Source organism: Epinephelus lanceolatus, chromosome 16, assembly GCF_041903045.1.
Source record: "Epinephelus lanceolatus isolate andai-2023 chromosome 16, ASM4190304v1, whole genome shotgun sequence".
In the NCBI taxonomy this organism is placed as follows: Eukaryota; Metazoa; Chordata; class Actinopteri; order Perciformes; family Serranidae; genus Epinephelus; species Epinephelus lanceolatus.
Window position 1 is genome coordinate 37,365,377 of NC_135749.1, and position 143,586 is coordinate 37,508,962.

The following is a 143,586-nucleotide window of genomic DNA, read 5'->3' on the forward strand; positions in this document are numbered from 1 at the left end:
TGTGTCACTACTGATTATTTAAAATAATAGATGGAATCAATAAGACCTCACTGGCAAAAAATAACCCTCATATCACAGCTGAATGAGGGAGCTTGAAACTGTCAAAAAGACTAGATACATTTTTTTTCCTTTGGGGACATACTGTAATTTATAGTTGAAAAAAGTTAATAAATCGCAATATATTTTATTGCAATACTCAGCATATCGCAATAATATTGTACCGTGACCTAAGTATTGTGATAATATTGTATTGTGGATCCTCTGGTGACTCCCACCCTAATTATTATCAAAGAATATTTGAGAATGCACAAAAAAAATTAAATGTCAGAATAGGAATTTAAGTTGGCCAACAAAGCAAGTGCCATTTGAAATTCATTTATTTAACAGACAGGCTTCAGTTAGCCTATTCAACCATTCATTTAAAGTTAAAATGAGAAAAATCAGCAAACTTCTGTCGTTGCCATTAACTTTAACGTTACAGAGGTTAGATGCAGCACTGAAGGACTGTGTATGAGCCACCATCCTCCTGGTCAGTTTAACATCCGCCTGGTTACCATGTGCACTTAATCTGACAGGTTTAATGACGGTGTCGGTCAGTCTGTCTGCTTTGTGTCACATTTTGCTGCAATAAAAATGATTAAAGTCAGATGAACAAACTGAAAACTTTATCTTATGAGGTAAAACTGACGTTGACAAAGTTTTCCCTTGGGGAAATAATTTGCAGTTGGAAAAAAGGTAATAAATCACAATATATTGCAATATATGCTATCACAATACTAAGCATATCACAATACATTCAATATCGCAATAATATTGTATCGAAACCTAAGTATGATAATATCGTATCATGGGTCCTCTGATGATTCCCACCCCTAATACATGCCCATCCCTCATCAGGAGTTCCAATAATTACTAGTTTTCATCTTGGAAACACTGTTCAGTTCAACATCCCAGTTGGGATTATGATATATCTGCCTTGGTGCTGATCAGCTGTTAATCGTTGTTCAGTTTTGAACTCAAAATGAAATACAAAAAAGGAAAATTATTAACAAACTACAGTCTGTAGTAGTGTTGTCACGATACTAAAATCTTTGTTTTTCAGTACCAATACCAATATGAATTTCGATACTCTTCGGTACTTTTCCTAAGGAAAAGTCCTTTTGGATACAAACCTTTAGAACAATAAATAGTAGGGGTGTAACGGTACCAAAAAAATCATGGTTCGGTAAGTACCTCAGTACGGACGTCACGGTTTGGTAACTCAAATGTTCCACCAAGTTTGTGTTGTCTCGTGTTGCCTCCCTTTGCGAGGCAGACTTTCTCTTGCCTTTTTTCACGTGCGCCAGCTGCAAATGTTGATACAGGTGTTGTCATACACACCACTTGCGCAATCTGTGCTCCAATAGGATCAAGAAAGGCGTTTGTGTGCATAAATGAGTAAAATAAATTAACTAAATTAATGAATTGAATCAATTTCAAAGTACCGGTATTTTCCAAATGCAGTATAGTACCGTTTGGAATACTCTAGTACCGCGGTACTATTTTAGTACCGGTATACCGTGCAACACTAGTCTGTAGTGCAACCTACACCACAATCAAGAGACTATGTGATATCTTTTCATTTGGATTCAGCCTTTAAAATTCATACATATTATTCCTATGGTCTAAGACAGTGATTTTCAAACTTTTTGTGCCCAAGGCACACCAAAGCTCAAGCCAAAATCTCAAGGCACACCTTTATCTATATCTGTACACAATAGCTTTTATAACGTGTTTTCACTCTTATCACGACATAAGACAACAACCAAAAAAAAGACAGGTAGCTTTCATGATCCTGTCTACTTTTTTTTCCTATTTACTTTCGGTGGTAGGTCGTCTTCACTGGTGCTTTGTTGTAATTTACTCCGTACAATAAAGCAATCCACTGTCCCACTCACAGCTTTCTCCTTTTAAATGCTATTACCCCTCACACTGGCTGCCAATCAGGGCTTTTGATGTGACACACACTTATAATTCCCACAAATGAACAGCAACAAATAGGTTCACTGTGAAGGTTTTCTAAATTAAATTCAATTAAATTAGATTTTTTAGCTAGAGTTTGCCTCTTTATTAGGATATGGATGCGCAGAACATACTGATACAGTCAATTAAAAATTCATTCATAACTTTTGTATAGACCCAGTTGAATATTGCAATAATAATATGTGGTTATTAAAAAATTCCATGGCACACCATTTGAGAACCACTGTTCTAGGTGATACCAAGAGCTCCCAGGGGAATATTCTGAGTATATGGGAACATGTTCTGTTTCAGCACTGCCAACACTACAGTACAATAACGCTCATTTGGATATTAAAAAGAAAGCATTCTGTGGGTTCACAAAATCAGGCTCCCATTTTTGGGGAGTTTTTCCTTATCCGCTGCGAGGGTCATAAGGACAGAGGGATGTCATATGCTGTGAAGCCCTGTGAGGCAAACTGTGATTTGTGATATTGGGCTTTATAAATAAAATTGATTGACTGATTGATTGATTTATTGTCTATGGAGCAGCTCCACAATTTACACCCTCTGACATCACAAGTTTGAGACTTCTCTGTAGCTCATGTTCACAAATATTGACTGAACTTTCCTCTGCCATGGAAATAACATGTTGGAAGTCTTAATTTATGGGATGTTCCCTTTTAAAATGTATGTGTCAAACACCAACAGAGGTAGTTAGTTGCAGGAGTGTTGTTGCAGTTTCTACATCTACCACCTGATGTTAGCAAAGAGCCACATGTTGTACACATTACTACACTTTTAGGTGTGGCCAGGCCAACAGTCTACATGTTTCATTTAAACTAACTCCACCCTTTGATCAGCAATACTTTAAACAGAGAGCAAGAACCCACAGGTGAAAACATCTGCAGATGCTGGCCACCCGTACTTGAACCAAGGATAAAATCAAAGTGTACACTAATATCGGTCAGTGTGGGGCGGTGAATATCGGCGCATGGCTCGTACCTTTGACTTCTCATCCAGTCTCAGAGCTTCTTAGGTCAGCTGTCACCTTAAACCTTCGCTGCTGTGTCTCTTACCTTGAGCGATGGCTATGGACTCGAAACTCTGCAGCTCCTTTAGTAAACACGTCCTCTCCGCCGACTGGAGGCGGTAGATAAAGTCTTTGGCTCTCTTCGGGGAGTTAAGCGGCTCCCTCGGCTCGTTTCTCCCGTGTGTTCCCATCCAGCAGCTCGGTGTGTGTCGCCCAGTCCCCGGCAGCCTCCCCGGTGGTGACTGGCTCAGTCCTGATGGTAACTTATGTACAGCCGACCGAAGAGCTGTCTGTAGGCAAAGCTTGAGCATTGTGGTAAAATAAATAACTAAACTACTAATCTATTAAACGTTAAACCCGCTGTTTTTAACGCTTCTTTGACCGCGGAGCTCCGTCGTCGTCTCCCCACCCCAACAGTGGCTGCCGCTCGGGCAGAAGTTGTTTCTTGGTCGGTCTTAACGTTAGCTAGACTCGAGCTCAGCGGGAGAGAAACCGACGACTTTTGGTGACCGTTTCTCTGAAACTCGGGTTAACTTTGAAACCGCCGAGCATTTCTTTTTCTCGTGTTGTCCGCCGAGCAAACTGTCACATGGTCTGTGAAGACTCGTCGGTATGGAGTTTGGCACATGAAGTTCAGACTAAAGCCGAATGAGAACCACACTGTCAAGTCAGTCGGAATCAATAAGCTAAGTTCCGGCGTCAGCTTTCAACATAAAACATGGTGCTTCCGGTCATAACTTTTCATTTAAAAAAATGAACGTGAGCTCAGGGAGCAAAAAAAGAAAAAAAAAATAGTGCGCTTACTGGAAGTGTTTTCACTCTTCTTTCAGTTATATAAAGTGGCGGTCCTAGTACATGTGGTGCGCCCCCCATACAAGTAAACATTGTTGCAGCTCAACAGTCAGTAGCTACTGCACATTTATTATCAAAATGCAAATAAACAACATAGCTATCAATAAAAAATAAGTTAAAAACATATGCTAATATGCTTTTAGTAACATGTAGCATGTGTCTTAATATTTATGTACATCAATTATCAATAAAAAAGAATTACAAATTAACTTGTTCAAAAAAATAAAGAATAAAATAATATATTAATTAATTTTCCGTAACTGCTCTGGAGGCCAACTCCAAGTCATTTGCACAAGTTACCATTCAGTGCGGCATATACTAAGGTGATGCACTGTTCCCCTTACTTTTCTGCATAGGCCTGAACCCCCTCAGCCAACTCAACACAAAGATTGGCTTCGGACAGGGGCGGACTGGCCATCTGGAGGTTCTGGAGAATCATAGAACGGCCGGTACTCCAGGACGGACAGCGGCTACCATGCAGAAGGCTTCTTCTCTGGGTCCACAAGTTCTTTGTTCTTCAAACAAAGACAGCCATTTGGCCCTTATCTTCACAGGATGCCTCATTCTGTGACCTAAGTGAGAGACCAGTCTCCAAACTTGATTGGACAGTACTTATACAGTGTCATGTGACTCTGTTATGTCATTAGGCAAACTGTAGGAAAAGTTCTGCTCTCTCACACAGTCTTTCTCTTTCTACTGAGCTGTTGACCAGCTCAAACGTCTCCTCCTCCTGGGTCCTTGACCAGCCCAGATGCCCTTCTTCCGGAGCTGCCAACCAGCTGACAAACTGGTGATGGCTAACCAACCAGACATCGTGTTGATTGACAAACAACAGAAGAAGGCAGTGGTGATAGATGTAGCAATTTTGAGCGACAGCAACATCAGGAAGAAGGAACACAAGAAGATGGAAAAATACCAAGGGCTGAAAGAGGGGCTAGAAAAGATGTGAGGATTAAAGGTAACAGCAGTACCAGTGGTAATCAGAGCACTCAGGGCTGTAACCGCCAAAGTGGGAGAGTGGCTCCAGTAGATTCCAGGTACAACATCTGAGGTCTCTGTCTAGAAGAGCGCAGTCCTAGAAACAGCTAAGATACTGCACAAACCCTCAAACTCCCAGAACTCTGGGGGGTGAGGGGGGATTTTATATATATATAATACACATTACATTTTTATACATATTGAATGAACACTGTTGGATGGAGCCTGAGAGCTAAGATTTTCATCACCCACGACTGCTTCTCTGTTATAACAGCACAACATGCACAATAAGCCCCTGTCACTTCATCCAGGGTCTCTGTATTTAACATTTCTTGTTGGAAAGTCACAGACCTCAGTTAGAGGTGTCCTAGTCGCTTTTAGTCATTGTCAGTCTTTTATATGAAGTATGTGCCAACCAAATCCAGTATTTGTTTTTGTTTATTATTTGTTTCCTTCATGTTTTAGCTGCGCATCATTACACTGGATGCGGTCTGTCTCCGATTTTACAATATCATTTATGAAGCGTGTCAGATTGTGTGATGATTGTGTGGTGAATCAAACACAGTGCTACGAAGTAAAGATAAATCGATAAATAAAAGTTCTTATGATCCATCTGTGCTGGCTCATGCTTTAAAATGCAGTGTAGTGCTGGCACTTTTCATGATCATTACTCAAAGAGGGAGCTTAGTTCAGATAAATAGGTCCCAGTGTGATGTGCGCATGTCTGTGGGAGCTTACAGTGTCAGCTGGCATGTTACTTGTCATTTCATGTTGTTTTCTGATGCTGGTTTGTAGGCGTGAATTGCAGCAGTAATCCCATAGTAAAAATTGAATCCTATATTTCTGACAATCAGAACATTGACTCTGGTGTCATCTAGGCCTAATGTTTTGTACTGACAACCACATATTTCACCATTTGGGACAAGTCATTTACAAGGGGCTTTGATTGCTCATGGTGTTCAGCAGTGCCCCACCTATCTGTAGAAGTCTAATCAATCATAATAACTGGACACACAGTGTAGGTGAGCAGCATTTTTAAGAGTTTTTTAAGGAAAATCCTTTACAAAATTTTAGCCAAAGTGTAACCAGCTATCTGTTACACAAAAAAGACTCATAATCTCATGTGATGCAAACCCACTTTTAATGTATCTGTTGTTCTATACCGGCAGCAGCTTGAAACACAGAAGGTGTCCCTAACTCATAGTACAGATACACACCTCGGTGACCACAATTGCAAACAGTTTTGACAAATCCTGGGGGATACAGTCATTTGACAGGCTGTGGGGGAAGGGACATTAAGTGGGTGCACTTTATATCATGAGAAACACTGGGGGTGGGGATGGGTCATCTACTCAGGTTATGTAGCTCCATGCCATCATTCAAAACTATACTGATCATTTTCATCAAAATCCAAAATAACAGCCTACATTGTCAAAGACACCAGCCATGAGGTATGTGTAATTGTTTTGTTGTTTTTTTTCATATTTTTTTATGTTTGGGGTGATTTTGTTTTGGAAAATTGTTATTAAGAATAACTTTATAAGTTCTTGTTGACAATAATGAATTGCATTTTCACAACTTTGATAATAAGGCGTTTAATGTCTGTATCCTAAAGGATAAAAAAAAAAAACAGCAATAATCAGTCACAGATATACTTTAGTTTTTGAGGCCTGTTCTCTACAGATATTCAAAAATATAAAGGTGTGAAACATTGATTAACATTTATGCTGTTACCCTTATTGTATTGCCACCTGATAGTTCATATTCAGAGGAAGGAACTAATGAGGAAGACAAGGATTGGTAACAGCAGCAATAAACTGGAATGGTATCTCTTATGAGGAGGCTGAGGAAGGAGCAAACCAGAGTGAATGAGGGAAGATGTTCAGGTTGAAAATAGTAGAACTGAAAATATTTCTGTAAAAGATGAAGTGGTTTCACTGTAGATATTGTGTGGTTTGTGTGTGTCTGCAATAATACCTGATGTGTTATCTCATGACGTGTGTTAGTAAATAAGAGAAGGGTAGGAACCACCTGATTATTTTTCTCTCCCTCCCTCACACACACACACACACACACACACACACACACACACACACACACAGGAGTTAGTGTAAAATTACAGAGAAAAACAGAGTTTGAGCAATAAATACCCTAAATAGGTGATGTATCTTGGGAGATACAAAATAGGGTCATATTTTGAAGGGAGAAAAAAACCCCAAAGAAAAACATGAAATTGTGTCATTTTAGCTTAGATACATTAGAAAATAGCAGTAGATTAATTTCCCAAAATACTTATTTGAGCCAGCCCATTTAAATGTTAAGCTTGGATGAAGGTTGCAGATTTAATCAGAAACTATTTTAAAACTGAACGGCTGTGAAGGAGGCTCAAATTAAGCAGAATATCAGCTCTGTGTTGCTTACTTATGAATTCAGAAGCTGTAACCCAAAACTGTATCTAAGAATGTATGAGAAATTACTTAACTCAAAAAAGGTGAAATAGCGCTATCTATTGGTCTAATGAGTCAACTACATCCCCACTGTATCTCTCAGCTTCATCAGATTTCTATGTGCTAAATATGCTCTTGACAAAGTCATTTAACCCTTGGAGGACCGCAGGTCTGTTTGAAACTGTCCAGCAGTAGCTATCCCTGACTGTATGTAGATAAACACTACATATCCCAGCACCCATCACTCTAAACCACAATACAGTCCAGTTTAACATCAAGTGGGCTGCACCAGTAAAACCATTGCTTAATGACTCATACATGATACATAACACCTTTCTTTTAGTGTTAAGACTTACAAGTACATCGTGATAATAACTTCAATAATACGGCTCAGTTTTTCCACATTCAGCCGCTCTACTCTAAACTGTATTGTAGTAATCTTTTGTTGGGAAAATAGTAAAACTGACAGACCACATTCCAATGTCAAACATGGCTGTCTGTACTGACCCCACAGCTCTCTTCTGGACCCGTTTCATCAATTACCCAAGAAAGTATCTGACCTGTAGAGTTTTTCTTTCTTTTGTTCTGAAGAAGTTCAGTAATAGAAAATTATGATTTCTTTTTTTTGTATATTACATATGATTTTGAGGAGCTGTGAATTGTAAGGGGATGTAAGGGGGGTGTAAGTCTGGAGTGGCAGAGAAGTATGTTAGAGTGATGCAGAACATGTATGAGAGCTGTAGGACAGTGGTGAGGTGTGCTGTAGGTGTGACAGAGGAGTTTAAGGTGGAAGTGGGACTGCATCAAGGATCAGCTCTGAGCCCCTTCTTGTTTGCTATGGTGATGGACAGGTTGACAGATGAGGTTAGACAGGAATGTCCATGGACTATGATGTTTGCAGATGACATTGTGATCTGTAGTGAGAGCAGGGAGCAGGTGGAGGAAAATCTAGAGAGGTGGAGGAATGCCCTGGAAAGGAGAAGAATGAAGGTTAATCATAGCAAGACAGAATACATGTGTGTGAATGAGAAGGACCCAAGTGGAACGGTGAGGTTACAGGGAGTAGAAATAAATAAGGTTGAGGATTATAAGTACTTAGAGTCAACAGTCCAGAGCAACGGAGAGTGTGGAAAAGAGGTGAAGAAACATGTGCAAGCAGGTTGGATCGGGTGGAGAAAAGTGTCAGGTGTGATGTGTGATAGAAGAGTACCAGCAAGATTAAAAGGAAAGGTGTGCAAGAAGGTGGTGAGACCAGTGATGTTGTTTGGTTTAGAGACAGTGGCACTGAGGAAAAGACAGGAGGCAGATCTGAAGGTAGCAGAGATGAAGATGTTGAGGTTCTCTTTGGGAGTGACGAGAATGGACAGGATCAGGAATGAGTACATCAGAGGGACAGAGGTTGGAACTGCCAGGCAAGAGTCCTAGAGGAAGATCAAAGAGGAGATTTATGGATGCAGTGAAAGAGGACATGAAGTCAGTTGGTGTGACAGAGGAGAATGCAGAGGATAGGGTTAGATGGAGGCAGATGATTGGCTGTGGCGACCCCTGAAGGGAACAGCTGAAAGAAGAAGACACATGATTTTGAGGAACATCAAAACTGTTGCAAGAAATCTTGGAGTCTGGTTTTACAGTGATTTCAGTTTTGAGCAGCATGTCACAAAGCTTGTGCAGTCATGTTTTATCATATTAGAATTATTAAAAAAAATACAATCCATTTTAATGTTTAGAGACACTGAGACAATTTTACACATCTTCATCTCTTCACACCTGGATCACTGCAACAGCCTCTTTTCTAGCCTGAATCAAAAATCTATTAATCAACTCCAAACTGTACACAATTCAGCAAACAGGCTTTTAACCAGAACCAAGAGATGTGATCACATCACTCCAGTTTTAGCCTCTTAACACTGGCTCCCAGTATGTTTAAGAATAGATTTTAAGATTTTTTTTTTTGGTCTCTCTCCCAAGTATATCTCCGACCTCTTAGTGCCGTACACACCAGGACGTACTTTGAGGTCTTCAGGCAGCAGAGGTCTTTTGTCTGTTCCAGAGGCCTGGCTGAAAAAGAGACAGAGCATTTGCTGTCAGGGCCAAGAGGTTCTGGAACAATCTGCCCGAAGGTCAGCCGAGTCAGTGATCTCTTTTAAATCCCTTCTTAAAACATACTTTTATCAAGTAGTCCAGTTCCTTATGTATTTTCATTCAAAATTCTTGGGGAGTCTATAACCTATACATTTTTGGAATCATTAGAACATGAAGAATATGAAAGCTAATGTTTCCATTTTTTTCAGACTCACCATGGTGGCCATATGGGATTTTAAAAATGGTGAACATTCAAAACACCTTTAAAAAAAAAAGTAAAGTTCCTATGCAGGTGTTTACTTAATGGCTTAATATGCATTTTATTTATTCAGATATTCACATAAACTAAGAACAATCACTTGGACATTAATTAATTGAAATTGGTGGTCTAAGGTCAAAGGTCAAGGTCACTTTGACCTCATAAAACATCTTTATAGCTGTAAGGCAAGAATTTGTTTGCTAACACTTTACGCAAATGTCTAATAGGATAAAATGATGAAGTGATGATATTTTATATCCAAAAGGTCAAAGGTCAACATCACTGTGTCACTATAATGCTCTACAAAAAGACTTTTCTGTCCATTATTCAGCATCATATCTCAGGAACAGATGGAGAGATATTTGGTCAGATACTCACCATTGCAGTGATGGGCTGAGGAGTTGGTAACTCAACTAGTCTTTAGCCATTTCCAATGGGAAATGTGAACATGAGTACAGATTATCCCCAATTCTCTCACCTCATAGTCACTGAAGTACTGGACCCATTTTCACCCAGCCGAATCAGGAGGAAATTAACTTTGATTGAAACACGTCTCTCTTTTAGCAACACTCTCGATAGATCGGGCAACAACTGACATGATCTCTCACTAGGCTGATATTAGGCATTAAGCTAGCAGATAAAAATGAGTGGCAAAATAAGGAACAAACAATAAATTTGTACTTTATCTTGTGTTGTATTGTTTTGAATCAAGACAGGAAGTATACACCATTTAATACCCTTGGCATAGCTTGTAATGTGGTATCTTTGGAAAGAGTAACAGAGAGAGGGACAGAGAAGGTGGACTATTGCACACAATGGTGTATACTTCCTGTCTTGATTCAAAACCTATGATACCTATGATACCTATGATATTTGTAAGTACCACGAGTTGACATGTGCATCACAAGACATGAGCCTATTCATCGGAGATTCCTCCTGGTGAAGGATCTTATGGTATGTGACCCCTTCGTTGCTGGTCAGTCATGTAGTGTGAAAACCACAATGACTTCAAGACTACCGATTACAAGACAGCAAGTTGTACAGTGATCGGAAGACTCTGAAAGTCGTGTAGCGTGGACTTATCTTAAACCAACTTTTGCAGACCTTCCAGTTTCGTCAGCAACAGAGAATGCACTGAATGCAGGTAATGCTTTTGCCTTTTCTGGACCTACAATATCAACTTCCTCGTTTTTGCCGAAGCTTTCAACATATTTGTCGCTCTTTGTGTGACCAGATGCTGAGGTGATGTGACCAGCTTAGGGAAATTTGGCTGTATTCCAGTGTTAACCTATCCAAAGAGTTAACTTAAATCAATCATTTACTTGTGGAGTGGTTTTACTGTAGTTTTGGGTACACTTGCTTCTGTCGTATTACAAATGATATCCACCACAGACTCAGTGAATTCATTGATGACATCGATGGAGGTCTCCTGGAACGTGCCCTATCCTCTGACTGGCTCCATCTCTCACGTCACTGGTGGATGTGTTGAAGTATGTTTACATATCTCAACCTCAACAAGACAGCCGCATGGTCGTTCCTCCTGTACACAGGCAGTGCTGCTCTGCAATCACCTCTGAATGGCGTATGGCCGTGATCCAGAGTGTTTATTCTCTTTGTGGTGCAGGATGAGCAGGAACAGAACAGCACCTCACATTCATATTGTCACACCAGTCCTTATTTACCATTAAGCACACCTCCTCTCTTTCTCTCACCAGAGAGTCTTCTGCTCTGTCAGATCAATAGAAAGAGTCACCTGGCTGAACGACGCTGTCTGTCTGTGCCAACGTTTGACAACTGATGACTGCTAAATAACTTACTGTACTCAACATTAGCTGGGTATGTCAACCAGTGGCTAACGCTAGCTACTGAGGTTAATTTTGCTGTTGTTTTTCTGAAGCCAGCTGCGTAGCTAGTTACCAAGTGTTGTAATAAGAGATACATTAATGAGAGACACAGCAATTATTTACATGATAAAAAACACATGGTTGGCAGGTGCAGCATCAGATTATATTTTAATGTATTGGAAATGGTCCCATTTGTTTCTTTGGCATGAAAAAATTGCAATTAACTCCTAAACTCAGAACCAGTTTGATTTATCATGAGGGATCAACCTGAAAACAGGTTACGCCATTTGAAAGTCCAAGATGGCCACTACAGAGACTTTGAAAAAAAAATGGAAACATTGGTTTTGGGGTTTGTCAGACTCTAAACTTTCCAAAAATGTATAGTTTATAAACTCCCCAAAGTTTTGGACCAAGGTTGAAATCAGGACATAGAGAACCTGACTAAAAGAGCCTCTCTTGATTTTTCTCGAGTTTTAAGTTCATTTAAACTGTCTTTTACGTCCTCTGTTATTATACACCAAAGTGTTTTAATCAGTTCTTTTAAAAGTTTTCATGTCTTGTCTGTTTTAATTGCTAACATGAAAAGCACTTTGCTACTCTGTTTTGAAAAGTTCTTTATAAATGCAGATTATCATTATTACATTATATTTATTTCAATGTTGCAAAACACTGGGTTTCACTGGGTGTCACTTAGGCCCTGTTTACACCTGGTATCAACATGCGGTTTGGGTGATCTGATCTCAAGTGGACAGCCGTAAATACAAGTGTAAGCGACCACCAAGATGCTCATCTGATCACTCAGAACACTTGCCAAGGTGATCTGAGACACATTTGACAACATATCTTTTTAATTTGTAACACTAATGTGTCCTGATGCATCCCCATCAAGGACTATGTCATCAGTGCAGGACGTGGTGGTTGTTTTGTTTTAACTTGTGGAAGGAGACGCTGAAATCTGCGGACAGTGATATCTCCAGCTGTACCCATACAACTGCAAATCTTACTAGCAAGCATGCTTCAGAACAGCTAGCAGAGTATGGATGTAATAACTGCGCGAAGCGGTAATGAAATCTGAACACAGCTGGAGATCCATGATAGGCACAGGTGTGAACAGCGACATGTCTTGGCTGTCCTCTTGTGTGCAGATCACCGAAAATCAAGATAATACCAGATCAAAACAGGCTCTTATTCACACAAAAGGCCTCATCACTGAGTCAGGATATGACTCATACTCAAGTTCTTCCTATTTAAATATAAAGACAGTGTAGAGGAACGATGTCATAAAAATCCAGTTTTGCTCGGTCAAAAAAAAGTATCAGTAATACTGTAGGTCAGTTTTTAATCGTGCAAATACATCATAGCATGGCAATTTCAATTCATCAAATTCATTTGAGATCCAGTCCAAACTCATATCAAAGATGATTTTATTTACATAAATCTCTTTTTAAAACAAAAGTTAAAATGAACAGCTTTCACCTTTTTAAAAGCTTTCAGAACAATCAAACTAATAATCAAAGTTCTTCAGAGCACAAACAGCTTTCTCATCAGATTTGACTCCTTCTCTGTCTCATCATCAACAACTTCATGACTCCTTGCAGCTTATTGCCTGTGAGCAGAAATTACAACAGTAATGCACACCAGTTTGAGGTCAAACCCTTAAAGACGTTCAGGCTGTGGAAGTCTAAACAACGTAATACTCACAGGAGTTGTGCTTGAAAGCGTTTAATACAAATTCACGATGAAGACCTCTGTGGTCACTGAAGGATCTGTACTGTGTAAAACTGGGAAAACACAGCTCCTAAATATTTTCTGGGTCTCTCTGTTGTTCCAGTAGTTTTAAGATTTTGGATCAGTGTTCAGTAGAGCTGCAACTAATAATTTTTTTTTTCCTACAAAGATTAATCTGCTGATTATTTTTCACAGTTACTCAGTCACTCGTTTGCTCTGTATCAAGTCAAATAATTGTGAAAAATGCTCATCTCAATTTCCCAGAGCCCAACATGATGGCCTCAGATTTTCTTGTTTAACCAACAGTCCAAAAACCAAAGACACTTCATTTACTCCCATAAATGACAAATAAACAGCAATTTCTCACATTTAAAAGCTGAAACCAGCAAATGTTCAACATTTTTGCTTGAAAAATGACAAAATTTATCAATTCTCAAAATAGCTAGTGATTAATTTTGTTCCAATTGACTCTTCGTTGCAGCTCTAGTGTTCAGTAGGATGTCTGCTGCTAGAAAACAGAGGAACTGCTTCTTGTAGCTCAAACTTAACGATAAATATCACAGAGTGTGACATGACAGTGTCTGCAAATTCCGAAATAACAGAAAATGTAATTTCACATTTTCCTGCAGTTTAAGATTTTTTTAAGCCTTGAATTTCATAAATGTATTAAAAATACTCTTCCAGTGCTGCAGAGGCCCTGAGAGCAGAAACACAGTCTGAGCCCTAACAAAGCTGCAGTCATCACCATTTGATGCCCGAGCTGGACTGAATAAGAAAGCTCTCGTCTGTACCAGTGATCTGACACTAAAAGGTGCATTAACTGAATATGATGAGTCTTCTGAGAACAAAAATGACATCTGCTCCTACAACATGACTAATAACTGACACAAAACAAATGGCGGTACCTTTTTCCTTTTCAAATGAATGCAGGTAGACAAAACAAGTGGCACCTTTTCATTATGTATTTTTGTGAGGAGCATAGAGACATAATCACTTTACCTGACATACTTTTTGGAATACCAGCGCGCTTATTACAAGCAACAATTTCTGGGCTGGAAACAAGAATTTAACCAAACTAAATACTGATTCACATGAGGAGAGATGTGGAAATTTGCATTACTGAAAGAAAAAAGTAACTGAAAACGAAGTTTTGTCTTATCCTAAGGGAGAAAGTGTGCACGTGTTTGTTTTATTATATGTACAATAACGTACACAAATGTAAGCAAGGTCACACAAGAGACCAGTAGTAAGTAATGACAGAGGTATATCAGTGATTACAGTAGCAAGTCACTTTTTAATCACACACACCTCTGTTTTTCTCTGGTTGGCGTAGAGTTGATAGAAAACTGCTTCACTCCTCTGCCTTCATTCATTCATTCTCTCTCTAGACACAAACACACTCTTTCAGTTCGGTAAGGAGAAAAGTGTTCAAGAGGTGTGAAACAACAAGCTGTGATCAACCTGCAGGTCAGACTCTGACAGCTGTCAAGGCTGGTTAAGTTAGAAATATTTTGATAGCAAGTATTGAGCATGCCACTGACACGTGACGAAGAAGAAAACACTGAGACTATCAGTCAGTCGCTATGGGAAAAACAGCTGGAGGAAGTAATGACAGCAGGTATCAAACGGAAGTGCACAAAAATGTGTTCTTGAACTAAACACCTTCGAGAAACTCCCAAAACCTGACCTGCATATTGAGACCTTTACTTGTTTAATCACTACCATAGAAATAAAATGAGAGTAGAACGGATATTCCCATTCAAATCAATGTAGCAGGATGGTCAGAGTGGCGATCATTTTTATGTGTACTACTGCCACTGCAACTGTTGTAGCAGGCTAACTTCCACAAAAACTGTATAAACAAACCCACTTGCAGCAAGTTTCAAACTCAGTGAGGGGAGGCTTTACAGCAATGACCAAACGAACAGTGGAGTGGCGTCTTGTGCACTATCTCTGTTGCATTGCAGCTAGATAGGAATCGCACATTGCTGGATCTAGCACTACCGACTGAGAAAAGTAACTCTGTAAAGTACTTTTGCGTTAACGATATCTCCCCGTAGTTTCAGCTGGGAGATGTGTTTGAGCAGAGACTTCACTACCTTCAGTGGTATCAAACAAATAAAGAAATCAACATATTAAAAAGAAAAATACAACTGTCCAAGTTTCTCTCTTTCACTGAACTAAAACTAGCTTAAAAGGAGCAGTGTGTAGGATTTATTGGCATCCAGCCATGATCAGGCTCATTCTAAGGCAACAAAAACCCAATGATTCTTCAGGTGATTATACAGTGATGAAAACATAATTATGCATATTATATTCAAATATATGCCAATATATCTCCCTAAATCCTACACACTGGACCTTTAATTGTGCTGCTAACTTAGCAGCTTATTTGAAAACTTAACAGTATGCCAAAATAGACTTGACTTGAGCATTGTCACCGTGACAACAATCGCCATTTTTAAGTCAAATGGCCGCGGCAACAGTTCATTGTCCGTTCTACTCATTCTATTTCTATGCACTGCAGTTTTTTCGTTAATAAACTAACACACTCCAGCATTTCCCCTTTAATACACTGCTGGGGAACATGAACCGCATCTTTAAGACATCTTCTAAGAACATTACATGTTGGCAGGCACACACACTGTAACACATATCCTTCCACACACACAAACACTCACTGGGGTGGCACAAGTGACAAAATCTAAACAAAGTTGTGACTCAAGTGTTGTTTATTTTCATTTTTCTGCAGCTTGCTCAACAAGGCAGACCTGAGCTGTGCAGAAAAAAATTAACTTCCTGATGTGTGTCAACGTTTGAGGCATCAGGAAACAAACCGTGTGGAGACAGCTGAGCCCACAGAGCAAGATTTGGATCAGGATCTCAAATAATTCTGGGATCAAATTAATCAAATAATCTATTAAACAAATTAAAATGACAGAATGACTTTTTGGTGTACATCATGCAGCCCCGGCACACACACACTCGACACACACACAGAATGAGAGCAGCAGTTACTATTTCCATGAGCCCTTATAGAGTAAAACCCAAAATCAAACAAAAAGAAACTAACAAGAGAAAAGAGAATGACATCCCTGACATTTTTCAAATTAAGATGCTGTTGTGTTTATTATTAATTTTTAACTTAAATATAATAAAGATTTAAGTAGATTTTCTCTACAGTTCTCTTCCAGTCAGTCCTCGGTAGAGTCTGTGTCATCGTTGATATAGTCTTCTTCTATTGGCATACTGCCATTTTGAGTCCCCCACTCATCTTCGTCGTACTCTATGCTGTCGTTGTCCTCCAGAAGCTCATTGTCGAGCTCTCCGGCTACACCTGCAGCCTGGACGCCAGCCACCACCCTGTCAATGGGCAGCTCTGCGGCTGGCTGTCCGTGCTGGTGTTCCCCTGGTGCTGGTGGGGCTGCAGCAGCATCGTCCTGCGGCACTGCGTACCCCCCATTGTTGTTAGAAAAGGCAGCTCGGTCTCGGTTCTCATCCTCGACGTAGACTCTCTGATGGCACATGGGGCACGTGTCCTGGATGTAGAGCCACTTCCTCAGGCACAGCGCATGGAAGTAGTGGTGGCAGGGCGTGATGCGGGCCGAGGTGGCGAACTCCTGGTAGCAGATGGCGCACACGTCCTCAATGTCCCTCAGCTGGTCCCCACGCACCTCTGGCAGAGAGTTGATCTTCTTGACGGCTGTGCGGCGGTTGATGAAGGTCTTCCAGCCATTCTTGGCCTGCAGATAAATGTTGAAGTAGGCGTGGAGGCACATCATGCAGGCACGGATCTTGCTGCCCGACTCGAACATCATGGTGTAGGCACCATTTCCGAACATGATGACGCCGAACAGGAACTCAATGATGTTGCCTGTGGAGCGCACATAGTACACGTAGTCGTCCAGCTTCTCCCACAGGACATTGGAAAAGCCATCCGCCATGAAGAGACCATAGACTGTCAGTGACACCACCACCTGGAGGGAAGAAACCAGTTAGATACAGTTTACTGAAAGCTGTACCAACCAGTAACATCTGAAAGAACATTAGGATGAGGTGAACAGATGATAAAGGGCAATGCATAACATTATTGTATGATCCACAGGAAAAAGCCTGAGCCTACTGTTTTCTGTGCAAGTCACACATTAGGGTGGAAAAATTGTTTAAAACAGATTAGTAGCCCCTCCTTTAGATAGCTACACCTGCAGAGAAAAACGAGCTATAACGTGAAGGAGCAAGTAAGCTAAGGTTAGCCAGCTAAGTGTAACCAAGTTACACTACTCTGCATTGACCTGGCGTTGGTTGCTTTGTGACGTTAGCTGAAAAAGTAATTTGCAGACGGCAAGCTAGCTAATGAGCCAGATCAGGCCTGGAGTCTGGATGAATTAGATGATGTTTATCACTCAAGACTAGGGATGGGAATTGATAGGATTTTACTGATATTAATGCCATTATCGATTCTGCTTATCAATCCGATTCTTTATCGATTCCCTTATCGATTCCTCCTGTGAATTTTCTGTGTAGAAAAAGTAGACCTTACAGGTTTTCGATGTCAACAACACAAATTTGATTGAGTTTCTATTCTAAACAAGAGATTGTTTTGAGATTGAGTGCTTGTGTAAGTAAACAAATATGAAATTGGTCCACCGCTATCATCTAAAATGGAACAAATGAAAGAATATTTGTAGAGCATTTGTTTTCATCTACGTCAAATAACGCTACACAACGACAAATTCTTCAGCATGTTGGTGGTAGGGCTGCACGATATTGGGAAAAATTGACATTGCAATTTTTTTTGCCCCCAGTGATATATATTGCGATTTATAATTTTTTTTTTAGGATGCATTATTTTCCACCAGATGACTTAGCTCTACTTGGTGAGTAACAACTTACATTGTTTACACGACGGCATGTCATTTCTGTCTCTCTGTATCGCGCATATATATATAATATAAATAATTTATTACACGGCTCTATTAAATGCTGTATTCTGATTGGTCAGTTGCGGCATTCAGCGGTCTGATATTACACAGTTGCTATGTAGCCCAGCGTTGCTAGGGACACTGTCCTGCAACACTGCAGCTGTCAAACAACTTCCGAGGGAAAAAACAAACAGAAGTGGCTGATTTTAACATTTCTTTTAACTTATTTGGAGAGTAGCTACAAGGATTTTGGGGAATGGGATGCCGCTGAAGAATAAGAATACGGACTTTCTCTGCCAAAAACAAAAGAACACGGATTTTAATACACACTCAGCAGTCATGCTTAATGACATTTTACGCGAGCTTTATGCCTCTGTTCAGTCCACTAAGCCTGGGTGAGTACAAAACTTTACCAAAAGTTGTTGAATCCGGTCGGTTTTAATGCACTTCGCGGAGGCAGACAACTTTATTTATTTAACTGATAATTAGCCGTGTAATAAGCGGGATAATGTATAATGAGCTTTATTCAGGGGGTTTTATTCAGGGGAATATATTCCCGTCGGGAGTTATTTTCCCAGTATTCACCGGCTCATTATACATTATCCCTTACATAATATATTATATTTATTAATATTGATTTTAGGCCATACCGCCCAGCCCTAGGTGATAGTCTAACCCGTGTAACTGTAGCAACAGAAGGTTTGCTGATTCGGACGGGACTTAGGGCGGTCGAGAGGGCAGTCCAGGATCAGACCTGGCGCTCGGTCTTGCTCTGGCTTAATTCAAGTTGCTACAGGGCTTTAAGTAAAGGTCTGTCTCCATTGGGCCGCCACTGTAAAATGTACAACAGAAGACAGCATGTGTACGTTATGGATGCTGGTAGTTTGTTGACATTAGCAGAATCAATTTTGTAGCGAATGTTAGCAACTGTAGCAGAGCTGAAGAAAGGCAAGACACTCGCATAACGTCACATCCCTTGGATTTTCCTGGAATATCTGTCCTGAATCCTTTACGTAGAAGTCAGTCCACAAGCTGTGAGGCAACCAAAAAAGTTGGGGATGGTCTCTGTTTTTTGTTTTTGTTACAATCTGTTCACCCAATGGCAAAAAAAACAATGAATAACTGTAAACAGTTACATATAGAACTTTAACAGTAGAAAAAAAGGTCAGAGCGAAGCAGTTAAAAGTCAGTCTTCCATCACAGAATATCATACACTAAACCTCACAGACTGATGAGACCTAACAGGAAGTATCCGAGTGTGCACTTCTTCAAAACAAACGCAACAGTACATTCTCATTCCTCACCTTGAGGCAGAGCTCGACGCAGAAGGCAGTGACAGCGAAGAGCCAGGTGTTGAGGGCGTAGTGGTGCCAGAGGGCGTAGCTGAGCACCACGGGGAGAACGAAGAGCACCAGTGACACCAGCAAGACGGGGAAATGGCGGCGAAAAGAGGAGATGTGGGAGGCGCTTAGGGACATCAGGACAGGGTCGGTCATGCCGTGGATGAAGTGCAAGATGGCCGTCAGCAGAAGGCACATGTTCCGGCTCAGGCGGACCTTCAAACCAAAGTGAGAAAGGTTCTTAGTCAACGATGTACAGTGCTAAAATATAACCTCTCAACAAGATGTTTTCCACATAATCCGTTCAAGATGCCTGCAAGTTTCATCAACTTAGGCTTAACAAAGTTCAAGACTTGTTTAATGCCAATTAGAAGTCCAAATAAGACTTAAGCCAAAGTGGCTTTGTGGTTACAATATCTAGGATCAAATGTAACGCCTGCCTGAATCTGAGTAATGTGTTGCATCTCTCACTCTCTGATTTCCTGTCATCTCTCAACTATCTATTCTATAATATAGGTTTAAATATGCAGTTTGTGAAGTACTGAGCAGGGTCAGACAGCAGGGATGCACTGAATGTGAAATCCTGGGCTGACAGCTATTCTTAAAATAACAATCGGGTCAGTTTTTTTTGTTGTTTTTACTTATTTTGTTTTTGTTATTATTTATGCCCCTTTTTGTGTTAGGGAAGCAAAGAAATCTACACTATAAAAAAAATACTCAACTGTTTTAAAGTCATTCAGTCCTTCATTACACTACACTACCAGCTCAGTGGCCTAGTGGTGTCCACCCTGAGACTGGGAGGTCATGGGTTCGATCCCTGGCCATACCAAAGACTATAAAAACGCCTCCCCACTCAGCATTGGGGGTTGGAATTGGGGGATTAGATCACCACATGATTCCCGAGAGCAGCGGTGCTGCTGCTCACCGCTCCCTCAGGGGATGGGTCAAAAGCGGAGAACAAATTTCACACACTCAGGTGTGTGACAATCAGTGGAACTTTAACTTTAACCTTGAATGAGCAAAGTCAATCATACACCTTGACAAAACAACCTCTAAAATAACCTCCTTTCACATAAAAACATCTTTAAAAGAAATAACGGCTTCAATAGTTTTTTTATTGTGTGCGTATATATATACGCACACAATAACACAATGTCATATATATGTGTGTGTATGTGTGTGTGTGTGTGTGTATATATATATATATATATACAGTACAGGCCAAAAGTTTGGACACAACTTCTCATTCAATGCGTTTTCTTTATTTTCATGACTATTTACATTGTAGATTCTCACTGAAGGCATCAAAACTATGAATGAACACATGTGGAGTTATGTACTTAACAAAAAAAGGTGAAATAACTGAAAACATGTTTTATATTCTAGTTTCTTCAAAATAGCCACCCTTTGCGCTGATTACTGCTTTGCACACTCTTGGCATTCTCTCCATGAGCTTCAAGAGGTAGTCACCTGAAATGGTTTTCCAACAGTCTTGAAGGAGTTCCCAGAGGTGTTTAGCACTTGTTGGCCCCTTTGCCTTCACTCTGCGGTCCAGCTCACCCCAAACCATCTCGATTGGGTTCAGGTCCGGTGACTGTGGAGGCCAGGTCATCTGCCGCAGCACTCCATCACTCTCCTTCTTGGTCAAATAGCCCTTACACAGCCTGGAGGTGTGTTTGGGGTCATTGTCCTGTTGAAAAATAAATGATCGTCCAATTAAACGCAAACCGGATGGGATGGCATGTCGCTGCAGGATGCTGTGGTAGCCATGCTGGTTCAGTGTGCCTTCAATTTTGAATAAATCCCCAACAGTGTCACCAGCAAAACACCCCCACACCATCACACCTCCTCCTCCATGCTTCACAGTGGGAACCAGGCATGTGGAATCCATCCGTTCACCTTTTCTGCGTCTCACAAAGACACGGCGGTTGGAACCAAAGATCTCAAATTTGGACTCATCAGACCAAAGCACAGATTTCCACTGGTCTAATGTCCATTCCTTGTGTTTCTTGGCCCAAACAAATCTCTTCTGCTTGTTGCCTCTCCTTAGCAGTGGTTTCCTAGCAGCTATTTGACCATGAAGGCCTGATTCGCGCAGTCTCCTCTTAACAGTTGTTCTAGAGATGGGTCTGCTGCTAGAACTCTGTGTGGCATTCATCTGGTCTCTGATCTGAGCTGCTGTTAACTTGCGATTTCTGAGGCTGGTGACTTGGATGAACTTATCCTCAGAAGCAGAGGTGACTCTTGGTCTTCCTTTCCTGGGTCGGTCCTCATGTGTGCCAGTTTCCTTGTAGCGCTTGATGGTTTTTGCGACTTCACTTGGGGACACATTTAAAGTTTTTACAATTTTCCGGACTGACTGACCTCCATTTCTTAAAGTAATGATGGCCACTCGTTTTTCTTTAGTTAGCTGATTGGTTCTTGCCATAATATGAATTTTAACAGTTGTCCAATAGGGCTGTCGGCTGTGTATTAACCTGACTTCTGCACAACACAACTGATGGTCCCAACCCCATTGATAAAGCAAGAAATTCCACTAATTAACCCTGATAAGGCACACCTGTGAAGTGGAAACCATTTCAGGTGACTACCTCTTGAAGCTCATGGAGAGAATGCCAAGAGTGTGCAAAGCAGTAATCAGAGCAAAGGGTGGCTATTTTGAAGAAACTAGAATATAAAACATGTTTTCAGTTATTTCACCTTTTTTTGTTAAGTACATAACTCCACATGTGTTCATTCATAGTTTTGATGCCTTCAGTGAGAATCTACAATGTAAATAGTCATGAAAATAAAGAAAACGCATTGAATGAGAAGGTGTGTCCAAACTTTTGGCCTGTACTGTATATATATATATATACACACACACACACACACACACATACACACACATATATATATTGATTCCCTCTCCAATATCTTTTTATATTGCTGTGGAAACATAAACAAATTACTTCTTTTTTTAAGTTTCTGACCAAAAACTACATTCTACAAGATTACATTGAACACATCATGAGAACATTCTCTGTGCATTCCAATACCCATACTACAATACTATATAGTATGCCAGAAAAAGATTTAGTATGTCCCAATACATATGAAAAGCAGTATGCAAAATATACCAGGATGTTCTCCTACATCCAGTCCAATTTTGCAGTGTACAAGCCAGCATGCTTTTCTGGCTATTCTCACCCACAATCCTCTGAACAGACTCACATTGACTGAGCCCCAAACAGATGACAGCTTAACAACTCGTTGAAATCTGTCAGAAGCTGCAATGATGGATGACAACGCAATCAAGTAACTGATAAGTAACCGATGACCAGTCAAATAGTAATAACAGGAATATTGATTGTTTAACTAAACAAAATAACTATAAATATTAAAAACAACAAAAGGACGTAAACTATAAAAATAACAATGTTATACATTTGTATGCTTTAATATGTGTTCCTGAATTTTGAAAATAAAAAATTACTTAAAAAAAAAGTCAGAGAACTGCAGATGTAATTTCACTGTCACAAATATAATATGTTAGAATCTACAATTTGTGCAGTTATAACTACAAACATTGCAAAGTAACAATGGCAGAGTTTTTTGGGTTGATCATCCCCTGCAAATTCGGTGAGTGGCGTTAGTTTTATCTCTAAGGTAATGGATATAAAAGCAAGAGGGTCAAAGTTCAGAGTGTAGGGGCATCGGTGGCTTAGTGGATTGAGCAGGCGCCCCATGTACAAGGCTGTTGCCGCAGTAACCTGGGTTCGACTCCAGCCTGTGGCCCTTTGCTGCATGTCAGTCTACCGTCTAGCATGCGATTCGGGACACACTCTATGATTTACCTTCGCCCAAAACTCATTTTAACGGAGTAGAGCTTGAACACGTTATAATGTAAATCAATACAACCTCAGTTAGCAGTTAGTGTCATTAGCTGCTGACAGCTATTGTTAACTAGCTCATTATCTGGGAAACAACAGGGTGTGTTCCTGACACGTCGATAGTAAGTTTACTGCATCACTTCATCCCGACAGCGTCCCGGGAAAGATCTCTGTACATCCCAAACACGTTCTCTACTTTGCCTGTTATGACAGGATGCCTTTAGGCCCTGATCACACAGAAAGTGTTTTAGCAGCAGGCAGCTTTTTGTAATTGTTTTAAACAAGAATGAAGCTTTTTGCTCGCTGTTTTTGCGCTGCAGGGCACCTTGTGTTTCTGTGCTCCAGACGTGTGCCGTTTTTGCCGGAGCGCTCTGAACTCCTCGAGTTGAAAAAATTTCAACTCAGTGCGGAAAAGTCCCCATGTCATCTCTTTTTTCCCATTGTCCAATCGGGTGATTTGAGAGGCGGGCCTTCTGTGGTGGTCACAACAAGTTTACAGTTGGTAAACAATGGAGGAGAAACTGGTGGTAGAGGTTGCTGGATACCCAGAGCTATACGACTTTACAAACCACAGTTTCTACCATCTCAACAGAAAACAGCAGGCGTGGAAGCATTTCAGTGCAGTACTTGAAACGGCCACCATGGAGGCGAAGCTCCTGGACCAACTGGTGGTACTCCTCCTGATCCACCCTTTTTTTAAGGGTCTCATGTACCCACACAGATCTCCGTTTCCCTGTGCCCAACAAACAATTTGCTGACAGCCTCTTACCCTCAACCAGAGCTACAGCAAGTACCCTCTGCCTGAACATTTTAGAAACTAGATACTAATTACTGGGAAATAAATAAAAAATAATACAATAAAACATAAATGGTAGTTTGATTACACAAGAGGGTTACGAGGTCATGGGGTGGTTACCTGGTAACACTAAAAAGGCGCAGCAAGTGTTTTTTTTTTTTACTAGTGGCATTTTTTTTTTTTTTTTTTTTTTAAAGTGCGGTAGTACGGTACGCCTCGCATTTTGCAACCTGCAAAATGCTTTCTGTGTGATAGGGACTTAGTCTGGAGCCCTGCTTTTTAGCTGACGCAAAATTGATGTGACACAACAGAAAAACATTGGCTGCTGCCATCAGTGAATATCATTTTTATTTGCTGACATGCAGTGATTAAATCGGTGCATCCCTATCACACAGGTGTGCAAAATAGGCTTGACCACCTCATTCAATCTGTATAGGTAAGAACATCATGAAACAAAATACCCTGGGCAACACACACTGGGGATAATTAACAAATTGAGAAAATAATAATCAACATGGCAACACTCCAGGAAGTTACTGTTGTATAATGTCTTCAAATCACGTATATCCAGTGGTGTAGTGGAGGGTAGCACCTCTTCTTTTGGCTGTTTACCATATACCAACCTATCAGCCGAAAATCCATTGGAATATATAGGAGAGTACACCCACTTCCTCCTAGTCAACCTACCCACCTACCTAGTCACCTCATCAACTCACCACCTCAACTACCACTACACCACTGGGTAAATCAGAGGCTTTAGGAAGCCCTTGCTTTGGAGAGCAGGACAGACAAAGTCCCACAAAAAGTCAAAATGAAAACAGCGGAGGAAAACAAGCATAATGAGTCATAAATGCTGTAATGACATACCAGGCGTTGCTCAGGATCCAGGCTACTGAGGCCAGTCTGTAGAGCCAGGATAAAGAACAAGACAGGAGCCACAAAGCCTAAACGCTTGTCCTCCTCCTCTGTGGAACCTGAGGGATCAAAACAAGACAACACACTAAACTCCAGCAGCATTCTCATACAGGGCTCGAAATTGTGACCAAAATTTAATCTGTGCGACCTCAAAATAGAATTTTGAAAAAGTTTGAAAAAGTTAGCAGGCTACATTGATAAAGTTCCCAGACTTCTCTCTACCTCGTGAGCTGACAGTGACCAATCAAACGTGAGCTTGACTTTAATGCTAATTTTAGATTGGTTATTAGCCTCAAATCACTCTGCGACCGCGGCACTTCTGTCACTCAGAACTAACTAGAAGCCAAATCTAATTTATGCCGGAGAGAAGAGAAAATGAAGAGAACGCTGAAAGACTTTTTTTAGAAGAAACACCACTGAACCACCACTGAACTAGCCTGGCGTGTCCAGACCCAATTCGCAAAACGCGAATGGGTCTCGACACGGAGCGTACATTTCCTCTATTCCCGAGGGGCGGTATCAACGGCTGTCACTCAAAGTGCCCCTTCACGCAACTGGAAAGACGGAAAACCAATCAGAGTAAACGAAACGTGTGACGTAGGCTAGCACAACGCCACTGTAAACAGACCAGCAAGCTGTTGCGGAGATGAGCTGTGATGATGTATGGGAAAGAGTGTTGCCGTCTTTGTGTGTCTTTCCTCCTCCTCACTGTGGACTCTGAGTTGCATGGCTGTGATTCCCAGCTTGGTCGTTTCAATAGTCACTGGGTTTTCACTGAGTCCCATCTTTTTCCCGATCAACGGAGCCAGTTGGTAAATTAACTTTTACCAAACCCCGTAGGAAGGACGGCAAACACATAATTTTTTTTTCAATAAAACCTTTCAGTGCAGCCGTTTGCTCTGCTTTTAAAGAAAATGTACATTCCAGTTCGTTCAACACATTTACCATCGCAGTTTCAAAATCAGTAGCTTGTTGTTTACGAAATGCATTCACTCCACTCCTTGCCCCTCCTATTCTGATGACGTGCCCACCGTAGTAAGGGTTCTCTTTCATTGACAGTGGTGTTTAGTGGTACAGTGGCATTTTTTCTAAAAATGTCTTTAACTGAAAAAGTTGTTAATGATAAGTGTACTATACACATACAATGTAATGTATACAGTAAAATGTCGACTTTTTGTTGCAATAAAAAAAAATTGATTTAACTGTTGGTGCTTCTTACATTAAGGTGGGTGCTCCCAAAATTTTACTGGTGCTCCTAATTTCAAAAAGTTAGGAGCAACAGCAAAATTTTGTGCTACCATGTAAAAAAGTTAATTTCAAGCCCTGTTATAGCCAGTATGCAGATTATTAACACAGTCACAGCCAGTCATACCTATGAAGGCCAGGATGCTGAGGCCGAGGTAGTGTGCGACAGAGGAGATAACAGCGCTCATCCCCAGGACAGTGAGTGTGGAGTCACAGCCAGAGATGATCAGGTTACTGGTCAGATCCCAGAACACGTCCCAGCTCAGCAGGTAACCCTGAAAAGAGAGCAGTCACTCAGCTACATCATTACTTAGAACTCCCTTTACTCTTAACATGCAGGCACTCAGACTGTGCATGCTTTGTGGGTGTGCCTACCTTTCTGAGGAATCCAAGGCACCACTGCAGCCAGGTTTAATTCTGCCTCCCAAGGAGACAGATACTGACAGAAGCTGCTCCTGCAGTGTGCAGGATTTTACAGACCTGCATTAAACAGGACTTATGCAATGTTCAACTAATTCTATTTAAGACCTTTTCAGACCTTTTTAATGCCACACAGAATGCAATGTAATATTTTTTTAACAGTTAAACTGGTCAAAGCATTATGGAAAACCAGAGGGGACAATCAGGCTGATCATAATTCAGTAACAAGATACTACCGATTTCCAACCAGATTTGTATCATCATAATGTGGGTAGTATGAGTAAATGAAGTATGTTCAACTTCCCTCCATCCTGCCAGCACCCTGATCTCTCTGCTCACCTTCCAGCTCAAATCAGACAGATTTCGTTGGCTCTACGGCTGTTGCTCAAGCTATGGATTGTTGTGTACCCCCTGCCATCAGGGGCACAGAGTACAGAAGACTGAGAGAGAGTGTTGCCCCTGTCTCTCTCTCAAACTGAGAACAAATGGAAAAACTAAGCACTCCACAAGGGATGTGAGGACTATAAAATTTCACCCAAGCCTCCCTCGGCATTTGGGTGAGTAGATAATGGCTGAATTTTCATTGTTGGGTGCACTATCCCTTTAAGTTGCACAGCTGAGAGCTGGTGTTCTTCCTCTGGACACTGAGATCAGGTGATTTAACAAAATTCAGGAGGAAAACAGAATATGTGAATTGACCTATGGCTAAACCCCGCCCTCAAACGGGATGAGCCAATCACAGTGCGTATAGCCATTCCCATACACTCGGACATTCTCTGCCTGGACGTCCATTGAAATGCATTACAGAAAGTCAGTTTTGTTCAGTTTTATGAGCTTATTCTGAGATTTGAAGTTTAAAAATGGTCAAACGGTGTGCGTGGGGTACATGCAACTCCGACACAAGGTATCCTGAGAGGCTGGGTGACGGGGTGTATTTTTTACCCTTTCCTAAACCACATCTCAACCGAGAAAAGTGTCTCCTTTGGATAAAGTTGTGCGGTAACGTTAGACCACATCAACTCAACGTGAATAAGATTAACAATGATGTGTACATCTGTTTTAAGGTAAGTCAACATCATGTTTGAGGCAACATATTGTCACTTTGCTGGAAAGAAATATAAAGTTATCTTTAACATCTCTAGCTAACGTTAGCCTAACGTTAGCTCCTAGCTGCACTGTTCATTATGTCACCTTGTTTGCTGGGAGTTCATTAGCCTATTTTGTTCTAGTTTTGTACTTTGGTGATCGTACATCATTGTTAGCTGTTGTCCAAAGGGCTCTAGTTAAACTAACGTTAACTTCTGGAGCTTAGCTTCATTAACTTTTCTGTAATCACAGAGATAACAAAGGTTGGCAAACGTTATGCTGAATGATTCAATGTAAATACTGTAGCACCAAACTAACGCAGAGACACTCTTGGTAAAGATGTTAAAAAGGCCGTTATCATTTTCTCATATTCTGAGCCAAAAACCTTGCAGATGCAGTTTATCACGCTTACACTGGGACCTGTACATTTTGGCTTGTAATTTAAGCTTTTCATCGACCTTCTCAACAATAAAAAAAATTAATATATCCCTCCAATGCGTAGTTTAGGCCCTTTTGGTTACTTCTCAATGACTATGTCTCTAGAAATCATCAATTGCCTCCTGGGAAATGCCATGTACTGTGACACCTACCATAGCGCCGGTCAATGAATGTTGATATTTTGTCTGAGTGAGTGGAGGGGGGCGTGGCTTAGCCATAGGTAAATTGTGTGATTTGGGGGAAGTGGATAGTGAGTCTAATTTTCTTTTATATTGTACAAACTATGATGACTTAAGAGTGTTAATGTTCTATGAAACAGCTGATCTAAACTCTGGTTTCTAAAGCCTGGAAGAGAAGGCAAAATAAAGTTTGTTTAATTAGTATTCATCTTGATTTCTCTTTTAGAGTGCTACACAGTAAATGCATTTGTGAGTGATCTATGAACCTGGTCTTACACAGTGACGATCTGATTATGTACAATGACTTTGCTGCTTTTTTTTTTACATTTTCTTTCCTTTAAATGCTGCCTGAAAATATTACTCTGATTTTAAGGTGTCTTGTAAGCCCCTGCAGGTTGGGCATAACCACTTTCATGACACAACAATAAAAAATTAATTAATTCATTCATTCATATAAATTAATTTTGTAGCAGGGTACAACACGACATTTGCTTTCTAAGGCTTGCTTGAACCGCTTCAGGAACTCAGTTGTTTCTCTGTCTGTTAACCTATTAAACCAGAGTGCGGCTTCAACATAGCCTCAGTGTAACTGGGTCGAACATGGTGTAATACAGTGTAATTTATTAGGAATGATTAATTTGTTGCACTATATCCACTTGCACTATATCAATTTCTGATGTGATTTGCAGCAGTTGTTGTATGGTTTTGTTGTTTGGTTCAACGTTATTTTGTATTTTTGTATTTATTTGTATTTATGTTACACAGTTGACTGTGGGACGCAAGACACATTTTCAGATTTTTTTGACAGTAAAGGCAAAATCAAATCAAATTAAAAAAAAATATTAAAATACAAAAAATATTTTAACTAATGTTATTGTCTAAAGCAGGCCAAAAAAATGTTCAAGACCATTGTAAATGAAATTCCCCCTGACACCTTTTTGGAGGAACTGAATTCAGTGCTTTCCAAGGCTTTACAGTGACCTGCAGATTTCCTAATCAAAAACACACTTACTCGTTCTAATCTCACCTGTGAATCGGAGCTTCCGTCGGTGGCACCACCTGTGGCGTCCCCGCTTTCCCTCCTCACCGCAAGCACCACGTAGACCAGGATCAGTGCCTGGGCGGTAACCCGGGTCAGCCAGAACACCCGCAAAACATCTGGGAATCTGATCCTCTTCCATGTGTCCTCTAGCAGCAGCTGAAGCCCATACATCCTGTACATGTGCCGTACGAGCAGGTAGACGTACCGGCACGAGTAGTAAAACCATTTGAGCCTCATGGCCAGGCACACAGCTGTGTTGAGAGCCAGCGCCAGACCCGAGAACACCGCTACCAGCTGCCTGACATCTGCAGGCAGCTCAATCATCAGCCCCCACAGAGGGATCATGATGTCCAGGACCACCAGAGCGGCAAAAACTGACTGGAGGTTGAGCAGGAACACGTAGCCGACACCAAAAACAAGCTGGACAGCGGCCATGCCCAGCCACAGCGTCGGCCCGTTTCTGGGCAGCAGTCTGAACCCCAATGCCGCTTTGTAGTAGGCGCTGTAGAAGTCTATGTGGGAGGTGGCGTAGTAGTTGATGAGGACTGCGGCCATGCCGAGGAGAACAGCAAAGAGGAGGGTGTAGAACTTAAACAAGGCTTTCTGAGAGAGCAGCAGCACCATGCTGGAGATGAGGACACCTGAGACACAACAGAGACGCAGTCAGAAAAGACAAACATTAAAGTGATAAAAGTGTTTTCTATCACACGGACTAGAAAGTAACCATAAAATGAACTATTGCTGACTGTAGCTTGTAAGTTTGTCTGATTAGCAACTCACTAAAGTCAATCTGTTTGATAAAACAACATTATGTGTTTTGGATTTTTAAGTGAAGAATGAGAACATGGTTCTGAGACAGAATGACTCAAGAGTGTGAAACACAAACAAGATTAGAAGGAAAACTATCATCAGCTCACAGCGCTATGATCCTGAAAAGTCAGAGGCAACATGTAGCAGGGCAAAGCAAGGCAAACAGAAAGAGAATTAGTCATCAAACAAATCCTGTTTAACATTTTTTAAGACATAACAGCCCAGATGTTTGGTTGCAGGTCACTGTCAGGGTGTGCGGAGCGAAACACATACAAAAACTTTTGCAGGTGCGCTTGTGACGGATGACCTGTCATGAGATTGAAAATGGAAGCAAACTAAACTATATGGATAAAATAAACACCTGAGTTCTTCATGTGAGAGGAATGCTGTCCACAATACACACAATAAGAGTGTGTCGCATATAATGCTGCACGATTAACCTATCGCAATTGCAATCGCAATGTCAGGCTGTGCGATTACATAACCGCATAAAAGGCTGCAATTTGCGATTTAATGTAAATAAATGTTAACGTGTGTGCCTGTGAACATGACTACCTCTCCTGTAGTGTGTGGAGTTTGCTGACATTACGCCCAGAAGCTATCCTGGTGTGTGCAGCACGTATGGTCAGGTGACCACCCAGCGTGCAGCAGTGACAAACATGGATGCTGAAGAAGAGCGTGAGCACGACCACGAACAGGCTCAGTTGGTGGCGAAAAAGACGCAATGTCTATTATATGGCGATACTTTGGATTCAGGCACGACGACAGTGTCAGAAATTAGCAAAGGCCACGGGCCATTTGGCCCGCAATTTATCCAAGAATGCCCCCAAAAGCCATGTTCGGGGGGCCAAAATTGCCCCCAAGTTTTTGAAACTATATGTATTTATATTTTTTAACAGTATTACAATCTGACATTAAAGTATAATTTTATTTTCATTAAATTAATTTACCGTCACGTCTACAACTCATTTTCCAGACATAATCAACGAGACTGCACTGATTACATGAGAGTAATCTGACAGAGAAGGGGAGGGGGCTTTGCTGTACCATAAGTATAAATTAACCATTTCTTGGGTGATCTGTGTCTACACAATGACAAATTAATGAAAAATTAAGGTAGAATGAATGTTAAATTTTAAATTAACTTACTTCCAGGATTGCATCTAAGGAATTTATAGTAATTTGGCCTTTTTAACAGTAAAAGTAACTGTAATGTGGTGAAACATTAGTACTGCTATCAGTAGATTAATGATTAAATCATCACATTTAAACTGGTTGAATTATAGGAAATCTGAGTGATATTTTGCAACCATAACTTTATGTAACCCATTATTTATTTCATTTATAGTGGTTTCTACTGAAGAGTGAAGACACTATCTTAGTTGGTTTTGCTTTTCATGTGCTTATTGTTAGAACATAATTACAATTTTTTGATGGCCCCCAAACATTTTGAAAATGCCCCCATTTTTTAGACCGTGGGGGCCAAAATTGCCCCCAAAATATTTTGTTAATTTCATACCCTGCATGACAACGTTGAACAGAAAGACATGCTGTGTTAAAGTTTAAAAGTTAAAGTCGCCACGCCCCGCGGCAACACGACCAATCTATATCAACACTTGAGACAGCACAGAGAAAAGTAGGAGAATGCATGTGAGAGAATGACAAGCTGTGTAATGTTAAAGACAAAGGGACAACTGAAAGCCGCCAGTCTGTTGATGGTCATTTACACACTGTCCATAACAATAACTATGTCTGGTCAGGTCAGTGCCCCCCTAATATAATGTAGGGGAAACACTGAAACAAGCAAGAAGACTAATGATACCATTTATGTATTATATTGTAATCGCAATCACAAATCGGAATATTGTCCACTCAAATCACAATCGCAGAAATTTATCTAATCGTTCAGCACTAGTCACATCTCACAGCATTGTTATCACTTTGGCAACACAGTTAAAGGTTATCAAGGTTCTTACAGCTTAAGGGGTCGAACACATGCTGCGTCTTTAACCGCCTGAAAAACATGAGGTCAGGTGCTGGGTGCTACTGTTATGCCTTTTTTTGAGCCAGCTTTCAAGAGAGCGTGGCAGCAGGTTGTGTCTGAGGTGGCTAAGCAACCTTAACAAGCACTGTTTCATAGCCTATTAAACTGAAATCCTGAGTGCAGAGCTGATCTTCTTCCAGGTGCTGTTTATAAGTGTGTGGGCATATTGTCTGTGGGACAGATGTAAAGCTGGGTCTGGGTAGCCCTGCACTAAAATGATCAACTTTTCCATATTTACCACAGACTGAAATTTATGGAAGGGAAAGATATCTGTCGGCTGTGATTGCCGTCTCTCTGGCGTTTGAGCGTTCCTGCCATGTGGCTGCATTGAAACCAATGAATCTAATTGCACAAAAAATGAAAGACTTTTTAAATGCCACTTGGAATTAAAATTAAAGAGCTCAAAAGTTCAAAAGGACTGTTTTCTTATACATAGTGTTTTTCTTCGGCGATGAACTTGAACGGTTGAACACAAATGACCTTGAGCTGTAAACAGTTGGTGTCTTAGCTGAGACCAACCTGACATATGGCTGCAGTAGTCAAAATAAAGATATATTTTACTTTTCCGCATTAAAATGTCTGAAAACGACTAGACCAATGTTACACATATTGCTGAGTTGTGTACTTACATTATCCCAAATGTTTCCAACAATGATCAAACCCAGAGAAATATGTCATTATAACCAAGGACATGGTCCGTGTCAGTTGGTCAGCGTCACCTGTCAGTGACGTCATATCCCCTTTGCTCATGCATCAGGGTTGTGGCTGTCTGCTGGAAGCTGTCAAAATTTGACTTTCTAAGCAGTTTTAAGCCACATTTTTATGATACAATTTTTAGATCTTGATTGTCTTAACAATATGTTTTAACCAGATGAAGAATTTTAGTCATCAGATGTCTGGATCTTAAAAACAAGTTGAACAAACTATAGTGGCAGCTCAGCTTCAGCCCCTGCTGTGCCATACAGTGTTGGGGAAACACTCATTTTTAACATGAAACTGCCTTAAGTGTTTTCACTAGTTTAAATCAGCTGGTCTGTTTATTTTGGAGAGTCAGAGACCTCTGTGGATAATTCAGCTCCAGGTAAAAACCCCCATGAATGTCTGGATCTCAAGTTACCAAAAAAAATAAATAAATAAAAAAAAATAAAAACCCCACACATTAGCAGGAGCTGGGCTAGCAGCCCCTACACGACAAGCCAAACAGAACACTGATTTTTTTTTTATACATGAAACAGCTTTATTCAGGGATTTTACTGGTTTAAATCACCTAGCCTGTTTATTTCGAGAGACGAGGAGACCTCTGTAGATAATCTGGCGCCCAGTAAAAACCTCCTGAACAATGAACACTGAAGGAATCCTACCCGGGAAAAACTGATCACAATGACGGCACTGCATTTTGTTATTATTTTGATTAAAAATATATATAAATTGTACGTTTATAAGCAGCAAAACAAAACTAATTTCATCTTAAAAAAAAAAAAGAAAAGAAAAAAGGAAGAAGAAATGCAGTATTAAAATATAACAGGTGTTATGTAGTTTTTGCATATAATCTCAAGTCAGTATACTGTCCTGGACTGTCTCTTTACTGACTGACTCATCCCTCACGGCTGGTTGCCACCTTGACATTAGGCCCCACAAGGTCAACCTCTAACTGAAATGCTTTAGCAAAGGACAATTTTAACCCTGGATCAGCTTTGATAAGAGTTGATTGACAAAATGGACTTTAACTGAACCTAGTTGTTTAAGAACTCTTAATTTGAATATATTCAGATATTACTGTTCAGTTTTTGATTTGGATAGCTTTTAAAGCACTTTTCCAGTCTTGTTTCAGTTTTATTTCAGGTAAAAATTAGTTGGTTTATGTGTTGGTACTTAACATGAAAGACTCGTGGGTTGAAGCAACATGAGCCTCTTGCCTTACCTACTTAAAAAGCACCTCATTTGGCCTGTTGGCTCTCCAAACCCAGAGCTCCTGGCTAACACCAACAGGACTTTGATGGGACCTGAGCTGTTCAAAGGTCTAAACTGTACAAATGAAGAGTTATGTAACCTAGTGGTTGTTTGTCTGTGTACAGTTCTAATGACTAATCACTCCACAGAAAGAGGCTTAACCATGTTGTTTGCGAGGAGCAAAAAGCAAGGCTGTGATTAATGTAGACAAGTGTTTCAAGGCACTGAGAGGCTTAACTTCTCACTGTCAAGTGCTACAACAAGAAGAAAACATTTGTTGAGAATCACATAATACAATAATATAAATGTAATTTTGTAAAAGGAAAAATGTAAAAGAAAACTCAAAGTGCATCAGACTGCAAAAATGCAAACAACTTGATATTGTGATTTCTGCCATTTTGTGAATACTCTACTAATATGAGATATCAAGATGACCATGAGGCTATCAGAGGTGAAATTATTAGTTCATTGACAGAATAGTTAATTCTAATTTTAGATAAATCAGTTAAACCATTTTAAAAGCACATATTCAAAAGATTTAATGGATCTCGCTTTGCAAATGTGAATATTTTCCAATTTTCTTCTGTGATAGTAAACTGAATATATTTGAGTTCTGGGCTTTTGGTCAGAAAAAAAACCAAAACACTTAAGTTAGTCAGCTTGGGCTTTGGTATTAAATTAATTACGCTGAGGACAAAGTTGCAATGACATGAGATTCTCACTGTTTGATAACTGCCTAAGAAAATATTGTGGCTTCACGGTATCACAGAATTATTATTATCATTATCATCAGTTACAATGATCCTTAAAAGAATAACAACGGAAGGTTTGCCTCTGGGTGAACAAACATTTTGATGAGACTCTCTGTCTAGTTGCATTTTTTTCAATACCATAGATAAGCAAATGTACACAGTATGTTAACTGTTAATTTTGATACCACAGTACACCTTGGAATCAGTATACTGCTGCAACCTAGTTGAGGACCTTTTTTATCCATCCATCCATTTTCATCCACTTATTTGGGGCTGGGCTGTGGGGGCAGCAGGCCAAGCAAAGTACCCCAGATGCCCCTTTCCCAAGCAACACTTTCCAGCACCTCCTGAGGGACCCCAAGGCATTCCCAGTCCAGATGAGATATGTAGTCCCTCCAGTGTGTTCTGCGTCTGCCCCGGGGCCTCCTAACAGTGGAACGTGCCCGAACACCTCTTACAAGAGGCGCCCACCACGAGGCATCGTGATCAGAGGCTTGAACCACCTCAACTGACCCCTTTCGACGCAAAGGAGCCGCGGCTCTACTCCAAGCTCCCTGGATGCAAGCTCCTCACCCTATCTCTAAGGCTGAGACCAGCCACCCCTCCGAGGAAACTCATTTTGGCCACTTGTATCCGCAAGCTCATTCTTTCCATCACTGACCAGAGTTCATGGCCATAGGTAAGGGTTGAGACATAGATGGACCAGTAAATTGAGAGCTTCGCCTTTCAGGTCAGCTCTCTCTTCACCATGATGGTCTGGCGCAGTGCCCGCATCACTGCAGAAGCCGCATCAAACTGCTGATTTGGGTTCATTTTACTGGTATCAACGTGAAAGTTTCGTTTTATTGTGAACAATACAGTTTAACAGTGTTTGCTCATTTTGTTTTTCTGTCCCTTACTGCTATAACTGTTACTGCTATTTTTTTGCTATGTATTGCTGTTTATGCTGTTCTTTTTTATTGTTTATATTCTTATCTCATTCTTGTCTATTTGGGAAACTGTGATCGTCATTTTTCATTTTGTTTATTAATCGAAAATGTAATGAAGGTAATCATTGGATGCAGCACAACACTGCAATGTTAATGTTTACATCTGTCATGCCTACACCAAGTCCTCTACAGAGTTCAGATGATGGATTGGATAAGGTAACAGCTCTCTGGGAAATGTTACAGTGGGTAAAGAAGCCTATTATGACAGGCAGAATGACAGGCTGCCTAAATGCCCCCCACAGTTACTTTAAGGACCTAAACAGTGGATTCTGGCGAGGATACGGAATTTGACACAACCCCTGTCATTAAAAGACATGACGTTAGCCGGTTAGCTATAGCTAGATACCGAGTTGCTTTCCTCAGATAAGACTGAATGAGGTTTGAGGTAAACCATTCAAGCACAGTATCAGACAAATCGGGCTCGTTTTGATGTTACTGCTGGTGGCTAAGTCGGCTTTAGTCAGTTTGACAGGTGACATGGCTTCACAGTGCTACGTCACGGCTAACGCAGTGTCAGCTACACGTTAACAGTAACTGACAATTTGCTGGGTGCTGTTGACTAAATTTGGACTTTAAAATACTCACCCATGACTCTGACCAGCACGTTCCCCATCGCCCCGGCCCATCCCGAACCAGGGTCGTAGTAAGAGTTAAAAATGGCGTCGATAATAAAGATACAGGGAACTCGCAGAGCCACATCAAGCACCGCTAAGGCCTGCTGGCCTAGCCGGGCTTGGGTGGACGCCATGCAGGCTTCAGAGGAGGGCTCACAGTCCTGTGGAGCCCCGGCTATTCATGCAACATTAAAATATGTTAAAGCTCCCTGGGAGCCGCCTCTCGTCTTCGGTTTCGCTTTGCCGGGGGTTTATTTGATAGCCGGGAACCTGTTACCGTCCGCCGCCATATCTGTCCATCTCAACCTCCTGTTGCTGCTTCTTCTTCTTCTTCTTCTTCTTCTTCTTCCTCCTCTGTTTAATGTCGGGTTGGTCCCCTCCAAAGTGTTACTGCCGCCAGTCATTCCATCTCAGTTCTCCTCGGAGTCCTGTCTCATCTAGTATCCTCAAAAATATCAGGATATCTTTAAATTTGGTATTTCCTCTTCCTTTGGCAGAGCGCAGAAGTTACCAGGCTGTTGGTTCCGACGTAACGTGACGTAATCAGAGGGAGTGGGAGTTACGTAACTGTTTCACAAACATTTACATTTTTTCTGAACTGTAACATAAATATAAAAACAAAAAAGAGTAACTACATATTTAGATATTTGGCAATAATAACAAAACAAACAAAAAAGGCTTTTTTCTTTGTTTTAGCATTTTGTACTTTAAATCTCTGTTGTTGAAAACTATTGTTCTTACAAATGTAAAATGGTAATATATTTTGGTAATTCATGATTTGGCTAAACGGTTTTTACAAACAGCAATAATTTATCACATCTTTAATTCACCATAGGCTACTACTACTTATCATATTACTGTAGACTGTTCAAAGCACATCCTAAGGACACATCCATTTTACAGAAGAGAGCAATCAACACAGTACACAATGTGAGGTACAGAAAACACATACATACTGTTTTTAAAGTCACATGCATTGAAATTTTTAGATCTGGTCAAATTTAAAACTGCAATAATCATGTTTACAGTGAGAAATAATTCACTTCCAGGCAACATTCAAAAAATGTTTTGTGACAGGGAGGGGGTATGGAGCTACATTAGGGTCAAAAGTTTTGTACTTGAAAAAATTAAATTTGAAACTGAAAATTTTGAAAAATACAACAATGTATTCAAAATAAAAATAAGTGTATGAAACGTTTTTTCAGGTTAAATAAAATTTTGATTCACTTTGGTAGTTCTTTTGAATGAATAATTTATTTTCACTTTTCACTTCCATATATATTTTAACATTTGAGGTCTTATTTTTTTCAGTTGCATGTTTTATCTTTTCAGATTCAGATCTTATTTTTTACAGTTTCAAATCTTATTTTTTCACTTTCAAATCTTTTTTTCACTTTCAGATCTTTTTTTTTTTTTCAGTTTCAAATCTGTTTTTTGAGTTTCAGACTTTTGACCCTGATGTGGCGTGGGAGGCGTGGCATCAACTGAGAGGGGTGTGGAATCATGAGTGACAGCGCCTTCAGGGAACGTAGGAACTAAAAAAATTCTGACTCAACACTTACATACACCATATTCATGTGACTGGCAGTGTAAAAATTGATGTCAGTGACAAACTTCCATTTATAAATCTGTTTTAGACAGTACTGAGCACCAATTGCTGTATAAGAGCGATAAATTATGCCAGATTTTGCAGATCAACAGCCACATTTTAAGTGCTGATATGTCCGATTTCCACATAGCACTGTGAACGCAGCGTAGTATCCGCTTTGCTTGCAATAATGGCGTCCGGTCGGTCGGGTCAATCTGCTGGAGCCCATAGGCCTACATCCAGCACATAGGTGAGAAATGTTAAGCCAGAGATACTGGATGAAGGGAGATACCCAACTGTAGGATCGAGAAGCAGGTGGAATGAAAATACATTCTTCCTATTATTGCAGCCTATTGTTGCACAAAGCTTGGGCATTTTCTATTTATTACTAGCAGTAAATAACTGTTTGTAAGCTAACTGTGATTTTACCGCCTGTTTATCAAGATCACGAGATCTCGCGAGAACTTGTTTTCTGAGACGGACAGGGCTCAAACAAAGTTAACTTTCTCTTGATCTGTGCGGATGAAAAATGCAGCTTTAGTGTCAGAATGTTGGTAAGATGTGTGGCTTGTGGAAAATGAACCCAATATTTACTTTAGTGACTACAGGGCGAAAGAATTGACCATAAATTGTGATCACGTTCATTTTCCTCATTGACAACAATACATTCAGAGCTGCTGCAAGTCTCCTACGGGGGCGTGGCGCTAACGTCACTGAATCAGGAAGTGAGCTGAGTTGGTATCTCGCTTCATCCAATATCTCTGGTTAAGCTTTGGGAAATCATAACAAATATTAAGGGGTCGTTTTTGTGACAACATACTTTTTTTTTTTGTGACGTCTTTTAAGTGGCGAATTTGTCAAAGCTGGAAAGTGTGATTGTCCACAGCTCCATCATCACGGCCCTGTTGATGCTTCCTCATCCAGTAAACGTGTCCCCTGGACAGTGACGGACTGGCCATCTGGCATTTGGGCAAATGCTAGAACGGCCGCATGGTCCTGCGGCCGCCGGCCACCAGGCAAAAATATAAAAATAAATAAATAAATCTTCTCTTGGCGGCCCAAAACATTTTTATCGGCCACAATATACATATAAGTAGTAGCCGAAATATAATTTTAAATAAATATGAGTGAAATGGGGCTACCGGTAATATGAAGTGTTTTTGGTCATCAAGCATTTTCTCATTAAGTGATGACATTTGACATCTGACAAGTGACAAATGAATGATGGGTCATGCACTCAACATCAACGACAACATCACAACAAGAAAAGAAAATGGACTGAGGCACGAAAAGACGGGTGGAGAAGGGTGGAGCGGAGAAAAAGAGAGAGAAAAAAAGGAAAGCTATGCTCGCAGAGAGTGAAAAGTATGCGAAAATATCAGATTTATTTACAAAAAGTGTTTACCCGGCAGCGACAGACCGAGCACCTCTGCAGCAAGTGCAGCTAGCAGTACGGCCTCTGCCTCAGAGATGAGCAAACTCCTTCGCAGCCTGCTAACTACTTAAAGGTAAGACATAATAATAATAAATAATAATAACTTAATTTGTATAGCACCTTTCAAAACGGAGTTACAACGTGCTTAACAATAAAAACAATTACACAATAAAAACAATTAGTACATAAAACAATAAAACAGCAAATAATTTAAAAACAATTACAATAATTAATTACCATCAAGAAAAGACCATATGATAAATGTGAGTAAGAAGAGATTTAAAAGAAGACACTGAGAGACACATATTTATTTTTATACTCTAGCTGTGCAGTGCTCTTGTCATGTTTTGGTGAAGCTATTGTAATATGCATTGTGGCTGCTGTAACATTTATTATGGCTTATAACACATAGGGTCCTTCTTGTTTCTGTTGTAACTAGTGCTTTTGATAGAGCTATTGAAATGTGCACTGTGGCTGTGCAGTGCTCTTTTCATGTTTTGGTGAAGCTATTGTAATATGCATTGTGGCTGGTGTAAGATTTATGTTTCTGTTGTTATAATTTGGTTGTGCTGTATTCTGTCCAAGAGGGGGCGCCTATGGTTAATGGTGGAAGTAGGCTAAACCTTTAGGATGAAGTTGTGTGGTGTTTGATTTCAGATTTTCGTGTTTTGGTAGACATAGAGCTAGTATTATTAACTGAGGTTATTAGTCTGGCCTTTGAACGTGCCTGAATTTATGGGGGTTCTGCTGCTGCCTTATTATCTTGTGTGCTGTGCATTGTTGTCTACTGTACCAGTGCAATTGTAGTGAGTTGATTGCGTGGTGTGTGTTCTGAATTTCTGCATTCTCATCATATGGTTAGCTTTCCACATGCTCCCATGCAAGCCACAAATCAATTTTATCATTCATAATGACTGTGTCTGTATATCTCCTCTTCTATTGTGCATCAAGGCAGTGAGTGAGTGTGTGAGTTTCTATGGTAGTTGTGGAACAGTCTGTGTCTCTGTGGTGCTCTGAAACATTCCGCCAATGGTAGTGTTTTTTATGTTAGTATGTGTAAAATCATCAATCATAGTACCTAGTAATATGTGGGAGGGGGGATATGAGACACCATGCCTGTTCTTTCACAAATAAGGAACTGATGATCGAAAATGATGTAAAAATGCATATTTTTTTGTAAAATAATATGAAAATTTTTCACCCCTGGCTGGCCAATGCACCGCCATGGGGCCTCTGTGTCAAAAATGCCAGGGCCTCTTTTTGGTCCCAGTCCGTCACTGCCCCTGGATGAAACCTTTGAGCTTGGGGAAAAGGAAACAATCCTAACACACCTCCCTACTCACCTGACCTGGCTCCAGGTGATTTTTGTGGCACCAGGTGAGTAGGGAGGTGTTTTAGGATTGTTTCCTTTTCCCCAAGCTCAAAGGTTTCATCCAGGGGACACGTCTGGATGTGGAAGCATCAACAGGGCCGTGATGATGGAGCTGTGAAAATGTATGTTGTCACAAAAACTGTACTGTCTAAAACAGATTTCTAAATGGAAGTTTGTCATTGGCATCAATTTTTACACTGCCAGTCACATGAATATGGTGTATGTAAGTGTTGAGTCAGAATTTTTTTTAGTTCCTACGTTTCCTGAAGGCACAGTCACTCATTATTCCACACCCCTCTCAGTTGATGCCATGCCCCCCACGCCACATCAGGGTCAAAAGTCTGAAACTCAAAAAACAGATTTGAAAGTGAAAAAAAGATTTGAAAGTGAAAAGATAAGATTTGAAACTGAAAAAAATAAGACCTCAAATGTTAAAATATATATGGAAGTGAAAAGTGAAAATAAATTATTCATTCAAAAGACTTACCAAAGTGAATCAAAATTATATTAAACCTGAAAAAACGTTTCATACACTTATTTTTATTTTGAATACATTGTTGTATTTTTCAAAATTCAAGATCAACACATGAATTTTCAGTTTCAAATTTTATTTTTTCAAGTACAAAACTTTTGACCGTAATGTAGCTCCATACTACTGTTGTTGCAATACCTGTTTGAAACAGTGAGATGCTAGAGTGCGCTATCCGTTTGAATGCAATATATGATTTCAAGGTTAGATGGGAGAAATTCCTACACACTGTGACTTTAAGGTATAAGCCAAGCATCTTATACCTTAATGGAACAGTTCACCCAAAAATGACAATTCCATCATTATCCACTCATCTCCACGCTGATAGGTGCCAGGTGAAGTTCTTTAATCCACAGAACACTCCTGGAGTTTCACAGGAAAATAGTGTTGCAGCTTGAGTCTATGGTGAAATGTAATAAGCATTAAAGAAAAAAAAAAAAACCTTAAAAGACCTCCTTTCTGCTTATGTGGTGAAATCAAAGTCTCCTAAAGTCTTGCATGAAAAAGATGTCATTTTAGCTGAAATGTCCACTAGATATCCTTAGCCGGGAGCCACTTTCATGACCATTTTGCATACTAGCACTACAGTGAACACAGGCTAAAAATATGGTGTAAATGACATCTTTTCAAGTCAACTTTGCATGTTTTTGCTTCTGGAAATTTGGATTACGCCAGACAAGCAGTATGGAGCCATTTATTTATTTCATTTTATTATTATTATTTTTTCTTTTCATTACATTTGAAAATTTGTCACCATTTACTTCAGTTGTTTGGGAGGGAGCTGCAAAACTCTTTTCGTGTGAAACTCAAGGAGTGTTTTGTGGACTGAAAAACTAAACCACCTTCTATTGGCATGAGGGGTGAGTAGATAATGACTGAATTTTCATTGTTGGTTGATCTATTCCTTTAAAGAATGCCATGCTTCAATGAAGACTACAACAAAGTACAACAAACAAAAAGAAGGCAGTGTAAAAAAAGAAAAAGAAAAAAAAGTGTATAAAATAAATATTTGTTCATTACTTGTAATCAAGGTAAAAGTTTGAAATAACCATAATGTTGATTTGAAGTCATATCAACCAGCCCTAACAAGTAATGTCAAATATCAGTTTGGTTTACAGCAAAAATGCCATAATTATTCAGTGACCATTTGCCATCGGTGAACAGAGCAGCCTCTGCATTTTATTTGGTTTTCAGATTGTATATGCAGGTGCACACCTGCATCTACCTCAGTGAGGACCCTGATGACTTGGTACAGAATTACACGGTGAGTGTGTACAAGAGATGCCTTTGCCACATTTTAAAAATTAAGTTTGTTGAAACATAATTAAAAAAAATAAGTAGCCTAAGTTATAAGAGCTTAATTTTTTAATTTCAAAGCCTTGACATAATGGTTGAAATAATATGTTAACGGCATAAGAAATGCTGTGTTATATTTCGTCCCTCCTAAACGCCAGAGGCAGTGCATAAGCCTGTCATATTGTTGGACAAGCTGACGGCCACGTCAACTGCCATACCATCTGGCCTGTTGGCGTTGCGCCCCCTCCAGATGTGGCTGAACAGCTTTCATCTGGACCCCAAACTCCACAGGCGCAAGCTGATCAGAGTTTCACAGGCGTGCATTCGCACCCTGGCTCCTTGGAGAAACAGGGAATTCCTGCTGGGAGGTGTGCCCCTGGGTGCTATCCCAGGAGACTGTCGAGACGGATGTTTCCCGCTCAGGATGGAGTGCAGTTTGGCGCAGCAGATTGGTTCAGGGACGGTGGTCTGTCCTGGATTGCACGCACCACATCAATGTGCTGGAGCTGCGGGCTGTCCATCTGGCTCTCCAGCACTTTTTACCACACCTGCAGGGGAGACATGTGCTTGTCCGGTCAGACAACAAAGCCATGGTCTCCCAGATCAACCATCAGGGGGGCACCAAGTTGACACATTTGTTACGGGTGTCTCAGCGCCTACTGACATGGGCTGATCCCCATCTGTCCAGCCTGCGGGCAGTGTGGCTGGCAAGGGATCAGAATCAGGTGGTGGACTGTCCCATGTGGATACCATTTGTTGTGCTTACAGGGTCAGTGGTCGCCCATTGCTATCTGGGGTCAGGTGTCACTCTACAAGGGGTGTTTCCATTCCACGTCCTGAGCTGCTCTGAGAGGAAGACATCTGTGCTGCTTCACCCCGGGACTTCTGCCCCTGGGCAGTAAGGTGGGTTTGGGGGATTCTTCATGACGTTGTTGTTGGTATATGTCATCCTGTGCTTATGCACCACCTCTGGCGGTCAGGAGGTACGAAATAGAATGAAAAGTTACAATTGTAACTACGGTTCTATGAGTCCTGGATGACCACCAGAGTGCTGGGTCACTCAGAATCCTTGCGCGTTCGCAGATTTTGGGAACAGATCACCTTCTGACACCGGAAGATATAGCCTCCCAGAGTTCATGCAGGGGTCACAGGTGACATTGTTGATATTCGTACTCGACATGCGCTGGCGCGGGCAGAGGTATCCAGTGCTTATGCACCGCCTCTGGCGGTCATCTGGGGCTGATAGAACCGTAGTTACAATCATAACTTTTCGTTTAAATGAGATTGAGTTGTTCACCAGGGCATGACTGAGGCCAGCACACCAAGTGCCACAGAGGGAACGACAGTGGGGATCTATGTCACCAGAGAGACTCCCAGCAGTGACCATTCTGATGTGGGGGTCATCACTGAGGGTGTGGTGGCACTTCCTGATCTTGAGAATGTGGCCCTTGCATCTGCCATGCTGTTTGGACTTTTTTATGCCTTAAATATGAGGTATCTGTCAAAGCTCCACTACACTTTTGAAGTCATTCAAAAGGTAATAATAGAGTTAGATGCAGCTGAACTATCAAGAAAGGCCCAAAGCTTGAAAACTAAAATACAGCAGTAAGGAGAGCTCACTGTTCTTGTTCTTGGCTCACTGCTCCTGGAAAAGTGTGTGTGTAAGAAACTAAGAAACTCTACATTCCTGGACTGAGTTGTGTGGCTGGTTTGGTTGCCATCAGTATTGATGTCTTACAGTTGTAACTACTGTCAAGTTCTTTGCATATTGTATTGTTAATTCCATTTGCTTTTTTTTTTTTTTTTTACCAGGGATCAACCAATATGTTTTTTTCACAGCTGATACAGATTATTAGTAACAAGGAGAGCAATACCTGATATTTGGAACTGACATAGTTTATGAGCAGTAAAAAAAATGTTGGTGTCAAAATTTAGAACAACACAAATTCCCAACACAAAACAAAGAATAAAGAAATGTTTTGAAAAATAAATCCAATCTTATTAGAAATATGGTACCATGAAGCGCATTTTAAAATGAATTAATTTAATTGGCAATCTGATAACACTACCGATACCAATTATTGTAAAAAATGCTGAATATCAACTGATATTATCAGCCAGGCTGAATTGGTTTATCCCTAGTTTTTACAGTTGCAATTGCTGTGCAGATCTTTGGTCATGATCAGATCATATTTGGTCATGTAATACATTGTTGACTAATCTTGACATTGTTGCATTGTACAAGGTGCACTTGTTCAGTCAGTGTCTTTCTTGTTCAGGGATATGTGTTAATGAACACACCTATAAATCAGTGAGAGGAAAGAGTTAGGACTGACAACAGTTGTTCTTGTTTGTTTGCAACAATAAGGTCAGTGTTCATTAAAGTTTTTGACGTCCACTGAGGTTAACCATTGTCTTTGTTCCTCTCTTGCTGTAAAGGAAATTTCCTATGTATTTTTATCTTGAAGTATACAGTGTCTACTTTTACCACTGTGCCTTTGTTAGGCAGGCCAACCTGATGTTTATTTGGGATGCTGATATTGGATTTTTTGCTGATATCTGATATGCTGATATTTTCCAACTCATTTGGCAGATGCCAGTACTCATATATGCACTTTATTCCTATCTAATTGTAGAGAACACCAAGTCTCTCCTGTTGTGACATTAACATTATGCCTTTGGGACATCTGCTGTCCATGCCAGGTTCTGCAATAAAGGTTTGGGTAATGTTAAGAATAATCAAGAAAGTAAATTGAAAGGTATTAGACAACAAGAAAATAATTGAAATTGCTGAAATTTTAATGGTTATTTATTGTATTTACATTTAAAATCAGTTCTGTATTTACATAAGATTATTCATAAATAAAATTATAGAAATTAATTACATTTAATTTAATCTTTACAATTATGAAAATACTTAATTGACATTGCAATATTACAATAACAAATACTGTTGAAGTTAAGTAATAAGAGAATAAAAGGAAATGAAAAACATTGGAATAAAGTGAACAAATTGTGTAGGAGTAAAATGAACAAAGAGCTGAAATTACTTTATTCAATCACATTTCAATTTGGTTATGTCAACACAATGTACTTGTGTTGATTGAATATAAATGGTTAGGGTTGATTTAACACAATTTTGTAAGATGCTGTTGAAGCAAATGATCTGCGTGCAACCAAAAAAATAACATGAAACATGAAAAAATAACATGTTGGATTTACTTAATTCAATAGTGGAATTAAGTAAATCCAACATGTTATTTTTTCAGTGTACTTCATGTAAAATGCTGCTTCAGAGGCTTTTCCAGTCTGACCAAAATACAGTTCTCTGAAAAATGAATACTTATTGTGGTCATTTTCAAAGATATTGAGCACTGTGAAAAATTTTGTCAACTTGTCATTTGTAGCTTTAGTACAAATTATCTATTGCTACAGCACTGCCAAAACTTTTGATTTGTAAGTGGTTTGTAAGGCAGGAGATAACACGACCTGTTTCAACAGCTTCCACTTTAGTTTGGTGTGGTGAAGCCAGCATAACTGCACAGATGTATGTAAAAATGCACATGTAATGACTGTCAGTGGTAGACTGACTGAATGTAGAAAAACATTGATAACAAAGACATTGTTAAAACTGCACTATTATACTCAGGCTGCTCGTCATCTGTTTTGTAAATGTCATGTTCATTAATTGTGAATGTTTCAGAATGTTTTTGCACTAATGTTTTGTGCTCTTTTTTAGATCCACTGTGATTTGTAAAGTGTAATGCACATGTAGTCTAATATTGAGTAGCAAACTGATTAAATGTGAAAAGATAGTGCAGATATTTTTCATCTCAGGCTGCTCATCACAATGACCTGTGACCACCAAATTCAAATCACTTTATTCTTCAGTCCAAGAGGATGCTTGTGTCAAATTTGAGGAAATCCCCTCAAGGTGTTCTTGAGATATCACGTTCACAAGAATGAGACAGACAAGGTCACAGTGACCCTGACGTTTGACCACCAACAACTTGTCAGTTCATTGTGGAGTCCTGGGGGACGTGTGCAAAATTGGAAGAAACTCCCTCAAGGTGTTCTTGAGATATCGTGCTCACAAGGATGGGATGTACAGACTGACAACTGGAAAACATAATGCCTCCGGCCGCTGTGGAGGCATAAAATCTAAGGCTGTAAAATACTGCGTTCATTTTGATTAATTAATTACGGAAAAAATAATGTGTTCAAAAATTAACGCTGATTAATCACGTTCCGTGGTGCCCTTTGACCCGGTGTGTCAGTGAAGGCCACACTGGCTTTGCCACACGATGGAGGCAGATGAGATGATGTTGCTCAGCCTAGTGAATGGAACATCTACATTTTAAAAGCGCCCAGATTGAACTGTTGATAGGAGCACCGTACTCTGCAGCATCTGTAATAAGGAATTTTTGTACCATCGGACAACTTTAAGCCTGAAATATCACCTCAACGCAAAGAATTTGTCAGCAAACCCGGAGGACCAATCTAAAATGGCTTCTGATGCTAGCGCTAGCAGCCAGCCTCATCAAGCCACACTCGACCAGGCTTTCAGATGCAATCTGAGTCAGTCTACCTGTGCCCAGCTTACTAACTCCGTTACAAAATGGACTACAGACCAGTTTGGGTGGTAGAAGACAGGGGGACAACTGTGTCCAAAATCTAGCAGCTTTACTACAACACATCTGCCATTTTCTAACCGCTTATCCTCTTGAGGGTCGCGGGGGGGTTGGAGCCTATCCCAGCTGACATTGGGCAAGAGGCGGGATACACCCTGGACAGGTTGCCAGACTATTGTAGGGTTGACACATAGAGACAGACAACCTACTGTGTTGTTTGTGATTAATTTCGATTAATTAATCACAGAGCATGTAATTATTGAGATTAATTCTCTTAATCGCCTGACAGCCCTAATAAAAACCTATAGTAACTTCATCTGCAGGTAAATGAAACACAGGACAATAACTAAAACCCATGAAAATGTATTTTTGTTTTCACTTTAGCAGAAGAAGACAGATCAGAAGCTATTTGACTTTGCAAAATTGGCAATGAGAGAGTTTTATCCATCATTCAGACAGGCACACACACTGACAGACACACACACATTCATGGAGGCCATATCAGTTGGTTTTCTGAAGGTTTAATCTGTTCATCAGCTCGAGATGAAGAAGACTTTGACGGTGTTGTTGTAGATTGTGTTGGCCAGCTCCAGCGGGTCTTCTTCCCTCGCTGCTGCCATCACCTCTAGAACTTGTCTGGAAGAGACAAACAGTGAAATCTTAACATCAGCTGTTAACATTTAATGGTTGATGGATGAAAAAACACTTTATTTATTTATCCTCTAACTTTCACCCTGACATTACTCACATGATGTGACAGGGCTCGTTCCTGTCCTTCAGACAGTGCCCAGCCTCCCATTTCTTCTTCGTGGGAAAAGTAGTTTTTACAAATCTGGAGCCAGCGTGAGTGTTCTTTATGCCACACCACGGAGCATCTGGGAAGCAGCAGGAAGATATCAAGGTTCAAGGTTCAAAGTTTCTTTATTAGTACCCGAAGGTAAATTTGTTGTGCAGACAGGAACTCAGCAATCCCAATATAAAATCACAGCCACGCAACAGACATCATGACAGTCAAATCGATCACACAATAGAAAAACAATACAATCATATCAAAATATATATAAACATAGAAAAGTGCTTCAACATCTCCATGGATCCAACTAAAGTTAATATGAACAAGATTGTTCACCTTGTGGCCTTACTATTCAGCATTACAATTGCTGTGGGTACAAAGCTATTTCTGTACCGTTTTGTCCTACCCTTAGGGACCACAAAACGACAGCCATAACGAAGGAGCTGGAACTCACCATGCAGAGGATGTGAGCAGTCATTAAGTATAGAGCTGGCTTTACGCTGCAGCTGTGTGCCATAAAGGGCTGACATAGTAGCTGACATTAATGCATGAATAAATGTTTAATAGTTTAATAGCCACAGTAACAACAGTACTGTGATGAACCAAACATCTATTTTTTTATGTAATAATAAGGCTATAAAACATGTTGAATTCCATCCATCCATTTTCATCCGCTTATCCAGGGCCGGGTGGCAGGGGCAGCAGGGCAAGCAAAGCACCCCAGACGTCCCTCTCTCCAGCAATGCTTTCCAGCTCCTGGGGGACCCCGAGGCGTTCCCAAACCAGACGGGTCTGCCCTGGAGCCTCCTACCAGTGGGACGTGCCCAGAACATCTCTAACGGAGCTGCCCAGGAGGTGCCGTGATCAGATGCCTGAACCTGCTCCTCCAAGAATCGCCATCTTATTGCAGCGGTGGTTTTTTTGGGTCTCTGTGAACCTGGGAGCTGTGTTGTCAGGGGCTAATAGCCTCTGGTAGGGTCACCCAAGACAAAGTGTCAGGGGAAGGGGCCAGACTAAAGTGCAACACACACTGCCGCCGGTGCAGCGCTGTGGCCGTCAAGTGCCGCCCCCCCAACACACATTGGCAGCGGCGCGCAGCGGCAACGTCAACACTAAAGTGTATTTCCCACCCCAGCCCGCTAGGTGGCTGTACCTACACTAGTTGCCAACGGTTGCCAACTGCTAGTAACAGAAGGAGAAGAGGAAAAACTTTGAGGCAACTACAACTTGGATTTCACGGGTGAGTTTCTTATCAAAATCGTCTTATTAAAAATTCGAAGCAACCGGAGTTGATACTACGGTGGCCGAGATGTATATAAAAGGCTTTTCTCGCAGCGCAGGCCGCGCTGGAAATAGAGCAGTGGGCTGAAGCAGAGCGGCCGGCGCCGGTGTGGGTTTGTTCATAGAATATAATGAAGGCGGGCATTTTGACGCGCGGCGTATGGCGGCAGTGTGTGTTGCACTTAAGAGTGACTCAAGGATACCTTGATGAAACGGCGTAATGAACTTTGAGGACCTTGCCCGGTATGGGGACACACACCCCCTTGGAGCCAGACCTGGGAGGGGAGCTCGCCAGCGAGCTTCTGGTGGCCAGGCCTTGGGCCATGGGGCCCAATCTGGCTCAGCCCGAAATCTGGGCTCAGTGCATTATGTGCTGGGTGGCAGGCAGGGGCGGGGCCCTGCGCGTGCTGGCCTCTAGTGTTGCAGACTGTTGAATTCCACAACTGTTATATAACTTAGATGACGTGTTGAAAAGAATTAAATTCAAGTCTGGAGTAATTTATCTGGAAAATCAGAAACATTTGCCAACATTGTGCTGATGCATATGCTTTTCTTTATTCACTTAATGGCGTAATTTTGTCAAAAACCTTGTTCATTATAATAACCTGACTGACACTCACCTGTTTCTATCATGAGTCTTTCAGTTGGGATAGACTTCATGGCCTCAATATTGGCCTCGGTTTTCAAGGAACTGAAAAACAGAAATGACAAGAAACAGTTGAAGTTGCAGCACTGACGAAGCGACCACAAGGAACTTTAATTTTGTGGCAGCCCCTGTGGACAGTAGTCACAGGGTTTCCAAACTGGTTTTGTTGTCTGTTGGTCTGGAATGGTGGTCTGCAGCTTGGCAGACATCTGAGTGTCACACCATCCAACTCCAGATGACAAAGTCAGCTCATATACTGCGTCACTTTCGAAATGTTGATACGATAAATATGGAACACATGTAAACGTATTGTACAATGCAAACAATTTCCTCAGACAACGGAGCTGCAAGATCTTGATCTGGCTAGCATGTTTGTTTGTTTTGGAAGTGAGTGTAAGAGGGTAAACTCATTTTTAAGACTTTTTTTCTTTTTTGTACACAGCTGTTGAGGGAGTGTATCTGTTTGTGGCTATATATACTGAGGCAGGATCAACAAAGAGAAAAAGAAAAGAACTGACAGAAAAACATAAAAAAGGCTCAAATTTGATGTGGTTCATGTCAGAGTTCTGCACTGGGTCATATATATACAGTACAGGCCAAAAGTTTGGACACACCTTCTCATTCAATGCGTTTTCTTTATTTTCATGACTATTTACATTGTAGATTCTCACTGAAGGCATCAAAACTATGAATGAACATATGTGGAGTTATGTACTTAACAAAAAAAGGTGAAATAACTGAAAACTTGTTTTATATTCTAGTTTCTTCAAAATAGCCACCCTTTGCTCTGATTACTGCTTTGCACACTCTTGGCATTCTCTCCATGAGCTTCAAGAGGTAGTCACCTGAAATGGTTTTCCAACAGTCTTGAAGGAGTTCCCAGAGGTGTTTAGCACTTGTTGGCCCCTTTGCCTTCACTCTGCGGTCCAGTTCACCCCAAACCATCTGGATTGGGTTCAGGTCCGGTGACTGTGGAGGCCAGGTCATCTGCCGCAGCACTCCATCACTCTCCTTCTTGGTCAAATAGCCCTTACACAGCCTGGAGGTGTGTTTGGGGTCATTGTCCTGTTGAAAAATAAATGATGGTCCAACTAAACGCAAACCGGATGGGATGGCATGTCGCTGCAGGATGCTGTGGTAGCCATGCTGGTTCAGTGTGCCTTCAATTTTGAATAAATCCCCAACAGTGTCACCAGCAAAACACCCCCACACCATCACACCTCCTCCTCCATGCTTCACAGTGGGAACCAGGCATGTGGAATCCATCCGTTCACCTTTTCTGCGTCTCACAAAGACACAGCGCTTGGAACCAAAGATCTCAAATTTGGACTCATCAGACCAAAGCACAGATTTCCACTGGTCTAATGTCCATTCCTTGTGTTTCTTGGCCCAAACAAATCTCTTCTGCTTGTTGCCTCTCCTTAGCAGTGGTTTCCTAGCAGCTATTTGACCATGAAGGCCTGATTGGCGCAGTCTCCTCTTAACAGTTGTTCTACAGATGGGTCTGCTGCTAGAACTCTGTGTGGCATTCATCTGGTCTCTGATCTGAGCTGCTGTTAACTTGCGATTTCTGAGGCTGGTGACTCGGATGAACTTATCCTCAGAAGCAGAGGTGACTCTTGGTCTTCCTTTCCTGGGTCGGTCCTCATGTGTGCCAGTTTCGTTGTAGCGCTCGATGGTTTTTGCGACTCTACTTGGGGACACATTTAAAGTTTTTGCAATTTTCCGGACTGACTGACCTTCATTTCTTAAAGTAATGATGGCCACTGGTTTTTCTTTAGTTAGCTGATTGGTTCTTGCCATAATATGAATTTTAACAGTTGTCCAATAGGGCTGTCGGCTGTGTATTAACCTGACTTCTGCACAACACAACTGATGGTCCCAACCCCATTGATAAAGCAAGAAATTCCACTAATTAACCCTGATAAGGCACACCTGTGAAGTGGAAACCATTTCAGGTGACTACCTCTTGAAGCTCATGGAGAGAATGCCAAGAGTGTGCAAAGCAGTAATCAGAGCAAAGGGTGGCTATTTTGAAGAAACTAGAATATAAAACATGTTTTCAGTTATTTCACCTTTTTTTGTTAAGTACATAACTCCACATGTGTTCATTCATAGTTTTGATGCCTTCAGTGAGAATCTACAATGTAAATAGTCATGAAAATAAAGAAAATGCATTGAATGAGAAGGTGTGTCCAAACTTTTGGCCTGTACTGTATATGTATATATATATATATATATATATATATATATATATATATATATATATATATATATATATAGATAGATAGATAGATAGATAGATAGATATATAGATATAAATAGATATATATAGATATATATAGATATATAGATATATATATATATACATACACATATATATACATATATATACACACATACAGTACAGGCCAAAAGTTTGGACACACCTTCTCATTCAATGCGTTTTCTTTATTTTCATGACTATTTACATTGTAGATTCTCACTGAAGGCATCAAAACTATGAATGAACACATGTGGAGTTATGTACTTAACAAAAAAAGGTGAAATAACTGAAAACATGTTTTATATTCTAGTTTCTTCAAAATAGCCACCCTTTGCTCTCATTACTGCTTTGCACACTCTTGGCATTCTCTCCATGAGCTTCAAGAGGTAGTCACCTGAAATGGTTTTCCAACAGTCTTGAAGGAGTTCCCAGAGGTGTTTAGCACTTGTTGGCCCCTTTGCCTTCACTCTGCGGTCCAGCTCACCCCAAACCATCTCGATTGGGTTCAGGTCCGGTGACTGTGGAGGCCAGGTCATCTGCCGCAGCACTCCATCACTCTCCTTCTTGGTCAAATAGCCCTTACACAGCCTGGAGGTGTGTTTGGGGTCATTGTCCTGTTGAAAAATAAATGATCATCCAACTAAACGCAAACCGGATGGGATGGCATGTCGCTGCAGGATGCTGTGGTAGCCATGCTGGTTCAGTGTGCCTTCAATTTTGAATAAATCCCCAACAGTGTCACCAGCAAAACACCCCCACACCATCACACCTCCTCCTCCATGCTTCACAGTGGGAACCAGGCATGTGGAATCCATCCGTTCACCTTTTCTGCGTCTCACAAAGACACGGCGGTTGGAACCAAAGATCTCAAATTTGGACTCATCAGACCAAAGCACAGATTTCCACTGGTCTAATGTCCATTCCTTGTGTTTCTTGGCCCAAACAAATCTCTTCTGCTTGTTGCCTCTCCTTAGCAGTGGTTTCCTAGCAGCTATTTGACCATGAAGGCCTGATTGGCGCAGTCTCCTCTTAACAGTTGTTCTAGAGATGGGTCTGCTGCTAGAACTCTGTGTGGCATTCATCTGGTCTCTGATCTGAGCTGCTGTTAACTTGCCATTTCTGAGGCTGGTGACTCGGATGAACTTATCCTCAGAAGCAGAGGTGACTCTTGGTCTTCCTTTCCTGGGTCGGTCCTCATGTGTGCCAGTTTCGTTGTAGCGCTTGATGGTTTTTGCGACTCCACTTGGGGACACATTTAAAGTTTTTGCAATTTTCCGGACTGACTGACCTTCATTTCTTAAAGTAATGATGGCCACTGGTTTTTCTTTAGTTAGCTGATTGGTTCTTGCCATAATATGAATTTTAACAGTTGTCCAATAGGGCTGTCGGCTGTGTATTAACCTGACTTCTGCACAACACAACTGATGGTCCCAACCCCATTGATAAAGCAAGAAATTCCACTAATTAACCCTGATAAGGCACACCTGTGAAGTGGAAACCATTTCAGATGACTACCTCTTGAAGCTCATGGAGAGAATGCCAAGAGTGTGCAAAGCAGTAATCAGAGCAAAGGGTGGCTATTTTGAAGAAACTAGAATATAAAACATGTTTTCAGTTATTTCACCTTTTTTTGTTAAGTACATAACTCCGAATGTGTTCATTCATAGTTTTGATGCCTTCAGTGAGAATCTACAATGTAAATAGTCATGAAAATAAAGAAAACGCATTGAATGAGAAGGTGTGTCCAAACTTTTGGCCTGTACTGTATATATATACACACATATACATATATATATATATATATATATATATATATATAGACACACACACACACACACATCCCAGATCTTGATGAATGAAATATTCCAGATGAAAATCTTTATCGATTACATAGTGTAATTAGTTGAGAACAAAATAATTTAAGACCAATCCATGGAAACCAAAATCATTAACTCATTTAGGACTGGATTCAGAATCATACCCAAAATCAAAGTGGAAAAATCAGATCACAGGCTGATCCAACTTCTGTGAATTTCCTCAGGACAACTCATAATGTGGCTCAGTAGTGTGTATGGCCTCCACGTGCCTGTATACATTCCCTACAATGTCTGGGAATGCTCCTGATGAGACGACGGGGGATCTCCTCCCAGACCTGGATCAGGGCATCAGTCAGCTCCGGGCGGTGGATGCTACGATACACGATGCCCCAAAGGTGATCGATTGGATTCAGGTCTGGGGAGCGGGCTGGCCAGTCAATAGCATCAATGCCTTCATCGTCCACGATGCATTGTCATGCATCAGAAGGAACCCAGGGCCCACTGCACCAGCATATGGTCTGACAATGGGTCTGAGGATCTCATCCCGGTACCTAACAGCAGTCAGGGTATCTCTGGCTAGCACGTGGAGGTCTGTGTGGCCCTCCAAGGATATGCCTCCCCAGACCCTCACTGACCCACCACCAAACCGGTCATGCTGGAGGATGTTACAGGCAGCAGACTGTTCTCCATGGCATCTGTCACATGTGCTCAGCGTGAACCTGCTCTCATCTGTGAAGAGAACAGGGCGCTGGTGGCGAATCTGCCAATTCTGGTCTTCTCTTGCAAATGTCAATCAGGCTGCACGGTGCCAGGGTGTGAGCACACTTGTGGACGCCAGGCCCTCATGCCACCCTCATGGAGTCTGTTTCTCACAGTTTGGGCAAAAACCTGCACACGAGTGGCCTGCTGGAGGTCATTTTGGAGGGCTCTGGCAGTGCTCCTTGCAGTGACTCCTTACTGTTCCTCCTTGCACAAAGCAGATAGTGGTCCTACTGCTGGGTTGATGCCCTCCTACGGCCCCCTCCACCTCTCCTGGTGTACTGGCCTGTCTCCTGGTATCTCCTCCATGCTCCTGACACTGTGCTGGGAGACACAGCAAACCCTCGGGCCACTGTGCGTATGGATGTGCCATCTTGGAGTAGCTGCACTACCTGAGCATCTTCTGACGGCTGCAGATACCACCTCATGATACCACTAGTGGTGAGGCCATTGGAAAAATTCAAACTAGCCAAGAATCAACCAGAAAGGACGCAGAGAGGGAAATGGTCTGTGGCCACCACCCGCAAAACCATTCCTAATTAGGGGTTGTCTCGGTAATTGCCTCTCCTTTCTTCCTATTGTCTGTCCAATTTGCACAACAGCAGGTGAAATTGATTCACAATCAGTATTGCTTCCTAACTGGACAGGTTGATATCCCAGGAGCTTGATTGACTTTGAGTTACACTGTGATGATTATGTGTTCCCTTTATTTTTTTTTGAGCAGTGTATATATGTATATACACTCACGGGTATGGGCACGGGTAAAAATTAACTACACACGATGGGCACGTGTCCATGTTTCACTCTGTCCTGTACACTAAAGGCAAAAAGCCTGAAAATAATAATAATAATTTAAAAAAAAAAAAAAAAAAAAAAAAGCCTAAATACTAAATCCTCTCACCATCCATTGATTCCAATGTAGAGATCCAGGTCAATGATAGCAGCAGTGTCCTCCACTGTCCCATCAAATGAGTGAACCTGGAAGAAGACATCACAGGTCATCTGCTGGATCATGATTTGATCTCCAACTCAGTGCATTCATTTTTTAGTTAACTCTTTGTAGATGCTTCCACCCTCAGTTTGTTTATCGTGATAATCATTTCAAATGTTAAAGTCCAGATGAAACGGCATTTTAGGCCAACTTTGTTTCAGTATCATGACATATTTCTGAGTGAAACAGGATAAGCAAGCAGGATATAATGTTGGAAAGAATTTTATTTGATCATTAAAAAGTGGCCATGTCATAAAACTGAGGCCCTGATGCTGTTAAGCTGATGGGATAATAGTATCTGTCAGGCAGAGACGGATGAAGTGCATGTTACACTGGTTGCTTAAGTAGTCCACTGTAAAATGCTTTGTGCATAATTGGGAGCTGTCACAGACAACACTTTCCTCACAGTGAATAAATTCTGGCCAGAGGACTGTAATCATGGTATTTTTGGGAAAGGAAGACACATCCACATACCATGCAATATCCAGCTAGCTAACTAATGACACTTAGCTCTGTGCGGTAAAAGTTGGTTGGATGGTTGGCTGACGTGATATTATTGGTTGAAACTGGTTGGTACTAGCCTACGTAAGCACCCATCATATTTTGTTTTACAAGATGAAAACATGATTGGATTTTGATATAAGAACATATATACAGTACAGGCCAAAAGTTTGGACACACCCTCTCATTCAATGCGTTTTCTTTATTTTCATGACTATTTACATTGTAGATTCTCACTGAAGGCATCAAAACTATGAATGAACACATGTGGAGTTATGTACTTAACAAAAAAAGGTGAAATAACTGAAAACATGTTTTATATTCTAGTTTCTTCAAAATAGCCACCCTTTGCTCTCATTACTGCTTTGCACACTCTTGGCATTCTCTCCATGAGCTTCAAGAGGTAGTCACCTGAAATGGTTTCCACTTCACAGGTGTGCCTTATCAGGGTTAATTAGTGGAATTTCTTGCTTTATCAATGGGGTTGGGACCATCAGTTGTGTTGTGCAGAAGTCAGGTTAATACACAGCCGACAGCCCTATTGGACAACTGTTAAAATTCATATTATGGCAAGAACCAATCAGCTAACTAAAGAAAAACCAGTGGCCATCATTACTTTAAGAAATGAAGGTCAGTCAGTCCGGAAAATTGCAAAAACTTTAAATGTGTCCCCAAGTGGAGTCGCAAAAACCATCAAGCGCTACAACGAAACTGGCACACATGAGGACTGACCCAGGAAAGGAAGACCAAGAGTCACCTCTGCTTCTGAGGATAAGTTCATCCGAGTCACCAGCCTCAGAAATCGCAAGTTAACAGCAGCTCAGATCAGAGACCAGATGAATGCCACACAGAGTTCTAGCAGCAGACCCATCTCTAGAACAACTGTTAAGAGGAGACTGCGCCAATCAGGCCTTCATGGTCAAATAGCTGCTAGGAAACCACTGCTAAGGAGAGGCAACAAGCAGAAGAGATTTGTTTGGGCCAAGAAACACAAGGAATGGACATTAGACCAGTGGAAATCTGTGCTTTGGTCTGATGAGTCCAATTTGAGATCTTTGGTTCCAACCGCCGTGTCTTTGTGAGACGCAGAAAAGGTGAACGGATGGATTCCACATGCCTGGTTCCCACTGTGAAGCATGGAGGAGGAGGTGTGATGGTGTGGGGGTGTTTTGCTGGTGACACTGTTGGGGATTTATTCAAAATTGAAGGCACACTGAACCAGCATGGCTACCACAGCATCCTGCAGCGACATGCCATCCCATCCGGTTTGCGTTTAGTTGGACGATCATTTATTTTTCAACAGGACAATGACCCCAAACACACCTCCGGGCTGTGTAAGGGCTATTTGACCAAGAAGGAGAGTGATGGAGTGCTGCGGCAGATGACCTGGCCTCCACAGTCACCGGACCTGAACCCAATCGAGATGGTTTGGGGTGAGCTGGACCGCAGAGTGAAGGCAAAGGGGCCAACAAGTGCTAAACATCTCTGGGAACTCCTTCAAGACTGTTGGAAAACCATTTCAGGTGACTACCTCTTGAAGCTCATGGAGAGAATGCCAAGAGTGTGCAAAGCAGTAATGAGAGCAAAGGGTGGCTATTTTGAAGAAACTAGAATATAAAACATGTTTTCAGTTATTTCACCTTTTTTTGTTAAGTACATAACTCCACATGTGTTCATTCATAGTTTTGATGCCTTCAGTGAGAATCTACAATGTAAATAGTCATGAAAATAAAGAAAACGCATTGAATGAGAAGGTGTGTCCAAACTTTTGGCCTGTACTGTATATATATATATATATATATATATATATATATATATATATATATATATATATATATATATATATATACATATGTGTGTGTATATATATATATATATATATATATATATATATATATATATATATATATATTTTTGCATATGTTGTTTAAAGCTAGCCCATCCCCGTCCTCCATTACGTCCTCCTTACGTCTATGATAGACATAGGCGTTGGCAACGTAACGTTAGATACACGGCAGAGGAGAGCGAGTGTAACACGCCAGGAGAAGAGTAGAAGAGACAAGGAGAAAAACACGCTGCTGATTGCTGAACGAAACTATGGAGTCGGACTCAGAGGCACATAACGTTACCTGTCCTGCACAGTCAAATGCAACCCCGGAGTTTTGAAACTTATCTGGGGTCAGTGATGACTGATGAGTTTTATAATATAAAGTAAACGCTAAACCGGGGGGATGTTTCGCGAGTGGTTACATCAGCCGTAGGCCTCCAGGTGGGGAAGACAGACAGAACGCTCAGCCGATCATTGCATTCGGTCCGAATGCAATGATTGGTCGGAGTTTTCTTAGAACCATATGAGGATGGTACAATTATGAGTTTTTATCTCTGGTGGAATTCACTTACATTTTAATTTGCCATCAGCTTATTAATAGTATTTTAACCTAAACCTAACCTAAACAAAGAAAAGCGTAAAATTTCCAGAAAGGTAAGTGTAAGTGCTTTAATAGGTGCACAGTTTGAGTGATCTAAAAGGGTTACAAAGGTATTTTTAATTTAATCTCTACTTTAAAGCATCATTACACAATTAGCCTACATTCACCTTGTAATGAATGCAGATAATTAAGATCCTCGTGCAGGAGCACAACAGTAACACAGTTTTACAGAACAGGTTTTACTACAACAGTGCATCTATTAGAGGTCCAGTGTGTAGGATTTAGGGTAATATATACACCAGAAAAGGAATATGATATAGTAAGAATGTTATCTTTACACCCCAATCACACAGAAAGCATTTTGCAGGTTGTAAAACATGAGACGCACCGCACTGCCTTTTTAAAAATTGAATGCCACTAGTAAAAAAAAAACTTTTAAAAAGCCTTTTTATTGTTGCCAGGCGACCACCCCATCACCTCCTTACACTAACCTTCCTGTGTAATCAACCTACTGTATTTCACCCCTGGTAATTAGTAGCTCATTACAAAAATGTTCAGGCAGAGGGTACCTCTGGTTGGGGGTAAGAGGCTGTCAATAAATAGTTTGCTGGGCACAAGGAAACAGAGATCTGAGTGGGTACATGAGATCCTAAAAAAGAGGGTGGATCATGGGGAGTACCACCAGTTGGTCCAGGACCTTCGCCTCCATGAGGGGCAGTCTGACAACCTGCTGTCTATCCTTGGGCTGTATAGCTCTGGGTATCCAACAACTGCTACCACCAGTTTCTCCTCCATTGTTTACCAACTGTAAATTTGTTGTCACCACCACAGAAGGCCCGCCTCTCAAATCATCCAATAGGACAACAACAACAATGGGAAAAAAGATGACGAAAAAAGAGATGATGTGAGGTGCTTTTCCACTCTGAGTTGAAAGTTTTGAAAAAGTGTGTCATGGGGGTAACGCACTTTGGACAGCCCCCTCATTTGCATTTACATTTCTTACCCTGCCACAAGAAGAAATGTAAATGCAAATCAGGGGGCTGTCCAAAGTGTGTCATGGGGTGAACTTTTTGCCATAGTTTGGTTAATCCATGGGTTTGCTTAGCTAACAGCTCCCTCATTTGCATTTATATCTCTACATGCCTTTCTGCATGCATGAAGAAATGTAAATGTGAAAAGAATTTAGGAAGGAATGTAAATGTATAAATTGTATTAAATGTCTGAAGGAATGTAAATGTACAAAGAATGTGTGAAGGAGTGTAAATGTATGAAGAAGTGTAAATGTATAACGAATGAGTGAAGGAATGTAAATGTTAAAATGTATGTAGGAATGTAAATGTACAAAGAATGTGTGAGGGAAGAGTCTTCAGCAACCTCTGAATGGATAGAAATAGTTAAGAACATTTAGATTATGGAACAACTAACTTTTTCTCCGAGACATGCCCAATAAAAAATGAAAAATGCGAAAAATATTGGAAGAATGGAAATCTTATTTGGCTTTGAAGTGACGTTTTAATTTATATGTTTATTTTGTTTGGTGAACTTTGTTTTATCCCCCTCAGTACCAAGACATACGGGATGGACAATTTAGCTCATGATTGTGGAAGAGTTCTCCCTCGTTGAAAATACCCTGGATTTCCAGGAATCAGGGTCAAGGATCATAAGGACCTTCGTGATCTTAAAGGACGATCATGGACATAAAGGACCCATTATCTGTGATACTACAATGTAAACTTGCTTCTCATTTTCTGTTTCACAAGGTATTAATCATTTCACCATAACCTACGATGTCCCTGCCTGTTGTTATTGGTTTTGTCTGCTTTTTTGTTTTAGTAAAAAACAATAAAAATAAAGCTGAAGAAAAATCAGTAACAAAGCAAAGTAGCAGTTTGATTCCCTGTTGGTTCAACATGTATTACTTTCTGATATACTTTCCACCAAACACTTAACTTTGAAGTGCAGCATAAAGTGTACATTTTGGAGTAACAGTATATGGTGTAAAATAAATATCCTCACCACTCCGCCGACACATCGGTCTCTATTTCTCTTCATGATGTCTGTCAAACCAGAGACAAAGAACCAGTGAAATGTTTGTGTAAAGAATCCCTCTGATAAACCAGACGAGGTTCCGTGTGTACAAACCTACCGATAAACTCCTGATGGGAGTTTCTGCAGTGGAGGAACATGGGCAGCTTGGTCTCCTCTGCCAGGTCAAACTGCTTCTCAAAGTATCTGTTACAGTACAGAAAGAGCAAAGATAGCAAAACAGGACAGTGCTGACTGTTATACTATATGGAATTCCACATTTCTCTCCAACTAGAGCTGAAACAGTTCACTGAGTAATTGAATGGTTGACCAAAGAAATAATAATAGACAACAGCGTCATTTATCAAACAAAAATGCCAAAACCTGACTTCAAGTTACGTCATGATAGCTGTGGCCGTGTAGCCAACTTGCTCGCAGAGAAACCCTCTTTAAACTCCAACTCTAACCCAGCCATAAATTATACAAATATCGAGGCATACCCTACCAGTGAAGGTTTACATCTTACTTATCATGACGGGCCGTTACAAAGTAACCGACCACGGTGGAAAGGGTAAGATTGACGACGAGAAGCAGACTGAAAAAACACCCCACCAGCCCCCGCAAGATGGCGGTGAGTCTGACAAAGAGGAGTCGCTAATTCTCTCAGAGTTACGAGAACTGAGAAAAGAACACAAAGAGGCCTCAGAAGACACCAAACAGAGGCTAGCAAGAGTGGAGGACAATATGAAAGATTTGACTGCTTGAATTGAATAGTTGAAAGGGAAATGCACGGAGATGAAAGGCAGAGTAAGTGCACCAGATGATAGAGGAATGAGCCACGAGTGGGCTCTTGCGCACTTGCTACACAGAGAGGCTAAGCTAGCGGAGAAATGCTCCGACCTAGAAAACAGGGTGAGACGCAAGAACCTGCGGATTTACGGAGTTGCAGAGGGAAATGACAAAAGCGACATGATAGGGTATGTGACCGAACTTCTAAGAAACTCTCTTGAACTTTCAGAGGACTTAACTATACGCATTGAGAGAGCACACAGATCCCTTGCGGACAAACCGAGAGCAGAACAGGCATCACCAAGATCCACAATAGTCAGATTCGTAGACTATTATACAAAGGATGTCATTTTGCAACAGGCCTGGAAGCAACAGCAGATAACATGAGGGGGACAAAGTGTATTTCAACCAGGATTACAATCCAGACATCCAGAGAAAACACAAGGAGGTGCAACAAGTGATTATACAACTACGGGAGAAAAACATCAGAGCCAAGTCTCCATTTCCGGCGCAGCTCAGGATTTTTCTAGCCTCTGGAGTCGAGGCTTTTTAGACACTGACCGAGGCAGCACCCACGCTGGAGAAGATAGGAATCCACACAAAGTTGGACTCCAGAGAAAAGCTGAACAGAGAGCCATTGCAGGGTTACTGGTCAATGGTCAACAAAAGATACAGGGAGCAGAGAGAAATGCCATCTCTACCAGAAGAAGATCTGCGTACTTTCCTCGGCACCTTAGGAAAAGGACTATAGACAGGTTTGAAACAAATATAAATGTAAGACAAAATGAAAGGCTATTGTTACTACTGAGTAAATATGGAGTGTATGGGGGTATGTGAATCTATGCCTGTGTGTGCAGGTATTGTATGTTTTGAGCGTGTATGTGCGGGTGTGTGTGTTTGATTGTGTATGTGTGTGTGGGTATATGTTCACGTACGTGTATGCATGAGTCCGCATGTGCATATGTGCTAATTGTGCATGTACGTATGTATGTATGTACGTATGTATGTATGTACAGTCAGGTCCATAATTATTTGGACAATGATACAGTTGTCATCATTTTGGCTCTGTACACCACCACAATGGGTTTTAAATGAAACAATGAATACCTGCTTAAAGTGCAGACTCTCAGCTTTCATTTAAGGCTTTTTTCAAAAATGTAGTATGAACCGTGTAGGAATTACAACCATTTCTTCACACAGTTCCCCAACTTTAAGGGCTCATAAGTATTTGGACAAACTAACATAATCATCAATTAAACAGTCAGTTTTAATACTTGGTTGCAAATCCTTTACAGTCAATGACTGCCTGAAGTGTTGGACACATAGGCATCATCAGATGCTGGGTTTCTTCCCTGGTGATGCTCTGCCAGCCCTTTACTGCAGCCGTCTGCACTTCCTGCTTGTGTTTTGGGTGTTTTGCCCTCAGTTTTGGCTTCAGCAAGAGAAACGCATGCTCAATTGGATTCAGGTCAGATGATATGACTTGACCATTGCACGTTATGATCTGCAGCCAAAGGTACATTTTAAAGGGTTAACAGCTGACTACATGCAACCAATAAGAGCAGCTTTTAATACTCAACAGAGACAAATGAACTTACTTGAGTTGAGTCTCTTTTGGGCAAAATTCTAACCTGTCAAAGTCTGTAAGAAAGAGAAATGACAAGTTACAGTATCAACACTTACCAACAGATAAATTTATTGTTACAAAACACATCCAACTTCCACACTCAGGACACTATTTACAGATTTAACTGTGTTTTATCTTTTTTAATTACTGGACAAATGCACCACTGTCACCAGTACAGACCCAGTCCACACTCTCCGATGGCCACCACCTTTCCTCTGTTTGCCGCTGCCAGCTCCCTCAGCCCTGAGAGGTACTGTGACTCTCCGTTCTGCTCAAACTCACTGCAGCGGGTTGGATGGCAGCCGACTGTGCAGTAAAACTCATCTGTCATAAAAAAAAATCATCTTCTTCAATATAAAGGTGCACAATCTAATGAAGACCTCATAAATTCACTTTTAGGTCTGGCTCTACATTATAATCCCAGAAGGCCCACGGACACTAAAAATCAACCAAACACTATTTGGTTGCACTTTGTTCCATAACATGCGTTTGTCACTGATATCATTACCTCTGGTCTCAGCTAGTTTCAGGGCCTCCCTGCTGTCTTCAAGGTTTCCTCCTGTGATCATAAACTGAAACAAAACAACAGATTTGTCGTGACAAAATTTGAAATGGCTTTTCAGTTCGATAACAAGACAAAAAACTCTATTTATACTATCTATAGAATATGCTTGTGAGTGTGTCAAGTTTGTTAAAAAAACACTTTATTTTCAAGTACATGGACTTTCCAGCACAGAGCTTCTTTTTGAAGTGCCGTTTTCTGCTATAGAGTGAGAGACTAACAGACAGCGTCTTGACAGTCACAGCAAACTAGCTTAACGACATGGCAAAAAAAGCAAGTATGATGATGACTATATGTAACTGTGGGACCTCAAACTAATGACTAAGGAGAAGTCTGGACCCTGAGGCTGGACCAGTTGGGAACCACTAGTCTAAAGTGCATTTAGGTTGTGCCCAACACTGCATGTTAAACAGCACATAATCCGGGCACAAGGTAAGGTGCGAGGGGCAAAGGGGTTGTATTCTGTCACTTAATCAATCATAGGTGTGTTCTGGGTGTAACATGAATTCAACCAATCAGAGTGTCATCTCTCATTCCCTTTAAAAGCCAGGGGCCATTTTCACAAACAGTCTGAGAATACTCTCAGAGGGCTCCTAACTTAGCCTAAAATTTTTCAGTAAGGAGCCCTAGCTTAAGAGTGATTTAGTAAAGTTCTCAGGGCAACTCTGAGCAAGGAGGGGACAGAAACTTTTATCTTAGTGAGGGGGTATGGTTGACCCTGTTGCTAGTTTTGATGCATTCTTTTAACAGATGTGATTGGTTGTCACAGACACAACCTTTTGTGAGCCTGCAACGTGTGGACACCCAGTGGAAATGAAATGAACTGCTGACTGTGAAAATGTTGTCATTTTTGTGTGATCACTCTGTTGATGGAAGTGCGAGACAGACTCAAGTCATCACTGTTACATTTTTCCAGTTTTCCAAATATCTTAGTGTTATGATCATTTTATTTCTGGTGGTTTTGGGTTAGGTGGGAAATGTGTGCATATCTTTAATGAGATCGACCAAATATATTATGGGTGCATGGTCTAATCTGTAGCATTTCATTTATTCACCATCATCCAGCGTTTGGAGAATATTTCTCCGACCTTACTTGCACCATTTTCTCCTCTGCTTACAAAACTCTTAAGCTGTTTAAAAGTCCTTAAAAGTCACTTTAGAAATTTTTTTATGGGCTAAGATGATCTGTGAATAACTTATCTTTACAAGGACCTAGTCTTAACTTCAAGGGGAAATTCTAAGAAAACGTCACAATTCTAAAAAGTTCGTCACTAGGAGAGACTCTTTGCAATAGGAGGCTTTGTGAATATGGCCCCAGGTGTGCCTGCAACTTTTAGCTCCAGAGATAATTAATAAAGTAACGCTGCTCCTCGTGTGTCAACGTACACAGTGTCTCCCTTAGTGGAAGGCTGACAGCAGCTCTGCTGTGCTCTCTGCTATGTTCACAATTTACAGAATATCAGCTCTATCATACTTGTACTATAGCTACAACTAGAGTTTAAGTGTGCTTACATTAAAGTGATGGACACTTACCTTTTCCACTCCAGTTATGACAGCTCTGTCAATGATCTGATCAAAGTCATCTGTCAGAAAATCACATCTGTTCTCAGATTAACTGCTCTCAACAACTGGAAAAGCCAAAATTGAATAAGTATCTCACCGTCGTGTTTCTGCTTCCCTCTGTAGAGTCCTCTGAACATGGGATCTGTCAGGTTCACGCCAATATCTGCAGAGTAAGATGAGATAAGATGGGTACTCTGGCTTCCTCCCACCATCCAATGACATGCATGTTATGTTAATTGGTGACTCTAAATTGGACATTAGGTGTGATTGTGAGCGTGAATTGTTGTTGGTCTCTATGTGTTAACCCTGCTATAGTCTGGCGACCTGACAAGACAAGATAAGACAAGATAGGATAAGAAAAGATAAGATAGGATAACACAAGACAAGACAAGATAGGTGTAAACCAACATGTACACCAACACAAACAAGTCACCAGTATGATTGACAGATACAGTATGGTTGCTTAGAAGAGGATGGAAGTTATGAATACTGCAATATGTCACTTGCGATGGAGACTCCTCCTGGCTCTGATTTGTCCCTGATTCTTGCAAAAGCCATCAGCATCCCTTTTCCACCCATGGGTTTTGTTCTGTTTGTACATCTATTTTTAATGGTTCGAAGCTTTTCAACCAAAATTAAACTGGTTCAGAACCTGAAAAACAGTTGATTCCCTGCTGAAGCCAAAAAATAGCAGGTTTTCCTTGACTGAAGTGCGAACTGTGACAACATCAGCGGGCGTGTCATACAGGTTGGAAAGAGAGATGGGAGTCTTGCACAGATGGGTGGGCAATATGGCCTTAAGATAATATCACATCATAAATTCAGGTGATTTCCTTCTCTTTTAGCAAAATCCTAAATGACTGGGAGTGGGAGAGACGCTGTGCTGCTGCCATACGAGCTGCAGAATGAGTTTCCTCTGAGCAGTAAGTCGAAAAAGACTCTGAAGTCCGGGACTGTTCATAAAACATTTAGAATTCCACAGTTTGTTCCACACGACTGAAGCTGCTCCTCTTTTTGGGAACCACAGCTGAGTATATTTATATAAATTATATAATAATTTCGCTTTCAGCCATGCTTGTTGTTGCCATGGGTAACTGTATGATGTCACATGTAAACAAGTTGAAATATCGCAAGTATCACAATATTAATTTTTCATATCATATTAAAAATTATACCGGTATTAGTGTGAACGAGATGATATGGCACACCCCTACTTGCATACAAGACCTTGACCTTTGGATACAAACAAGAATCTGTAATAAAAGAGCAAACGATGCAGGTAATGAATGCGATCTGCCATCTTGCTACTTCTGTTTACAATTTTTGTGCATTGTGCGATACCCTCCGTTGATGATGCATCCTTATGGTGTTTTCACACTTGGTCCTTTCAAGCCCTCTAAACGGACTGAGCAGTGACTCAGCATTTTTTGTCCATATGTGAACACTCCAAGAGAACTCAGATCCCGAGGTGGTCTGAGTACGGTTCAGCTTCAAGTCTGCAGTGCAGTTCACTTAACCTAACCTGTGCTTTGTGAACACAAAGTGCTCCAGGTTTGCTTTGTTCTTTGCCACTGTATTTAGCCCTCAGTGGTTCTGAACCTTTTTTTAAGTGATGTACCCCCTAACCAGCGAAAAGCATTTTTGGTTGAAAAAAAGATGTAATACACAGTGCTGTGCCATCAGCGTCTGATTAATTCAACTTTGTAACCAGACACTTTCAAATTTCAAACATTTGAAGAAACATCAACATTTAAAACTCAATGTGCATAACATTGCTCATTTGTAGTGGTCTCTATATCACATGCTATTGCAATGCAATGCTTGAAAAAACAGACAAAACCATGTCTGCCTGTAACACTTGTAAAGACGCAGGATGACAAAAGAAGTTTTGTCAACGGAAGATATTGCACGTCTACATAAGAGGAATGTACAATGCATCAAATGACAACAGTCAACAGCACATGAAACGCTAATGTTTCCCTCCAAGTTTAAATTAATCTGAAAGCAAGGGGCTTCATAACCGCACTGCAGTGTTGCATTAAAGTAAAAACAAAACTATATCAGTATATAGGCTATTATATATAGGCTATAGTGTGAACCGAAAGAGGACTGAGGCCCCTTTAGAGCTGAAGTTGACCAGAAAGAGAACTGTCTTGTTTTTCAAATGAACTGACAGTGTGAACACAAAAAAACTGAGACCCTTTCCTGTCGGTCCACTTTTTGGTACACTGAATTCAGTTTGTTGAAAAAGAACTGGAAACAGGAAAACATTAACCAATATCATGAGGAAAAAATGGGAAGATGGGTTGGAAATACAAATAACAAAGAATATGAACAGATGTTCATTGAAATTCACAAAACTACCGATCCCTTATTTTGGAGAGAATTCCCTTAGAAAATAAATCTGAGATACTTCTTGACCCCAAACATTATCTCAAAATATAAGAAATCAAGCTCTCAATGCTGGAGGAGCTGTGGAGAAAAGCATGCTAACAATTTACATATTTTCTACTTGTGTAAAGTATTAAATACATATTTGTTAAAAGTGTTTACATTGATGAAGGACATTATTAAAAGCAGAGCATATCATTTTGGGAAAACCTCCAGCTACTCTCAGTAGAAGAAGAAAAATACCTATTCAGAAGCTTGAAAATCACAGCACTGAAACAGATAACCAAAGGGTGGAAAAAACTAACCCTCTGATTTGATCAAATGGAAAAGTATGTTTCAAGAAGTAGAGCTCATGGAGAGAGTGACTCACAAAATAAGGAATAGGGAAGATGTGTTTGAGAAAATGTGGCTTATACAAGTTGGGAAACTGCAACTATACCGTCATTGTATTAAATGTATGAAAATGTGTACAGTGTATGAGATATTACAACTATATATATATATATGTCCAGCAAACGATGTGGGTTTTGTTAATAATAATTGGCAAACTTTCTGGGGAAAACCTGGTCTTATTAGGAGAGACGGCATTCACCCCACTTTGGATGGAGCTGCTCTCATTTCTAGGAACCTGGCAAATTTTATTAGTAATTTAAATCCCTGACAACCCAGAGTTGAGACCAGGACAGAGAGTTGCAGTCCTAAACGCCTCTCTGAGCTTCTAGTTCAGTTACCCAGCCATAGTTTTCATAGTTTTATACAAACGGTGTCTGTCCCCCGACCACCTAAATTATTTAAATCTAAAATTAAACAAAGAGGAGTTGTGCATAACAACCTCATAAAAATTAAAACCTCTTCTGTGACAGAAAGACAAAACAGGAGAATTAAATGCGGACTGTTAAATATCAGGTCTCTATCGTCTAAAGCAGTGTTAGTAAACGAATTAATATCAGATAATCATATTGATTTACTCAGTCTCACTGAAACCTGGCTGTGTCAAGATGAATATGTTAGTCTAAATGAGTCCACTCCTCCCAGTCATAATAATACCCACATTCCTTGAGGCAGCGGCCGAGGAGGGGGAGTTGCAGCCATTTTTAACTCTAGTCTGTTAATCAGCCCTAAACCTAAACTAGATTATAATTCATTTGAAAGCCTCGTTCTTAGTGTTTTACATCCGACCTGGAAAACCTCGCAGCCACTTTTATTTGTTATAGTGTACCGTGCTCCTGGCCCGTATTCTGAATTTGTATCTGAATTCTCAGAGTTTTTATCCAGTTTAGTTCTTAAATCAGATAAAGTTATTATTGTAGGCGATTTTAACATTCATGTCGACGTTGATAATGACTCCCTGGCTACCGCGTTTATGTCATTAATAGACTCCACTGGCTTCAGTCAGGGTGTACATGAACCCACTCACTGTTTTAACCATACCCTCGATCTAGTTCTGACGTATGGAATTGAAATTGATAACCTAAAAGTCTTTCCACAGAATCCCTTGCTATCAGATCATTATCTGATTACTTTTGATTTCTTTTTACTCGATTACACGCCACTCAGCAACAGTTACTATACTAGATGTTTATCAGATAGTGCTGTCACAAAATTTAAGGAAAAGATTACTTCGTCGTTAAATTCAATACCAATACCTTCAGTAACAGAGGTTTCCCGTGCCGACTTTAACCTCTCCCAAATTGATCATTTTGTTGATAGCGCCGTAGGCTCGCTGCGAACAACGCTCGACTCTGTAGCTCCTCTTAAAAAGAAGTTAACAAAGCAAAGAAAGTTTGCTCCTTGGTATAACTCTCAAACCCGTAGGTTAAAACAAATATCGCGAAAATTTGAAAGGAATTGGCGATTAACCAAACTGGAAGAATCTCGTTTAATCTGGACAGACAGTCTCAAAACTTATAAGAGGGGCCTCCGCAATGCCAGAGCAAACTATTACTCAGCATTAATAGAAGAAAACAAGAACAACCCCAGGTTTCTTTTCAGCACTGTAGCCAGGCTGACTGAGAGTCAAAGCTCTAACAAAATTCTAACTATTAGAGGCAAAATTCATGACCTCCTGCCCTCAGATGGTAGGCCTACCTATCTAACCTCAAACACAGCTGTAGAATCTAATATATATTTAGATTGCTTCTCCCCAATTTCTCTTCAAGAATTGAACGCAGTGATTTCTTCATCTAAATCATCAACGTGTCTCTTAGACCCCATCCCAACTAGGCTACTTAAGGAGGTCTTTCCTTTAGTTAACACTCATATATTAGATATGATCAATATATCCCTATTAACAGGCTATGTACCACAGTCTTTTAAGGTAGCTGTAATTAAACCTCTCCTAAAAAAGCCCACCCTGGATCCAGAGGTGTTAGCCAACTATAGACCAATATCTAATCTTCCCTTTATGTCAAAGATCCTTGAGAAAGTAGTCGCAGACCAGCTGTGTGATTTTCTCCAGGATAATAATTTATTTGAGGAATTTCAGTCAGGATTTAGAGTGCATCATAGCACTGAGACAGCTCTAGTTAAAATTACAAATGACCTTCTGATTGCTTCAGACAAAGGACTCGTCTCTGTTCTTGTTTTATTAGATCTTAGTGCGGCGTTTGACACAATTGACCATCAAATTCTACTGCAGAGACTGGATCACTTAATTGGCCTAAAAGGTTCAGCACTAAGCTGGTTTAAATCTTATTTATCTGATCGTTTTCAATTTGTTGACGTTCGTAATGAATCATCCTTACGTACCAAAGTTTGTTTTGGAGTTCCGCAAGGTTCTGTGCTCGGACCAATCCTATTTACTCTATATATGCTTCCTTTAGGTAACATCATTAGAAATCACTCTATAAATTTCCATTGTTATGCGGATGATACACAGTTGTATTTATCGATGAAGCCAGAAGAAAGTAATCAATTAACTAAACTCCATAACTGCCTTAAAGACATAAAAAATTGGATGAGCACCAATTTCCTGATGTTAAATTCAGACAAAACTGAAGTTATTGTTCTTGGCCCCAAACAACTCAGAGACTCTTTATCTGATGACATAGTTTCTCCAGATGGCATTGCTCTGGCCTCTAGCACTACCGTAAGAAACCTCGGAGTAATATTTGATCAAGATTTGTCTTTTAATTCTCATTTAAAGCAAACCTCACGGACTGCATTTTTTCATCTGCGTAATATTGCGAAAATTAGGCCTATCCTGACCCGAAAAGATGCAGAAAAATTGGTCCACGCTTTTGTTACCTCAAGGCTGGATTACTGTAACTCTCTATTATCAGGTAGCTCTAGTAAGTCCTTAAAAACTCTCCAGCTAATTCAGAATGCAGCAGCTCGTGTACTAACAGGAACTAAGAAACGAGATCATATTTCTCCTGTTTTAGCTTCTCTGCACTGGCTCCCTGTAAAATCCAGAACTGAATTTAAAATCCTACTGTTAACTTATAAAGCTCTAAATGGTCAAGCTCCGTCATATCTTAGAGAGCTCATAGTGCCATATTATCCCACCAGAACACTGCGCTCTGAGAACGCAGGGTTACTCGTGGTCCCTAAAGTCTCCAAAAGCAGATCAGGAGCCAGAGCCTTCAGCTATCAGGCTCCTCTCCTGTGGAATCATCTTCCTGTTACGGTCCGGGAGGCAGACACCGTCTCCACATTTAAGACTAGACTTAAGACTTTCCTCTTTGATAAAGCTTATAGTTAGGGCTGGCTCAGGCTTGCCCTGTACCAGCCCCTAGTTAGGCTGACTTAGGCCTAGTCTAAGAGGGAGCCCGGTGTATTATAGACCCCCTATAATACACCGGGCTCCCTCTCTCTCTCTCTCTCTCTCTCTCTCTCTCTCTCTCTCACTCTCATCCTATTACTGCATCTTGCTAACTCGGCCATTTTGGATGTCACTAACTCGGCTTCTTCTCCGGAGCCTTTGTGCTCCACTGTCTCTCAGAATAACTCATATCGCAGCGGTGCCTGGACAGTGTGACGTGTGTGGTTGTGCTGCTGCCGTGGTCCTGCCAGATGCCTCCTGCTGCTGCTGCCATCATTAGTCATTAGTCATACTTCTACTGTTATTATACACATATGACTATTGTCACACAAGTATACTGTCAGATATTAATACATACTTTCAACATATTGTACCACAGTAGCCAGAACTATAACTATAATATTATTACTTTCATTAATGTTGTTGTAAGCTACTGCATCTCTCTCTCTCTCTCTCTCTCTCTCTCTCTCTCTCTCTCTGTCTCATTGTGTCATATGGATTACTGTTAATTTATTATGCTGATCTGTTCTGTACGACATCTATTGCACGTCTGTCCGTCCTGGAAGAGGGATCCCTCCTCAGTTGCTCTTCCTGAGGTTTCTACCGTTTTTTTTTTCCCCCGTTAAAGGGGTTTTTTTGGGGAGTTTTTCCTTATCCGCTGTGAGGGTCTTAAGGACAGAGGGATGTCGTATGCTGTAAAGCCCTGTGAGGCAAATTGTGATTTGTGATATTGGGCTTTATAAATAAAATTGAATTGAAAAAATTGAACTTATTAGTAATTATCTTCTGCTATTAGTTAGCCCACATCTCTTTAACTCCTTATCATTATTGTTTCCTGTTTTATCTCTATCGTTTTTAAACTGTGACTGTTGTTTATACCTTCCATATTGTTCTTTATTCATTTTCCCTTTAACACTAACCAAAAAAAATTGTATTGAATTGAGTAAACTAAAAAGCAAGTACGCTGTATATGAAAATGGGCTGGAAAAAGTGTTTTTTTAAATAGAAAAGAAACTGGAAGCATTTAAGAAGTATTTAACCAGAATCTTGTGGTCCTCCAGTCGAGGTTAGTGCTTCAGATTACCGTGGAGTGTAAAACCGACAGGGTTGAGCGTTTCCCACAAAGGCAAAATCAAATACTTTGCCACTATCACTTTCATGACTCTGTCTGGATTCTTCACCTCAATGCTAACACAGCACTTACTGCTGATAGCAGTAAGGTAGTGGCTGTGCTGCATTGTAGGCTCTCATCGGGAGTTATATATTGTTATAAACCAAAACCAAACCGCCTCACATTTTCCTGCACAGCTGCAAACCTCTGTGACTACTGTGCTGTCAGTGTCAGCAGGGCTAACTCAAACTAGCTTCCATGCTAACTGAAACATGCAGGCTTGTTTGTTCACAACAAAAAGCAGCACGCAGTAGCACTTAAAGCCTTAAACCTTCTCTTTATGCTTTTAAAATCTATCCATTACACACAAAAGTCTTACCGATGAATCTGTGTTGAGCCATGGTTGTCATACTTCTAAAGAGCGTCACACATGCAGCTCTCACCAGTCCCATAATGCTACAGTACCGTAATTACAGGAGAATTAATACGCCACATTAGTGGATAGCTGTCACTGTAGCTATTTTCCTGTCTTATCTATATGCTTTAGAGTAGCGACATCGTGGAGAGTATTTGCTTTAAGTTAGTTATTAGTTGCGATTAAATGCTGACCAAAAAAAGCGACGAAAAAGGCAAGAAAAACATTTGCGCATTTATAGGTTTTTACGGTTATAATGTCCACAAAGTCCCAGAATCCTCCGCGCCGCCGGCCGAGAAGGTGACAGGGGACGGTGAAAATGGCCGCTGCCTACCTTACTCACCAACAGAAAGTGTTGCGGCTTTACAAGAAATCACTGAGACACCTGGAGTCATGGTGCATCTTCAGGTAAGAGGAGTTGTCTGTGTTCAACCTCCGTGGTGAACAGCGCACAATTGAGCGTGACGCAGCTATACTACGGTCTGTTTGCTGTGGTGCTAAGCTAACCGCTAAGCTAATTGCTAGCCAGGTCACTCATTCCTCAAGTCTCGTCAGTTCCATTGCATTACAAATCATTATCAGCTCACATATTCTTTATTGAAATACAAATATATCCACAATGCTGTCCTGTTAAGTTTGAAAGTTATATTTGCTAAAGACAAGTGTTTCTAAAGCGTCTAAATCGATAACTACAGTTGTAAATTTACGGCAGTGAAATCAACGTTTACTTAAACTTTACTCAGTGTCAGTAAAGACAGTCTAATAGATGTAAATTGACTGAAAAATGAATCATGCATAATGTTAATTTAGTAACTTTAAAGATTACGGATGACACTTGTCATTTCCTCACCATTTTAAAAACACTGTAATTTAAAACTTATTGTTTTTGTCATTAGGTTTTTTTTTTTTTTTAAACATCAACTCTGCTCCACTTCAACCTTATAATTATACGTTTTTTGTTTGTTGCTGTCCAGTATAAGTAGCCTAAAGTGTGATAGATACAGGGATTTAATACTATTTTACATTTTATAAAGTACATAAGGTGTTTGTTGTTTTTATTCAGTTAACAGTCGAGATATAATGAAATAATTCACTTTAGATGTAATCATTATACAACTTTAAATATCTTGATAAATACAGGCAGGTAAAAGAGAAGTGAAAAAAACTCAATTTAACCTTGACCCATACTGGACTGTTGAGACCAGTGTTTATATTCTAAAAGCTTTAAACCTGATAACTATATCATTCTTGTGAAGGACCCCTTCAATTTAGTTATTTTTAGAAGTTGTGCACAACATACAAATTTGAGCATTTCAGAGGTAAGAAGCAGATATATCACTGCTCTAGAATGCTTCTCATCTGCTGACATAAGTGCACACCAAACTGCAAAACATCCGCCAGTTACAGTTTCTCCGTTGTAAGTATTTTGTGAGTTTTTGTTTTATGTGATGGTAAACTAAATATCCTTTAGATTATATATAATAAAATAAAGTTTTTTTGTGTATTTCATGTGAAAGGTTGTTTCATAAATTTATATGTTTGTATTTGTCCTCATTTAAAGGTAGTCATAAAATTCTTCATTAGGCTACTTGAAACAGAACACAAGAAAAACTAAATAAACAAAAACAAAAAAGCATGGGTATGGGCCTAATTGTTATATTAAATGTCAGTATCAGCCCAGAATTTCAAAATTGGTGCATCCCTATATCTGGACTCAATGGACAAAACATAAAATCTGAAGAAAACTGTGATGGGCCTGCCATACTATTTTCTGCTATTTATAGACAAAATGAGTAATTAGAAAATAATGGGCAGATGAATTGATATTAAAAAAACATAGAAGTTTGTAACTGCATACAAATACATCATGTTTTTGTTTTTGTCATGGTTATACTGTATCTACATTTTTCTCTCACTAGATGTCTTGCAGTTACAGGAGACAAACGGGTCTCCTGTTGAACTGTCAGCTGTATGATTTAAAAAATGTACTTTTGGTGTCTTCCTGTTATAGAGACAAATACCGGTTCTATGCCTGCATACTGCGGGCTCGCTTCGATGAGAACAAGGGAGAAAAGGACATGGTGAAGGCCACCAAAATGCTGAAGGCAGGAGAGGAGGAGTTCTGGGCAAACCAGCATCCTCAGCCCTACATCTTCCCCGACTCTCCCGGAGGGACCTCCTATGAGAGATATGAGTGCTACAAGGTGAGACAGGGTTGCATGTGTTTTAACTGGATAATGACCATGATATAAGTTACCACTGGATAGAATTTTCTTTCTTTTCTCTCTTTCATTCCTAAGAAAAATAAGGATTTAAAAATTGGTTCGAAAATAAATAAAAAAATTGTTATTGAGACAGCAAGCAACAGAAAACAACAAAAAGGTTTTATGAGGCAACAAGAGGTTTATTGTTGCCTGTTATTTCTTTATTTTTTAACCACAGTGGTATATATTTTTTTCTGTCGCATAAATCTGAGCTACGTCTAAATCAAACTATCATAACAAATGTGTGACAGATGTTTTCGTGAAGGACTATGCAGTCTCTCCAGGGTGCTGCGATGTTGTGACCGCAAAAATTGACGCAAATTCCACTAATGCCCACTGCAAAGGAAAAAAAGCCTAAAAACAAAGCAACATGCATTGCAGTTTTTTGAGAAATGCAGATGTGAATTTTTTAGGCCCAACAAAAGTCTGCAAAATCCTGGAGGGAGTGTTGATGTAATGGAGAAGATGTTGCACTGTCTGTCAAGTTGTTACTGCTCTCTGCTGGACATGCGCAGAGAGTGCAACTGCATTGTATCAACATCGACTTCAGTCAAATCTCCATCACATTCTGAGAAATTCTGTCTTCAAATGTCAAAAATATTTAAGAGAATTAACATAGTTTAATGCCAAGTGCACTTGTTCTTTTGAATTCTAATGACATTACTTGTTGCCAGGTGGTCTGTTTTAACTAATTAGGAACAAAAAAAAAGTTTTTCTTGGACGTGAAATGCTGACAATCCCAAAAGTCAGCCAACATGATTAAAGTCCTGCTTTGCTCCTGCAGGTCCCAGAGTGGGTGCTGGACCACTGGCATCCCTCAGAGAAGGCCATGTACCCTGACTACTTCTCCAAGAGAGAGCAGTGGAAGAAACTGAGGCTGCAGAGCTGGGACAAAGAGGTGCACACAGTTCACACACACACGCATACGTCACCTCTTCTTTTTGCTGATCTTCAATTAGGGTTGGGTTCTGAACTCGGTACTTCAACCGAATTATTTTGGCACAACCAAGTACAGATTCATGTTAAATCTAGTGGTGCCAAATGTCGGTACCTCACCTAGATAAGACTGCCGAGTTTAGACCAAAGTGCTGTGAAGGGCCCTGAAGCTGAAATGCCAGCCACGGAGCTCCAAAGCCACTCCGCCAGTTTCCCAGTGAGCCAAAACTTCCGTGATAGTTACAGTATCTGGTCTGATTTCTCTTCTGAATTATTTTAGTAAAAGCCTAATATCAATGTTAGACGAGCAGACACACACACACACACAAGCAGGCAGACAGACGGAAACAGAAGACCAGCCTCATGAGTGATTAAAAAAGAGCAGAGAAGCAGAATTGTGTTTCAGTCTACTACGTCATCCCTGAAAGTTGTTTTATTGTTATTACGGAGACAGTAAAGCACAGAGAAAAGATACCATTGGGTACTGGTACAAAACTCCAGGTACTGGTATCGGTCAAAATGTGAACAGTACCCAGCCCTAGCAGACAGGAGTGCTGGGGCACAAAAATGTGGAGGGAGTGTTAGTTTGGTTCCAAACCAGCAGCAGGTAGAATTACTGTTTGTTCAGCCACCTGAAAACAAGACCACCTATCATCATTAATTAAGATGTACACCATATTTAGAATATTATTCACCGCACTACCTTGCCATCAGATAGCGCTTTCTGATGGGAAACTGAAGTTGTTACATCACTCTCTTCAAAAGCCACTGAGTTAGCTTGTGCCAAAAAGTTTTCGCTCCTCCTGGGAGCTCTTACCTGCTCACCAAAGTTACATAATGCGAGAACAGGCGTTTGGGACACGGAGTTGGAATAAAACGGCACCATTCTCCCTTTTTATAAGTCAGTGTAGCATCACAGTGATGATGAATCTGTTTTTTTTAGGTCAAATGTTCCATAACATTGCTTTAAAGTGATTAAATTAAAAGAAAAAGAAATGGAACTTTTTCACTTCCCTGACATTGCATAGACGAAAAACATTAATGACTGAATTGATAATGAAAATAGGTGCCAGGTGAAGTTGGAAACTTTTGTGCCCTCCTGTTTGGTTCCAGGTTGCCCAGCTGCAGGCTGAGACTCCAGCCAGTGGCCCAAGGACCGAAGCCCTCCCTCCTGCCCGGAAGGAGGGAGACCTTCCCCCTCTGTGGTGGCAGTACGTCACCCGTCCCAGGGAACGCCCCACATAAACACCCTCCACCTCGTGCAGTCTGAGGGAGAAACTGTCTCCAACACGTGGCAACAGCAGCGTCTCTTAATGAATTACCATCTGTCTGTAAATAATGTTGTCATTTCTGTGGAGGTTCCCATGAGCAGATTGCTGAGAAAACCACCTGTCTGAATTTACACTGATCCTTCAGAAATCAGTTTAACGAGGTTGGTGACTTTGGAAAGTCCTGTAGATGTATCAATTAATAACTGTTCCAGTAAATAAATTACATGATGTATCTTGTGTCTTTGTGTTGTTTTTTGTTTTCTTTTCCAAATCCCCTTATCTTCCTGTTATACTGGTGGTTCAGGGCAGTGCTGGCTAAGCGCCTGACCATTCGTGTGTGCGTTCTTATGCATGTTTGTTGCTGTGTGACAGATTGACACAGGTTTTGCCACTGGGGAGTGATGTTGCCATGAGGGGGTTTGCTTGGTCTGCAGTGGTGTTCGGGTGGGTGATGTGTGTCAAGTGGCAACCACATGAATGCTAGGACCCCAAGTTTTCCAGCAGAACATTGCATTGTAACAAGATGATCAATGTTATTTACTTCACCTGTCAGTGGTTTTAATGTTTTGGCTGATCGGTGTACTCTATATTCACAGGTCTGCTGGTCTCCTTTCTCAACCTAATTTTCTTCATTCCCATCAGTTTGAACATGAGTAGTATTGCTTTTTTGTTTGTTAGTTTGTTTTGTTTTCTTTGTTTTTGTCTTTTTGTTTTTCTTCAATATCCTCAATATTTCAGTTGAGGTAGTTTACAATAAATAAAAGGAGAAAAAAAGGAATAATTCACCCAGAAATGGCATTTGAATATGTATTAATCAAGCTGTGTTGTATTGAATTAGTTATGTAAACTTTGTTTTTCTGGCGTGCCTTCATAGAAAACAGTCAGGACATTGATTTATCTATTGATTGGGGACCGAGTTTAACAACAGCAAACCTATTAAACATTAGTTTACAATCTGTCACACAACTCATGCAGTTTAATCCGAGTCTCATTCATCCAGTCGGTATGCTCAGTATTCCACAAACGTGCAAGTTTATTAAAACCTCACAATTTAAAACTGAACTGGAAGTGAAACTTCGATGGGCCTCATTGACAAATCTGTGCTTCAACTGTGCGTACGATCGTTTGACGCACAAATCCGGGATTCATCAACATTTTCTTACCCGAATTTGTTCTTATTCTGCGAACAAATTTAGAACTGCCTCAGACCATGCGTATGCACAAATGAGGATGGCCGAACTGACTTAGAAAATGCAAACACATACCTTTAGGTACATGCAGAGTCTATAAAACCACATTCATTAAAAAGAGATTTAATTAACATTAATTTACTAATATATTGGCCAAATGTATTAAATAACCATGAAATTGACACACGTTCACCATCATTGTGACAATTAAAATATTAACAATAACATGAACAGAAAAACTATCACTCCATCAGCGTGCAGATGATCTGTAATGCCGACTGCCATATCCTTAAGGCTGTGGCCCGCTGGCCAGGAGGCACCCATGACTCATTTATTTTGCAAAACAGTACAGTGGGAATGCGTTTGGAGGCAGGGGCTGTGAGAAGTGGATGGCTTGTTGGTGAGCATCTTTTGTTCTAGTCTTTTATTTCAATTGTTTTAAGTTAGTATTTTTAGTAAGTCTCTATTCCGTTAATGTTAAAAGTTATATTGTTTGGGTGACCGGGCATATGGCCTTAAAACATGGTTGATGACACCATACGCAAACCCTGAAATCCTTCAAGAGGTGCGCTATAATAACATACATACCCACACACGCGCCATAGAGCGCACTTTTGGCGTGCTTAAGGGCCGTTGGATGTGTTTGGATCGGATACAGCCGGTGGCAAACTACTTTGTACCCCTGAGAAGGTGTGCAAGATCATCCTGGCATGCTGTGTCCTCCACAATCTTACAATGACCCATGGCATTCCTGTAAGACCAGGCACCATCGCTTCTAACAAACTATGAAATGTACTACTTCTCTCCTCGCGTAACCGCTTCCTTCATTCATAAATCAACTCTAGGCAAGTGGTTTCCTTATATGGAGAAATGGGGGCGTGGTAGTATGCTAATCACAAATTGCGAGCACGCGCCTGTCAATTTACAATGATTCTGATTCACACACATACGCAAGGTGGTGAGAACAAAATTGGCCGATGCGCAGGTGTCATGAATCCCACGGTGATTTTGCGTACGCACTTATTTTGTGCGCAAAGTAAGAACATTTCCATGCACATATTAGTGAATAAGGCCCAATATTAAAACTGAACGCCAATACTAAGGTTTTAGTAAAAATATGTTTTCCATGGAGGCATGCGAGAAAAACAGCACATTGAACCTTGAAGCAGATGGGCTACAGCAGCAGAAGAACAGGAAACTGAGGCTACATTTCACAAGGGCTCACCAAAACTAGATAACAGAAGATTGGAAAAACGTTGCCTGGTCTGACGAGTCTGGATTTCTGCTGCAACATTCAGATGGTAGGGGCAGAATTTGGCGAAAACAACATGAAAGCATCCGTCCTGCTGTGCATCAACGGTTCAGGCTGGTTTGTGGTGGTGTTATGGTGTGGGGGATATTTTCTTGGCACACTTTGGGCCCCTTAGGTCCAACTGAGCATCGTTTGAACACCACAGCCTACCTGAGTATTGTTGCTGACTGTGTCCATCCCTTTGACCACAGTATACCCATCTTCTGATGGCTACCTCCAGCAGGATAACGCACCATGTCACAAAGCTCAAATCATCTCAAACTGGTTTCTTGAACATGACTATGGGCTCTAGTTTCCCGGCGCAGCGCAGGGTGGCAAACCCCGTGCAGAGCTAGTTTCGAGCAGCTCAACCCGAGGCGTGCTCAGTTTAGTAGTTTGGCAGACCGAGGTGCGCTGAGATGGGTGTGGCGTAGTGATGGTGAAATCGAAGCTTCATGAAGCATTGAACCACTTTGACACACCTGCTTCAAGAATGACACACTGCTTCGAAGAATTTCATACAGTCAGAAGAGTGACACCTGCTGGCTGTGTGTCAGAACTGCATCTAAGTGGAAGACCATTGGGACTGCCTGTAACGAGGCCTCGCTCCCGGTAGTCACGTGATTGTGGGCGTGCCGAAGCAGGGATCGAAACACTGCCTCGGAACACTTGCGCTTTAAAAGATCAACACTGTGTCGAGCAAACTGGCTCGAGCATAACATCACTAGTGTGGCGGCGCAGCAGGGGGACGTGTTGACAGATCCAGCTTGGCGCAGTGACAGTTTCTGCCAAAAGGCTTCGCTGAAGGTGCGCTAAAAGCTCGCCAGCTGAAACCAGGTCTACTGTCAACACAGGGGGAGTGCAGCCGGTGTAGGCCGAAGTTTGGCTGACCGGCGGACAGTGTGCACACGTCACCAAAACCTCACAGGCAGGTTTCCAGAATATCAGGCACATTAACGATGCAATAAATACCCAAAAAAACACTATTCAATGCAACTATCTGCAATCAGCACATAAATGTATCTCTATATCGACTGTCCCGTCACATCTGATGTCAGATCAAAGGGGATTGGCACCGTTTGGCGCGTTTGGCACGCGTAATGGAAACCCAACCTGATTTGATTAACACAGCTGCAAATATATGAGTTCACATCCCTCTCAGCCAACCACAAACAGCCACAGCATCAGATAGGGAGTATATATTCAGCATCTGTCATCTTAGAAAAGTCAAAAGAAAAGAAACAGTGAGACTGTGAGAGAGAAAGAGAGAGCGCGCGCGCACGAGAGAAACGCAACATTGATTTACAATTGTAAAGGCTACCTTTGCATCATCAGCCCGTGGAGGTCTGCTCGCAGTTCCGTATATTCGGACACTGCAAGCTTGGACCTCCCGGACCAAAACATCAGTTTCCTCCTGGGAGAAGTTTGGCCGTCTGACGCTGCTGCTCTCTTCTGCCACGGCGAATTGAGTAAACTCTCATTACGCCTTTGCGCGGTGCATTTAAGGGTGAGGAGAGGGGCTCATTTGATTGGTGTGATGTGTGTAAAACCCACTCCACGCCTTCTCTCCTCCCTGTTTCCGACTTGTGCAGGTAGGAGGGACGGAGGTGGGACAGAGGAGTAGCTGCGCCAGGCACACGGTGTGCCAAACTTGCAACATCCGCCTGGCCACACCCAGTTGGCGAAGTGCAGGTGCGCTGCACCCCCACCTCGCCCGGTCTGCGAAACTAGAGCCCAGTGAGTTCACTGTACTCCAACGGCCTCCATAGTCACCAGGTCTCATTCCAATAGAGCACCTTTGGGATGTGGTGGAACAGGAGATTCTCATCATGGATGTGCAGCTAACCAAAATCTCTGAGGAATGTTTCCAGCACCTTGTTGAATCTATGACACCAAGAATTAAAAAGGGGGTCCAACCTGGTAACTAGCAAAGTGTACCTAGTAAAGTGGCTAGTAAGTGTATACTTTCTGAGTTCTCCACCCTGTATGTGGCTCTCTGCCACAATCGCATTGGTTCCTATTGAAAGTGTAGATCTTAAGAAAATGACTCACAAAAATAAACTTTTATTGTTTTGAAGGCTCACCAATTTATCAAATAGCAGGACACTAGTTTCTAGTAAAAATTATTCATAAAGGCGGGAATAGTTCTATATGTTGGGGATTATTTTCAGCAGTGGAATAATACATGTTTGGTGCTCCTGTTAGCATTTACGGCAGCCTCAGACACACCACCTCAGTCACTATGGTGACAAGCGTGGCCTGAAGTTGCGTGGTCGTATCATCATGGTGACGGCCTTCAGAGAGTAGAAGTCGGATTCCTTCCAGGAGAACCAGACGATGCCGTCTGGCCCGAGCAGGTTCTGAGCTTTCAGAGAGTAGTGCCCCCCCTGGTGGATAAACATTTAAACATTAACATTTATTTATATTCATGCACGGTCCTACCACACTTTGTGGTGTGTTCTTGCAGACAGCCGTACCTTGTAGTAGACGCCATTGAGGTTGGCGTAGAAACACTGGTGGAACCACCAGCCGGCGTGGCTGATCTCAGCACAGATGTTGCCGGTATCTGGCGTGCTGAAGCCACGCAGGTCGTGGTACCAACCGAATGAGTCCTCCACCGTTCCACTGAAACCAGACACATGGAGGCGATACTGGTTCTCCTCGTTTTCTATCCTGCAGGAGGAGAAAACACAACCTCTTAATTACTGATGCTACACCTAACAAATCCACTTGCTTGACTGATCCCCTACCTGATCCCCTACTACCTGTGTCTGTAATAGTTGCCTCTGTACATTTCCCACAGGCTCTAGGTTCGCTGAGATGAGACAGGCCTGCGCAGAATCAATTGCTACGCAATGCATGGCACTTAGATTTGCATCTGACATCATTCACACAGAGGCAACATTAACCTCACAAGATTGAGGCGGCCGCAGCTATTACAAGCCATGCAGCTGCTCTCCACCGACTGCCAGTCCCTGGGCACGATGGGAAACACCTGGCTGTCAAGTGATCAAGGAGCTGATTGGCTCTTAGTTTTAACCACAAATTCAAATTTTCTGTGTTAATCGTTATATTTCATGCTGGATTGTTGGCTATTAGCCAGTTAAGTTTGATCTGTTAAACATCCTGTGTGGCTGACTAATAATTTGTGGTCTGCAAACTACAGGTCGCTTACAGATGGATCTAGCAGGATGTGAATATTTCTGTGACTTCCTGTGTATTCCTAACCTCCTTTTACACAGCCTGTTCATGGCCAGACTGTTGCACCGTTAATCTGCCTCGCCATTCTGTACAAAAGACATGATCAGGAAATGGGGGGACGGCGTTGTCTCACCTTTTAGCCGGCAGTAGAGGTAGTACTGCTTTGATTCAATGTCTGTGTAAAGGGGACCGCCGGCTGTTTGGGACAGGTGTGACGTTTTAATAGTGTGTTATGTAGGCGAATTTATTTGAATGTAGGTAACGTTTCTTACGTTACTTACATTCGAATAAATTCAACTAAGCATTGGAGTCCTGCATTGTGCGAACTGATTTAATTTTTCTTTTGTATGCACTGTTTTCGGCTCAGCACCTGCCCGTTTTTGGTTTGGATGTGCGTGTGGACTTCTTTGTATGTGTTATGTAGGCAACCCACCGCAGGAGATTTTAAAAAAGCAGCTGATAGCAGTTAGCAGCTAAATCAGGTGTGACTGTTATGTCACACCTGAGGCCTAAACTGTTACACATTATGCCTCATTTGTTGCTATATAAAAGTACACACTGTGGTTACAATATGCCGATGTTTGCTTGTATAAAGCCAATGTAATGAAAGGTCTTCACCGCGACAGTTCCGCCTGATCTTGTTCATTTCTCAGGGGAGGTGTGATTCACCTTGTATGAGCCTTCTCTCTCTACCTGTGTGTCTACCTGAAGCTGTGGTACAGAGCATGTCTGTGGACGTGGCTCCAGTCTTGCAGGTCGATGCGGAGGCTGTAGTGGCCCTGGTGGGAGAGCAGGTGGAGCTGTTGGTTGCCCAGCCAGTGTTCTCCTCGCAGCTCGCCGAAGCCGTCGCGGTACTCTGACCAGCCGCGGTTAAAACTCACCAAGCCATCACTTCGCCGCTGAAACACCGTCCAGCCCCCACCTGGGTCACACACGACACACGAAATATTTCAGGTTCAAATATCTGTACAAATACAATGAAAGGTATACACACAATTTGGTAGACATATACATTTCTGATACTAATGTATACATAAGGCCCCAAGCATGTTGTGAAAATATCCAATGTCATGTATTTTCTAGCATATATTCAATACACACACAGATATACTTTACAAACAGCTATATGCACTTTTGTGTCTGTACCTCATGCACCCACACATGCTGAACATACTGAAAGCACATGTGAATATAATGTGTGTAGATAGTGAGCAGTAACCAGTATGGGTCTCACCTTCGGTCTCCATGTCACAGTAGACAGGCAGGGTGGCACCTGGCGACAGGATGATAGTGTAAACACCAGAATGACGAACGCCATTGTGATAAAGAGATGCACAGTCGGATGGACAGAAGGACAGGTGCTGTCCATCTGAGGGACAGAGACAGACAAGGGACAGGCCTTAACACAACATCAGGGAACACTCAGACGGCCAACTAACACAATGACACTGAAATTCTTATCCTCACCACTGTGTTGGTTGCATGTGTACCTGGTGGCAGTGTGTCTTTCATGCCCAGCAGCGGCATGCTTCTGATCATTGTGCATCCTGTGTTGTGGCTCATGTGCTGCATGGTGGCTGTTAGGTTGCGCAGCTGCACCTGCAGCTCGTACAGCAGCGCCCCATGCACGTGGAGCAGTGTGTCGGCCTCGGCATGACGCAGCTCCAGAGAACGCAAGCGCTGCTCAAAAGTCACGTTTGAACCAACAGCTTCTTCACCCTGAGAGAGAGAGAGATGGAGAGAGAAAACAGGAGACACTTCTGTAGGAGATGTTGGTGATGTTTGTTTTGTTGAAAATGAGGTTTACCAAAACGGAAACATGCAGTTAAGAAACAGTGAAGTTAAAACAATCTTCAGAGTTTGCACATGGAAAATGCAGCATTTACAAACACTGCATTTTCAAACCTTTAGAACTAACATATTATTCAATATATGTAAATATGTAATATATAAGGTAGCTCAACCATAGCAAATCAGATGTAGACTACAGTCTGTATAGACCAGGGGCGATTGCTCTGAGACAACAAGGGAGGCTGAACTTCCCCTAAAATTTCATAGAAAAAATGGTTAAATATGCTAGACTGGTTCCAGACCATAGACCCCGCCCACTCAACTGAGTAGGCTTGCATTACTGGTCTGGCATACTTCTATGAATTTGCGATTTATCTCGTCCAAACGATGGACGGACCAATGAACGCCGGGTGTAGGGGCGGGTCTAGCGATTAGCCAATCAGCGCCACGCTGATGTCAAGCTGTATGCCGGTGGGTAACTGGTGAGGATAGCAACAATGGTGACCCCTACAGATCCTACAGACCACATTAACGATGCTATTGAGGTATTTCGCCACTACTCGCGTTAATGGAGGACCAAATTAAGGAAGCTGCTAAACTGGATTTAACGGCAATGCAGCTGGGCGTGCACGACGACGGAGACATTTTAAACGGGCAATGCTCGCTTGTTTTCGGCACCCCCGAGGCATGGATACTAATGACGTCAGATTCTGGGTGAGTTGTTGATCTCTACTGATTGGTTAGGGAAAAAATCAAATTCCCTCCCCCTTGTAAATTGCCTTCAATGGAAGCCATGTCAGACTGAAGGTTCTGGGAACTTCAGTCTGACACTCAGGCTATAAATATGCACTATTGAATTTACATTAAAATAAGAATTTACATTGGATTAAACGTGCGCTAGGATGTGTTTAACATCATGACTATGATGTTCAAACGTCAGCTGTTTATCACCAGTTTTCAAACGCGACCTCCCTGTCATACATTCTTAAGTCAGCACGGTGGACGCAGAGCCTCCAAGCATTCCTATGAGACAGCGCTGAGCAGGTTTTTTTCATGTAGCAAAGCGAGACAGTCATTGGATAAATGCCACAGAATCGTCACTTCCAGGGAGGCTCAGCTTCCCTGGGACCTAATGGAGCGGTAGGTGGGAGAGGATGCTCAGTGTATGCACGATGATTGGAGGAATTGTCTAAAAGGCTGAACCTCTTTGTGATTGACAGCGCTTTTGAAATACACACTCAGTCCCATGTGGATATTTGCGAGTGGAGTCTTCTGACAGAGTGCCGTCCGGAGTTCCTTATTTCCATAAGCGATATAGCTCATTTTCACCTTTGTACAGTACACACACAACACACACTGTAAATAAAGACATAAATTGTGTTGTTGAGTTTGTACCCTGTTTAGTGTCGTAAGTTGTTTTGTTTGTTTGTTGAATCACAAAGCTGTAGTTGTGTTGTGTGCAGTTGGTATGACAGGGTCACAGAACATTTTCTACAAAAGGAGCGGAGGGCAGAATTCATAAATAAATGTGTGTTTCAGTAATATTTGAGAATGTTCAGAGAATGTTGCTATAGATAGCGCTGTTTGTTACCTGGGCCAGTGTTAAGGTGCTCCTCCTTTCAGGGAAATTTATTTTGAGAGAAAATCAGTTCTGGTGGTGTAGACACAGTTCAGGTGTATAAACCCATCTGAAAATCTTTGAGGTGTGTTTTGCTTAAATTTTTCTTTTATAAGTTACTGCCTCGCTACAATATGACAAATTTTATGATGTAAACTTAAAGTGAGCTTCCCCTGTTTGAAAGACCAGCAGCTGCCACTGGTAGGCCTATAGACCCTTTTAGACATCACAATGATGTCATTCTTTCAGCTGGACATAAAACCTGCCTCTCCACCACAGTGCTGTAGGCTACATAGGAGTCTTAAAATGTGGTCTTGTTGTGTTATTGGGAGCCAGAATAGAAGGAGTCATGGCTCAAAACCAGCCGCCACTGGCCATCAACAAAAACAAAGACAACTATGGTTAAATGTGATAACACAAAAGGACTGGATAAATAACATTATGTGTATTAAGGGTTATCATGTCCACCTCATCAGAAAATGGGGAGGTATTAAGAGGAATGTTCTCCATAACGTTAGCTTTGATAGCAAAACAAACTGGAGGAAACCGTTCCAGTGTCGTCCTCCTTTAGCCTGAGTGTTAGACTGAAGCTCCCAGAACCTTCAGTCTGACATGGCTTCCATTGAAGGCGATTTACAAGGGGGAGGGAATTAGATTTTTTCCCTAACCAATCAGTAGAGATCAACGACTCACCCAGAATCTGACGTCATTAGTATCCATGCCTCGAGGGGGCCGAAAACAAGCGAGCATTGCCCGTTTAAAATGTCTCCGTCGTCGTGCATGCCCAGCTGCATTGCCATTAAATCCAGTTTAGCAGCTTCCTTAATTTGGTCCTCTATTAACGCGAGTAGTGGCGAAATACCTCGATAGCATCGTTAATGTGGTCTGTAGGATCTGTAGGGGTTGCCATTGTTGCTATCCTCACCAGTTACCCACCGGCGTACAGCTTGATATCAGCGTGGCGCTGATTGGCTAATCGCTAGACCCCCAGCGTTCATTGGTCCGTCCATCGTTTGGACATGATAAATCGCAAATTCATAGAAGTATGCCAGACCAGTAATGCAAGCCTACTCAGTTGAGTGGGCGGGGTCTATGGTCTGGAACCAGTCTAGTCTTCCTTTGTAAGATTGGCATAGTAATCACCCACAAGCTTCCTGTGACATCATCCATCCACTGAGTGAGAGCATACGAGTCTGCCAGTCTGGTCCCGTTGGTCAGTGTTTACTTATTCAAGTAACACTTGCGGTCCCACATATACACACACATATGTATATACATATATACATATGTGTGTATATATATATATATATATATGTGTGTGTGTGTGTATATACTAAATTGTACTTTTTAAATTGGTTGTTTTATGTTATTTATGTAGCCTACTCAGGTCTCTCTTGAAAATGAGATTTTGATCTCAACAAGATTTACCTGATTAAATAAAGGTTTATATATAGATGGCAGAAACCAGATTGGAAGTCATTATACGGGGTTCCAAAATGCTGTAGTATTGTGGATGCTAAGCATAAATGTGGCAATAACATGTATTAGTGTGGATATAGCCTGAGACTTCTGTCAGCAAACAATGGCACCATTTGAAAAAAAAAGAAAGTCACAAAGTCAGATTGCAGTCCTAACTCAATTTTGACCAGCGGTGGCCTCGACACACCCCGGCCGGGAAAAATGCCTCTGGGTCAGGTAACTTACGAGGATGCAGGGCCTCAGCCAAAAGGCCTAAAGCTAATCCTGTTAGCATTCAGGGTTAATGAGGACTTAGTGGGTGTCAAGACAGAGAGATAAAGACAGACAGATTAATAGAGAGAGAGCGGGGTTGTGTTTTGCCTGGCCGAATTATCTTTTTGCAACGAAATGCTACAGAAGTGTCAAACTACTCCTTTAAGAAAGTCAAGTTGTCATTTCAGGATAGCGGGACATCTTGGTACGCTCTTGGTCATGGTCATAGTGTTGAAAGTATTCACAAAATACTTCACATTCACCTCGCAAATGTAATTATTATTATGCAGCTGTTAGATTTTGTAGATAGTGCCCTCTGGTGTGTGAAAAGAACCCCGTTCTCCCCTACAAAAAAGGTCACAGTTAGTAACCTTGCGTACAGCAGTGTACCTGCACCTCCAGGGCTTTGATTCGATGCCGGTGGTTCCTCAGCTCCTCCTGCAGCTCTGACATCGTCTCCCTCAGCTCATCCAGCTGCTCCTTCCTGTTCTGGTTCTCGTGAAGCCAGTGTGAGATGTCATCTGTGCAGCGGAACATATCCGGGCAGCGTTGCCGTGACGTTCCCACTGGCACCGGAGGAAGTGTCGCCATCAGCCGACACTGGCCGCTAGACGTCAGCTGGCTGCTGTACTCGCCGCACTGTGCTGACGTGCTACCAACAGTCTGGTTGAAGGTTTGGTTGGTGCTGTTATTAACAGCAGTGTTGCTGCTACGGATCAGTGGCGGGGTGTCTGGGTGCAGGTCGGCATACGTTTCCAGGAGCGAGGAAGGAGGATGCCAGTCAGCGTCCTCATAGTTGTCCTTGTTTATGTCCCAGTTTGTTTCAGTGTTTGTGTCTGGCACTTCTCTGTTTGTTTGGATGTTCATGTCCAGTATGTCCCCGTTTGATTCTGTCAGGATGTTGGGGTGTACATCTTCATTGTGTCCAACATCTGGGTGTTCATCAGAGGCCACAAAGTCACCAGTGAGTAGGACAAAAGTTAGTAAAATGGATCTCCACTTCATCCCGAACATTCACTAACTTGCCTTCCCTGCTTGGTACTGACTTTTATCCATTTTTATCAGGTAAGGTCAATGGTATACTCAGTCTCAATTATCAGATCAACACCAGACATCATAGCAGAAAGATGAGGTCCAGACTTCACCTAGAGTTAGGTTGAGGCTGAGAGTCAGGATGTCCAAAACAAAGTTAATGGAATTTTTGTCCATGAATTGTGACTTAATCACAAATTGGCCTGACCTTTTCAAACTTTGTAACATCACAGTCAGACTTCTGTGAAGGAGCTTGACCTGGTCCAATGGCACCAGGACTCGTGCTTTCACTTTCTGTGGATTAGTACAGCAAATATTGTTACTTCTTGCCCAGGAAACAGGGTTAGAATCTGGATATAATCAAGAGAAGCTATTTTACATCAAGGTGATGTTTCAGTCAAGTGAAGTGAAAAAAAAAATCTTTGAAGTGAAGAGAGGAGACGAGGATGCTAAAACTAGATCTTAACTCAGCCCAGATCAAAGGAAAGGCTCAATGCTACTGATAGAATCTTCAAAACAACCTGATGGAGAGCTCAGACAAATTACAGAGTAAAAACAAAAACGTTTGACCATGTATCTGTGCCACAAACATAAACATGTTGCATCCCTTCAAGTTGGCTAAAGTCCAGCTCAGACGTCCGATTCATGACAAGACAGGTTAATACTTGCAATGCTCTGGTCTGCAACCTCCTGAAAACCTGCCAGTATACACCAATAGGACAAGACTAGATGGTGTATAGTCTCCATAGCAACAACTCTATGTACTTCCGTTACTTCCGTTCTGATTTCCAGCATTTCAGACTTATTTTGTAGCTGAGTATAACTTGTAGTTTCCTAAAATATGAATGAGGATAGTTATAGTGAGATACTTGCTACAGTTGCATTTCTAGTACGCTAGTGATGAAACGGCAAAAACATAATACACAAAAAAGCCTGAACTTCAGATGGACTGTATTATTGTAACCAATGGACTCTAGTGTTGTTTGCGTTGTGTTGATATGAAGAGGCCTAGACCATGAATAACTCTGGAGGCGACCTCTGTTTATTCCTGACAACAAGAGGTCAAAAAGAATGGGTCTTGTCCCATTAAATATTTTGCAAGTTTGGCAACAGTGTGCGGGAATCTTTTTTCTTTCTTGACCTGCTGAAGTTTTTTCCAACGCACTTGTTCAGGAGACTCTTCAAAGGTGTGCATGAGCCAGTTTTTTGACAGCAAAAGGTAAAATCAGTTACAACCATATAAACTTGAGCCCCTACACAAATTAAGTGACAGGAATATGTTAGCATATTATACAGTAAGTTTAGGCTGAAAAATGAACATATAGACACAGCTTAACAGCACTAAAACACAGAAATGACTACAAGAACCATGCCGCCTACCTCTCCCATGAAGTAAAATAGCAAAAGGGGAGAAGAAAGGAGGGAGACACCCTTTTATAGGTGGGGTACCACCAGGGTGAATGTAGGCATACAGAAACTGATTATTAAAAGTTCCACATATTGATTATGGAGACCTAAGTGTGTCAGGTTAAAACAACGGAAACAAATTTTGTGTGATTATAATACTTGATAATACAAGTGTACATTTGACTTTGTTACACATATTACTACTGTATAATTGACCCTATTACATTAATAAATATGCCACAATGATTTAAATAGCCAGCTCCAATTAATCAGTAAATGACTTTGTGTGTGGGATGTGCACATACAGCAAGCAGCAGCAGCAGCAGCAGCAGCGACCCACTGTCTGACACTGACACACTATGAGGATGGAACAGAGGGCTGGTATCAGAGAATGCTGCAGCAACACATCGTCACACCGTCAAACACGTGTGTGCGCACAGACTAGCAGACTGGCTGTTGGAACAGCATGGCGTGTGTTTTAAAACCAGCAGCTGGCAATTTGACAGGCTGGCTAGAGTTAAGCTGAGATGAGCCAGTTTACAGCGCTGCAACTTTTTCCTGCAATGCTCTAAAATGGTATTGTCTTGTTGTGAATCTTTGGTCTGAACTAGGTTTTACTGCTTACTAGCTTCTATGGGACAAATTTGCTTTCCATTTGGGGTAAAGTTTCAAACAAAGCCATGGCTGACTCAGACATTTTGCTGGAAATGTTTGAAATGTGAGGACAGCTGTGTCAAAAGTAAATGGTATCTTTATGTCAAGATGGCCGCCCCTAGGGCTGCCCCCTAATAGTCAACCAAACTTTAGTCAACCAGAAAGGTCATTAGTTGGCAAGATTTCATTGGTCCCTTAGTTGCAAAAAATAAACCAACCAAACAAACAAACGTGAAACTCACCTTTGCCTTGTCAAAATAAATCAAAACCTATATGACTGGACCATGTGGGAATTTAATTTGAAAGGACGGACACAGAAAGAGGCCACACTCAGCAGTCAGACAGGAGTCACATTGCAAACCAATCACAGCCGACAGATATCTTTCCCTTCTTCCATAAATATTCAGTCTGGTAAATACAGAAGAGTTGATGCTTTTAGTGCAGGGCTACCCAGAGCTTTACATCTGTCCCACAGTCGACAGGCCTACACACTTATAAACAGCACCTTGAAGAAGATAAGCTCTGCTCTCAGGATTTCAGGCAAATAGGCTACATGTGAGCGGCTAGTCGACTAATGGCCCTAAATGACGACTATTGGTCGACTAGGAAAATTCTTTGTCGGATGCTCTGTGAATAATGATTGATATGATTGCACATCAGTATTGAGCCTTTCAGCATGTGCAGACCAGATTTTACTGCCCATGTGTTGTACCCCACTGATATGACATGATATGGCGCCGCAATTTCTCCTCTTTTTAACCTCCCTGTTCATGAAGATGCTCCAACATCTGAGATTTAAGAGTCCACGGATGAACAGGAACCTTTAAAAGAGGACTAAATTCAGATAGTAGAAATTCCTAAGATTTCCACTATTTGCCATTGAACATAATCTTGTGCTCTGCAAAATCATCTAACATTGACATACTTGTCTGGCAGTAGTCTTGTCCACAGTGTTAAATATTTTGCGTTTGGTTACTTTAACTTAAATGCACCTTCAAGAAAGTTTTCAGAACAGTCCCTGCTTTCAGCTGCATCACCAGACGGTAGCAATGCAACTTTGACAACAAAAATAAGGCGAATAAATGTTGAATCAGAATTTCTAAAGCAACCTAGCAACCGAGGTAAAACATTAAAAATGATTCTTTAGCATGAATTTTACATTTAAGTTGAACCCCATGTTCCTACCTGTCACACTGCATGTCCCAGCAGCATCCCAGCGCTGAATTCAACTCAATGGAAAAGCATTAAGACAGCCGGGAGACTCTGTGTGTGTGTGTGTGTGTGTGTGTGTGTGTGTGTGTGTGTTCAGCGCCTGGTATGACATCTTATCCAGATAATCCCCTAACGGGATTGGCAGCCTTTGGCCTGTAGGGTAATAGATTACATTTAATGGGACTAGACTAATCTGACTACAAGTTACAGTAACTGACATAACACAGTGAATGAAAGACACTGAAGAAACAATACGATTTCAACAGGTGTTACTGAAGGAACGCAGGACGCAGACTGGCCAATCATAACGTAGTATTGGGCCGGCTCAGACCAGGGTCCAACAACAAAACAGCTGTGCTCGATTGACTTTAATTCAGTCCTTTCAGATTTTCTTCATTTTGAGACTGGTTTTGTGGATTTGGAGCTAAATGTTGTGCCTGGAGCTCATAGTGTATTAATGATACTCATTACCTGGAGAGGCTGGAAAAAGATATAGGTTTCTTCCCTGTTCCAAAACCAAAATCAAACCCTGAAAAGTGTAGGGTTAGCTAGGTTAGCTAGCTAGCTACTGAAGATATAGCCTACTGAATGTATACACACGCTGCTTATTTTGCTTTTTAATGATTAATGACCAACCCTGCTGTACAGGAATCAGTGAAGGGAAGCAGGGAAACTTTGCTGATATTCAACCAGCTGTGTGTCATCGCACTGTACGCAGATGCGCAGGTTTAATATCAGCAAAGTTTCCCTTTATATTCATTGTCTTCTGTCGCGATCACCAGTGATGTGGTGGTTCACTTTTACACTGTGATCTGTAGCCTGTAGTTCGGCTTTAGCTTCTAACTATCTTTGTCTTTTTAACCTGTTTTTGCTGCTCAGTCAGTTTGACATCCTGGATATATTCTTCAAACGCATTTTGTAGACCCCTGTCTGCTTCTCTCTGGAATTATTGTTTCATTTTTCACTTTTGTAAAAACATTTTCGAATAACTGTATTTGTGTAGACAACGTATAACATTTTTTTATTGCTATTCCTGATGTTTAGATTGGAGTTGACAGAAAGCTAGCCAGCTAGGTAATGTTACCGTCATCAGCTTGTTAGCTAGCTTGCTAGCTCACACTATCTGGCGTCTGTCATCCGTCCTGTTCTGCAAAATTGTCGGATTTTTCACATTACGATAACACACAAGCTAGTATAACTATGCTGCCTCGTAATGTTAGCTGGTTAGCTTGCTAGCAGAAGTCCCCTGTCGTACATACATTTCATGATCTGTCGTTCATCAAACAAAGCATGATGAATACAGCAAACGCGATCAGTAGGATGAACTCAGCTGGAGACTCCATTGTAGATGCTGGTTGGAAATGTAGATGGCTTCCTGTTTAAAATAGTTATGTATGCATGAACGTACCCGACGCGGTGACATAGTGAGTGGTGTCCCAATTCCTAGGGAAAGATTTCAACCCCTACCCCTCGTTGCTTTATTTCGAGGGCCAAGGGGTAGTGGGCAAGGGCTAGGGGTAGGGCCAAGGGCTAAGGGGTAGTGGAGGGGGGGGGTATTGGGATTGGGTCTAAGTCATATAAATCCATGTAGATTGACAATACAAGCTCTGGGAGCTACCAAACTTGTCATGCTGGATGACAGAATATCCCTCTACATAACAGAAAAAACAGAATGCAAATATCTCAATGCAAATAGGTGATACAGACTTATAAACACATACCTAAAATAGACGGAAATGTAAAAGATGGGCATCTAGATGTGAGTGATGATGATTCATATAATATCAAATGTACGTTGTTGTACAAAAAGACAATATTATGTTAACAGAGTGTAGTTTCCTACTGCCTCTCTGCTCTAAATGTCAGAGCTCCGCTAGTAAGGTGTGCATCCAGCCTGCAGTACGCACTGCGCAGGTGGAAGGCCTAATAATATCACAAAAAAGGACATACCCTTCAGGGGCAGAAAAAAGAAAAAAGGACAAGATAAAGATAAAAACGACAAGATAAAGGTATGTTTGCATGTCTTGGTAATGTAACGTTTGGTGTCAAGGAGATTTTGAAAAGTTTCCTCAAATTAGGAAGGTCTCTAATTGTTGATATTTTGTTCCAACTACATTAGCCTATAATAGCAAATTAGCTAGCTAACATTAGTTCAAAACTAGAGAAACTTTTCTTTTAACTGGTAGGTAATACTTTGAATAAGTTGGTTCTCGGTATATATACAGTACCAGTCAAAAGTTTGGACACACTTTCCCATTTACTTGAATGAAAAAGTGTGTCCAAACTTTTGACTGGTACTATATACATACATACATGCATTAATGAATTAACTTAGGTAACTTATAGTTTGACATATGCTGTTTGCAATTGTTTGCTGCAGAGCATAGTAATTTATGTGAGTAAATAAACATATTCCTTTTACAACAACTCCCTATTATGCTCATAAGTTATATGAAACTTCCCCAGGAGCACTGTTAAAGTATTTTGGAGGAGGCACTGACTCAGCCCAAGGGCAGTCCACCTCCTCAGGCTCAGCCAAGGCTAATCCGGTGAGGGAAAAACTGTCACCATATATATTTAATTTCTAGTCAAATTATCTCATTAAGATATACTAATATAAGATATAATCATATGACAAGGGACATGTTTTTCATCTTAGGTCCATCTCCATCCTCTGCTCCATCCACTGTCCCCTCTGTGTCTGCTGCAACCTCAGCTCTACCTGGTAAGTTAACAACAAAACAGCCTTTGTAATTGCTCACTGTACTGCAGGACATTCTGAGATGAATAATTTTTTATAAGATATAATCATATGAAAAGGGACATGTTTATAGACAAATGCATATTATTTCAAAACTTCTCAAGCAATTGTCAGTTATTCCACTGGCAGATTGTTTTTTTATTACAAGCTATAGCTGTACTATTTTATTTAGAAAATAAGCAGCATAATTTTCAAGTGTAATATGACATCTAAAATGACTAGCTTTTGTTGTTGTTTTTCATCTTATGTCCATCTCCATCCTCTGCTCCATCCACTGTGCCCACTGTCCCCTCTGTGTTGCAGTTTATTTAAAACAAAAAATAATAAAGCAGATTGTGTTTACAGTAAATGATTGGTTTATTTTGTTACTTTTAGTTGGCCTAGATGACATTCGGTATTCCACTCAGTACTATATCACTTTGAATATTAAGTGTAAATCAACCCCAGGCTGTTCTTGTAGCTGAATTTGCTACCATTTCAGATTAAAAACCATAGATGGGTAAAACATGCTGGGCTGCTCTTTGAGGTTTTATGTATTGATTCTCTGTGTGGCCAGTAGGGGGAGTTGCTGACTGCCAAATATTGAAAGATTTTTCTGCAAGTTTGCAAATCTGTTGTCCGCTTCCATGGCCTGAATCACTGTGGATTACAATCTAATTACAACAAAAAGTTCTCACATCTAGTTTTACAAGTGTATCCGTAATGACAGAGTAGAACATGAAATAAGTCATAGTAGGTGTGTGAATGATCAATAATCAGTATTAGTGGCAGTAATAGAGGGCCCCAAAATCAAATTTTGCCTAGGGCCCCATGGAGGCTTGGGCCGGCCATGGTCCTGAGTTTCCCTTTTGCTGGTCAGGAGTTTTAAGGCACTTGTCTTCCCTTTGCCAACAAAAGCACAGTGTCACATCCTGTATATGCATGCAACCCGATTAGAGCCCTACAAACCTCTATGCCAACTGTGGCAGCCACCCTCCTAATATCCACAAGCCTTGTATGGGTCCTAGTGCTACAGTTCAGGAATAATAGGGCATCAATCTTGTCACAGAATCCCAAAGACATAAAAAATACATCTGTGTCTTCTGAGCAGATAACTACAGATTGGTATCCCTCTCTTGTGGCATGGGCAGCATGAAGAAGTAGGCAGCCATCTGCTTCTTCTTGTTGACATTGCAGGGCTGACACCTTCTCACTGTCTTGAGATGTGATTCTGTAGCATTTGTCATTTACAGTTGCATACAGTATTTTATCATGTATTTTTGCTCTATACTATGCCTTTCTCCATTCATGGACTATAAAGCTAATGAGACTAGTTTGTTACTGACTTTGGTCAGGAAGCTCCTCCACTGTCTTACTATCTGTGTGGCTGTGATACTTTGTAACTCATAACCAGTCTCTTCACTCCGTAGAGATCTCTCACTGTTCTTGATCGAGTTCTCCTTGTATGTGTATTGGTCCGCGCTTTTGTTACCTCAAGGCTGGATTACTGTAACTCTCTATTATCAGGTAGCTCTAGTAAGTCCTTAAAAATTCTCCAGCTAATTCAGAATGTAGCGGCACGTGTACTAACAGGAACTAAGAAATGAGATCATATTTCTCCTGTTTTAGCTTCTCTGCACTGGCTCCCTGTAAAATCCAGAATTGAATTAAAAATCCGACTGTTAACTTATAAAGCTCTAAATGGTCAAGCTCCGTCATATCTTAGAGAGCTCATAGTGCCCTATTATCCCACCAGAACTCTGCGCTCTGAGAACGCAGGGTTACTCGTGGTCCCTAAAGTCTCCAAAAGTAGATCAGGAGCCAGAGCCTTCAGCTATCAGGCTCCTCTCCTGTGGAATCATCTTCCTGTTGCGGTCCGGGAGGCAGACACTGTCTCCACATTTAAGACTAGACTTAAGACTTTCCTCTTTGATAAAGCTTATAGTTAGGGCTGGCTCAGGCTTGGCTTGTACCAGCCCCTAGTTAGGCTGACTTAGGCCTAGTCTGCCGGGGGACCTCCTATAATACACCGGGCACCTTCTCTCCTTCTCTCTCTCTCTTGTGTCCTGTTACTGCATCTTGCGAACTCGGCCATACTACACGTCACTAACTCGGCTTCTTCTCCGGAGCCTTTGTGCTCAACTGTCTCTCAGGTTAACTTATATTGCAGCAGTGCTTGGATAGTGTGACGTGTGTGGTTGTGCTGCTGCCGTGGTCCTGCCAGATGCCTCCTGCTGCTGCTGCTATCATTAGTCATACTTCTACTGTTATTATACATGTATGATTATTGTCACATATGTATACTATCAGATATTAATATATACTTTCAACATATTGTACCACAACAGCTAGAATTATAATTATAATATTATTACTTTCATTAATGTTGTTGTAAGCTACTGTCATTACCGTCTGTCCTGCATCTCTCTCTGTCTCTCTTTCTTTCTCATTGTGACATATGGATTACTGTTAATTTATTATGCTGATCTGTTCTGTACGACATCTATTGCATGTCTGTCCATCCTGGAAGAGGGATCCCTCCTCAGTTGCTCTTCCTGAGGTTTCTACCGTCCCTACCGTCCATCTATCACTGTAGCAGAGTTACCTGAGAGTTGCTCTGCTACTGGTACATCTTTCTGTAAGGTTGTGGCCAACAAAGCTTTGTTTGTCTTTCTCAGTAAACCATCTGGTCTGGACAGGGCCCAGGGCAATGGACCAAGTGGATGAGAAAGGATTTACTCCATACGTAGACTGCGTCTTTGTGCCATCACTATGATGTGTCCAAACAAAGACCTGTCTGCTTTCAAGATGATCGCCCTGCCACTTGACTTCACTTCTCTCTTCTTACACATATCACTGAATGTCTTCAGCCTGTTTGTTTTCATTGGATCATGGAACTTCTTTAGTGGTGGGTCTTTCTGTAGTCTCTCATCTTTGAAGGTTGCATAGCATTGCTAACCAATCTTATATGCCTTCATCAGATCAGAGGTGATGTCTTTGGGGGCTGCTTTTGCTGTGGAGATGCTCATTATGTCCTGCTTCTCTTCAAATGGATTGATCCGTCCATCTATGAGGCTGACCACAGCTGAAATGGCTTCCTTGTCTTTTTGGATTCTTGGCTGATTTAGCTCTGCATGAATAAGCTCTGATTTTTGCCTTGCACCATCTCCCTAACTTGTCCCAGGAATGCACTGCAGTGCTTAGCTGTTATATAGTAATGCTTGATAGCTCCAGCATTCAGGCTGAACCGTGATGTGCCCCCAGGAGTCTGTGTGTCTTTGTTCACTGTGACTTCAGTAGCCTGGTCCACAGGAATCCGACCAAATCGGTTGTTACTTGACAGCTGCACTGAGAACTGTCCTGTCTTGAAGGCCTCATACACAGTAGGATTCTTCTTTGAGAGATTTGACATCTCAGCAAAGTAAAGGGACAGGTACCTGGCATAATTCAGTTTGTCATAGGCAAAGCACCAAGGGATCACAGCTCTTACAGCATGGAGGTGCAAGTCCCAGTCAGGGTATAAAGCATAAATGCTTATTGTCCAATAGCAGAGAAGTGTATAAACTTAGCTCTAAACCAGTTTTGCTGAATCACCCACTCAACAGTGATGTGACAGATTAAATCATTTTAGAATCTCCTTAGATAAAAAAAGGCACCACCTAGTGGTCAAGTTTGGGACACACCTAGGGGCAGTTACTCCACTGCAAATTAGACCTGTTTGTATGTGATACATAAGTCCAACTTTGACTTTGAAATCTCATGTCATTTACTTACTGTCACTATGTTGCCCCTACCTGTGACAAGTGATTATTATATAGCTACTGTATTTGTAGATATGCTCATTCATTTTTTTTTTCCTGAAAAGGTATACTGAGCTATATTCCCACCAATTTTCAAAGACATGGGCTCATTAAGAAGCATTCCTTAATCATAATAAGCAAACCATGTGCATGAAGTACAGTAGAAAGTTTTGTTTTCTTTCATCTGGGACACCTCATATGTTTAGTGGACTGACTCCCTGAATATGCAAGCTATCTTTACTGTTTTGGTATCAATTCATGGCAGAGATATTGCAAAGTAATTGAGAACATTCTACATAGATGCCCATCTTTTACATTTCCGCCTATTTTAGGTATGTGTTTTTAAGTCTGTATCTCCAATTTGTATTGAGATATTTGTGTTCTGTTTTTTTTCTGTTAAGTAGAGGGATATCCTGCCGTCAAATTTGGTAGCTCTCAGAGCTTGCATTGTCAATCTACATGGATTTATATGACTTAACCTCCATTCGGCCAGGCTTTTTTTGAGCTCTTTTTTAGTTTTCCTATGGGGTTATAAATCAAGTGATAGTACACAGAAAGCTACCACTGGTGCAAGGCTATCACATTTTTTCTAACACTAGAGATGTATACCTTGCTCAAAATCACTATGAGAATTATTCCCCCCAGGTGGTACCGGTGGGCCAAATTTGGGGTCCTGGCTCACGGACTACTAGGCTTCACATTATCTTCAGATGATCCTTCAGCATATTTTACTGTGTATTTATGACTGTTATGAACGTGCTTGCAACCAGCTGCCCGTTTACACATCCAGCAGACACAGCAGCCCAGTCACTAGAGGAAAATGTTGGTATTGCATATTTCTGCAAACAACAAAAAATGTTCTGCAACAGCACTATGAGCGGCAGTGGCTCAGTCCATAGGGACTTGGGTTGGGAATCGGAGGGTCGCCTGTTTGAGTCCCCGTCCGGACCAAATATGGAGCGTGGACTGGTAGCTGGAGAGGTGCCAGTTCACCTCCTGGGCACTGCCGAGGTGCCCTTGAGCAAGGCACCGAACCCCCCCAACTGTTCGGGGCGCCTGACCAAGGCTGACCAAGGTGTTAATGACAAGCAAGAGTGAAAAAATTGAATTTCTCCTCAGGGGATTAATAAAGTATATATATATATTTTTTTATATATATATCAGATCAGCACGCCTGCACAAAATGCACGGGACCCTGATTCCTGCCCCTGTGGATGGTGGGCCCACAGGGTGATGGCTCCATGTTATTTATTCAGGCTGAGCCCGACTGGGCCCCATGGCCCAGCCACCAGGTCTGGCTCCAGGGTAGGGCCCCGGTACCCCCATACCAGGTGAGGTGCTCAAGCTCCAAATATGCAGTTTTATCAAAGTCTTCTTGAATTGCTCTTAGTCTGGCTCCTCCCCTGTGACCAATTTACCTTGGGAGACTCTACCAGGGGCTATTAGCCCCAGACAACACAGCTCCCAGGTTCACAGAGACACACAAACCCTCCACCATGTTAGGCTAGCGCTTCTCGGAGGAGCTTAGAGATAGGGTGAGGAGCTCAGACAAATGGAGGGAGCTTGGAAGGGGTCAGTTGAGGTGGTTTGGGCATCTTATCAGGATCCTCCAGGGCGCCTCCCGTTAGAGGTGTTTCAAGCACATCCCACTGGTAGGAGGCCCTGGGGCAGACCCAGAACACACTGGAGGGATTACATATCTCATCTGGCCTGGGAACGCCTCAGGATGGATGGATGGAACAAATTTGTTACATTTGTATCTTTCATAGTATCATATCAACATTTCTTTTTTTTTTCAGATTGTTTTTATCAGCTTTTGCCTTTAATGGACAGGATAGTGTGTAAAACGGGGAGAGAGAGAGAGAGAGAGAGAGAGAGAGAGAGTGAGTTGGGGGAGACACGCAGCAAAGGGCTACAGGCTAGAATCGAACCCGCGGCCACTGCAGCGTGGCAGGTGCCTCTGTACATAGGACGCCGGCACTATCCACTACGCTACCAACACCCCCATATCAGTGTTTTTAAAGTGATGTAGTATATGAGCTGACTTCATCAGGAGTTGGAGGGGATGGTGGATGGTGTGCCAGGCTGCAGACCACTGTTCAAGAACAAGAAACAGCAAAGCTGCTGCTGTTTTTCCTCCGGTGATAGTGCATCGGAAAAGAGTTGTATTTACTGAGTAATTGCTGCATTTCCAGCAAAGACTGTACTGCCAAAACTGGTTATTTTAAGCCAAAAAGTGATCTTTTCATAAACATAACCAAGTGGTTTTTGTGCCACTAGAACTTTTTTGTACAACTGCCTACTGATCAGTATCAGTAATAACATGAAAAGTTTCTTGTTATAACAAGATCTTTTTCACATTCTCTTTTTTAATAACATGAAAATTTTGTAATAACATGAAAATATCTTGTTACATGATGAAAACATTTTGTTGTAACAAATTTTTCATGTTACAATTGATACTCCAGCCATCCATTTTCAAGTGCTTACTTTCAACTGCAGCCTGAGCAAAGTACTCCAGACGTCCCTCTACTCAGCAACACTGTTCAGCTCCTCCTGGGGGACCCCAAGGCGTTCCCAGGCCAGATGAGATATGTAATCCCTCCAGCGTGTTCTGGGTCTGCCCTGGGGCCTCCTACCAGTTGAATATGCCCTGAACACCTCCAGCGGGAGGCACCCAGGAGGCATCCTGATCAGATGTCCAATCCACTTTAACTGATCCCATTCGACGCAAAGGAGCAGCGGCTCTACTCTGAGCTCCCTTGGGTTGTCCGAGCTCTTTACCCTGTCCTTAAGGCTGAGCCCAGACACCCCATGCAGGAGACTCATTTTAGCGGCTCATAGGCTATCTGCAACTTCATTCTTTCTGTCACTACCCAAAGCTCATGACCATAGGTGAGGGCTGGGACGTAGATGGACCAGTAAATCAAAAGTTTTGCCCTCTGGCTCAGCTACCTCTTTACCACTACAATCCAGCACAGCACCTGCATCACTACAAGCGCAGCGCCAAACCGCTGATCCATCTCACGTTCCGTGGCATGCAGTAGGGGGCTGCAGGCCAGAGTTGAGCCGCCGCCGCTGTGCTGAGGGCTGAGCCTCTGTGCATGGGACACCTGCTCTAACCACTAAGCAACCGACACCCCCCTGATCTGATACTTCTATTTTCGCACATAATACAGCTGCGCAGTGCACACTAACCCCACAAGTCTTTACCTCCCTCCTGGAATGAACAAATAAATGGGTGAAATTATGATGGGGTCTAATCGCCAAAGACTTTTCACATTTCTCATACTTATGTGCACATGTAAATAGATATTCTTTTCTCTTAGAACGAGTCTCTCCTGATTGAAATCTTTTTGGCCTCGTCGCTGTCTCCAAGGAATGTCTCTGTCCTGTTACGAAAGTAACCTTTTCTCCTGTGTCTGTTGATTCAGCACAGCCTTGGCCTGACTTACCCAAATGAACCATATTCCACTGAGTGTTTATTTTAGTCGTCTGTGCATCTTTTTGGAAGATTAAAAAAATACTTTTATGCTCTTTTTGCTTGTGGGGCTGTTGTCGCACTGGCAGTGGCATGGTGAGTATGGCTGTGAAACACCATGCACCAGCGACTCTAACACTGAGCTAAAATGAGTGTGCATCATTTTGGTAAATAACACAAATAAACAGTCTAATACTGCATTTTTCTGTTGTATATAGCGTGTGGTGTTTCATGGTGGGTGCGGTGGAGGACAGAGTTGGAGAGCTGAGAGCAGCTTGTCTCTTTGAAAACAGAGTATTCAGAACAGTCTGGAGTTTTTACTTTTACATTTGTTTACCTCATCATTTGAAACTTTAGCCACATTTAATATGAACATCCGACATTGTAACATTATGACAGAAAATAAGAAGAAGGGTCCCCTTTAACGGGATGGGAGCCTAACAGGTAACTGACTGAGAATCAACTCTAATCCCCTGAAATGTCCCCTAATTGGAAAATGTTGAACAGAACAAGTCATCAGTTTGCTCATCTGACTCTTGTGTCATCGTGCCATTACCTCTTCATATTCTTCCAGAACAAGGTAGAGAGTGTGTCTTTAATGGGCTGAATGGATGTTCAAGGCTGCAGGAGTCCTCTAATGGGTTTATATTTACCTGCCTGCCTCCAGAATCTGCTCACTTTATTCCATTAGAAAAACAGAAAAAAACAGACACAGTCAAGTCTTTGACGAAAGCATAGAACAACAACAACAACAACAACGATCAACTATGAAAAGAAAATTTCTATAACTAAGCTCTATGGTTTTCTTCACCTTTTTTTTTTTTTTTTACATTTTGAGAACACAACAAGCAGTCCCAGAGAACATCAGCTATTGGTCTGACGACAATAAGCCTCAGTGGGTGAGGGCATTGACTTCCTCCTCTGTGCTTCAGTCATTTTGGCTAATATCCTTAAAAAAGCAAATAAAAAGCAAAATTGTTGTAAGACAATAGTCGAGAGGTTCTCAGATTGCATTTTGGCCAATGTGTTTTGCCTCTCCACATGGACCAGTTACCTGCCACTCAAACTTGATTGGTCAATATGACTCTGATTACACTGCCAACAGATTCTACATAGAAATGCAAATATCTGTTTATTAGGTTACACAGAAAGGGAAATATGAATACTTGTGACAACTGGGCCTGGTATTTTTACAGAATGATGTACCAGGAGACAAAGAAGAATACATGTCTTTTAGTTTTAAGATAGATAAACTTAGTTCTCCTTCCTGCATCATCAAACACCAACACTTTGTCACGCCCCTCGGTATCTCACAGTGACGCACAGGGCACCCTTTTGTATCTCTATTACCCTTTTTCCACCAACAAGGAACCAGTTCCGTTCTGGTCCCCGCACCTAATTTTGAACTATTTAGAGCATTTTGACCAAAAATAGATTGGCTGAGAACCTGAAAAATTGGTTCACCTATGTTTGAAATGTGGGGAGTTTAACCAGTCCACATTCTGCATGTCCCACCTCCTGGTCTTTCTCAGCCTTATACTCATCCAGGTGAAGCAATAATAAATAAATCAGTATTTTCCTGGCTAGCGTGAATTCACATGTGGACTAAGTAGAAGCTGCAACTCAGGATGTAGTCTAATGTTGCCAAGACACAGAGAACAACATAATGTTAAGTGATGAGACTAATCTGCCCGGACATCAACACTGTGCAGTACATATACTCTGTCACACAGATATGTGTAAAGCCAGTCTCCATGACTTTCCCAAATTTTCTGGGTTTATTTATTTTTTCCAAATTTTTTCAGGCCTGGAAATTGCTTTTTTCAAATTCCATGACTTTTCTCTTTTCTTCTCTCTTTTTGGAAAGAGCTTGACCTTCACAAACCTGACCAATCACTGCAAAAAAGCTTTAAGCACGTGTTGGAAAGGTAAACTTTCCAGATGCTGTTCAACCATCCGACAAGCACTTGCATCCTGCCTTTATGATGGTGGACGTAAAGGCTTAAAGAGAGGCTCCTGGTGCATGACGGGTTTTAAAATTGGGCTTCTGGTGGGCACTGAAGCTTAAGGTGAGGGTCCCAGAAGTCTTAGAGACTTGAAGGTGAGGCTCCTGGTGGACACGAAGCTTTAAAAAATTAAGTTCATCCTCATTGACCTTTCCTCCAGTGGTCCAATAAGCTAGTCAATCTCCCTCAGATTTATGATCTGTCACACAGAGGGTTCTAACAAGATGCTGCAGCAGGTGACTGTGTGTAACTGTAGACTCTGACCCACAGGTCTGAATCCCCTCTTGCCTCCAGTGACGACATGCCGCTTTGGTGTTAATCTGCCTGATGCATCGGATGACATTTAACACTCAGCAGGAGCCGCAGGTTGCTGAATGGAGATTTGCAGGCTGCGTTTCTTTCTGTTGTGTGGATCGATGTTTTTGTTCTTGAGTCTGCAGTCTGACATGAGAAAAACATCATGTAGGAAACAGCTCATCTTCACCTGCTGTTATCCCAAGATGAAAACAGACTAATAAAATAAAAGTATTACACAGATTTAAAGATAATTTGAGCAAGACTTTTGGTGTGTTCTCACTCAATGGAAAGTGCATCTTCACCTTGTGTTATCTGTGTGTTTTTTGGAGTGTTTCACAACTGGCGAATATTTTCCCCTTGTTGTGCTAACTAGGGAAGGTAGCTGACTCTACAGTTAGTGTTCATTCGGTTTGTAGCTGGACACAACTGATAGCTTACATAGATCACAATTACATCCAGGATTTACCATGTAGTCCTATGGCTTCACTCACTAATCTCAAAGTCCTATCCTCCTTTGTTCTGTCTCCATACAGTATTAATGTTACATCATAGAGCTCCTGGTGCCCACAGACAGCCACATTACGTTCGTCCGACATTTCTGATTCTCTGTGACATCACAGGGGTCCCAACTAAATCTCAACACTAATTCACAACATACCGTCACACAAATTTTAACTTCAGCTTTAGGGTAAAGTATACAGGTTCAGACTGCTGCTTCAGAGTTCAAGTTCAGATACAGTTTTGGCACAAAGCATCATCGACTATCTGTCCAGGAGCTGGTGGAGATGTGCCAGTATAAATACTGCAGCATTAGTGATGGAAATGGAGAACAGGTGAGCAGGAGGATGGGGGCTGGATGTGGGAGTCAGGTGACTAGATCAGGTGGAAAAGTCTGGGGACATCTGGTGGACAGGTGTAGAATGACACTTAAAGGGGCCTGGAGAAGTGGGAGTGTGGCAGACAGGACGGACAGAGGCATAATGGGCAAGAATAAATACAACTGAGGCAGATACTGAGACATCATCTTAGTTTCGCATGTTGGCATGCTAACTTTTACTTATTAACACCAATTGACCTATGGCTAAGCCACGCCCCCCTCCACTCACTCGGACAAACTATCAACATTCAGTGACCGGCACTATGGTAGGTGTCACAGTACACGGCGTTTCGCAGGAGGCAATTGATGATTTTTGGAGACATAACGATCAGATGTCATTAAGAAGTAACCAAAAGGGCCTAAACTACGCATTGGAGGGATATATTCATCATTTTATTGTTGAGAAGGTTGATGAGAAGCTTAAATTACAAGTCAAAATTTACAGGTCACAGTGTAACTTACGCTTGTGAACCGCATCTTGTTGCTGTCGCCATCAAAGACAACAAGTTAAAGTGCCACTGAAGTTAAGGTTTTTGGCTCAGAATATGAGAAAAGGATAACGGCCTTTTTAACATCTTTACCAAGAGTGTCTCTCCGTTAGTTTGGTGCTACAGTATTTACATTGAATCATTCAGCATAACATTTGCCAACCTTTGTTATCTCTGCGATTACAGATAAATGAATGAAGCTAAGCTCCAGAAGTTAACATTAGTTTAACTAGAGCCCTTTGGACAACAGCTAACAATGATGTACGATCACCAAAGTACAAAACTAGAATCAAAATAGGCTAATGTACTCCCAGCAAACAAGGTGACATGATGAACTACGCAGCTAGGAGCTAACGTTAGGCTAACGTTAGCTAGAGATGTTAAAGATAACTTTATATTTCTTTCCAGCAACGTGACAATATGTTGCCTCAAACATGATGTTGACTTACCTTAGAACAGATGTAGACATCATTGTTAATCTTATTCACGTTGAGTTGGGTCCGTGTCATTGGTCCGACAGCCTATTGGTTCGACATCCCATTAGTGTATGGTGCTCCGCGACCGGCTCTGGGTCAGCTGGGAAAGGTTTGAGGCGAAGCAGGCTCACGGCTTATGTGTTTGTCACTTTCTTTTTCATTTTAACCTACACCATGATCTTTTCCTGACCCTAACCAAGTGGTTTTGTGCCTAAACCTAACCAGACCTTAACAACAGGGCATCATGATGATTTCGGAACAATGGGTTTAATATGGTTGAACAATGGGATGTCGAACCAATGGGCTGTCGGACCAATGGGCAGTTCCCGTTGAGTTGATGTTGTGGTCTAACGTTACCACATAACTTTATCCAAAGGAGACACTTTTCTCGGTCGAGATGTGGTTTAGGAAAGGGTAAAAAATACACCCCGTCGCCCAACCTCTCAGGATACCTTGTGTCTGAGTTGCATGTACCCCATGCACACCGTTTGACCATTTTTAAACTTTAAATCTCTGAAAAAGCTCATAAAACCGAACAAAACTGACTTTCTGTAATGCATTTCAATGGACGTCCAGGCAGAGAATGTCCGAGTGTATGGGAATGGCTATACACACTGTAGTCTCTATATACAGACTCTACATTCAGTGAATGTAGAGTCTGTAGGCAAACCCCGGAGATCTTGCCTCCGGAAGAAGAGCGGAAGAGCCCTGGTTTCCGGTCTTAGGCTGTTTGTAGCCCTTGTGATATTGACCAATCACGTTTGAGCCGGCTGCAGTTGTTGCCAGGTTAAACGGTCCGTGCGGTGAACTGGCGTCACTGCGAACTCTGAATCCATCGTAATGGTTCAGCATATTTACATAAACAGAAATCAGAAACGGAAATTCGCCTCCTTCGCCCAAATCAAACCGGAATGCCAAAAAATCGGGGGTCTGCCCCCAGAGGCTGTATCGCCGTCTGCCGGAAGTCAGACGCCGAATACAGCCGATGGGTTCCGAGAATGTACGCACTGTGATTGGCTCATTGCGTTTGAGGGCGGGACTTAGCCATAGGTCAATTACAAAATACAGCTGAGGCTGATGGGAATGACATTAATGTTGCAGGTGTTTGGTCATTTGTGAATTGAAAAAAACCTTTCACGTCAGTCTCCATTATGGCGAATGAAAAAAACTTGTATCCATCTTTGGTTGTCCTAAAATACAACCAAACCACCAGAATAAATGTTTGCATTTTATACTTCTGCAAACCACAGATACATTACATGTATACATTATTATGAGCTGGATCAGAGAAACTTTACAACATGGTGGTTAATGTGTGGTTGTAGGAACAAAAACCACTTGGTTATGGTTTAAAAAAGATCATGTTTTACCTTATGATGTTTTAAGATACTCACCGTTCTGTCAAGAAACCCGACGCTTTTTGTGGCACTATCTGACAAGAAACGCAACCATGTCTCCGTGAAAAACAACTGCTTTTCATGGCAATATCTCAACAGGAAAAACAATGACACTTCCCTAAAAAAACCCATGTTTGGTGCCTATAAGACTATTGGAAACAAAGCAACAGGTCCTTAAAAACACCCACATTTGGGGGTTACAAAGCTGCAGGAAAAACAGCAACAATCCGGAAAAACACCCACATTTGCGGGGTAAAAAGCAGTGACAGATCCCTAAAAAATACCCACATTTGGGGGTTACAAAGCAGTGATGGATCCCTAAAAAATACCCACATGTGGGGGTTAATAAGCAGTGTTGGGTCATTAAAAAGACATCCACATTTTGGGGCTAAAAAGTAGTGATTGGTCCCTAAAAACACCCACATTTGGGGGCTAAAGAGCAGTGAAGGGTCCCTAAAAAAACCCACAATAAGGGGTTAAAAAGCAGTGATGGGTCCCTAAAATACACCCACATTTGGGGGCTAAAAAGCAGTGAAGGGTCCCCAAAAAAATACCCACATTAGGGGGCCAAAAAGCAACAACAGGTCCCCAAAAGACACCCACATTTGGGGGCAAAATATCAGCAACAAGACCTTAAAAGACATCCACACGTAGGGGCTAAAAAGCTGTAGGAAAAACAGTAAAGGCTCATAAATGGTGCTCAAATTTGGGGGCTAAAAAGCAGCAACAGGTCCCTAATGAACACTCACTTTTGGGGGCATAAAAGCAGCGATAAGACCTTATAAGACATCCACACGTGGGGGCTAAAAAGCTGCAGGAAAAACAGCAAAGGTCCTTAAAAAACACCCACATTTGGAGACTAAAAAGCCAATGGGAAAAGAGTGACAGGTCCCTAAGAAACACCCACATTTGGAGGCTAAAAAGCAGTAACAGGTCCCTAAACAACACCCACATTTGGGGGTTAAAAAGCACTGATGGGTCCCTAAAAAACACCCACATCTGGGGGTTAAAAGCAGTGATGGGACCCTAAAAAACACCCACATTTGAGGGTTAAAAGCAGTGATGGAACCCTAAAAAACACCCACATTTGAGGGTTAAAAGCAGGGATGGAACCCTAAAAAACACCCACATTTGAGGGTTAAAAGCAGGGATGGGTCCCTAAAAAACACCCACATTTGGGGGCTAAAAAGCAGGGACAAGACCTTAAAAGACATCCACACGTGGGGGCCAAAAAACTACAGGAAAAACAACAAAAGGTCCCTAATATAAAATAATTGTCCTTTGGGGAATGTCTTCTGTACGAACTCTCTCAGCAGTCTATTTAATAACTGTTTAGATATTTCAGACTGAACTAAAGTGGAGTATTGACTGACATCTCTGTTGTCTGTTTTTTTGTCAAAATGAACATGGCAGCCTCAGAGCTGCTTATGTGGCTGCAGACTTGTTATTCTGGAAAACCTAGTTTTTGGGTTAGGAGGTTTCTCATTGGAGAGTCATGATGAAAAAAACACCCACATTTGGAGACTAAAAAGCCAGTGGGAAAACAGTGACAGGTCCCTAAGAAACACCCACATTTGGAGGCTAAAAAGCGGTGACAGGTCCCTAAACAACACCCACATTTGGGGGTTAAAAAGCACTGATGGGTCCCTAAAAAACACCCACATTTGGGGGCTCAAAAGCAGTGACCGGTCCCTAAAAACACCCACATTTGAGGGCTCAAAAGCAGTGACCGCTCCTTAAAAACACCCACATTTGGGGTTTAAAAAGCAGTGATGGGTCCCTGAAAAACACCAAAATGTTGGGGCTAAAAAGCAGTGCCAGGTCCCTGAAAGACACTCACATTTGGGAGTTAAAAGCAGTGATGGCACCCTAAAAAACACCTACATCTGGGGGTTAAAAGCAGTGATGGAACCCTAAAAAACACCCACATTTGGGGGCTAAAAAACAGTGCAGAGTCCCTAAAAAACACCCACATTTGCGGGTTAAAAGCAGTGATGGGACCCTAAAAAACACCCACATCTGGGGGTTAAAAGCAGTGATGGAACCCTAAAAAACACCCACATTTGGGGGGTAAAAAGCAGGGACAGGTCCCTAAAAAACACCAAAATTTGGTGGCTAAAAAGCAGTGCCGGGTCCCTGAAAAACACCCACATTTGGGGGTCAAAGAGAGGTGACAAGTCCCTAAAAAACAGACAGATTTGGATGCTAAAAAGCAGGGACAGGTCCCCTAAAAAACACCCACAATTGGGGGTTAAAAAGCAGTGATGGGACCCTAAAAAACAAACACATTTGGGGGCTAAAAAGCAGGGACAGGTCCCTAAAAGTCACCAAAATTTGGTGGCTAAAAAGCAGTGCCAGGTCCCTGAAAAACACCCACATTTGGGGGCTAAAAAGCAGCGACAAGACCTTAAAAGACATCCACACGTGGGGGCCAAAAAACTACAGGAAAAACAACAAAAGGTCCCTAATATAAAATAATTGTCCTTTGGGGAATGTCTTCTGTACGAACTCTCTCAGCAGTCTATTTAATAACTGTTTAGATATTTCAGACTGGACCAAAGTGGAGTATTGACTAATATCTCTGTTGTCTGTTTTTTTGTCAAAATGAACATGACAGCCTCAGAGCTGCTTATGTGGCTGCAGACTCGTTATTCTGGAAAGCTTAGTTTTTGGGTTAGGAGGTTTCTCATTGGAGAGTGATGATGATGAGGATGATGATGATGGTGTGTGTGGGTGGAACAGGGAGTGATATTTCATCGATTGTCCCTTTTCATGCAGCTTTGTCTGTGTTTACAAGCATGAATGAGAATGATGGGGAGATTTCAGGTAATGACGTCATCATTTGTGTGTGTGTGTGTCCTTGGCTGACAGGATATAAAGTCGTGTGGTCAGTTGGACGGACAAAAGTGAAGGGAAACAACAGAAATCTGTCCAACAGCCAAACGACGAGAAAACATTAGACAGAGAGAGAGACAGACAGGACAGCGTGGTGAGTATCCTCACTTCCTGTTTATATATTGTTATTATTATTATTTACAATCTATGTTTTTGAACCTCAATTTCTTAATTTAAATTATATTTAAAAGCTGTGTTTTCTGTAATCTACTTGTTAATTAAATAAAACATCTGATACATTGAGAAATAGGATAAAGGTAAAATAAAGAAAAAATAATATAACAATAATAACAAATAACTAAATTAATAATAAAAAATAATACATAAATGCATATTGCATCAAAAAAAGTGATTACAAAAGGCAAACATAAGATAATGAACAAAAAGAAGCAAATGATGAAAACAAAAACATAAAAATGTGTGAATATATGAAATATAAAACAACCTAAAATAGAAGTAAAAACGAATATCTAAAGAAGTCAAACTTTAAAGATGAGCAAGGAATCAACATAAGTTAGAAGAAATAAGAAGAATCCAAATATAGTATAAAAGACAATAGATAAATAGATTTAAAAAGTAAAAGCTTTTTAAGAAGAGACAAAATAAACAATAGCTAGACAACTAAATTTTCTTTTGTTTCAGTGTCTGTTTGTGTTTATGTGATCTGTGACCTTTTTATTTGTACTAAGAAAACAAAGGGAACATTTAAACATGTCTTCTGTTGTGATCAAGCGAAATGATTTTTGAAAATATTATCTCACCACTATTTTTCTGGTCATTAGAAATAGCGTTGTGTATCACTGTTCTATCTCTATATACGTAACAAAATGTACATAATGTTTTTTAATGATAACAAATTTGTGATCTTAATCTATTAAAAAAAATAAATTATTTTGTGATCATTAAAGAAAATCTTAGGTGATTAAAAATCAAATATTTCATGACATACATTTGCCGCTTTATTCCAGTCATTTCTTTTTCTTTTTTTAAAATAAATATTCAAATGTACAATTTTATTTAGTGTGTCTCTCTGCTGTGAATGTATTGTAGCTGTGGGCATGTTTTGCAAATAAGGATCAATTATGTTAAAATATTTTTAAATAATTATTAGTAATTGTAGTAATTATTAGTAGAGGAATGATTTTTTTTTCTGTTTATATCTTTAAAAAATTGTGATTTGTGATACTCGGCTATATTAATAAAAGTGAATTAAAAACCATTATTGGGCTTTGGAAATAAGAATTAACATCAATAAATGATAAAGTGATAAAAAGATAAGAATGTATGTTGCTGTTTCTGATTGGTCGGCAGGGGAATGTGTCCTGCGTGGCTTTTGGTGGCTGTGGCGGTGGTGGGCGTGGTCAGAGGAGCTGTCAGTCAGTGCTGGGAACATCCGAGCTGTCAGGAGGTCAAGTCTGAGGGCAGCATGATGGTAACTAACACACACACACACACACATACACACACACTGGAGGCAGATGGAAACAGCCTGGTTCTGTCCAATGGTAAGAACTACACCTATAAACACCTACAGCTCATTAATGAACATGTTGAATCTCATTAGATTAATAGATGCACCTAAACTGTTCTGGACAAAAAACACTTTCCTCTTCCCAGCAGAACGTCTGTGCAGCATCTGTGGGTATCACCCTGGTTGCCTGGCAACCTCACAATTATGACAAGACTCTGCTAAATGCAGAGACACACATTATGACTGTTGAGCCAAAACCTTGAGTAAAAAGTTGCACAGAGCAGACAGAAGACAGAAAATGTGTTTCTTGGTAGGCACCTTAAACTAGGGCTGGACGATGGTAAAAATAACAATATTTTTTTCCGTATAGTAAAAAATTGATATTTATCACAATGTATAATTTGATAATGATGCCAGTTTAAAGAGTATCATTACTTACTAAAATGGGAAGAAACAAGAGGGTTCATTAGTTAAACTTAAGAATATTGTTTATTTTACATGACACAAAATAACATAGGCAGTAAACGTGCAAACACATCTTGATTTAGAATTTATTTTGTAATCAGATAAAACTGAATAACATCTAACACCACGTCCTAACTGGATGCAACTCGAGCAAGCATCAGTGGCTAAATCAGTTTGATTGCATTGATTTCTTTGGACTGTCCTAACTGCCCGTGAGCGACAAGGATACCTCCTCATTTTACTAAAAAAACCTAAATAAGTTGTCATCTGGCTGGAGAAAGATCAACAGCTAGATGAATGTTTCTGGTAAGAATTGTGGGGGGTGCAAACAAGCTAGTTTGTTTTACAGAGTGGAGAGGGTGGTATGATACAACATGGGAGCTACACCCGCGATAGTATTGTTGTGAATATGAATAACGAGGAAGTACATACTCACCCGTCTTTTCTTAATGGTTACTCTGAGACCACAGCTGATGGTTTCTTTACATGACGTGTTGGAGTTCCATATTAATGGATCAGGTTTGGATAGATAGCATCCAATATAGCGTGATAGTCTGACACTTGCGTCCAGTTAGGTCATGGAGTAAATGTAAATTTAACTTTGCAAACAAACAAACAACACAAATTAGCTTGTTTTGTAACACATTAAAATAATGGTGTGGTTGATGGTCAGTCACTGCTTCGTCCAGCACTCAGTGTATTTCCTCATACATGAAAGTCTGCAGCCTCGTTCATCATCTACTAAACGAGGCTGCACGCCGACATTTTCAGAAGAAAATAAAACAGGCTGCGGTGAGAGTCTCTCCCGATGGAATATTTAAAAATAGTGGGTTTGTGCATTTAGTCCTTCTCAGGTAAGTGCAGCTGTCCGTAGCCCACAGGAACGACACTCTACAGCGTTTTTTTTTTCCCTCCACGTGAGGATTAGAATAGACGCAGTTCTCATAATCCGGTCGAAATTAATACATATTTTTAAACGCTTGAAGGTTTACTTGTTACTAAAAGTGTATGTCATCGAAGCAGACAACAAAAGCTAATGGAATGGTCAAAGTCGTCACATTTGAATTTAAGGTGCGTCAAATGATTTACATCGTCTACTCATGCATTGAGTAACATTACAAATAAACATTTCACCCTAAAAGTTGGTGGCAGTCAGCCCAGTGAATTAAGTTATTTTTTCTCAGACTACAGCTGCTGCAAGAGGCAGCAAAACATCCTTTCATTGTAGTTGTAGTTTACTAATGGATGTAAAATTCACCACGGTATGAATAGTGGTTAAATAAATTAGTACCAGATCTGTATGCTAGGTACCGCTACAGAGGACAGAAGAAAAATGGGGGACAGTACGGAACGGTTCTTTTGGTACCATCCATGTCTTTTCATGGTGAAAATGGAAAAAAAAGCGTACTACACTGAACTGAACCATATTGTACTGCTCGGTGGAAATGGGGCATCAACTAACGGCGTATTTTGCAGACCGTTTTAATCTGTGAATCATCGTTTATGACCTCCATATAATTGACATGGTGCTGGCGTTTTTGTCAACACTTTCCTCAGTTTTGGGTGAAAAAGTTTTACTTTGAGCACTTTAATGTTACAAGCTCCATGGCTGTGTAAAACAAACTGCATGTGGATTAAGAGGAGGGAACAAGTTCCTGTGGGCAGAGTGGGCCCGAAGATGCCACATTTTATGCAACTTTGTGTTGTGCTTGTTCAACTGGTTGAAAATTGATTATACTTACACTTGTGGATAATTAGCATCACTGACCCTAGTAAAACTGATTCCTACATTCTGTTTCACTGCTTTCACTGTAGGCTCTGCTCTGAAGTTAATATTGCTGTCCACTCTGTGTAGACCATAGCCCCTCCCTCCTGCAAACAGGCAGCAACAGAGAGCAGAGAAGTCAGGCAACAGACTGACTGCCTGTTGTTGCATTTACTGCTAATGTATGACAGGCTATAAGATCGACATAACTATCGTGATCATTTTATTGCAGAACGCAACCTTAAATGCATGACCACCAAGCTGCCCCCCATTTTATTTTTATTTTTTGGAGCAAAACTCGTTGTCTCATTCATTAAACATGAGCAGTACAAATCTGTGTGCAAACTGTTTGCAGAGGGGAATTTATGTGTGTTTCATAAACATGTTAGTAGCACCAACCTTTTCATAGGTACTAAGGCGCTTGTAGTGCTTGTGTAATCAAGATATTGCACATAAATGCTTGCTTGTTATTATCAGAAATTACAATTTTATTTCATATTGTTCTCTGTTATGTTCACAATACTCAGATGCCTTTGATACATGCTCTGCAGGGCGCTTGATTTGCATACGGCTGCCACAAGGGAAACTAGAGGGAGGGGCAGGGCTTGACTCAAATGCAGTTATTGGGCAAATAACACACTTTAACAAAGTTTTTGCATCAAGTTTCATGTGAAACCATTTTCATTGGTTCTTACAAAACAGGACACGGAGTCAACAGCACCCGTTACCTCCTTCCAGGCCTTTGGTTCACCTGTCCCTGTCACACCACGACTAACAGAAGAAAATAAAATGTTTTTCTCAACCCCACTTCACCTAAAATAACTTCAGTCTCAGTGACGGAAACGTTATTCTCTCTCTCTCTCTTTGTTTGCTCCATGTTCACAGCTCGACAGGATGTACGTTCAGATCCAAGTTTCTACAGCGTTCATGAATCTGGTGTAGGATTTTAGTACCAAGGTTTTTCATGTGCAAATCTAGTCACAGATTTACTAACATTTCATGAATGAGACCCATTGAGATTAATAATCTCGTTTTCAAGAGTGTCCTGGCTAAGACAGGCAGCAGCACAAATAACAGTTGCAGACAATAAAGCAAATATATGACAAATTTAGAATAAAAACAAAGAACTCACAAAAACAATAAGATATAAAAGATAAAAACTCTTCTATCATTTAAAACAACAACAGGCACATGTGCCTGCTTCATTTAGAAACATTTCTAATGTGTCAAATGAGACCAACTCCTGAAGATTCAGGCAAATTTGCAAGTAATGCCAAGCTGAAGGAGCAGCATACTTGAGCGCCTTTTTTCCCAGTTCAGTTTGAACTTTAGGGACAGTTAGTAAGAATAAGTCCTGCAAGTGAAGACAGTAACATACAATACTTGTTTGTAGGGTGTGGATCTCTAGGTAGAAGGTAACAGACCAAGAAGAGCCTTATGAATAAGAATTTGCTGGGGTCCCCGGTGGCTTGGGTAGAGCAGGCATCCAATATACAAAGGCAGTGTCCTTGCCACAGTGCCTGCGGGCCTGATTCCAGCCTGCAGCCCTTTACTGCATGTCACCCTGGATTGGATTGCTGGATTAGCCTGTGGAATATCACAGGTACCAACCCTGTAAATTAAAATGAATCCTGTCTGACCGCTGAGAATGGCCCACGGGCGGGGCTAGGGGGTGGCTACTTGGGCTCAAGCCCCGGATGTTTTCTGAAAAGCCCTGAATGTGAATTTTACTTTGGAAAAAAAAAAGGCTCGTGAGTAATGTGAAGTACCAGAGTCCAATAGAGAGGCAGCAGCTGCGGGAAAGTAGCCTGCGTACTGTGTAGCCTGCCTGGGCCTGCCCTGAAGAAGAAGTGTTTCCTTGTTAATTATTCTCCAGGGTAACATTTTTTTTTCATGACCGTTGGTGAAAGCGGAGCACTTCCAATTGTCAGTGAACAGCCGGTGTTCACGGCGAATACCCAGATCACCACTCCATGCATTAGAGGTTTTTTGGAAGAGCACACATAGTGACAAGCTGATCCCACCAAAATGTAAGGAGATACAGAAAATCTTTTCTGCCTGCTGCCATAAGGCTTTTAATGAGACAATGTCTTCAGTTTGTTGCTGAACAACTTTTTCATTCTCTTCTCCATTCATATATTAACAATACATCTCTGTCCTCTCCTGCAGGAATGTATCCAGCTCTGTCGCTCCGACCTCACCGCAGAGACACCTGTCATCCCAGGCGACAACCACCTCCAACCCGTTCCTCTATCAGATCTCGATTCTCTGCCTCCCCTCCCTCTTTTATCTTCCCCCTCCTCTCCTCAGGCCAAGCGCTCCTACTCCATGGAGCATTTCCGCTGGGGGAAGCCTGTTGGACGAAAGCGCCGCCCGGTCAAAGTCTACACCTCAAACGGCGTAGAAGAAGAGTCAGCCGAGCTTTTCCCCGGAGAGATGAGGAGGCGGGAGCTCACCAGCAAGCTGCTTGCAGCAGAGGAAGAGGAGAAGGCGCAGGAGGTGGCAGAAGACGAGCAGGAGCAGCTCCCAGGTGACATCCATGAAAAGAAAGACGGCGGGTACAAGATGAAGCACTTCCGCTGGGGTGGCCCGCCGGCCAGCAAACGCTATGGTGGCTTCATGAAGAGCTGGGATGAACGCAGCCAGAGGCCACTGCTCACGCTCTTCAAAAACGTCATCAACAAAGACGGACAGCAGGAGGGAGAGCAGTGAGGGAGTAAGAAGGAGAGGGAGGAAAGAGCTCAAAGAGGAGCAGAGACATCGGCCAACAAATCCTCCAAAATAAAAACAAGATATGATGTTTGTCACTGATTTAAAAAAAAAACTCACCCATCTGAGTGTTTTTCTGACTCCTTTATTGGCACCTACCTGTCTCCTATAAATTACCTTTATATATACACAACTTGTTTTTTCTTTTACGTGCTTATGAGAAATCATTGCCTAAATAACATTCACTTGCAACTAACAATTATTTTCATACCGAATAATCTTCTGATTAACTAGGTTGCTAGCGTAATGCTACATTAACAGAAAACAGACTACACAGTTAACAACAAGCAACTTTCAGTGTCTGCCAGCCAACTTGCTCCCACACATGGGCTTCTCTGTCTTTGTTGTGACAGTAGATAGTAGCTAAAGGAGGGGTTATTTTCGACTAGTAGCACTCGGAGTGCCGTCACTGGGAACAACTGGAAAAAGACACCAGCACTGAGAAAAAGAAAAGAAAAAAAAACACTGTGTGGACACAGGCACCTTTTTTCAAAACTCCAAGTTGACATTGTCAAATTTCGTACTATTGCGGTAAATATTCATAATGGAGCATTTTTGCTTAAATTAATGACTTTAACAAGAAATTGATTGTCAAAATATTTGCTGATTCTACCATCAGGGTGGATGGATAGTGCACAGGGTGCAGGACGTTGACACCAGAGAGCAGGGTTTGCATCTTGACTCCTGCGTGTGATCAGGTTTAGACAACAGAATCTCCTCAGTTGAGTTTAGGGGAAGATGGTTGTTTGGGTAAAAACATGATAATGTGACCTCGCTGTTGACTCAGTATTAAACCACAACCATGATACTCCCAAACCTTAAAGGCCTGAAAGCATATTTTCTCAACCAGCTTCTTGCCACGACTGAAGGCTTCCCATGAACACACACTTCTCTGCCAAAGTTAGTTTTTAACATAATAGATTTAAAAATATAATGTATCCATTGATAAAGAAATAGGCCTATTTCAGATTTGGGCTTTTATGAGCACTTAAACATAATATTAAAAAAGTTTGCTTTAGTTGCTACATGTGTGTGTGTATATCAACAACAGAAAAGAAAAATCAGTTTCAAATTTTCCACATTATTTTGACTTAAAACACATTCCCCAACTTGCTGTTCTAAATAAGTACTGTATAAATGTAATTTCGTGGAGACGGTGTTACAACACTAGACATCGACATTTGTCAGTGATTCATATTAACATTTTCTGCTCTGCCACCTTGATGGTTAGTTTGGTTCAGTTCAGGCAACTACTCGGTGGAGATCAGGAATTATGGTTGTCATGATTTCACATTAACTGTAAGCAGGAGAAATTATTTTCATACTTTAATGACCAATCAATGACTGTAACTCCACCCACAGGGATCGGACCAGGAATGAGAGAGAGACAGAGAGATGAACAGAAAAAGATAGAAAAATGTTTTATATATTCATTCATGTAAATAGCTATAAATAAAGTGAAAAAAAAGTTATTTGCAAGCAAACACGTGAGATGTTATTTTTTACTATCTATCTTCTGTATCTATCTGTGTGCAAAAAGTTAACGCACAGCCCTGCTATTTATTTTATTATCATTTCTTATTTACATGTTGTGCAGCTGTATATTTTCAAACAGGGAACTTTTGAGCACTTCTGTTCTTATAGAAGTGTTTGTGACATCTCAAATGTAGCTTTGACTTGCAACTGACAATGTAGCCCATTTCATAGAAAATACTGAGATATATATTATTATAGGAGCTAAGTCTTATTCTAGCTACTGAGATACTTGACCCAGAGTAACCTGGTTGACGCGCCTTGCTAACTTACTGGTTTCTCACCCTAACGTTACCGTTCTTGATGCTCAGTAAAAGAGTCCAGACGCTGGTCTTCTGGTGCATTATAACGAACATTTATTCGGATTTATTAACAACTGATCAAACAAAGAAAACGCCGACAGTTAGCGCCACAGTGGTCAAAAACCTTTTGCCCTTCCGGGTCAAACACCTGATGATCATAGTGAGGTCACATCCTAACATACCTGAACTCACCAGGTGACAGTACAGCGCCCCCCAATGCCCACACAGTGAATTACAGTCAGAAGCAAACCTCCCAATAACATATTTGGCTCCTATATATATTGTGTATTGGCAGTCAGCCTGTAAATACTGAGATATGATTTTTTGTCCATATCCCCCAGCCCTAGTTGGCTACAGTTTAAAGATTATTTTTTTGGGCTTTTTGCCTTTAATGGACAACCTGTGACCACTGCAGCAAGGCATCGCCTCTGTACATGGGGTGCCGGTACTATCCACTACGCTACCGATGCCCCGTTGGCTACAGTTTAAAAAGTGGTAAAGCAGATTTATACTTGCAGAGCCTATTTAACATCTGTGGAAGGGGCATGGACAGATGAGGAATCAAAGATATTGTTTTCCAACGTTTATTCACTCCTGCAGAGGACAATATGGCTTGATACTATTGGACCTTTTCCCGGTTGACCTATTACGTCACAAACCAAACAACCATCAAACAAGTTTGCTACTGTTACCTAGCAGCAAACTGGTACCATGGTGGACAACTTTACAGCTCTGTACATTTCATCCATCCAAAAATGCACAGCTCTGGAATGATGTAGATTTTGCCACATTGTTACTGGCTTCTTTTTCTGTTACGCATTTAATGCTATTCGACTTCTGAGTCAAAGCCCTGAGTGGAAACTGTAGAGCACACGCAGAGCGCCTTGGCCAGTTTGCGTCTGATTGACTGTATACACGCGGGAGGAATTCAGCTCCCAATCACGTTATCTGGGTATGTTAGTTCGACTTTGAGAAATTTGATTTAGTACGATTTCAGTCGGGCTAACATGTTTACATGCATTCTAAAAGTTCGATTTTAGTCAGACTAACACAATTAATCGATTTTCTCTAATGTCACGTAAATGTACTAACAGCTAAACAATATGAAGGTCAGATATGAAGCACTTTAAGAAAACAGATGGAATTCTTTTGTATAACTGTGCTGAAGCACTTTTTCTGATATATAAAAATTGTGCATTGTTGTTAGGGTTTGTTCGGTTCTCGGTAATACCAATTCGGTTCGGTACTCCGTCTTGGACCGGGTTTTATTTTTTGAGACCGACCGGACCGCATACTCGGGCAGAACGTACGCGGAGCGGACACCGCGGAGGTCCGCCCGGTAAAAGTGGACGTCCGCAAGCCCTGTGCGCGCAAAGCACGACCACGCGGACTTCGCTCCGCACACCAGTGTCACACAAAAGACTGTTCGGCATGTATTTTTCACATCGCTGGGATTTTACACAGACATTTTTACACGTAGTCCGCTCTGCTTATAGTAAGCCCGACTCTGTGAGCACCCGTGTCTGCCTCTTCGCCAAGCGCACAGCAAGCAGGAGAGAGAGAGGACTGATCAAGGAGGTGCAAGTGCGCATGCGCCTCTACTGTAGCCTGGAGTTTGTTTAATAGTGACGGAGAGTCGATAATCGCGGACAGTTTAGTCTCGACAAAATCAAGGAATGCGCCACTATGGCAACACTTTGGCTTTGAGCCAGACAAAGGAGGCAACCCTTGTTTGCACTGATTGAGTAAGCTGCAAAATTTATTTGTAAGGAATAAAAGAAACAACTTGTTACTGTCACTTTGTTGTCCTAAGGTCGTTTTTTTATTTTAAATGAGTCAATTGCGCCACCAAGTGGCGAAAATCCGGTATTACCGACTTGATGCGTTTTTTTTTACAAAAACCGGACCGTTTTTTTTTTTTGTCATACCGACCCAACCCTAATTGTTGTGTTACATCAAATTCACTGGTATTCATTAGATTAGATAGATTTGGAAAATCTTCTTATTGAATTGTTAAAAATTTTATTCACTCATCACATCATTACACACCCTTTCTAAAGACAAAAATGTAAAACACAGAATTTAGAAAAAACAAATCCATAAAAACAATCAAAAAGGGATTACATATGGTGCTACAAAACATCTGTAACAAGTCTACACACAAGACCCAGGACAAAGATGCCTAATTGAAGAACAACTCTCAAAATACACATTGCATCAGAGTTAAAATAGGCTTGAAAACTCATGTATTCTGTTGAAAAAAGGTCTGTTATGACCATTTATTGTCATTTTAACTATTAGGTGGTGTCTGCATTCAGATTCCTCGTCCACTGAAATGGACAGAAAAAATAACACATAATAAAGTATCCTAATCATGCTAATGCATTTAGAGTAGAAATCCACCATTACAATGTTTATTTTGTGTTTAGAACATATTTGGGTTCTGAACAGGTTAATCAAACATTACATGTAATACCAAAAGGCACAGCGCCATAAAATGACTACATAATGTAAAGGCAAATACAAACAAGCTTATTGTGACTGTGTATAGGGATGATGTTATGGAGAAAATCAAATATCACAGCATTTTTTATCAAATACCTTGATGTGATACTCTGATGATACTATTGACTATTGGGGCTTTTACAAAATATTTATACCATGAGATTTCTGATAAATAATCATCAGTAATGATTAATGTGGATATAATGGCTCAGTGGGTAAGGCAAATAATAGAACAGCTAGAACAGTCTGGTAAGTTCAGATAATTACATCACTTTAATGTAATGCAGCCTTTAAAACCAAGAAGAGACGACACCAACCATATTACGATATCCAAAATCTAAGACAATATCTAGTCTAATATCACCATATCGATACAATATCGATATATTGCACAGTCCTCATTGTGTAGCTTCATCTTAACTGAAAAGATGTATTCTGGAGTCCGTATAAGGGGAAAAGGTCTGACAGTTTTTAGCTAATCATTGTTAAATCAAGTCTTTCCCTCAGTCCTTCAATTCTGCTGGAAAAAAAATCTCTGCAGCTTCACGTATTTCTTTCGCTCTCACCAACACACGTGTTTTTAAAAGACGGAGCCAAGTGAATCTTTTATCACAAAGGCTGTAACTAATTAGTTTCTCCCATGTGGACCATAAACTGTACCATTCACTGTGTTTACATGTACAAAATATTCCAGTTTTGCCCTTATTCTGACAAAGAAAATTTTCCTAAACTCTTTACATGAAAATGAATATTCCAATAATATTCCCATTTACATGCAGCCATGAGTTTCCTACCAGTGGCTGACTTATTAGACCTTACCAACACAACCTCATTGTTTCATTCCTTCAACCACCTTCTTGAAAAGGTCAATCTTGTGATATTTGCACATAAGATCCTACATGCAAGTCTTACATAATGTTTGAAAGTGGGTGTATTTCCTCTTCCAAACAGAAATGTGGGCTTTTTCTTTGGGCATGCATCTCTGCACCAGCCCTGCAAACTGTTGGCAAGTTGGTTTTTGTTTAACATCTCCATGACAACGCACAGAGCTGACAAGACAGTCAAGAGGCCATGTGTTGCAAACTGTGGTAAAAACCCAAGTTGAGACACATATTCTGAATGCTGTATACATGTCCAAATGATGCTTTTAAAACCTGAGTAATACTGACATATCCCACGTCTTAATCTGAAAACAAAACATGCTAACCTGTACCAAATTCATAATATTGTCATACTCAGTATACTAGGGGAATATCAGTGTGCATGTAAACATACTCATTGTTTCCCACAGAATTAGAATCTATGTGTGGTGGTAGCTGACGGCTGGGGGAGGCACATCATTCTGTGTCCCCTCTCTGAATTCTGAGGTTTTTGCGGGTCCATAAAACAGCACAGGCGGAACTCTTCATGACTTTTTTGTTTTTTTTCTCCTCAGTAACAGCTTTGTGAGTTGAGTCGCGGGGTAGAGATTTGAACAGTCCTCAGTTTCTGTCAGATCCACCCCTTGTTCCTTCCACAGCTTCACTGTGGATACTACTGGCTCCAAAAACCCAAAACGGCTACAGCCAAAATGCCAAACTACAGGCTTCAAAATGGGAGTCAAAAAACCATTGGGTGACTTCACGGTAGCTAAATCCATTATTTTTCCAGTCTATGGCTCTGCTGCTCCGTCTGTGCCTAAAGTATGTGCTGCGCTCCGGGAGCGCGGAGCTCTGAATAACTGAACGGGATATATTCCAGCAGTGCTCCAAATTAATGGTCAATCTCCAAAAGTAGAAAATCAATATGTGGATGCAAATGCTGATATCAAGACAGGCTGCCACAAATGATTTCATGTGTGAGAAACCCTGACTATATAATCAAGATGTACGACATGACAGCTCCCCATAGTGAAGCCAGAACATCTGGATCGCCATGGTGAATGGCTGCAGTAGAGGTTGTAAACCTCACATCCTCCTGTTTGTGTTATAAAAAGAGGGAGGGGGTGTGGGTGTGGGTGTGTGTGTGTGTGTGTGTGTGACATGACTGACAGCTATCTGTGCCAACCGGTGTGATCATTGGCACTACTTGTGATAGGTCAGACAGGTATATAGACAGAACTTGATACTAAGGAGAATACTACTGCACAGACTCTAGCTCTAGATGACATCACCAGTGCTAGCTAGCAGCTGCCATATCCTGGATGTTTTGGCTTCATCTTTGCACAGTGGGAGGAAATGAAGAGATACTGTTCATCTCTATATACAGTCTGTGGTGTGGACAGTCAGGTGATATTTCAGGTGTGGCTTTTGTGTGAATCGTTTCCACAAGTTGAACAACCAAACCAAAGTTTCTGCTTAGCATGGATTTTCAAGTGTCGTCGCAGATTCGATTCATCTGCGAATCTTCTACCACAAACTGAACAACCAAATCGTTTCTCCCCCGTGTGGACAGTGAAGTGTCGTTTCACGTCTCCCTTGGATGTAAATCCTTTACCACAAACTGAACAACTAAATGGTTTCTCCCCTGTGTGAACAATCAGGTGATGTTTCAGCTGTCCCTTCTGTGCAAATCTTTTACTACAAACTGAACAACTAAATGGTCTTTCCCCTGTGTGGACAGTGAAGTGGCGTCTTAGATGATCTTGTCGTGTGAATCTTTTGCCACAAACTGAACAACTAAATGGTTTCTCCCCTGTTTTGATTCCAGTGCGTTCCTGCGGATGTCCCTTGTGGCCAAAGCTTGTAGCACATTCAGAGGAGCTAACTGATGCTTTTCCAGTATTAGATTCGATGTCACTTACAGGTACTTCAATATTTTGCAGCAGGTTTAAACCTGACTGAGGTTCCTGAGTGTCCTCCCAATCTGTACTGTCATCATTCGCAGGTTCAGAGTGTGAAGTCTTGTCATCGGTATCTGGTTGTAAATGTGTATCTAGCTTTGAGTTCCTGGCTGGTTCTGGTCCTTCACAGTCCTCTCCATCAGCTTCTGTTTCCATCTGTTCAGTTTGTCTTTGATGAAGCTGTGACGACTGAGCTTTCTCTTCATCATCTTCTTCACTTTTCACAGGGACAGAAGTGAGTGTGAACTTGATATCAGCCTCTTCCAGCCCTTGAAGCTGCTCTCCCTCCTGTTCCTCTTTAATGTCTGGGAGCTCTGGGTCCTCCTGGTCCACACTGGCAGTCAACTCCTGCTGCTCAGGGGGAACCTCTTCTTTAACCAACAGCTGCTGGACATCTGCTGGAAAGAGTTAACACACACACACACACACACACAGACATTAATACACACAGAGACAGCTCAAACTCCTTATTGAAGGCTTCAAAAGTATCAAGTCTCTTATCAATCTCTTGACGTCACCATTCACCTTTTCTATAGCCAAAGTTCTGAATATTTCAAACTAAAGATTCAGCTGAGATTTGTCATCCCATTTGATTTATCCCTGTGCCATTTACGTCTTACTCATGACATTCATTTAAAATGCCTGGAGGACGCAGTGGGTCTGCAGGGTCCTGTGCTACAATCTGTATATCCTACCAGAAAGAAAAAGCCTTCTCAGTCACTATAGGAAAGCGTTCCTCATCTCATGCTCCCATCCATTGTGGCATTCCAAAGGTTCACTTCTAGGCCCTCTCTTATTCTCATTATACATGCTTTCCCTCGGCTGCATCTTTCAGAGACACAACATTGTGTATCACTAGTACGCAGACAATACACAATTTAATCTACCAGTTACACCTGACAGCGCCTGCTCACTGGAAAAGCCCTTTAAATATCTAAATGACTTCAAATGTTGGATGGTGAAATTCTTCCTCCAACTAAATGAAAACAGAACCAAAGGGATCACGTCTGGTCCTCCTAGCTCTGTCAGCAGTCTAACTAAGGCGCTTAGGTACCTATCTGCAAACTTGCACAATACTGTTAAAAATCTTGGTGTCTTGGTGGATGCTTAACTGAATTTTAACAAACAAGTCAGTTGTCCCAATCCGGAAGACGCTCGGAGTAGAGCCGCTGCTCCTTCACGTCCAAAGGGGTCAGTTGAGGTGATTTGGGCATCTGATCAGGATGCCTCCTGGGCGCCTCCCGCTGGAGGTGTTTCAGGCACGTCCCACAGGTAGGAGGCCCCGGGGCAGACCCAGAACACACTGGAGGGATTACATATCTCATCTGGCCTGGGAACGCCTTGGAGTCCCCCATGAGGAGTCGGAAAGCGTTGCTGGGGAGAGGGACATCTGAAGTGTTTTGCTTGACCTGCTGCCCCCGCGACCCGGCCTCGGATAAGCGGATGAAAATGGAATGGAAGTCAGTTGTGTTGAGAAGAGCAGTTTATGGTCAAAATTTTAGCAAAATTACAGCTGTTTTTATTTATTCATTAGGACCTGGGAAAAGTTATCTATGCTTTTGTTACCTCTCAGCTTGATTATTGTAATTCGTTGTGGCAAATTGTTCCCAACCTGGGCCAGGAAAGCAATCTGGAGCTCTGGTCAATTCTTTGTCAACCCACTTGTGTCGATACTATAAAGGTAAAACACTTGAAGCTGGCAGGACATGATGCGATAGACTTTAGTGTGCAATCAATACACACAATAAAGCCCCCTCACCCTTGGTGTCACAGTAAAGTTGACCTTTGACCTTTTGGATAAAAAAAAGAAAAAAATCATCACTTTCTCATTTTATCCTATTGTACATTTGTGTGAAGTTTTGTCATAATTAGCATAAGAATTCTAGAGCTATGACTAAAAACATGTATTGTGAAGAAATACCCGCAACATACTCTTGAGATATTGTGTTCACAAGAATAGGAAAGATGAGGTGACACTGACCTTGTCCTTTGACCTATGACCACCAAAATCTAATCAGTTCATCATTAAATCCAAGGGGATGTTTGTGCCAAATTTGAAGAAATTCCTTCAAGCTATTCTTGAGATTCCGTTTATGTGAATGTGATGGATGCAAAGTCACACTGACCTTGACCTTTGACCCCTGACCACCAAAATCTTATCAGTTTATCATTAAGTCCAAGTGAACATTTGTATTAAACTTGAAGAAATTCCTTCGAGGCATTCTTGAGATATCACGTTCACAAGAATGAGACAAACAAGGTCACAATAACGCTGACCGTTGACCTATGACCACCAAAAACTAATCAGATCATCCTTGAGTTGAAGTGGACATTTGCATATGCATTGTGACAACAGAAGCTGGATTCTTTTCTTTTTTATAACACGTATCAGCATAAATCGTTTCCTCATGAGGTCCCGCTGCCCAGCCTGTCCCTCCAGTGTCCCATATTCCCTTACTATTTTTCTGTCCAGTTGATACTCCCGTGCTCCCTCCTTCACACTGCTCTGAGCTGACTTTTAGGAGCCCCTTCTCTATGTAGACATTGGGCCAGAAGCAGGGTACACCCTGGACAGGTCACCAGACTGACAGACAACCATTCACGCTCACATTCACACATACGGATGATTTAGAATCACCAATTAACCTGCATGTCTTTGGACTGTGGGAGGAAGCCGGAGCACCCAGAGAAAACCCACGCTGACACAGAAAGAACATGCAAACTCCACACAGAAGGGCTCCCCCACCCCAGGTTCAAACCAGGAACCCCCATGCTGTGAGGCGATAATGTTGACCACTGCACCTGCACCACTGTGCTGCCCAAACCACCAGGAAACCGCTGACAAGAAAACTATGAATTCAATGTATAAATCAGTGTTAAAGCCAAAATAGATATCAGTGTCTATCAATGTTTATTACCCAGTAAAATAATTTTGCATTTAGGGACTGTTTGTTACTTATTAAGGGGGAGGGGTGGTGCAAAAAAGGGGAGGCACGTCCAATAATTTTAAACACTGGAAGGAGTCTTATTTTGACTTAGGGGAGGGGGATACAAATTTAAATGGCTGTTTACTGTATTTATTTTACCGCCGATTAAAAAATAAAATAAAAAATAAGCCTTCCAAACCCGCCTTAAAGCATGTTTTCCGTAAAACTTGCCAAAATTACACCATTTTTCATGTCAGCTTGCTTTGGAAATGTAAACATTCGTTTCCCTTGATGGTAATAAAGCCCTTTTGTAGCGATTTCAACTACACCCCACCCCATCACATTATTTTTCATGAAACTGTTTACAAGGACTGACCAGCATACACAGCAAGAGTTAAAAAAAACAAGGCTTTTTACAAGGCTCAAGGAAAAATATTTGAAGTCAAGGAGGGTCAAAAAACGCAGTCACACTCCAGCCACTCCCTTCTACGATAAGTAAAGAACAGTCCCTTACATGCTTAATAATGAATTTGTTTAATGAACAAACCTGCTCTGTGTAACTGAAGCCGAGGGTTGAAAACAGCGTCCAGTAGTTTCCGTTGTCGCTCGTTCTCCTGTTTTGATCTAGAAAGTTCCTCCTCGTACTCTGCTATCGTTCTTTCAAACAGCCCAAATATCTCTTCAGCAGCCGCAGTTAGTCGCTGCTTCACCAACGCTCTCAGCATTTGGGCTTTAGGCATTTTTTCACACAATGACACAAACTTTTTCTCCACGTCAAAAACAATGTTTGCTCTCAATCAGTCACTCTGACAAGCGCTGTGTTGCTAACTTCCGTCCCCGTCAGTCTGTTTCTAGCTAGCATGCTAAGCTAACTTTAATAGCTTTGTAGCCTAACGGGAGATGAGTCAGAGGAAAAGCACTAACTGAAAAAGTCCATTCAGACATACAGAGGCCCTGGTGGATCACTACCGCTGGAGGTCACACACACTTTCTCACTAACAACACACGGACACCGCTGTTTCTGCTAATGTAAAGCGCCATATTGCTCAAAGAGTAATATCCGGTTCCGCTGTAACTTGTTCTTCTTCTTCTAATAAAGTCCCGGCAGGCTGTACGCTAATAAAGCGTAAGGCTGCCCTCCGCAGACAAGAGTTTACTATTCACTCTATATTTTTGAATAAAGTCCAGGGGCCATATTCACAAAGCTTCCTAGCACAAAGAGTAGCTCCTAACTATAAAAGTATAAGAAAATTCTTATATTGTGACATTTTCTTCGAATTTCCCCTTAAAGTTAAGACTAGGTCCTTGTAAAGATAAAAGTTATTTACAGAGTATCTCAGAACTTCTAAGAGCTCCTAAGGTGAAAAACTGTTAGGAGCAGGGAGGAGGACTTTTAAGAGGCTTAAGAGTTTCTTAAGTAGAGGAGAAAATGGTGGAAACACAGTGAGGTCGGAGAAATATTCTTCAAACACTGGATGATGGTGAGTAAATTAAATGCTACAGATTAGATCATGCAGGGATACTATATTTGGTTGATCTTATTAGGGATACACACACATTTCCTACCTAACGCAAAGACACCAGAAATAAAATAATCACAACACTAAGATATTTGGAAAACTGTCAGCGGTATGGTCATACTGTTAATGTATGCAGAGGAAAGCAGAGATGCGATAGACGTGGAGGTGAAGATATGCACAGAAAATGTAGTAGCAATGATGTGATTAAATGTGATAACTGCAGAGGAAACCACACAGCAGCTTATGGAGGGGGCACAGTCAGGAAGCAGGCAGGAGAGATTCAGCAACTGAAATCAGAGCAGAAAATAACATATGCAGAAGCAGTAAAGATCTACAACAGTGAAAGAAGACCAAGCCCAATACAACAGCAGGACCAGGACAAACTCAGAACAACAACACAGGAATAGTGATGGACAGATAAGTGCTATTTTTCACTTACGTCATCAACTGCTCAGAACAAGCAAAAACCAAGACAGAAAAAACAAAACAAAATCATAGTTAAGGCAGCAGCCAAATTCCTAAATATGAAAGACCTATCATGGGAAAAGATACATGCAGATCTTTGTCAAGGAGAAGGGACCTCAGAGGGAGCCTCTGTCATCATACCATAATGTTATTGCTTCAGTGGAACGCTAGGAGTCGTTCAGGAGTTTAAAGGCTATATCAACAAATTAAAAAGGAAACCAGATGTCATATGCATACAGGAAACATGGTTCAAGCCAACAATGGACTTCATAATTAAGGGAAACACTGGCATACACAAAGACAGAGTCAATGGAAATGGAGGGGTGTGTGCAGTATTTGCTAAAGAATGTATAAAGTATAGAGTATTAAGGACGATTCAAGAATAAGAGCTAGTAGTTATTGAAGTTCTGTATGGGACAAGAGGGAAAGTGTGAAGGTAATCAGTTTTTATAACTCATTCAAAAGATTAGAGAAACGCAATCTGGAAGCAATATTGCATCACTGGAGAGGAAATATCATCTGGTATGGTGACTGTACTGCTCAGAGCACAGTATGGGGAGAGACAGCACAGTATGGGGAGAGACAGAAGATTTAAATGGAGAAATTATGAGGAAGTAATGGAGGAAAAAGAATTGGCATGTATAAATGATGGGTCAGGCACAAGGGAGGATTTGGGGAAGGGAACAGAATCAGCAATAGATATCACCTTGGTATCACAATCTTTAGCTGGGAAAACTAGGTAGTAAGTACATAAAGGAAGCACTATAGGAAGGGATCATAACCCAGTATTTATAAACACAGGAGTGGAAAGGAAAGGAAATAAGGAAGGAAATGAAACAGGATGAGAGAGAAGGAAGATGGATATTTGATAAAGCTGACTGGAATAAGTTTATAATAACAACTGAAGGAAACTTAAGAAAGGTAAATATAAACCAAGACATTGATGAACTCAATGAAGAAATAAGCAGCATTATTCTAGGAGCAGGAGACAGAGAGAGAGAACAGTAGCAAGAAACATAGAAGCACTGCAAGATGATATGGAGGATGGGAGTGCGATAAATATGATGTTTACAATAAAAGAGCTAAATAGTGCACTGAACAAGGCTAGGAAAACAATGCCAGGGAAAGACTAAATAAGCTATTGTATGTTTAAAAATTTAAGTGATATGAGTAAAGAAATATTATTAATAGTATATACGGTAGTCAAATATTGGAAATAGGATATTTACCCTAACAATGGAAACAGTCAGTTATTGTTCCCATATGTAAGCCAGATAAGATCTAAGTTTGGCAGAAAGTTATAGACCATTAGCTTTGACCTCACATATAGGAAAGACTATGGAAAAAAGTGATAAATGAAAGACTGAGGTATCACATAGAAACATAAGAACTATTAAAGAATCATCAAAGTGGATTTAGAAAAGGAAGGATTACAGGATTAAGCTCAAATTATTAAAAAAGAGTTCAATGGCTAAATTTTTGATGTGGAGAAGGCTTATGATATGATGTGGAAACAAGGTTTAATGATTAAGTTATATCAAATAGGAATAAGTGGTAGAATGTATGGATTAGAAACTTTTTAATGGATAGATTAATATTGGTAAGAGTAGGAAAAGCGTGTAGTGCTAAGCACTTAGTGGAAAATGGAACCCCTCAAGGAAGTATAGTTAGTCCCATTCTGTTTTCAGTGATGATAGACAAAGTGTTCAGTAGCATTGATAGATCCATAGGTGTTGCATTATTTGCAGGAAATAAATTTTTCTCCAAATCCAAATTGGTTCAGTGTAAAAAATAGATGACCCCACTCAACCCGGTCGAAAGCTTTTTCCGCGTCAAGCGAAATAACCATCTCTGAGCTAGAAAGATGTGCCAGGGATCGAATGATGTTGAGAAGTCTCCGTATGTTTGTATATGAATGGTGATTTTTAATAAACCCTGTTTGGTCCGTCGAGATAATAGAGGGTAAAACAGTTTCAATTCTACAAGCTAAGGCCTTAGCGAGGAGTTTATCATCTACATTAAGGAGAGAAAAATAGCTCGACGTTTTGAAATTTTAATGGTTTCTCTATCTAAAAGTATGTAGGAGTAGTAAATAATCAAAATCAAAATGTACAGGAGAAGGAGTAGAAGCAGTACTACCACTACTACACTACTACTAGTAGCAGCAGTAGCAGTATTTCATACTTTAAAAAGCAAAAAAAGTAGAAAAAATGAAGTGTGAATGTCCTTAAAGAACTGAACATTTTGGCATTTGAATGGTTTCTTTCTCTAAAAAGTATGTCAAAGAAGTCATTAATCAGAAAATGTGCAGGAGAGGTGGTTGTAGTAGTAGTGTTACAGAGACAAGCAGGAGCTGATGGAGGTTTAATCAGCTTATCAGAATCATCTGTATGTCTGTTTGAAAGAGCTGAGTCATGATTAGAACACTGGTTAGTAGCTTTGAGGCATGAAATTTGAAAAAAAAAAAAAAAGTCCTACTGCTTAAATGAGCACATCAGGTGAAAGACGAAAAATGCCTACATACGTTTTACTACATACTTTCTTTTTTACTTTTACCAAGTACTGCAGCTGCCCTTATAAAGTGATTTACGTACTGTTGCATTCAGTTTACACACTATCAGGACTTTCTACCCACTACCATGGAGACAAAACAAAAGACTGTTCACCGAGCTCACCCGAGACAGGGGTCAAGTAGTGGAGCTCTGTTTTGCAATAACATATTCATGATAGTAAAAATACATAGGCTATGCATTTCTCTGTCATTGTTTTTTAATACCTGTTGTCACGATGTGGTAGGACCCTCATTGCAGCACCAAAGGCAGACAGAACAGATTTTAATGACCTTTAATATACCGCTTGTCAAATACGGATTGAGCAGGCAGGTGAAATACCATCACGTCAGACATCTGTTAAGTCAGGTTCTTGTCATGTTGAAAAGTTTTCCATTGCCTCCTCTATTGTTGGATGCATCAGCAAAGACAACAAGGAAGAGAACATAGGACTGATAGAGGGCTTCATGACATGGTGCAACAACAATCACCTGAAACTCAATATTTACAAGATATATCTACCAGAGGAATGTGGGTCCAGGGAGAGGAAATTGAGAGGGTGGACTCAAAATCAATGAAGAACTGTACTGTTCTCAAAACACGCTCTTCCTGAGGAGACTCAGTCCATTCAGTGTGTGCAGGGGGCCCCTGAAGACCTTTGACCAGTATGTAGTAGTCAGTGCACTGTTTTTTGCTGTGTTGTGCTGGGGTGGTAACATCAAGGCTGGTGGGGCCAAGAGATTTAAAAAAGCTGGTAAGGAAGGCAAACCCTGTGATCACGCTGAAACTGGATAGTCCAGAGACAGTGGCAGAGAGGAGGATAATGGGCAAAATCAAAGCCATCTTCCCCTGCAGTGCTATCTGACAAATTGTGGCAAATGGCAGCTTGTTCAGCCACTGGGTCATCCCACCAAAGTGGTTCAAGTGCTCCTTTGAGCCTGCTGGTACTGGCATCCCCCTTACCCCCCAACACCCTTTTCCAAAACGACAAACACGCACATTCTACATTAGACTGATTAATATACTTCGAGATATATTTGAAATATCTTCCATGTTATACTATATTTATTTATTTAATTTTTTTATTGTTGTATAGGCAGTGACGGGGAGAGGCTTTTGCATGTCATACCCTTCACATTATTATCTGTGTACTGTTCTTATAACAAAAAGAGAGGAAAAAAAGAATAAGTAAAAAATAGAGTGTGAGCAGATTTCTCAATTACTCAACACTGCATCTTTTGCACTTACAGCTATACCTCCTACTACTGATGGTGATAAAACATATATTGTTGAGCTTTGTCTTATTCAACCATTTTTTTGGGGGGGCATTTTAAGCCTTTAATTGATAGGACAGACAAGTGTGAAAGGGTGAGAGAGAGGGAGTGACATGCAGCAAAGGGCCACAGGCTGGATTCGAACCCGGGCCGCTGCGGCAACAGCCTTGTACATGGGGCGCCTGCTCTAGCACCAAGCCACCAATGCCCCTATTCAACCATTTTAAAAACAATTACTGTTTAGGCATTATGAATTTGAGTTTTGCAAGTGCTATGGTTGTGCATGTGTTTTTCATATTTTTTAATATATCAGGTGTGTCTGTTATACTGTTGATATGTCATATATTGATGTGCTAATTTATTGTACAACTACATTTTGAAACATACTTATTATGACTACAAAATTGTTATTTTGCAAAATAATAATCTAATTGAATACAATTAAAACCTATTTGCATTGAGGTCACCTGTCACCTGCCTCATATTTGTTGAGACATTAAAGGCAATGGTTTCTTATGCAACGTCTTGAAAAAAGTACATTCCACAAAGGTTCTAACACAAACTATTTCAGTATCTTACCTCTTTCGAAGTCTTTCCCTGCTTCTGTAAATATCAGTCTGTGATAAATATGGAGGAAAAGTTGATCATTTTATTTCAAGCCTGTGCTTAACGTCACCATCAGCCACCCAACACATATTCTGTTGGCAGAATAAACTTTCAAATCAGAGATGCCCAAAATGGGAGACTCCCGTGCATGCTTGACATGACCAACGAAGAAGAATATCTTCCGGTTTCAGAAAAATGAAAAGACTGCCGTGTTTTCTTTCATTCAGTTTTTTTTTTTTTTTTTTTTTTTTTTTTGGTATTTTATGTTTTAGAATGGAGAACTTGAAAAGTGAGTGGTATTTCAATTTTGTTTATATTGTTTATGACCAGGAAAACTACAAGTGCCTTGTTTTTCATTTTTTATTTTAAAATGAAAATCAAATAACAATTTATTTATCATGTCTGGTTTAGAAAGGACTATTCAAAGACCAAAAAGTACACTGACCTATGTGCAACAATTTGAGGTAATATGAAAATGTGTTAAGAGCAAAGGCTAACGATTTGCTCATTTAAATTTAATTTTATTTTCAAAATCTAAAATAAATTCTAGACGAAATAATGGCCACCATTACACAGATATATATTTTTATTTAACATATTTATATGAACATTGAGCCATATTAAATCTGACTGAATATGGCTGCAAATACATTTAGGAATTGTGAAAATGTTAACAAATTTGTAACACATAGCAATATATAAACATATATATATATATAACTGTGGCTAAACACACACAAAAAAACCTAAACCAAACATTAACACATTGGTCGTGTCAAAACAACAGGTAGCCATCACTGTTCAACAACATTTATTTGTGTGATAGTGATGTCAGTAACTGTAATGGCAACCTTCAGAGGAGGCACCATCATTTTCGGTTCTATCGGTGCCCACTGTTCCTCCGAGATCTGTAGCTCCCAGCCATCATCCAATAGTAAAATGAGGGTGCCAGCTTTTCCCCTCAGCCTCCATGACGCTGTACGCCCCCACGCAGGTGTCACTTTTGGTTGAGCACACCTGTTGAGAGGAAGTTAACAACAGGTACCATTTTTTAATATGTTCTCCCTCCATCACTAATGATCAAAACATGAAATGGCTTCAACCACTTTGTTCTCCCTCCTGATCCTTAACAGATTTAACATTTGCCCACACTGAATAATTTTGACTTGATGCAAATACAATACTTTTCCTAGAGCATTTGTTTTAACTGTCATGTCAAATCAATTGTTTTTACATTGTGAAAAAAACACTTGGCTCTGCTTTTAGGTTTTAGAAAATCTGGGCTGTGACAGGAGACTTTGACCAATCACAGGCCATTTTCAGAGAGAGCAGCTGCCAGTCGTGTCAATCACTGCTCACAAATTGGTCACCGGCACACAGTAAATATGCCCTGTTCTTTCAACATTGGATTGTGTTGTTAATGTGCTAACAGGCCAATGTCAAGACAGTCTTCCTGTTTCCCTTTTCTAATGATGAATACAGATGATCACCATCTGCTGGTGTGGAGAGTTATTTTCTCTCACACAGGCACAGAACCTATGTGCTGGTTAGCTGACTGCTGCAGTCTTTGCTGTGTGTTCATGTGCATCTTTTTAGCCGAGACATGGGCAATGTGAGGTGACAAAACAATGAGCTTTTGTTGCTGCTTGTTCTTTGAAGTCGCTTTGGTGTGTCTGGACCTTTAAAGCTTATAAACACACCAAAGTCTGAAAAACAACCGTCTGAGGTGTGAATGCACTTTTGGCTTTGGCTGGTGGAGATCTCCACCCAAGCCCAATTTAATCCCTTCTTGTTCACTCACCATTGCAGGCACTGTGAGCAGTACCCAATCACATCAGTGAGTAGGAAAAGTAGGAGATTCATGAGCACTCAGATGTTTGACAGTCTGACCCGGTGCGTACCAGACACTAAGAGAGTCATTCAGAAAAGATTCTTTGTTCATTTTCACCTCTTGATAGTATACACCTGCCTGATCAGTGGTGTCGTGGAGTGTAGTGGTGTATAGCCACTGCTTCCTTGATAACCAACCTATCTACCTAACAGTACACGCACCTCATCAACTACCACTCCGCCATTGGCTATGATAATGGTTCAGACCCACCCTCAGGCTGCTGAGGCAAAGCCTCGATGGGTAAACCAATGGCTAAGCCTTTTAGAAGGCGTGGGACGGATGAAATATGATAAAGTCACAAACAACAGAAACATTTGAGTGGGTCCGCTCCATTGTTGTGGACTGGTGCACCACTTAACTCAATTTGATAAGATATGATATACATGTACACACACATACACATGCATATATACAAATGCACACATGTATGTCTATATATATACATTCACACACACATAATGATTAGAAAGTGGTCCCTGTTGCTCTCACCAACACACTTGTGATTTTTGAAAGTATGGAGCTAAGCGAAACCTTTCCTACAAATCGAACAACTATAGGGTTTCTCCCCTGTGTGGACAGTGACATGTCATCTTAGAGTTTGCTTTTGTGAGAATCCTTTATTACAAACTGAATGATCAAATGTTTTTCCCCTGTGTGAACAGTGAAGTGTCATCTCAGATGTTCCTTATATGCAAATCTTTTATTACAAACTGAACAGCTAAGTGGTTTCTCCCCTGTGTGGATTCTCATGTGTTTAACCAAAGTACTACTGGTACAGGAACTACTTTCACAAATTAAGCAGGTGAAATGCTTTCCCTCTGAATGAAGACTCATGAATCATTAAAGAGAACTTTCAAGAAAATCTTTTGCCACAAACTAAACAACTAAATGGTTTCTCTCCTGTGTGTACAGTCAAATGGTGTTTCAGATGTACCTTTTGTGCAAAACTTTTACCACAGACTGAGCAAATAAACGGTTTCTTTACTGTTAATTTATCATGTTGATCTGTTCTGTATGACATCTATTGCACGTCTGTCCATCCTGGAAGAGGGATCCCTCCTCAGTTGCTCTTCCTGAGGTTTCTACCATTTTTTTTTTCCCCCGTTAAAGGGTTTTTTTGGGGGGAGTTTTTCCTTATCCGCTGTGAGGGTCCTAAGAACAGAGGGATGTCGTATGCTGTAAAGCCCTGTGAGGCAAATTGTGATTTGTGATATTGGGCTTTATAAATAAAATTGACTGATTGATTGATTTCTTCCCAGTTTGGACTCCAGTGTGTTCCTGCAGATGCCCCTTGTTGTCAAAGCTTCTTGTACATTCAGAGGAGCTAATGGGTGTTTTTCAGTATAACATTCCACATCGCTGACAGGTACCTCACTGTTTCGCAGCAAGTTTAAACCTGACTGAGGTTCCTGTGTCTCCCCCCAGTCTCAACTGTCATCACTCTCAGGTTCAGAGTTTGAAGTCTCATCATCAGTATCTGGTTGTAAATGTGTATCTGGATCTGAGACCCTGGCTGTTCTGGTCCTCCACAGTGGCCTGCGTGTTGGGCACAGTGCTGGAGATAAGTCACGTTGTTTTGATGTTGACAAGCGCCTCAGAAATTGTGATGTACTGTGTGTTCAAGAGACATTTTTAGCTAAACGGGACTTGGAGAGTCTAAATTCATTGCACTCTGATTTTTATGGGGCTGGTGAATCCACCACTGACCTCAGTTCCAAAATCATACAAGGAAGGATACCAGGGGGAGTGGCTATCCTCTGGAAAAAGAATTATGTTTCTCTGTTTAAAGTGGTTAGATTGGATGTGGATTGGGCTATTGGCTTAGAGTTTGAGTGCAGTGACACCAAGTTCGTCATCTTCAACATATACTGTATACACCTTATGAATGTTATCAAAATGAGGCTGAATATCTCAGTAGATTAGCCTTTGTTAGCTCCTTTATTCAAGATAATGCCTCCACCTGTATTGATGTTGTAGGAGACCTGAACGCTGTAATTTCTGATGAAAATTCTCCTTTTGCTAAACACCCAACATACTTCGACTCTGATGGTGGGTTAATACTCTCTAACAAGGTGCTTATGCCTGCCAACAGTTACACTTACATCAGTGAAGCATGGCATATGACTTCATAGCTTGATCATTGTATTTGCACAGCTGACGCACATGCCTCTCTGGATGCCATGGATATATACTATAACTATGCCATTGCAGATCATATAACCTTTGCTATATCACTCAATGTAGAAAAGCTACCTATGATAACAACAGTGGCAAATAGCATGGATACAGGGAAACTGGAGTGGTCTAATTTAACTAATGACAATGTTAGGAAATATACTTCTCTCACAGACACTTTGCTGAGAAATACTGAACTGCCTAAAGATGCTATATGATGTGGTAATCTGAATTGTAGTAACCCACAACATAGTATTGATTTATGTGTTTTATATGAGTCTATTATGAAGTCACTTCATTTCTCTGGTAAGCCTTTTCATAAACCTCAGCCAAAGAGATATAATATCAAGCCTGGCTGGAAGGAGTATGTGGCAGAGCTCCATACTGAAGCTAGAGCAGCATTTAAAGCATGGGTAGACTCACAAGAAACAGGAAATGCAAATTATAAATACGCTCTTAGATTTATTAAAAGAAATGAAAATTCTATGAGATCTGACTCATTGGCTAAAATTTTGCAAAACAATAGCTATAATGACTTCTGGAAAGAGATTAGAGCTATGAACAATTGCAAAAAGTTCTTGCCGGCAAATATTGATGGAGCCAGTGGTTCAGATGAAATCAGAAACATTATTGTTAACTGTTTAACTGTATTGGGAGGAATACTTTTGATGTGTGTATTATTGATTATGATGGAGAGGTTTTTAATACAGAAGAGATTAATTGTGCTGTCTTGGCTTTAGATGACAATAAAGCATGTGGAGCTGATAAGATAACTGCTGAACATCTAAAATATGCTCTCAAAAAACTTTGCCTCTTACTTGCTATCTGAAAAAAAGAAAGAAAATCCTCCTCAACAGGCTAGAAAAATACATCACTACCACTGACAACCAGTTTGGTTTTAAACGTAAACATGGCACTGACATGTATTTTTGCTTTAAAGGACATTTTAGATAAATATAAGAACTCCACAATGTTTATTTGCTTTATAGATGCCTCTATGGCTTTTGATCGCATTAATCACAATAAATTATTCAATAAATTGCATTGTAGATGGGTCCCTAAATGGGTAATCAGAATTCTTGTTTATTGGTATGCTCATCAGTCTATGGAGGTTAGATGGGGGTGCTCTGTATCAGAATCATTTCATGTAATGGAGTTCGACAGGGCAGCATTCTGTCTCCTTTTCTTTTTAATGTATACACGGATGACTTGTCCCAACAGTTAAATGCATGTAACACAGGGTGTTGGTCAGCAATATTGTAATAAATCATCTTATGTATGCAGATGATTTGGCAGTCTTCTGCCCATATTTTGCTGTTGAAAATTTGCTCTGACTATGGTGCAGCCCTCCCCCTCTCTGCTCCAACACTGACTGACAGCTGACTCCGCTCATAGCACTGGTGATCTGAACCGGTCAGTGGTGAAAAAAAGCACTTTTAATGCGCAAACTTATACGGGATGCATTTGCCCCAGTTACCGTTTTAGCTCGTTTCGCGGCTCCGGTTGCATCCGCCTCCCTCAATACTGAACCAATTTTAGAACGAGTTGTACCCATGAATCATACGCACACATACACATGGGGAAATAGGGCCCAGGTTGAAAAATACCAAAGTTGTCCTTTAAAGGGCCCTTGCACCCCTGTGCCTGTTGGGGTGTGCCGCAATTGCAACCATGTTGCCAAACGCAGACTGGTAGACTATGCGCTGGTGCCTTGGTCACAGGAGGAAGGAATTTGATGACATTTCTGTCTCCACTAGGTGGTGCTATGAAGTTCTATGCACATTGCAGCATGTAATCCAAAGTTTTAGCAATTTCGTATTTCATGGCGAGACATTAGAACTCGATGCCACACCACAGCTACACTGTTCAATGCTGACCAAATCTTTTGATAACTTTTGATCACAAAGTTGTCTAGGTGGTACACACCAGTTTTGAAGTTAATCGGATTATGTCTGCAGGAGGAGTTTGTTAAAATGCAAACCATGGAAGACGCCAAAAAAGGAAATTCAAAATGGCCAACTTCCTGTTGGGTTAAGCCTATGGGTCCAAGAGGCTTTTTTGTGCATCAGGGCGTGATACATATGTGTACCAATTTTCATACATGTCGGTAAAACATGCCGCAGGGGCTGCCCTTTAAAGTGCTTGCCAAGCCATTGGGCCACACCAGACTATTAAGGAGCGTGTGAAGTTTCAGGCAGATTGAACCAAGTACACTTAAGTTAATGCAAGTTGCTGTGTTATGGCAGACTGTTGACCTTTGCCATGCTGTCATGGCAACACCATTTGGTGAAATTTCACAGTCTCCACAATATAACATATCCAACATCTTAAGGCCTTTCTGACAGGAGGAGCATATCAAGCTCTAAAAAATGGAATTTCCTGTCACCACTAGGTGGCCCTATGACAATTACAGAATATTGTCACATAGATGTGTTCAGGGTGGGTCTGTTATGAATCATGTAAAGTTTGGTGGTGATCGGACCATTTACCCCAAAGTTATAGCAATATCAGGTTTCATGGCGAGACATCAAAATTTGATGCTCCGCAGTGGGCGTGCCCTTTAATGTGAGGTAGATCTTTTAACAACTTTTGATACCAAAGTAGCCAAGCTTGCACAAACCAATTTTGAAGTCAATCCGATGAATTCTGTAGGAGGAGTTCGTTAAAATACAACATGTGGGAAAAATGGCATCCCGTTGGGTTAAGGCAGTGGGTCCAAGAGACTTTTTTTGTGCATCTGGGCATAATAGACGTGTACTGATTTTCATGTATTTTGAAACATGCAGTCCCTGCTCATGTTGAGAGGGTGTGGCCAAGCCATTTTGTCCCATAAGTGTAAGTGACCTGTGGAAAACTTCCCCACATCTTATCAGTGCCCAGATCTTCCTCCTTGTCTCCCAGCAAAAATATGCTGTCTGTAGTGCTGGTGCCCAAACTATGATTGCACTTTCACATTTTCCAGCCACCATGGACACAAAGAGGCGGATTGGGAGAGAGAGCCGCCCCTCTCTCTCAAACTCAAACCAGTCTTTACTCTCATGTGCTCCATGGTAAATAAATATAGTAATAATTAAAGCCTTGTGTTAACAAATGAATGTCCACAAAAACACTGGACAGCTTTTCATTTGAAATTGGATAAAAAAGTTGTTGATAATATTTATATATTTTTAATGTTAATCACATACTCTATATAAACATCGAAACTACAGTGAAAGCTGAAATGTTGCTGTGAAGACAATAGAGTAGAAGCACTGCTGGGTCTGTATGGTGATCACATACGGGTGCTCTTTGGATACTTAGGTCATACTGTGCTTATATCGTGAAGGGCTTATTGCATGGCTGAAATATGGTCTCAGTAAAAATATATACCATGCATATGCAGTATTTTATTTACCATATGTCATAGATTTTTGTTAGATATTAGATGTTAGATAAGGGATTCCATTCAGTGATTGGTCATTTCTATGGACTTGGAAGTGACGTCACCTAAAATTCCGTTTATGGCACATAGTACTGTCGTGATTCAGCTCTGAGACTGACACTTAAGATTCAGTCCTACACTTCACTAAAAGTATGAGTAGGACGCTTGATAACTAACTTTTAAGTGCAGCTTTCAGCGAAGAATTTTTTTAGTCATATGTCAACTCTTAGCAGTGCTCTTAGGAGTAATTCTAAGAAGCTTGATAAATACGGGCCCAGGTCAGCAGGGAGAGTCCAGCAGGATCAACCAGGTTATGTTGCATCTTATGGTTACTGATATGAAGTTTTATATTGTTACAACTGTGATCTCCATAACATTTTGTCTACAGACAATTTATTTTTGTTATGACTGTAATTATTCCAGGTTGGTTGTTTCTCTTCATTATAGGCCTGTTTCCACCAAACACTTTCAGTATGGCACCTTTGGAAACAAAAGTAACCCTTTAGACATAGTACCTAGACCCTAGGTCTGTTTAACGTTTACACCGCAAACAGTACTCTTAAATGTGGGCGAAGTTATCACTCACTGCTACTTCCAGCACTTGCTGTATTTCCTCATCACTGGTGACACAGATGGAAGTCTGCACCTAGTTTATCATCCACAGAATGAGGCTGCACGCCGACATTTTCAGAACAAAATAGAACAGGCTGCAGTGAGAGTCTCTCTCCGTCGGATAATTAAAATTAACAGGTTTGTGCATTTGGTCCTTCTCAGGCAAGCGCAGGGGTTTTAGTGTTGCCACAGCCCACAGGAACGATGCTTTTTTTTCCCTTCATGTGACAATTAGAATATATGAAGTTAACATAACCCGGTCGAAATTAATATATATAAACCATAGGCGTTTCTAGCCCATTTTTTGGGGTGCTGAAGCACCCCTAAACTGAATCCCAGCATCCCTAAAATTTGAGAGATTTTTTTTACATTTTTTTTTTTACTGTATGTCCTTTTTTAACAAGCTAGAAAAGTGTCAAAACCATACAGTACTTGGTTGAAACGTAATATTTTAACAACAAAAATACAGCAGCCCCCCCGCCTCATCCACAGAATGGTTTGATCCACCCCATCCCTCCCACCTTTCCCCGACTCGGGCTCTGAGCGCTCTATCTGATGCGCTGATGCGCTGCCCTCCAGAGTGGGTGATATGCAGTAGTGGTGTAAGTACCTGGCTTAAACCAGGATATGTGGCACATTTCTTAACTTCTACCACTCAATACCAACACATTATTATCATTACCAGTCCTCATTTTTGCTGCATTTAATCGTAGGTCACTGTTTATGTTGTTAGGTAGGAGTTAGCTGATGTTTTTTCTAGCTAGGAAACGTTACAGGTGGTCAGTGCCACTGTCCTCTGTTTGAATTGGAATGAGAGAAGCTAGCTGTTGTGTCATGTGCATGTGTTAATATTAAAGCCAAGGTGCTACTGACTAGCTAACTGACTGGATGCCCATTAACATTATAACTCCTGTTATGCGTGTGTGTGCGTGTGTGTGTACAGCCAGCCAGCCAGCCTCATCATGGATATAAGATTGTTTTTTCGAAAAAAAGAGCCAGGTTCAGGTAAGAGTGTCAGATCAATTGGTCTGTCTATCTACAATGATGTTGTAAGCTGGATCAATGTATCAGTTTATCTCTTATTAGATATAAAACGCATTGTTTGGTTATTTGCCTTTTGGTTGACAGTACAAAGAGAGAGAGAGGAGCAGAGAGAGGACTTTATTTATTAGTATTCTTATTAGTATTTTTTCATATTTATGTAATTTTTCATCTAGTTGAATACAATCTATTTGTGTATGATTG

The 143,586-nt window shown here is 41.1% G+C and overlaps 7 protein-coding genes and 2 long non-coding RNA genes across 19 annotated transcripts in view; 4 read left to right on the forward strand and 5 right to left on the reverse strand.

Annotated features, from left to right (window-relative positions):
* tmem65 (transmembrane protein 65) overlaps positions 1–3,855 on the reverse strand; it is an 84,000-nt gene extending 80,145 nt beyond the window's left edge. The window contains exon 1 of one of the 2 annotated variants that reach the window (XM_033637505.2): positions 3,078–3,846. In XM_033637505.2, the coding sequence (XP_033493396.1) occupies positions 3,078–3,342 (265 nt within the window). In that variant the 5' untranslated portion in view covers positions 3,343–3,846. Of the gene's footprint in view, positions 1–3,077 lie in introns of both variants that reach the window. The other variant, XM_078176061.1, reaches the window with a different exon arrangement.
* Positions 3,856–12,900: 9,045 nt separating this feature from the next.
* Positions 12,901–37,166, reverse strand: rnf139 (ring finger protein 139). Its single transcript, XM_033637560.2, has 6 exons — positions 36,607–37,166; positions 29,462–30,117; positions 26,439–26,586; positions 25,019–25,125; positions 19,448–19,699; positions 12,901–17,198 (listed from the first exon to the last, which is right to left on the reverse strand). The coding sequence occupies exons 1-6, from the start codon at positions 36,767–36,769 to the stop codon at positions 16,416–16,418; spliced, it is 2,109 nt and encodes a 702-aa protein (XP_033493451.2). The 5' UTR covers positions 36,770–37,166; the 3' UTR covers positions 12,901–16,415.
* A 725-nt stretch (positions 37,167–37,891) lies between these two features.
* On the forward strand, positions 37,892–45,485 carry LOC144467315 (uncharacterized). 2 transcript variants are annotated; one of them, XR_013493584.1, is made up of 4 exons: positions 37,892–38,473; positions 42,754–42,823; positions 43,624–43,758; positions 44,156–45,485. It is a non-coding gene; the product is annotated as an uncharacterized LOC144467315 (long non-coding RNA). The 2 variants fall into 2 exon arrangements; XR_013493583.1 differs by lacking the exon at positions 43,624–43,758.
* Positions 45,486–47,829: 2,344 nt separating this feature from the next.
* On the reverse strand, positions 47,830–73,384 carry tatdn1 (TatD DNase domain containing 1). Of its 3 annotated transcripts, XM_033637027.2 has the most exons (12): positions 73,180–73,384; positions 65,633–65,698; positions 65,506–65,555; positions 63,919–63,982; positions 63,591–63,734; positions 63,382–63,424; positions 61,116–61,201; positions 60,986–61,026; positions 55,950–56,026; positions 50,181–50,251; positions 48,235–48,361; positions 47,830–48,122 (listed from the first exon to the last, which is right to left on the reverse strand). In XM_033637027.2, the coding sequence occupies exons 1-12, from the start codon at positions 73,250–73,252 to the stop codon at positions 48,020–48,022; spliced, it is 945 nt and encodes a 314-aa protein (XP_033492918.1). In that variant the 5' UTR covers positions 73,253–73,384; the 3' UTR covers positions 47,830–48,019. The 3 variants fall into 3 exon arrangements, with proteins under 3 accessions (XP_033492918.1, XP_033492920.1, XP_078032188.1); XM_033637029.2 differs by lacking the exons at positions 65,506–65,555; positions 73,180–73,384; XM_078176062.1 differs by lacking the exons at positions 63,382–63,424; positions 63,591–63,734; positions 63,919–63,982; ... (1 more) ...; positions 65,633–65,698; positions 73,180–73,384 and adding an exon at positions 61,521–61,659.
* LOC144467444 (uncharacterized) lies at positions 62,399–70,817 on the forward strand. The gene is made up of 2 exons (XR_013493640.1): positions 62,399–62,538; positions 66,381–70,817. It is a non-coding gene; the product is annotated as an uncharacterized LOC144467444 (long non-coding RNA).
* An 84-nt stretch (positions 73,385–73,468) lies between the features above and the next one.
* On the forward strand, positions 73,469–77,923 carry ndufb9 (NADH:ubiquinone oxidoreductase subunit B9). The gene is made up of 4 exons (XM_033637030.2): positions 73,469–73,623; positions 75,227–75,419; positions 76,264–76,377; positions 77,529–77,923. The coding sequence occupies exons 1-4, from the start codon at positions 73,535–73,537 to the stop codon at positions 77,658–77,660; spliced, it is 528 nt and encodes a 175-aa protein (XP_033492921.1). The 5' UTR covers positions 73,469–73,534; the 3' UTR covers positions 77,661–77,923.
* Positions 77,924–82,215: 4,292 nt separating this feature from the next.
* Positions 82,216–94,342, reverse strand: LOC117263350 (angiopoietin-4-like). Of its 2 annotated transcripts, none has more exons than XM_078176063.1 (7): positions 94,222–94,342; positions 88,899–89,834; positions 84,859–85,087; positions 84,603–84,737; positions 84,074–84,290; positions 82,645–82,840; positions 82,216–82,554 (listed from the first exon to the last, which is right to left on the reverse strand). In XM_078176063.1, exons 2-7 carry the CDS (start codon positions 89,520–89,522, stop codon positions 82,408–82,410), a joined length of 1,548 nt encoding a protein of 515 aa, XP_078032189.1. In that variant the 5' UTR covers positions 89,523–89,834; positions 94,222–94,342; the 3' UTR covers positions 82,216–82,407. The 2 variants fall into 2 exon arrangements, with proteins under 2 accessions (XP_078032189.1, XP_033492515.2); XM_033636624.2 differs by having other exon boundaries at positions 88,899–89,653; positions 89,749–94,342.
* Positions 94,343–111,213: 16,871 nt separating this feature from the next.
* On the forward strand, positions 111,214–117,803 carry LOC117264099 (pro-opiomelanocortin-like). The gene is made up of 3 exons (XM_033637918.2): positions 111,214–111,364; positions 112,582–112,702; positions 117,141–117,803. The coding sequence occupies exons 2-3, from the start codon at positions 112,586–112,588 to the stop codon at positions 117,681–117,683; spliced, it is 660 nt and encodes a 219-aa protein (XP_033493809.1). The 5' UTR covers positions 111,214–111,364; positions 112,582–112,585; the 3' UTR covers positions 117,684–117,803.
* Positions 117,804–119,611: 1,808 nt separating this feature from the next.
* On the reverse strand, positions 119,612–128,880 carry LOC117263730 (uncharacterized). 6 transcript variants are annotated; one of them, XR_004502201.2, is made up of 3 exons: positions 128,376–128,512; positions 126,468–126,691; positions 125,160–126,331 (listed from the first exon to the last, which is right to left on the reverse strand). XR_004502201.2 is itself a non-coding variant. In XM_033637348.2 (2 exons), exons 1-2 carry the CDS (start codon positions 128,566–128,568, stop codon positions 124,356–124,358), a joined length of 1,134 nt encoding a protein of 377 aa, XP_033493239.2. In that variant the 5' UTR covers positions 128,569–128,880; the 3' UTR covers positions 119,612–124,355. The 6 variants fall into 6 exon arrangements, 2 of the variants coding, with proteins under 2 accessions (XP_033493239.2, XP_033493238.2); XR_013493643.1 differs by having other exon boundaries at positions 125,161–125,296; positions 126,029–126,691; XR_013493642.1 differs by having other exon boundaries at positions 125,163–125,299; positions 126,014–126,691.
* Between the last annotated feature and the right edge of the window lie 14,706 nt (positions 128,881–143,586).

Coding starts and splice junctions, on each gene's coding strand:
- rnf139 (XM_033637560.2), bottom strand. CDS start 36,769: ATGGCGTCCACCCAAGCCCGGCTAGGCCAGCAGGCCTTAGCGGTGCTT. Junction 30,118..36,606: donor CGTGCTGGTCAGAGTCATGG/GTGAGTATTTTA, acceptor GTTGTGTCTCAG/GTGTCCTCATCTCCAGCATG. Junction 25,126..26,438: donor CAGCATCCTGGCCTTCATAG/GTATGACTGGCT, acceptor TTGATCCCTCAG/GTTCCACAGAGGAGGAGGAC.
- LOC117264099 (XM_033637918.2), top strand. CDS start 112,586: ATGTGTCCTGCGTGGCTTTTGGTGGCTGTGGCGGTGGTGGGCGTGGTC. Junction 112,703..117,140: donor AGTCTGAGGGCAGCATGATG/GTAACTAACACA, acceptor CCTCTCCTGCAG/GAATGTATCCAGCTCTGTCG.
- LOC117263350 (XM_078176063.1), bottom strand. CDS start 89,522: ATGTTCGGGATGAAGTGGAGATCCATTTTACTAACTTTTGTCCTACTC. Junction 85,088..88,898: donor TCAAAGCCCTGGAGGTGCAG/GTACACTGCTGT, acceptor TCTCTCTCTCAG/GGTGAAGAAGCTGTTGGTTC. Junction 84,738..84,858: donor GAAAGACACACTGCCACCAG/GTACACATGCAA, acceptor TCTGTCCCTCAG/ATGGACAGCACCTGTCCTTC.
- tatdn1 (XM_033637027.2), bottom strand. CDS start 73,252: ATGGGACTGGTGAGAGCTGCATGTGTGACGCTCTTTAGAAGTATGACA. Junction 65,699..73,179: donor GGCTCAACACAGATTCATCG/GTAAGACTTTTG, acceptor CTTACTCTGCAG/ATATTGGCGTGAACCTGACA. Junction 56,027..60,985: donor ACCGATGTGTCGGCGGAGTG/GTGAGGATATTT, acceptor GTCTTCTTCCAG/GTTCACTCATTTGATGGGAC.
- LOC117263730 (XM_033637347.2), bottom strand. CDS start 128,568: ATGCCTAAAGCCCAAATGCTGAGAGCGTTGGTGAAGCAGCGACTAACT. Junction 125,300..128,375: donor GCTTCAGTTACACAGAGCAG/GTTTGTTCATTA, acceptor AACTCTTTCCAG/CAGATGTCCAGCAGCTGTTG.
- ndufb9 (XM_033637030.2), top strand. CDS start 73,535: ATGGCCGCTGCCTACCTTACTCACCAACAGAAAGTGTTGCGGCTTTAC. Junction 73,624..75,226: donor GAGTCATGGTGCATCTTCAG/GTAAGAGGAGTT, acceptor TTCCTGTTATAG/AGACAAATACCGGTTCTATG. Junction 76,378..77,528: donor TGCAGAGCTGGGACAAAGAG/GTGCACACAGTT, acceptor GTTTGGTTCCAG/GTTGCCCAGCTGCAGGCTGA.